Below are 144,179 nucleotides of genomic sequence, written 5' to 3' on the forward strand. Positions count from 1 at the left end.
TAATTTCGTATTTGTCCAGTATGTTTGTGGCTTAATGCTATGAAGGGCGGTGTATCTGCACGCTAGGTTTTCGTTCGCAAAACTGTGTAGTGGTAATTGCAGGAAAAATAAGTCATTTTTTTGTGAGATGTCATTAATGGTAACTTGGTAACCATGTGAGATTTCATACACGCGTAATTCGATGGAGGCGTATTTATAAATATGCTATGTATGAACACACCTCTACGCATTCTTGATATTATAGGAACATACGCATAAACAAACGGAGGCCCATCTGCTGGTACACGGATGAACAACCACAAACACACACGCTTTAATCAGATTTAAAGGCAACACTTCATACAACGCTTCATCTCTTTGTTTTCTTTGACACGATAATGTCATGAGTGAACCATACTGAACACAGCCAATATACAAAGGTCAGCCCATCCAAAAAAATTTCTTTCGTTCCGGATAAGCTAAAAAAGTTTCCATTTTCCCATCTCCATAATTTCCCTTTTTCATTGTTAAATACCGAATAAAAAAAAGAATGTCAATTTCATGAGACGATCAATTTTGATATAACTTTTATAACTTGCTTTGCTGGCTCGTTTTTTATTGTCATCAGCTCTAGTAGAAAGTTCATCATGTTGTCCTGACTACTACAGCTGGCTTTCTCAAATAACACACTCGCGCAAACTGTGTCGTTAAGATTTATTTTTTTCTTTGTGTTGTTTGTATACACTTAAGTACGTGTCTATATATCATATGTGTATATATCTATAGTATATATATCATATATATATATTTATATATATATAATATATATTATATATATATATATATATAGATCTATCATATAAAATATATAAATATATATATACTATATATAATATCTATATATATCTATATACAGTATATACACACACATATATATATACAGCATATACATATATAATAGTATATTTATATATCATACCCTATTTGGGCAAAGTCCCGAATGTGCATTTTTTCAAAGATTTGAGGTAACCGCATCGACGGTGATTGTTCCATTGCATTCTTGCTTTAGCAGAGTACCAAGACTGTCTCGCTCACCACTGTATGGTGAGAGGGACAGACTTGACACTTTACTGAAACAAGACGTCAATGATAGAATTGTCGTCAGTGCGGTTACCTTTAATCATTAAAAAATTTCCCATTTAATACTTTGTCAAAAAGTATGTTATATGCGCACGCGCGCACGCGCGCGCGTGTGTGTGATATTCAATTTTGTTTCGCTCTGAGCACAGTATTTGATAAAAAAAATTGTAAGTCAGTAAATATTTCCATATCACGTATTTAAGGATTAAACAATTTCATTGACTTATTGTAACAAATTATTTAATTTTACTATTTTTTCTGAGTGATTACATTATTTCGAAAAAGACCCTAAGTTAGATGTCTCGGATGCGAACTATGCCTGTTACCTATGAACAAGAATGACTTGGACCTCTACGCCGCATGACACAACGACTACCATCTTGGAAAACGAAACGAAGAGATGGTAAACAAACAGCGCCTCCGTTTTGTCATCAAAACTTGGCGCCAAACAAGATGGCTCTTCAAGCGTCTAGTAGGCGGACCAAATTCTGGTGCCATGCAATCACACTTACGCAAGTTATTGAATATAGAAACATAAACCAGTAAATATATCATACTATCACTGATACGGGTTTGTTGTCATGAACAGACAGTGGCGAGTTCAATCTCTTGCAGCAAATATCCAAGTTTTCCAATGGAAATGAAGATGAAATCGATATAAAAAATATATCCATATATATATCACTATTCCTACCATAACAATGGCGCAAGGACTACGAATAGATAAATTCCTGTTAACAAATCACTTTCCCTACGTCAGTTGTTCTTCTTGCTTGAGTTTAAACGAGACTGAAGAAGTGAGAAATGGTTGCCAGGCAGAGCAAGAGAGATAGAAGGTCACTCGCAGTCCGAGAGGAAGGGAGAGTAGGCCCAAGATGAAACCCAACAACCACCTTGCTTTTATACAGGCAGGATGCGGTGATGCCAGGCGCCAGGCCGTACCCTGTTACCTGACAGCATAAGGTGGACCAATGGTCTTCCAGGTATCATGGAAATATTAAGACACCGATTTATTCCTTTATTTTTTGTTGCCGCATTACAGTAATAAGTTCTCTTAACACATCCATAGCCCCTATATATTTCCAGACAAACTTCATTTAAGTTTTGATGGTCCAACGAGGTATAATTTTGTCTCTAAATCTTGAACTAGGTTTGTTTATTATGAACGTCGTTCAGCTCACTTTCAAGTCTAATCACGTTGGCTCTAGTTTGTAGGTAATCTCTTGTATGTCTGTCAGTATCGAATTGTGTATCATCTGCGAATGACTGGGATAGTGTTTGGTGCTGTTTTGTGCAGTAATTAATCCCATATCATATATATATATATATATATAATATGGGATTAATTACTGCACAAAACAGCACCAAACACTATTTGAAATAGCACAAACACATATATGATATATATATACTATTATAATATATACATAGAGATATATATAATACATATAACTATATATATCTATATAATATACACCATACTATTATATTAATTAATACGATATATAACATATATACATATCAGAATATATATATAGCTATATAACCATATATATCTATATATATAATATATTATATATATAAATATATATATATATATAATATATATATATATATATATATAATCTCTGATACAACAAACACGGATAAAGTTTTAGTAACAATTACGGTCTTCATTGTCTGGTCAAGCATCTACTAATAACGGCGATGAAAGGCTGTGATGTCACTAAGTTACTGTCGTTCAGTTGTTATTGTTGCTTGTGGTAACATCGTTCTCATGATACTTCTTTGGAAGTCATGTCACTTCAGCAATATACTGCGTTTATCTCGTCTTCCTGTCGCGTATCGTTCTGCATCTTTATTACATCCTTAATTCTGAAACTGTATTCTTAACTAATGCTGGTTTTTTCCTTTTACTTAGTTGTTTGTGTGAGTCCGTTTTCACAATATTCCAGTCACCGTCCCCCTGTTTCCCATCAGGCAGAAAAATTAAGACAAAAGTACATGGCTCTTAAAAATAGTGTCACGACTTCTCTTTAATTCAGAAGCATTAGTGTTGCTATTAATGACGGAAAAATAATTCTAGATATACATCAGAAGGAATTTAATGCTAGTAGTACTGGGAGTGTGGTTAAATATATCTTAGTTTTACCAGACCACTGAGCTGATTAACAGCTCTCCTAGGGCTGGCCCGAAGGATTAGATATTTTCACTTGGCTAGAAGTTACTTAGCAACGGGACCTACAGCTTATTGTGGGATCAGAATCACATTATATCGAGAAATGAATTTCCATCACCAGATATAAATTCCTCTGGTTCCGCGATGGCCGAGCCGAGAATCGAGCTTCGGACCACCGGATTGGCAGCCGAGCGCGAAATCCGCTAGTCCAACGAGAAACCTTGGGAGTGTGGTAATGCGTCATTTCATCATATCAAAGGTGTTAATACTCTGTCAATCAGTAGCACGTATGTCTTCCGGTGCAAGCACTAAAGGGACTATGAGAATTTTCGTGTTTAATAGGCCTTGTGGATACTGGCAAAAAAGAATAATTTCCATCAATCTATTATACAATTTCCATTGTTGACATCTACACAAAGCGAATGTTCTGAAAAAAGACATTAATATCATCATATCAATGGATAGCAGAAGCTATATGATCAGTACCTAATCCCCGGTAGCATAAGATATTGCTCAAATACTGTTACAAGGCAGCTTGGAGCCAAAGGTAACATGAAGCGGAGAAAAGTGCAGGAACGGCCAATGAATAGTCTCAGCTTCTTAAGAGTCACTTTCAGCCTCACTGATACAACACTTCGTGATCCGTCCTAGGCCTCTTTTATGGTTAGCAGATACTCCATTGTGCATTGACGGTATGTCACATTTTTAAAACCAACAATCTTACCATCAGTAAAGACTAAAACAACAAATTTCCCAGGACACCACCCTGTGTAACATACTAGGTGAAGACGTACGTAGCTCTTAATCCTATAAAAGCCTAGAAACAATAACTCTGTTTTAAGAGAATCAATTAAGTACATAGTCCAATACCTAAGCTTTGAAGCTTTCATAAAAAAGCCTTTTGGTTACCTAAGCCAAAGGCCATACTAACACCTATTTGAACAAGTTCAGTCTGAGATCCGTTGTCAAGGTTGATGTGATATAATCACCTACATCCAAAAGGGCATCACAAGTACCCAACTTTCTGTTGTTCACTCAAGTGTTCACCTTACTGTCACCTGAGGTATACTTGCTTGTTAGAAAGCAAGTATCTAGACTGATGGTACTTCCAACGGCTTACAGATCAACTTTTGACCAACCTGAGGTAACTGGATAGATGGAGGATGGTCTGCCCTTGGAGCAATCATCAATTAATACAATCCTTTGGTACGAGTATCAAAGTGGTCAGTCTCCACTAAACTGGCAGACTAAATCAATAAAACATGTTGGTTTTGAGAGAAATGACACCGGGCATACTTAGAAAAAAATAATGGCAACCATCCATAAGAATTGTCTCTTCCTCCCCCAAAATATCTAATCTATCAAGAATCATTAAATGTCCCGTGAACGAATATCTAATTTGGTGAGTAGTGCCTGATGACAGCGGGAGATAGAAAAATGGATGTTAACTGCAAATGTTTTGTTTAAAAAGCCCTCTAAATCACCTTTGTTTTGTCCTTTGCGGTGGTCAGCAGTTTCCTGTTGTTGCTCATAAGAGATGCGTCAGATCTACAGATGAAGTAATTTAGCTTAGTTCGTCACACATAAAACAGTTATTTCTTTTTTTTATATCATTATAATTCCCCTTGATAATTCCGTAAGCTATTATTTTCCGGTTACTTTAATATACGTTTGGTAGTAAAACGAGGTGTAATTCTGTCTTCAAATGTTGATTAGTTTGTCTATTAGTCATTCCAGTCCACATGAATTATCAAAACAAACATGATCGTTGGTTTTTAGTCCAGGTACGAACAGTCCTCTTTTATATAAAACTAAAAACATTGAGGATGAAACCTCGTTCACTTTCTTTATAGGGTTGGAGTCAGCCGTGACTTTAGGTATATTCATAAGTGTACAACTGAAATATATGGAAAAAGGAAAAAATGAAATCAAAGTTGTCTATCGGAAAATATGCTGTGCAACGGCAAGTTCGGAAAAAGAGATCGTTATTAACTAGAAAAACAAACGAATCAATCAGAAAAGAGTTTTAGTGATCAGAAATGAAGACCAAACAAAGATGGATGCGGGAACTTGTACAAAATCTACATGCCAGCACTGATGCCAGAGTCAGGTGATCAGAAAAGTCAACAGAAACCGCACCATGCAAGACTGGATCCAGCCACAGCCATTCTTGGGCTAAAAACAACGACTGAGTGGAAAAACAAGTAAAGGCAACGTCCGAAGCTCAGGCTGTTAGTCTGGTCAGAAAGGTCTTCTACCCATATGGGCCACTGTGCCCAAATATCCCCACCTTCAACAGGTAAGCGCCATACTCACTACAACAACTGAAGGACGCTGTTAAAACAGTAAAAAGGACTGCGTAAGAAAAAGTCTCATGATGGTGATATTGATTAAGATACAATTTCTCGATATCACTGGTTTCTGTTTAGACAAACCATATCGAGTAGTACTAGAGTAACTAGACTATCATGTGTGACCAATTTAATGTTTCGCTCTTCAAGTCAATGTTGAAATTAATGTCAATAATCAATTAATGAGCAAACAGTATATAAAAATCATAATGCATTTTTGTTAATCAGATAATCACAATAGTGGTGGCAACTAAGAATGTAGATCTTGGAACTATTTGCTGTCTCTCATGGCAAGAATCAGGCATGTTTGGATATACATGGATGGCAAGAGACTTTGGTTAAACAGTGTTTTCAGTAATGGTGTAAGGAATACATTGGTTAACCAAAATATCCATGGCTATGGCGCAATAGTCGAGAAGAGCCAATAAGCTTAAAAAAAAAAAATTACTTAAATATGCTGCAACATATTATAAGACTAGATCCACAACGCACCAAAACTTGGGTGGTTCCTTAATCAGCTGGAGGCAATCAAAAGATCGCCAGGTTTTCTGAGCTGACCTTCCATACTGATCGAACCAGTCTTTGAGATGCTTTGAGGACATGAGGGCGTGACAAGCACAATTTTTTTGAAGGAAACATTCACATATTAGTAGAAACCGTGTGATAGACACCAAAAACTAACGCAATTTATGCTTTCCAACTGCTAATCTGCCTTCCTCCTCATCACAAGCATAAACTATTTTTCTCTCTGGTATCTTAGTCTATCTCACGACCAATGTACGTCACCTCGAATACTGCTCCGAAAATGTATACTTGTCTAAGTACTGTTGGTTATAACCCACCACATTCAATGGCTAGAAAACTATTTTAATTAAGTTGTGCTTTTTTTCGTCTTGAATATATGTTAAACATCCTTAGATAAAATTTAAAAGTGAAATCATTATTGATTCAATTTAATTGATAAACGTTTTCTACTTTTGATTGTCAGTACTGTCTAGTTAAAATATGAATTTCTTTATCCAGTCACTGCCCTGACCACAACAAGAATCCAGCAAGGGCTACAGCTACTACATAGGGGCATCTGGGATCTAAATCTCAGAAAAATTCCTTATTCCATTAAAGGAAAATATTTTCTTTCATTATCGCAAACTCTGTTATGTTTACTACTAACCTGAGAGAACTCGCATGTCATGATTAGTTGTTGTACTCTCTACCCTACTGAGGAATGGCTTCCATCCTTGAACGCTTGTGAGGACATTTATGGATAATGTTCGTCGTTTAAACATCATTACTGTAAATAAGGTTAACTGCCATCCACGGCGATGACAGGTGTGGTTTTTATCATTTTTATTTTGATAGTTATTTCTATTTTTATTATTATCTTAAGATCCTTCTCTATTCCCCTGTTGAGCAATCGTGACCAAGAATAAATTCCGCCGACCTTGACATTTTTTATCTATCATGATTAGTTTTCCTGCTGTTAATACTTTTATTGACGGTGCTCATCATGTTGTGCTCATATTCTTACTGGCACTCCACCTGAGACTGATAAGTTTCAAGACCAATCATGAAGGCACTTCAGCATTTTAAAACTAAGTATCAGAATTAGCGTGGACTGAAATGATACTCGCTTATATATCTAGATCTTAGAGAGAGAGAGAGAGAGAGAGAGAGAGAGAGAGAGAGAGAGAGTTTATCAATAAAAAGGTAACAGCTACTTCTTATCTCTGCCTCTATGATTTTGTCTCCGGGCAAATGTTTGCATTCCTTTCAGCTAATGCAAGTCGATAATTATGCGCCGATGAGTTGAGAGCGCGTATGCGTCACTGCTATCACGTTGTCTCGAAGTGAACAAACACTGACGTTGGAGTTCTTATCTTTGCCAAGTAGTTACTCAGGATTTTTTAAAAGCAGCTTAGCCTTGTATCAATGCGGTTTGGTTTGTTGTGTTCCTGCAGATTTGCGCTATTAGTGTCTATCTTTCTATCTATTTACCCTAGAGTATTTTTCACAAGTAACACTTATCATTTCCCCAAAATGAGGCTTCTCTAGACGAAAACAGGACAGCAGACTTTGCCATATTCATCACATAGCTGCTGAAATTCACGATGGAAACCAATGCAGGAAAATAACCCCGGTGCTTGCTGCTTCACAGGCCACAAAGGCTCATCAGCAGAGCGCTGATATTTTCCAACGGAAAGCGCTACTCTCCTTGATTTTGCTTGGATTTCCCCCACTGAACTCTTGCCTTCCAACACCTATGCCACTCTCAGGATCCTACTCACTTCTTTCCTTCTAAGATGTCCAATGTACCATAGTTGCTTCTGCTGATCTCTGTTTCAGCCTTTGTGATTCGGCTTATACTAAAGAATTCACCCTTTACCTTTTATTTTCATCCCAGGAGCGTTTAACAATATTTTCATACATTCAGACAGATGTCTCATGAAAACTCTTCGTCTCCTCCCAACCTTTTGCAGGGTTGCTTTATGACAGTTACTTTACCTGCTGAGGGAGTCACATACCTAATCCTACCATTATAAATGACATCTACAGCCAAATACTATAAGACGCAACCACTTCCATTCTCCCAACCTTCCATCTTAACCCTGATAGACTCCTCTTCCCGGCTTCTATTTATGCTTGCAACTGTCGTCTCATGCAAACAGTTTCCAGTTTTCTTGCCACTGTCTTCAGCTTCTCTTCACTGTCGTTAATAAGCAATGTATTATGAGCGAATACCAGCTACTCCTCACCGCATATATCCATTTTCTTAATCACAAAATCACACCTACGTCTATTCTTTCCCAGACTTCACGGATAACCGAATTCGGTACCGAAATATATCACTGAAATGAATGCCTACAATATCTTCGTCTCAAACACATTTTTGCACGAAACTAGTTAATCCTTTGTTTGCATATTCTAGGGTAAGCTTTGCTTACATAAAAAATTTCTAATTGCCCAAAACAAATGATCACTTACGTCTTACATCCTCAGCACAGTTCGTTCCCTATCAATCCTATGTTATTTATCTTATTTTGTTTGTTAAAACTCTTCTATACACCTTTCTAGGATTCCTGAGTAAAGTCATGTTCTTATTATTCTCTTCTTAAGATGAAAAACAAACATTTTCAAGTGTCTAAGGAAATACAGAGAGAAGAGAGAACTCTGAAATCTGGAAGTAAATGGCTGAAGGGCGATAAAACTGGTGACCACTAAGTTCATGATTTCCAAAAGGCATCGGTGTGATTTCAAAGTCTGGGCTATAAAATTAGGCTGAGAGAAAGGAGGCAGTATATAGTCAAAAAGATCCTGAGAGGAACACTGAAGATAATATCGATTTTTGCCTATGACAATCTAACCATACAGTTGAGGTGAATCCAGGTTGAAAGCAAAAACTTGTTATTTATTAGACAGAAAACCTTTCCTTCAACAAGCAAGAACAAGTTATGTATTGACTAAAGAAACAAGTCAGAAGAAAAGCACATGTAACCTCTATCAAGTACACTCAGCTTCTCAGAGGCAAATCTAACCAGGTCCATGATGTGAATTTTTCAAGTCGGGGGACTGTTTATCCATAAGCCAAAATTACAGATAGAACTATGGGTTCAGATGTTCAAATTCTAAAAGATGACTGTATCATGAACTGAGGAATGTGAGACAGAGATGTATGACAAGACGTTAGAATCACTGAAGCGAACCAAGATTTTGCTCCATTCAGCTGTCCAGATCCTCAATGAGAACATCATACAAAATTCCACAAGACTCAGAAGATACTCCTAGCTGGGAGTGAAAGGGAATCACTTGGGAAAAACAGAATCATTTTCAAATGAAAGGAAAGGTGAAGAGAGACTTTGGTCCAGGAAAAAAGACATCTCTATGGACAGAATTGAGTAGACGTAGCCCTGCCAAGTACAACAAAAATACGCGAATATGTCCAGAACCTTTTGGGGAAGCCATCAGGCCAATAAGCTTTTGAAGTCTTCACAGAATAGCACTCTATAGAATATAGACATTATATACCAGAATTATAAGGGACAACACAATATTGGTAAGAAGAGGAGTGGTAGGGTCAGCTGCAACAGAATTGCTTAGAGATGCTTCCTGAAAACAAGGCGAACAACTAAAAAGACGAGAGAACGAACACGATATGAGGTGTTCTTAGGATTCCCAGAATAAGCCTGATACTTCACGAACAACACCATTGACTAATCTGCTCAAGATCTCAGTTCAGAAAGATGAGTTTTACAGATATCCATCATTTTTATGGTCCTATCACTGCCACTACTGATGAAGCTACGCCGTTCTCCTTGTATATAAATGGGCTTAGATGTATTCTTTTCCACTGTTTCTAGATGCATATCGCCTCCGTGCTTAATAAATCTGTAGACTGGTTTTCATATGTTGAAATAGTCTGCCAATGTCAGGCTTCGAGAATAAGACAATTTTTTTTACTTTTAAATACGATGAGATTTAAGGAACACTTCACCCTAAGCAAGTTGAAGTGATTTTGTTTAGGGGTATTATAAAATTTTGATTCTCAACTGCTTTAAGATGGAAGAGAAATCCTGACAATGGTATTTACATATTATATGAGTAAAAGAAGATCAGTGAGAAATTACCCCACATGGCACTGACTATGTTATACCTAGCACCTTACAGGTTTTAGGAAGCATTAGCTTATTTGGGAGTGAGGAAGTTAATGTGTTGGGTGACAGAAGCGCACTGCTTTTCCTGTAATGGTTATTTGATGATGATTTGAGAATTCCCAACACTGACTTTTAAAATGTGACCTTCATGAATAGCAAACAGCTATCAACATTTTAGCGTCTTGCCAAAAAGTGTTGTTAACATGAACACCGTCAGCAAAAATGCAATATACGTATATATGAATGATTTGAAAAAACATGAAAAGCAATTTTCATGATTGATATAAAATCGTAAAATAACGTAAATGACTTACGCACTGACCACATATTACGGTAAAATTAAATTATTTTATACTGCCAAATTCTATGACTTTAAGGAGCAGAACTATCAGGGGTGGTTTTTGAATCTGACGATTATCGCCAAGGTGCTGCGTCATGTGCATGACCTTGGCAGTGAGACCCACCTCGCATCTCTCCTTCCGGTTTCTCTTCTTCCTTTTCGCGAGCTATGTTTCTTTCTAAGGGCCCTTTCACACTATGTCGTACGTAAATGCGACACGATGTCGGACCTACATGCGACTAGCAGTCGACTATTATCTCTAATGTACCTTTTCACACTATGTCGGTCCGGCAAATTTGCCGGCCCGGCATCGCATTACAGCCGACAGGCCCCACTGGCCAAGTCCGGTGCCGCACCCAGACGCGATTGCATTTGCCCATTGCCTTCAATACGTGTCTTCACACTATGCGATTTTTTCCTGCACATACGTGCGACAGCAGTAGACTTCCACTGCTTCTGGTGATCGGGTGCATTGGGTATTGAAAACATTTGAGGGATATAAATAGTGTTATTCCCGTTGCTGAATAACCACTGGTTCCATGCAACGGAAAAACACCATACAATAATAATAATAATAATAATAATAATAATAATAATAATAATAATAATAATAATAATAATAATAATAACAATAGTGTTATTCGTAAATAAGAAAGAACTACAGGTATGGATAGCTTAAGTATAAACTACTGAGAAATGATTTACTAAATGATTTGCTGTTTTTTTTCATTAAGGTTACATATACGTTTTGATACTGAAATTATTAGAAGGTTATCGGCAGATTACTGATATAAAAGAGGACTAAAAGCTTTTGATTTCGATATATATGATTTTTTTTAGAAGTTTTTATCTTTTATAACAGAGTAAAAGATTTTAGTTTTTGATATAGATATATCAGTTTATACTTTTGATAAATAGAGATGTTTCAGCTAATACTAGTTGTTTTCATTTCTCCTTTTTAATTTCTATATGGAAAAGCAAATTTACAAGGAAAGGTCCATATTATTTCCTCTTACTTGATGGTAACTGCCAGTTGTTGTGCTGGCGAAATATCATCTCTGAATGTCGTATTTCTTTTAGCATCTGGTCATGCAGACATGACAAGAGTTCCTCAAAGGTTGTTTTAGACATTCTGAAGTAATTGCAAAATTTATCATTATCTCTCTTCAGCTCCTCGAAAATTGTGGCAAATGCACCGTACAATTGCCTATGTGTATTCATAGGGTGTACCGAGTGAATTCTAGGTTTTCTCTTCTTTTTTCTCAAATGTAATAAATAAAGACAATTTTCTCTTCCTGTCCATCTAGTCACCACTACAGGCTGAGAGCAGACTGCAAGCGCTTGTCAAAAATTGGGTTACTTTGTACGGCAGCCGGACAAATGTATGATTTGCGCAATTTTGTGTCCCATTTAGATCGGCACTGCAATCGTATCTTGGTGCGACAAGAATCGCATAGTGTGAAAGGGCCCTAATTCAACAGTTTATTTCGTAACAGCCGTCTCAAGCGCTTTCACATTTTACGCTTTGTCACCGGTACGTTCATCGTCTCTAGGTTTACACAATAGTAACACTATTTAAACGCGAAATGTAAGCCCTTTGCTTTAAGAGAAGGAAAAATATTAAGCTACGGTACTTATATATATTACTTGCAGCAGCTTTGCACGTCAGTGGTAAGCAGTATCGCACAAATAGATTAGTGTGCACAGGATCATCGGCAGATATAAAATGCGCAACGTTGGACCGAGAAAATTTAACCAAATCTTAGAATGGTACTGGTTTTAAAACATTTTTATTGTTTTCATAAATATTGTAACTTTGGAGAGCCCATTAATGTCGGATGAAAGCTAAACTCTGCATGCAAGCAAAGATATGACGCATGATTCCTTGCGATCCAAACAAAACAAGTACCCAAGGCATTCACAGATCAGTGCTCTCTGTTATTAAGATAGAAATTAAATCTTCCTAGGGAATACAAACATAGCAGGCATACCATTGCGTGCGCGTGCGCACACACACGCACATAGATATAGGTGTAAGTGTGCGTGTGTGTGTGTGTGTGAGTACGCACTGAGTCTGTTATGTTTGTATTACCTGAGAAGATTGAAGTTGCGTCTTAACCTTCAAATAACAGAGAGCACTGATCTGCGAATGCCTTGGGTACTTGTTTTGTCTGAATCGCAAGGAATTATGTAACATATATATGTATATATATATATATATACAACTATATATATAAATATATATATACACACACACACACACCACACACATATATATATTTATATATATATATATATATATCATACATATCATATAGTTAGCATATTGCATAGATTTATATATCCGCATATATGCATAGATATATATATTAGCATATAATGCATATATATATATATATATATATATATATATATATATATATATATATATATATATATTAGCATATAGTTTGCTAAACTATGTACCTCCAGTTGGATGGAAATATTCTCAGAAAGGAAGGGGAAGGACTCACAAACCAAAATACAACCGTAATAGGTAGATGGCTTGATGACATACGACACTGATTAAATGCTAGACCACCCGTGACCCATCGTTGAAAATTTGGGGAGGGGAGGGGAGGGGGAAAAGGGGGAAAAGGGAGGGTAGATGGAAGTCTACGGGCAGCACCAACCCGGTTCAACTTCCGGTGTGCAAACAAACAAATGTTTCAGCGTTTTAGAATTATAATATAGATAATAGGCACAACAGACGTTGATTCCCTCTCCCAGGAGAACCCTCTTAGGAGGCGGGAATTGTAGGGCAGAAACACAGCTGTCGACGACCAGCACTCCTCTAAGGCTACCTGCTATTGCACAACTGAAGAACGCTATGAACTCCGCAAGAAACAAAGCAGAAGAAATGAAATACAAGTGAAGCGCTCGACAGACAATTGGAAAAAAATAAAGCAGAGAGCATCTACGATGGAATTCCAGATAATAATACTTACCCTCTGTGGTATACCAGGAATCGATTACTCTACGTAACAGGCACATCTATTTATTAAACATGGTCCTAAAGCTTTTAGAGGAAGCGATTGCACAGAGACTACAGTATTTCTTTTTTTAACATATAGTAAAACCTTAACAGACAAACCATTTGGCTTTAGACAACATCAGAACACACAGCACGCCATGAGCACTGTGAACGCGATCATTAACAGGAACAATGAGGCAAACAAATCAACACTGATCGTAACTCGAGGTGATGAGAAAGCATTCGGCGCTGTCTGAACCAGTTACACAACTCTTTCAGTTTCACCGTCTTCATTTATAACTTCTTGAGAGCACGAAAGATAGAACCCTCAATCAATAAAACAACAAGAACCTTCATAACCCTAAGGGCGGCGATGCTTCAGTACCGAATCTCATTTACGTCAACGACAAACCACTAACACCCCCCCCCACCCCATCCCACTACACCCACTATACACAAAAACACATTTATAGTCAATTCGCAGAAGAGATGGTGCATGTTGATTGCTGTCATGGCTCAGGCAGCAAGCAAACAAAAGAAAAAATATGCTGAAATTAGGATAAGGGCTAGAAAAAGGAGACTGGATGAAATGGAAAAGGTGCAAAATCCATGTCATAATCTAACACCAGCACACTGAGAAAATGTGGGGTGTATATGTAAATAACCAGAAATTTCCCCAAGGAGTAGTCTCTGAAATCCTTATGCACACAATTAAAAAAAATAGCATTTATATGAATTAAACTCTTGATTACGCTTACAATTATGACCGTCTTGCAGCAGTTTTCAAATGAATACTTTCAATACATTATTTCACTGGGTGTGTTAACTGAAAATAAAAGTGTTACCCACGTAGTGTTTAAAATACTCATTAGCGCATACTCAAAAGAAGCTATTTGGGCAAATCTGACAGTAAGTCATAAATAGTAATGTCGATGACATAGAAAGATTAATGTTGATCCTATTTTCGTTGGTACAGTTTCGCTCCCTCAGTTTCTTTGAAATATTCTCTGGGAGACTAATGTATTTCTTAAATCCAACCGAGATGAGTAACTAAAACTAAGTAGATCTGTTCTTTTCCTCAGAACTCATTATATCATTATTCCCGCTTGGCATCTTATTTATTTCAGAAAAGTTTTTAGCATAAGATTTTTTAAAACGCAGACTGCAAAGACTGCTCAAAGATGCCTCATAGAAAGGTGGGTTGAATGGCCGAAAAAGTGTACTAATAAGGCAATTAACTCTTCGCTATTATCTCCGTGGATGGACGCTATCTCAATTTTGCCGCAACCGCAGTTGGTCCAGTTATTACAAGTCTGAACACTAGAGTTAACACGTTTATTAAAACCGCATATGTTGACGACATATGCACACCTGAAATGAGTGGATTGTAACAAACAAAACCAAGAGAGAACAAATTCTCATATCACCATAATGATTTTGATTTAAATCGAGCACTAGACTAACCTTAGATAATTAGGTTCATTTTCTTTGACCGTTTGGTGGTGCCCTTTTTAGGTCCTTGGGAAATTCATGGCCATATGCCTCTTGAAATGGTTAGCTGGTATTGGTGCCATTCCTCCAGTGCCGAGTTTTATCATCGCCCATATTATAAAACAGTCCCTCTTGTTTTTGCTGTTGAAAGAAAGACTTGAAAGAAGAAAAAGCTGCACCATCTAAAGAGGATTTATAAGCATATGATATTAACTATGATGATTTGCAGTGGATGAAACATATTCTGAAATAATTTCTAATGGACGAAACATATTTGAAAAAGTACAAACATCTGAGCATCAATTTGTAACATATTGTTTAAAGTTTCTGCAGACCTACAGACATAGTTTAACGATGACAATAAATCTACTTAGCAACTACTTGGTTACACAAACATGTACAAGAGTACATGAAACAAGAGCGATATATGGTATGACTTTGAAATAATACACATTTGGATAGATCTGCAAAGGATTCGAGAACAAAGATTATTGAAATAACATAAAGGAGAATAAATGGAACAAAATGAATTGAAAACGTAATGTCGGACAATAAAGAATGTAGCCACACTGTAGATTAAAGTAACATGAAAAATATATAACTAAAAACTCACCTTATTAGACTTCATTATAGGGCACTAATTCCAAAGCAAACTTACAACCCTAAGAGAACAACCCTTGAAACAACAGACTGGGACGTCCCACAACCACAACCTCTCTCTGCCGAACTGCCTTTCTCTCTCCCCTCTCACCAGCCACGCTTTCCTCACCTTTACAAACCCCCTCCCAATCCCCAAGACCACATGCCCCCATGATCTTAAGATCAAAAACTATAAACCGAATTTCTCCTTACTTATTACAGTGGAACAACTACGAAAAAACAATCTATGTACAATACTATTAGCAGAAGTCCACTCCAATTCAAAGTTCCTCCTCCCGGTACTCCAACTCATAGTCCCTCATCCAGGCAGGAGCACGCCTTTTTCTCCTGAGATATCTCCTGTTATCATCATCCTTCTCTTTTTCATTCACCTGCTCCTCACTAGACTCCCCTCAGGAACTCGGCAGCTCAATCTTACACAAGCCTAACACAAACACATCACGTGGCATACCATCTATAGACATTACTTTTAGAATTAATTCGGGTTATGATCCCCCTCTTCCATTGAGCAGCGCAGTGCGCATGGGAAGGCTTGACCCTCACTTCTTCTTCCACCTGAACAGGACCAATGGCCTAAGTAACAACAGTAACTGGCACTTTCGCCAGGTGTCTCCACTTATATTTGTAGATAGCCCTTTGAGGAACTCTACTCTCATCTGACCCTTTCCTGGGTGTCCTATTATACCAGAACACAGATAGTTTTGCCAGTTCTGTTGTGCCTCTCTCCATAATACCATTCCTACTTGCTCGATAGGTGGTACAAATATCTCTGAATATTCCGTCCATCCAACATCATCTTTAGGACTTCTGATCTGAACCCTACTATTATTCAATTGAATATCTTCTACTGCCTCTGCAATCTCTCTCTTCGGACCTCTGAACATCGCAGATCTGCTAGAAATACAGTCAGTCATTGAAAATTACAGTACATTCCCATAATGTGTGACATCTATGGCAAGTCTTCCAATTTCTGTCCATGCTCACAATACCTGCCTTATGCACCACTGGAGCCGGATTAATTGACTGGCACTACAAACAGGTTTCACAACATGTTTCACCATTTGTTTATTAATTCTAGAGTTTAGTTTATGTGCCAAAAATGTACTCTATCTACACCCACATAATGCCTGTTGTGTTCTTCTCTCAAATCAATACTATTCATGTAACACATCTCACTGCTCACCTGGTTTTTCAGTTCATTCAAAAGCCAGCTCTTTTTACCCAGGTCAAGGCATCAGCCTTCTTCGTCACTGTACTTAATAGATTCACCCTCAGTTCTAATCCAAATTCTTCAATAAGCTCCCTCACAATGCCCAATTTCGCTTTATCATAATCTCTCCTATTCTCCTTGTATGCACCCTCTTATCCTCTGTGATAACAGATTTCATCCACCCGAGAACAGTCCCCACTGCATGGCAAGATTGATGGCCTTTACTACAGTTTCCAGTTCTGCCACATTAATAAGAATGCTGTCATATTTCTCTCCCAACCAAGCTGCATCCTCAACCACAACACCACCAATCTCCAATACAACTCCCAAAGCTAAACTACTCACATCGCACCAAAAAACTCCATCCTCAGACCGAGAAACATGTCACTACCCTCGCACTAGATCATCTTCAGTTACCTTTCGGACAACCTCTTTGAGCATCTGGGTCTACATTACTGTCCCATGACCCGCCACCTGCTGTCTCTTAACATAACCACAAGCTACTCATAACCAATTGGCAATGGGGTAGTGGCCCCCCAATTTTCCACAAATTGAAAGCAACTCTCATCTGGATATTTCATCCAAAATTTCTGGGATGGCATTTCCTCCTGCAAAATACTGAACACCATCTTTCTCACTTATCCTAAGACCCCGACCAGCAATCCCAGATTGGTTTAGCAATCAATCTATTCAGTTTTAAGTATGTGCCCAGCTCAGAAGCTGGCACCTGAGTTTTGTCAACCAAAATGTCATTGGTGTAAGAACTTGTAGTCTTTCGTGTCCTTACTCCTCAAAATGTTTTTAAAAATTTTCTCATCATTCGAGGAGCAGAGTTCAATCCAAATCCAACCTTGTTAAACAGAAAGTCAGCTCTTTATAATTTACAAGTTGATGACACAACCGCTTCTTGGCCACTCTAATTTGCAGATATACTGACTTCAAATCTACAATAGCTACGTTACCTTACATTCTGCACCATTTCTTGACGGTCTCACTACACACATCAGTAACATCATCCCCAGTATGACCCTCTTCAAACTTGTTCAGCTCCCTTAAGTCCAGCACTGGTCTAACTTTATTTTTAGTTGGTTGCTCAACAGCCATTAGAGGCAAGACCCTATCCTCAAACTGCTTGTCCCAAGGGAGCAAAATGCCCACTTCAATCCATCTTTCCACTTCCTCTCGAATTCCCCTCTCTTCCATTCATCCTATCCTTTGTAATAACAACTAATCATATTCAACAACTACTTTATTTCCCTCTTTGATAATCCACTCTACTGTTCATTGACTACCATTAAATCTTGCCACAAACTCTGTAGCTTTAATTGTAATAACACTGGAACTATAACATACTCTGAGTTATTACTTATCATTGAAAATCTTACCTAACCAATCAGAACTCTGCCCTTAGCCACTGTAAGACCTCCAAACCCACTGAATACATTCATGATCGTCAGTACTCAATTTTACAAAAGTGTTACCTTTACCCACGATATCTCTCCCATCAAAAGCAGTTATGACCCTTTCTCCACTAACTTTATCTACTAAATGTGAACCAAGAACCGTAGAACAACATGTGTCAACGAAGTTCACCACCGAATACCTATTCACCTCCAATTTAACAAATGGTAACCTCGAATGGGACGCCCTTACACCTCTGAGGGGGAAGCTGTTGGCGAACCAATCTGCCTTTTCTTGTTTCCCAAATCATATTGAGTTGAAATATAACCCACCTTATTACATCAGAAGCGCACAACAAGTTTCCGGTCCTTACAATAACGCAGCATATGTGGACCTCTACACCCATAACATTGACTCCTGATTTGACCAAAATTTCATATACTGAACTCATTTGCACCCCCAACAATTACTTGACTCTCGACAGACTTGGGTCTAGATGTACAAAAAGCAGCAACATCACTGAATGTATTAGAAGTCAATATTCTTGCTTTATTAGTAATTTCACTCATAGCCATTCCCTGTATTCCTGGTAACTGCTGTAATGATGCACTAATATGACTAGGCAAACCATTCACAAATGATAACCTCTATGCGTTCTAACCCATTGCATCCCCCTTAAACCCAGCTAATCCTGCCAACCTTCGTAATTCATTTGCAAAAACATCTACCTGCTCCCTCGTCTACCTTGCATTAAGTAATTTCCTAAAAGCTACAAAAGCTCCATTTGAAAAGGCTTCTTTCATTAATTCTTCAATCTTTTTCACTATTATTTTGATCATCTTCTTTGATTTCCAAATACAAGACCACGGTATTACCTTCCAAAAAACAATGGAAAAACGCAGCCACATCATTCAATTTCTGAAGCCTAGCGACCAATTTTGGCCGTTGTAATCAAGCAATTACATCTTCGCCCTTAAAGGGCTTAATAATATCAGTTGAGATTTTCGTTGTCATCTTAGCCAAAACTGCCTGGATAGCTTGTAGTTTAAAATAACAAAAAAATGTATAACGAAAAACTCACCCTATTAGACTTCAGTACAGGGCACTAATTCCAATGCAAACGTACAACCCTCAAAACAACAGACTGGGACGTCCCACAACCACAACCTCTCTCAAGCAAAGCGCCATGCTCTCTTTCCTCTCGCCAGCCACCTTTCCTCACCTTTACAAACCCCCTCCCAATCCCCAAGACCACAAAACCATTGCAGACTTAATTATTTTGTCCAACAACAATGAAAAAAAAGTTAGGTATATCTTAGTTTAACCAGACCACTGGGCTGATTAACAGCCCTCCTAGGGGTGGTCCAAAGGATTAGATATTTTTACGTGGCTAGGAACCAATTGGTCACCTAGTAAAGGAACCTACAGCTTATTGTGGGATACGAACCACATTATATCGAGAAATGAATTTCTATCACCAGAAATAAATTCCTCTGATTCCGCGTTGGCAGAGCTGAGAATCGAACTTCGGACCACCGGATTTGCAGCCGAGCCCGAAAACCACTCGTCCAACGAGGAACTCTGACAACAATGGACAGCCACAATTTAAAATAAAACTGTTATGGTCTAACTGGGTTGGGAAGAAGCCAGGGGCTACATATTCCATATAATAATGGTAACCATGCTGGCAACAAGTAATCATGGTATGATAGAAAATAATGTTTCTCTGATCTATGGCACTCTAGCTTTGGGAGGTGGTTGGGGTGTTCAGGAAGAACCTGGTACCCTAGAATACGTTAAGTTATGAAACATTAGGCTAGGATACATCACTCTATTATTTCAATACTCTTCCGTGATTGGAGTCAGGTTAGGTGGGGCGGGAGCGAGTCCCCTCAATCAGGTATGGCCAGGATTCCTAGGTTAAGTCAATGAGGGGTTAAATGCATCATTGTGTTTCATTATATGTTCTTCTCTGCATTAAAACCCATCTGTTTTCATTGTGATTTCCAAGCTACAGAGGAGAGTGTAATTGAACCAAGCATTTCCGACAGAAAAGAATGTCAAAATCGTTAAATTCTTATAAAACCGCTACCCGAAGAACTCTATTTCTCACCTGCCCTACGCAATTAGAAGTTTATAGTCTCAGGTCCTGACTGAAATTTAAGAAATGCGAAGTGTCTATCTAAAGTCTGGACACTCTAGGCTATCCAACTTACCTAGCCCTCAAATTCATATGTCAATTGCAGAACAATGAAATCTATAACATAAATTCGGCCACAGAAATTTATTTGGACCACTGCAAACACATTTTATAAACTGTATGACAGGCCGTAGGTTGCATTCTCTTTTTTTTGTAATACATTCTTGAAGTGTATTCTCATGTTCATTTATTAAACTCAGTATAAATCCCTCAAAAGGATGACATTTTTGGAAACATTCAGCACTTTAGATTGATAAAATTTCGCGTTAAAATTATTATATACATCACACATCTGTTAGCAGGGAAGCCTCCTGACGAACAAGACAATTTATTCAAGTGCTGTGGCCTTTTTCATTATGTGGAGTTACAGCTAAGATCGACATCGTTTTTTGACATCATGACAGTTTTGCATATTTCTTGCATGTGGAACGTGTACAAACTTTTGACGTAATTATAAAGTGTCTAGATATGTCTGGGTATGAACAACGATAAGTCCACTGACTTAACAACGATAAGTCCACCGACTTATCGTTTCGTATTGCGATTGAGGTTTAATCAGTGACTAACATAGAGATCGCTTTGAGATAGAAACTATCACCTCCTAGACTGATAAGAAAAAAAACACCTATTATTGCCGTATAATGCGAATGGTATAAATAGATCTGGTGAATTTCTATTGTGTATAATTTGCACTTAGCATATTTCTAACTTTAATTAATTTTTCTATAAAAACATTTTTCCTGTTTCTGTAGAAAACCAACGTACATGGAACACCGTGAAACAGACTACGGTTGTCCTAAGGTGCCTTCACCATACATATTGCTTTCACTTTATGCTCTGAAGTGAGGTAATCCGCTGATATGATAACAAGACTGACCTTGAACTTAATGGAGTCTCGATTGTCCATCTTATTCAGTTGTTGTCTGTCTGTTCTTGCGAAAGAGCTTTAGTGCTGAAATTGCAGGTGAGAAAACTTTAATTGTTTCATAGTAATTGAAAAATGCACGATTTTACAACACCCCTTTGTCTGTCTGTACTGTGGTTAGAGTTCGGGGCAAAGAGAGTACACCGATTAATCAGTGACACGTATTTTTCAAGTATGAATCGCTGGACAATTTACAATTTTTGTTTTAGGAAGTTCAAGATTGGACAGCTGCAGTTATAGGAGTTAAAGCAAATTGTTCACGAATCGATTCATAGACACGTTGACACAATGGAGCAGAAATGTGTGTCTAAAAATTCACCCCCAAAATCTTTCCTGCCCTGTATTCTTGGAAAGGAAAAAAATTTATCACGGTAAAAGATATCGGTTGCTGACGAGTAACAGGGAAAGTTAAAATGGCAATACTAGAGTACTTAATATTTCAAATGCTGATTAACAGCTAATCATGACAGAAATAATCTCGTTTCTTGTTCTTCCTGATAGCACCACAAATTTTCTGGAACAAATTAATTCTGCCTCTCTGTTGAAACCTAGAATAGAAAAAAAATTGGAGCAATTTTGCGTACTGCTAAATAAGACTGAGACAGTAGCAGTAGCAAAGGTCAACAAAACCTTCAGTTCCAAAATTGGAAAAGTAAAACCAAAGAGAACCAAAACTGGACTCATAAAGATCATCATGTTAACTGGGAGTTAATCCAAATACATTTCAAGTAGTGTCGTAAAAATATGAGAGGGAACGAGAGAGAGAGTCTCTCTCTCTCTCTCTCTCTCTCTCTCTCTCTCTCTCTCTCTCTTGCACCCCAACCCCACTCTTCTGCCTCCCCCTCTGTGTGTTCATTCGCTTGATTTGTTCGTCATAGTGTTAGGGAACGACATTTGACATTATTATGCAGCTGGCGACTATTTACATTATGACAAGAGTAATGAACGTCCCTGAAAAAAAATGCAAGCGCAACATATACATACTGTTGAACGGCCATGAAGGCACCATAGTAGTCGTACTTGCTTAATGAGACGAACTGTTTAATTGAACTTAAGTGAAATCACTACGGGTTTTATTTTTACGCAGATGGTATGTTGACTGGTGACGTGTATCGTGGCTGAGAAATAACACAAATGTTTTTATGATCAATGTGATGATTAGCTGCCAGATGATAGAACTATGAGTCAATGATATATTTCCAAAAGGATACTGCAGAAGTAATAGTAATGAGGATGAGCTTAGTCATGAAAAACACCTGACGGCATCTCAAACTAAGGCAAGATTGCCCGATAATTTAGTTTGATATAGTAATTCACGACTTGTGATTTATGACAGTGACCAATGTTGCTTTCAGTCATGTTATCTAATCATTTTTTTCTATATATAATTCTTCTGGCTTGATTATCTATCTATGAAAACGTCGCAGAGAAATCTCAGCCACACTGTCTAACTCGGATCTTTCAGAAATAAGGACCCCCAGCAAAGGGGGGCGGGGTCGTTACCTATGACTAATATTTCTTTGGGGTCATTATATTTATGATATCTACAGCCTTTTGTTTGTTTTTACAGTCATCCCGAGCGGGCTCGTACTAAACAGGTGGATACATAGTGGGTTAAAAACTCTTGGGGGTCACTCTTTACGAAAGATCCTCTGACACTAGTGAGATCGAACACATTTCGCCAGTCCATCACATGCTATCTATGATGTGAGAACATCTTATAATATTCCTAGCCTCTATGTTGCAGCCTACTCATATAAACATTAATGCAATTTAAAAAGCGAAGAATAACTTTTTTAGCTAATGCTTTCTTATTCGTAGTAGAGTTTTTTGCATTTTTTTTAACATCATCGTGACTGATGAGGACAGTGGTAATTTGCTAATAAAAGTCTTGGAGTAAAATAGTTATAAAATGCAAACCTGTTCTACAAGCATAAATAAACTGTTTGTCAAAATTATTAAGTATATGCGGCATTTCTATAAATACTATACGCAAAGTTGCCGTTATTATTAATTATTATTATTATTATTATTATTATTATTATTATTATTATTTGGAAATACTTATATGAAGAAAGTCCAAAAGGCTCCCACAGAATGAAGTCTACATAAATTAAAAATGTTAAAGGCAGAGAGTAGACGGTAATAAATAAATTGAGATCGTCTGAAGATGTTTGTCAAATCTGTCTGCGTTGCTTGTGAAAACGGAAGGGCCTTTTTGAAAGTGAACTTCGGTGTTAAATCATACTATAATGGGCGTAATGTCTGTCTGTCTGTCTGTTTGTCATTCAATCACGGCCAAACGGCTGGTCAGATGGGCTTGAAACTTGGCAGGGTTATGGTGGGGACCCCTAAGATGGTTTGTAATGGGGTTTCATCCAACCTACCCCCCTCCTTCGTAGGGGGTGGGGGTGAGAAGGGATTCGCTGAAACGGATCTGTTTCTGGCCGTGAAACGAGGCTGGTTATTCCCGCAGACTTAGTTAATTTACGATTTTTCATACATAATTTCTGTACAACTTCCCCGGAGAAAGTTGCGAATATTTCAGCTCGCACACAATAGAAGATGAAAATTATCATCAATATCCGCAAGATTTTTTGAATAACTTAAATCCATCGGGACTGCTAGTGCACAAAATAACGTTGAAGAAGTACTGCCCGGTAATGTTGCTTCGGAATTTCGATCCTGCCAATGGACATTGCAACGGAATGAGGTACACCGTTATGGAGCTAAACTCCCACGTCATCAAAGCAGTGATAGCAACGGGCCATCACACCGATAAACGTCTGTTCATCCCCCGGATTTCTGTACAACTTCCCCGGAGAAAGTCGCGAATATTTCAGCTCGTACACAATAGAAGATGAAAATTATCATCAATATCAGCAAGATTTTTTGAATAACTAAAATCCATCGGGACTGCCAGTGCACAAAACAACATTGAAGAAGTACTGCCCGGTAATGTTGCTTCGGAATTTCGATCCTGCCAATGGACATTGCAACGGAACGAGGTACACCGTTATGGAGCTAAACTCCCACGTCATCAAAGCAGTGATAGCAACGGGCCCTCACATTGGCAAACGTCTGTTCATCCCCCGGATTCCTCTGATGCCTTCGGACAACCAGTTTCCGTTCCAGTTACGGCGCAGGCAGTTTCCCATCAACCTGGCCTTCTCATTCACTGCAAACAAGTCGCAGGGCCAGACTTGGGCTCGTGTTGGTGTGTTTCTGCCATCACCCATGTTCATGCATGGCCAACTGTATGTGGCGATGAGCAGAGCAATTGACTCTGCCAACTTGAAATTAAATTGTGGACAGACTGATAATATTGTGTACAAAGAGGTTCTGTAGTAGCTATGTATAAAAATCACCCTTATTTTAATATTGCTGAACAAATAGTACATATAAATTTTTCACTTCTGTACCCGTATTTTATCACCCATCGTAGATGGGTAAGTTTGCTAGTATGAAAAATTCTGATAACTATGAGTACATGGAAAATATAATATATTACCATTCAACTGATACAGGCATCGTAGATATATAAATATAATGCGAATATAGCTTCATATCGCTTATGTTTAAGTTCAGTCTAACTTATAATCTAGCCTATCTCAACTTGATATAATATGTATAGATGAGCTGACATGATGTCCACCGAGCAACTTTGCTCCAATGTCACTTGCAAATAAATCACTGAAAAATGTTGTTGAGTGGTCGTCCATGTAGGCTAGTAATCGGGAGGTACTTATTCTCTCTCTCTCTCTCTCTCTCTCTCTCAGAAGAGGGTTCCCGGCCATTGGGTATTCCCGGTCATTCCAAACTCAATGCTCTTATCAGTCGCAACGGGAACCTCGCATGGATATGCTGTAATTCTTTCGAAACTATATGTCGCAGTGTGAGCAAGTAGACTACTTATGCCTACGTGAGCAGAATTTACAAACGCATGTTAAATACCACAAGGTCCATATTAACAAAAAGGGGAGCAGCAGACATAATACTGCAGATTATCTCAAGGCCCTTCGCAAGACGAGAGAAATACAAAGACGCATTATAATGTGGAGACGTTATTGCGCAGTCAATAACTGTTGCAGTTTGCAAGTAGTGAACCCGTTATGAGAGTTTTGGATACCAGTCTTTTTTCCTTTTTTTATTTCAGGATTAAAGACATGGAAAAAAGTCAGCCGTCGTATTAATGGTTTTTCCTCTTGAGCCTCAGAATTTGAAAGCTGAGAGTTGCAAGGACTCATATACTTGCTAAATATGTTTTTTTAACTGTTTTCCATTTCTCTTTAAGGAAAAATATAACAAATTAATCCAAAAGTAATATAACAAGCAATGTGGCGTTATTAGCAAGGCGTTAATTTTTCTTCTTATGTTTTAGATAAGGTCAAATAGGGCAAGGCGATGGTTTCCACATCTGTTGTGAGGCATCTGAGCTTATATTCAAAGTATGACCTCGTTTTTTTTTATTTTTATCAAAACAGTTCAGTCCACTTAAAACAACCCTGTCATCCTTTCCCCTTGCAGTGACAACGTTAGATTTACGGAATTCGCATGGTCAGTATCGTCTTACCGTGAAGATGTTTCGTAATACAGATTTTTACCGTCGATATTTCTTGAGTTAATGCTACATCGTACGTTTAGCTGCACGCTCTATCGTTACAGGAATAGTACGCTAAGGTCTCTCTTCAGAAGGAACTGTATTCTCCGTTCATGAATCATCTTCTCTCTGCCTTTATTATTATTATCATTATCATTATTATTTTTTTTTGTTTTGGGGGGGGAGGGGGGAGGGGGGTGCGTGGTTTATCACAGTCCTCCAATTCGACTGGGTGGTATTTGTAGTGCGCCGTTTCTAGGATCACACTCTCCTGCATGAGTCCTAGAGCTACTTCAGCCTCTAGTTTTTCCAAATTCCTTTTCAGGGATCTTGGGATCGTGCCTAGTGTACCTATGATTATGAGTACGATTTCCACTGGCATATCCCATATCCTTCTTATTTCTATTTTGCAGGTCTTTGATATCGTATTCCATTTGTCCGACTTTTCCCTCTACTTCGCCCTTCAAACTCTGGTGTCCAATGGTATTGCGACATCTTGAATTTGTCAATCAACGTCACGTCTGGACTATTTGCAAGTATCACCCTATCCGTTATGATACCATAGTCCCAGAGGATCTTTGCCTGATCGTTTTCTATCACTCCTTCAGGTTGGTGCTCGTACAACTTACTGCAAGGTAGCTGGTGTTTCTTGCACAGGCTCAGGTGGAGGGCTTTTGCCATTGAATCATGCCTCTTTTTGTACGAGTTCTGTGCAAGTGCCGGACATTCGCTTCGCTTGCTATGTGGTTTATGGTCTCATTTTTCGTATTGCACTTCCTACATATGGGAGAGATGTTATTGCCATCAATCGTTCTTTGCATATATCTGGCTCTTAGGGCCTGATCTTGTGCCGCTGTTATCATTCCTTCAGTTTCCTTCTTTAGGTCCCCCATCTGTAGCCATTACCATGTGTCGTCGCTGGATAGTTCTTTGGTCTTCTCATGTATTGTCCGTGCATTGGTTTGTTGTGCCAGTCCTCTGTTCTGTTTGTCATTCTCCTGTCTCTGTATATTTCTGGGTCTTCGTCTACTTTTATCAGTCCTTCTTCCCATGCACTCTTGAGCCACTCGTCTTCACTGGTTTTCAGATATTGCCCCAGTGCTCTATACTTAGTAGTCCTCTCCCTCCTTCCTTTCGTGTTATGTATAGTCTGTCCGTATTTGCTCTTGGGTGTAGTGCTTTGTGTATTGTCATATGATTCCTCGTTATCTGGTCTATGCTGCGAAGTTCTGCCTTCGTCCATTCCACTATTCCTGTACTGTATCTGATTACTGGCACTGCCATGTGTTTATGGTTTTTAATTCAGATTTCCGGTCGTTGAGTTTTGACTTGAGTATCGCCCTCGAGTCTCTGGCATATATTCTTTCCTGATCGTGTCCTTCATCTCTTGGTGGTTTTATATCCCTTCCTTCCATTATTCCCAGGTATTTGTATCCCATCTCATCTATGTGTTTGATGTTGCTCCCATCTGGTAGCTTTATCCCTTCAGTCCTTGTTACTTTCCCCTTTTGGCAGAGTGGGTTAGGTCGTCAATTGACTGGTTAAGCAACATTGGGGCTGGTCAGTCGTTGGATGGGTGACCGCTCTCCTCGGCGTTGATTCCTTGAAAAAGGATCTTTACCATAATTTCCTCAGTCTACTCAGCTGTAAATGAGTACCTATCCCTGATGGGGTAGGGTCCAGCTATGGGTTAAATAGCAAAACTCAGCAATGATGGAAAGAAATGAAGAATTAAACGATGACCTCTATAGGGCCTCTACTAGCCTGTCTAAGTAGCACGGAAAAAGCCGCTATTCGGAAAATAGAGAAGAATCTCTACAAGTGTAATGCTGCTGAAGTAGCCATTACTTTTAATAAAGTATGCTTGAGAGAGGGTCTGCTTCCTAAGTATATTATTATTATTATCATTATTATTATTATTATTATTATTATTAATATTATTATTATTATTTTACATCTCCCTATAGAACAAATCATAAAGGGCATCTGTTTGCTACCTAAGACTCCACACGATTGAATTGCCTCGTTCACGAGCAAAGATGACAACTTTGAAAAGAAAGTGTTTTAGATATAAGACTAGATTAATACATCAGTATAAAAAATCAGTTTTCTGTAAACAAATGTACTTTAAAGTATGACTGCATTCTCATTTTAACATGAATCAACGTCCGTAATGAGTTTCCATTTACCGCTGTCGGTAAACTACCTGGCTATAATAAATAACAAACAAGTAACAAATGCGGCGAAATTTCGTCGGCGCAGTCGAGTTTTCTTTACAGCGTTTAAAGCCGCAGTGTCCCGATCTTTTTGTACCTGTCTCCAATTGACACCATTACGAGCCTCTCAATGTGCTGCAGTATGAAACTCTCAGCTACGACCGGGGAGCGCTCAGTTGCTCCCCACATGCAGTAAGGTGAAGTTGTTCACGATCCATGGCTAGCCATAACCCTAAATAAAATAAAAACTATTGAGACAAATAGCGTCTCAATAGTTTTCTATTACAGAAAACTAAAACTAAGTATTTATTATTCATTGCCTGGAATGTATTTCCATAAAGGATACAAAAGACCTCATATTACTGTGCACTATGACACAGCAGAATGTGGAATCTGACCTTTGGATATCGCAGTAATTCAAAAGGTGCGGGCACTATAGATGACAGAAGATTTTGCCTATTGAACGATTTGACTTGTGAAAAATAGCCATCCAGGGTGACTCCCGACTATGGTCCAAATTTTTATGACAAAAATTTTCAAAACTGAAACAATCATTCAAGCCCTTTTTAAAAGACAGAAAGCCTGAGGCTGCAGACGCCAAGCAGGAGAACACAGTTTCATCAGTGGAACAGAACTTAAAAAAATTCTGAGCAGCATCTCTCAAGAGCACTTTGGTTATAACGAAATCAAACTAGAAATTCAGGCCATTCACGCTGTGTGAGCAGCACTTTTTCACTGTTTTGGCCAGGGGTCAGAATTTCATTTCTCAGTTACAGCCTATTTCTCTAGTTAGGAACCCTGCCTAAAGCAGTCACGATCTTGACACGTTCATGAGTCTTCTTCCCTTTCTCATATTTCAGAGTTAATTATAACTGAATTTTAATTTTCGCCAGTGCGTTACCTAAGGTTTGTTAATTGTATCTGAAAGAGTATTCTTTTAGAATATAAGAATAAGGTTAATTCATCATGGAAATGTTGACAGATGTTAAATTTCACTCCAGTTAAGTTGTCCTTGGAACGTCAAGATGATGAGACGCAGAGACAGCCCTCTGATTGAAAGGGACCAAAAGCCATCCAAAGGAACACAGATATTTGCTACATTCTCGGGTAAGTAGTATTCATTACATCATTGCGTGCTTATTGTGTACATGATAATCAGAAAAGGCGCCTCACTTAATCAATGATATTTGATAAATAAATGATTTATTCAGCAACCTTCAAACTCCCGGAATCTCACAGTATTCCCTCAGATGAAGAGGCTTTGTTACTTCTGTGGATATTTGAATTAGCAAAGTGCATTGCATATGAATCAGTTATTCTTGACAATGGAATGCAACTTATGACTCTTATGTCTACTGGTACAATATGAAAATCATATTTTCTTATCTGTATCAAAACTAATTGTCCTGTTTTTTTTTTGTTTTTTTTTATACAGCTGCCTTTCAAATAGTTACCTCTTTTACTCTATGTAACTTCTTGTTTCCCTGTACCACCTTGCACATATTTCACTATTTCTTTGGCACCCGTAGATGCTAGTATTCTTTGCAGACTCAGTGACCCTGATCTTTGAAGTTTTGTATACCCATCATACACTTCTTCCACTGTCAGAATCTGTAACATTAATAATTTTCTTACTCATAAAATTCCTTTCATATCAGCCTTACGCTTTACTTATATCTGATAATGATCCGATATATCTTCAGCCATTCTCAACACAATCTTCCAAATCCTCGTTTCCTCACCATTATCTCTTTCCTCAGTATACACATGAATATTATTTTGAAACTTCACATTCTCAACATTTCAACCCCATGCAGAATAAATTGCTATAAAACACCCTGCATTTTAATTCACCCCAAGTGCTAAAAATTTGCATTAATGGAAAAAGAAACTCACAAGGTTACTGAGTATGACTTGTTTATTTTACTTGGAACTCGAGTACCTCAGGCCCTAACTGCGGCCCTTTCTCAAGATATGGGAAAGTGATCAAACTTGGTCAAGGCCGAGCGGTCAGTCTTCTGGAACTTCTTCTTGTTGTGATGTCATTTATATGGGGGTTGTGTTGGTTTCCATTCTCTTGAGATTTGTTGATCCCCTCTGTTGTCATTCTCATATCCTGATCTGGTCAGTGGGATTATCCCTTGTGGTAAGTGAGTGGTCACTATCGGTCTCTTGGGCAGAAAACCTAATCTCCAGGTCAGAAGGATCAATCTTAGCTTCTTCTATATCAAAGCTTGGCTTATGGGATCTTCTGAGGTAAAACCCTTGTTTTCTTCTATCACTTTTATCTCTATGATGAGTGCTCCTTCCACTACCCTCTTATGACTGATGTTATTGCTTTTGTATATAAGCCTACTGTTTTTAAAATCCATCCTATGGTCCTTTTCCCAACAATGCCTAGCCACTCTCCTGCAAGTTAAGCTGTACTGCCCTTCTGTGTTCTTGGATTCTAGTCGTTATTCCCCTACCTGTTTCCCCCACATATTTGTCTTCACAATTGCTGCAGTTAATTATGTATACCCCCCTATATCATCTTCATTACTGTCTTCTTCCAATTTCTGTTCACATACTTTGTTTTATATGGTGTTATCAAAGGTATAAAAACATTTATATCTACTTTCTTTCATTTCTGTAGTAATTTGTTTCATTTTAGGCATAAAAAGGAAGGCAACTATTTTCTTGTTTTCTTTATTCCATATACTCTGCATTTCCTCTGTAAAAAATCTGCTTAGCTTTGTTGAGTGCCCTTTTCTGAACCATTCCAGGAATGCTAATGAATCAAAGCATTAATCAATGTAATTTATTTCTTTATCTATCCTACAAGGATCACACGTTCTCATTGCCCTAAGAAATCAGCCTGCTAGAACACCTATTTTTATATCATGACTGTGAAAAGATAAGGAATGAATATATGTTTATGTGTGTGGGCTTTCTACATGTGGTGAATTCATATCCTGTTTCTTTCCTTTCTTTCTGTATGTTTAAAATTGGCAGTTTATTATCGTTACTTTTCTCTAAAGTGAATTTTCATGTTGTTATCAAACCTATTGAGTTCGTGTAAGAAAGTTTCTATTTCACTGTCATCACTCTGCAGAATGGAAAAAATATCATCCACATATCTCCAACAACCTTTCAATTTTAAGTTAGGGACATTGACATTAGAAACTAGATTGTTCTCGAAATATTCCATATAGATATTAGCGAGTATTGGTGATAATGAGGACCCCATAGCTACTCCATATTTCTGTTAGTACACTTGCCCATCAAACGTGAAGTAAGTAATATTAACACATAATTAAATCAATTCAAGGAAGACCCCTATTTCTATGCTTGGATTGAAAATGTCCTCATTATGTTTAGTCTGAAGAAATTCTAATACTTATTCTGAGGGGAAATTGGTGAATAAAGCTACTACATCAAAACTAACCATATGTCTCTTTATATTCTTGCTCTTAACTTTCCCTATGAAATCTACTGAATGTTTGATATGTGCTTCTGAAAATATACCTTAGTATATTTCTAGTTCTCCAGCTAACCACACAGCTAAGTTTTTGTTAGATTTCGTACAAGAAATAATAGGTCGTAGTGGGCAGCCATCCTTGTGTATTTTGGGGCTGCCATATATATATTAATTAATATATATAAATATTATATATTTATATATATAGATATATTATATTATATATATATATATATATATATATATATATGTGTGTGTATATATATATATATACACACACACCACACACACACACACACACACACATATATATATATATATATATATATATATAATATATATATATATATATATATATATATATATATATATATAATGCAAGTTCAGGTAATTTACTTGAGGGATAATCCCACAGACCACCAGATCAGGATATCAGAACGACAGCAGGAAGCGATTAACAACTCTCGAGAGAATGGAAACCAGCACAACCATCATATAAATGACATCACACAAGAAGTAGTTCCAGAAGACTGACTGCTGGGCCTTGACCCAGTTCGATCACTTTCACATCTCTTGAAAAAAGGCCACAGTTGGGGCCTGAAAGTACTCGAGTTTCAAGTAAAATAGTATTTAAATTCTTACAAGTAAGCAAGTTATACTCAGTAACCTTGTGGGTTTCTTTTTCCATCTCCAGAAGAAAACTCTAAGTTTTAGTTCGATTTGCATTAATGTCACCCAGCATATGTTTTTTTTGTATACCTAAGCATAAATGTATAGGAATGATCCTTATTTGTGCAAAAAATAATTTGAAAGGTTATGAAGGTTAACCAGATGTTCCTTTGTTCAGCTTTAAGCTTAGGTCATATACTATTGTATGGTGAACGAAACAGATCATCAAAAAATTAACCCTTACTAGCACCTTATAATGAATTACCTCTATTTTTCACAATACAATTTACCTAAGCTTCGATTTTCAAGTTCGGTGTCTCACTGCCACTTTTACAACTGTCTTGAGCCACGGGTAGTCAAAATGAAAACTGGATGACAACTCTGATTTCACGTTTGCAGCTGCACTGGCAGGAGCTTCAGTTGGGGTGTCTTTTGGTTACACATCTCCAGCTGGTCCTAGGCTCAAGAATCCGATGAGTGAGGCAGATGGCAAACTGCAACTGGATGCAATCGAGTTGAACATCTTTGGTTCTTGCCTTACTCTGGCTGCAGCGCTTGGAGCTTTGCTTTGTGGCTACTGCATGAGCAGATGGGGCAGGAGAGTCACGTTGCTTGGGGCAGCGGCAGTGAGCATCATCGGATGGCTTCCCATAGGTAAAGAAACTTCTTCAAATTGTATTGGCTATAAATACAGATCACAATGCAGGGAATGTACCAATAAACACGGTATAATTACCAAATACTTCAGGTTAAATTTACAAACATATTGGCAGTCTTGGACAATATCTGATAACTTACTTATGCGTTGTATTGCTTTTATTACCGCCTGCCATCTGATAAACACTGAAAATAAGATTAGGTAGCTCTCATCATAACCATGTCTGTTTTATTCCATTTTGATGGGTTATATCCAATATGCTCGGATGAATATTTATTGAAAACTTGGTAATTTCATATACAGACGTGCACACGCACAAACACACACATATAACTATATACTATATTAAGTATATATATTTCATGTTGTATGAACGCTTGTTGTGTTGGCCAGGAATGTCTGTTTCAGCGATCCTGTGGGTGCTTATCATGTTTGTTTCAGCACTTTGCTGTTTAGTGACTCAGCCTTTGTCGCTCGCCTGGAGACGAGAAGATTGCTTTCAAATTACACCATTAGACCATAAGTGATTCAGCGGAAGTGCGTTCGTCGACCTTATATGGTCCGATCAAGTGCATAGTGACAAAATCTCACTGCGTGATGGAAGATTCCTGTATCGAACTATGGAACTCTAGAATCCGGATATAATCGGGGTAACTTGGAAACTTTCTTACATATTCACGTCACGGTAGTTTTGGTGCAAAGAATCGTGTAATAGAATTGCGCATTCTGGCGTGTGCAGCTAAGCACAAGAGAGCGTGTTGGACAAACAAGGGAATGAGTTTTCCCGAGTTATGCATTTTTATTTTCGGTTTGTCATAGTTTCCCATGTATTTCTTTAATATGCGATGAAGTACAGGGGTCTAACAGAGAGGATTCTGTCTCTTTATCAGGAATGTCTTAATGGTCCCGTGATGGATTTTTGAGATGGTGTGTGGGGGAAATGGTACAGTTATTGGAAATAACCAAGATCTTTTAACGGTGTATAATGGACTTAATACGTAATAGTTAGTGGTGATGAGGAAAGGGATATTTTTTACTTACGTTTTCTGTTTCATTATCCCATTTATTTTTTTTATTTTACTGAAGCCAGGGTCCATGAGCTATCTTTTAATTAACTACTGCCATGTTAAAGTTCCTGAATGAATCTATTTTCGCAACTCAGGATTTGATTTAGCTACTCTGGTTAGAGAGAGAGAGAGAGAAAGTGAGAGAGGTCAAAAAATAAAAGACAGTAGGGAGTTCTCTTTTTGTTTTTGTCCCCACAATTGAGACAGTGTCGCCAACGGTGATCGTCAGGTAAGTTGAAAGTTGAAGTCTTTCTAAGGCCGTAACATTACATACATACACACACACACATATATATGTGTTAAAACTGGATAAGTCTCAAGAATAAAAGACCCATGAAAACACTCTGGTTTAAAGCTAAGGAATATATTTCGGTGGACTCACTTCCACCCTTATCAAGTGACAAAAGGAGTTTTGTTAGCAAAATATATAGTAGGAGATATGCCATTAGGTGATACCTGGGGTCACTTCTAAGCCGCCGTTGGTTCTGTTAATTGTCTTAATCCGCTTCATCGTTGCCTTAAGGAAGAAAGGAAGATACTGTCTATCTGGTCAGAGTCCTAGTCTCAATTGGAGAGGTTGATCCTATTATCATGCTGTTTTATCAGTGAAGATTCTACCATCTGACATTTGTATTGACAGCTGCTCTTGTATAAAATTTGGGATTAGTTCCAATCCATGGTATGGTTTGTGTTATTTATATGATGGAATATTGCCGAACTATGTTGTCCATATCTAACTGAATGTTTATGTTAAGTTAATCTTTCTGAGATAGATTTTCCAGTGAAACCATAATATGACTTATCACAATCCCTACAGGGGATCTCATAAACCCCTATGTATTTGGAAACTGGTTTCTGCTGAACGTAAATTAAGGATTACCCCAGTGTATTCAGATAAGTGAAAGGGTTGGAGGGGCCTAGGATTTGTGTGATCTCTCGTAAGCCATTAACGTGAGGGAATATGATTTTGTTTGTGTATTTTTCCTTTACTTTGTTTTCTGTGGGCTTGTAAAAAATGCTCTTTGCTTTATGTATGGCTTTTTCTATTATGTTCTTGGTGTATTTTAACAAGATAAGTTGATTTCTGATTGTTTCAAGTTCTTTGTTAAGAAAATCTGGGAAGCAAATTCTCAGGGCTCTAAGCCGAGTTTAACTGAAATGTCATGATAGCTGTAAAAATGTAAGTATGAAAGTGAGAACGTTGCTTTCCTGAAGACAGTGAATTTGTAGTTGTTATCAGTTCTGATGATTAAGACATCTAAAAAGGGGATTTGGTTATAGTTTTCCCATTCTATTTTAAATTTTATGCTCAGGACCGAGGAATTTAATTTTTGTAGAAAGACATCAAAGTTGCCCCACTCGCTTTTCCAGTATGTTAAGATGTCGCCTACATAACAAAGCCCAATCATATCTGCAGGTTTGATAGGGTTTATAATTACTGTTTCAAAATACTCCATACATAAGTTTGCTTAATTAACACAGGACTAAGCAGGTTCCCCATACTGCAACCGAATTTTTGACGATAAAACTTATCACTACAGGAAAAGAAGTTATTAGTGACATAGAGCTCTACAAGTTGCAATACCATATTCAATTCTATGGGGAAGTGGTCAACAAATGGCTCAAGTTTATTTTTGAGGAATGTTAATGCATCTTATATGGGTAATTTCGTGAAAAGGGGGTCTGCGTCTAGGCTCAGAAGTTTTATGTTATGTATAGGGATATATGACGATTTTGATGTCTTTCTACAAAAATTAAACTCCTTGGTCCCGAGCATAAAATTTAAAGTAGAATGGGAAAACAATAACCAAATCCCCTTTTTAGATGTCTTAATCATCAGAACTAATAACAACTAAAAATTCATTGTCTTCAGGAATGTGACATTTTCACTTTCATATGTACATTTTTGCAACTATCACGACATTTCAGTCAAACTCGCCATAGCAAGAAACTTCTTTCATAGAGCCCTGAGAATTTGCTCCCCAGATTTTCTTAGCAAAAAACTTGAAACGATCAGAAATCAACTTATCTTGTTAAAATACACCAAGCACATAATAGAAAAAGCCATACATAAAAGCAAAGAGCATTTTTTACAAGCCCACAGAAAACAAAGAAAAGGAAAAATACTGAAAAAAAAATCATAATCCCTCACAGGGATGACTTACAGAGATCTCACAAATCCTAGGCCTCTCCAACCCTTTCATCTTCACTTATCCGAATACACTGGGGAAATCCTTGATTAATGTTCAGCAGAAACCAGTTTCCAAAAACACAGGGGTTTATGAGATCCCCTGTAGGGATTGTGATAAGTCATACTATGGTTTCACTGGAAAATCTTTCTCAGAAAGATTAACTCAGCATAAATGATCAGTTAGATATGGACAACATAATTTGGCAATTTTCCATCATATTAATAACACGAACCATGCCATGGATTGGAACTAATCCCAAATTTTATACAAGAGCAGCTGTCGATACAAATGTTAGATAGTAGAATCTTCATTGATAAAACAACAAGATAATAGGATCAACCTCTCCAACTGAGACTCGGACAGTATCTTCCTTAAAGCAACGATGAAGCGGATTAAAACAATTAACAGAACCAACGGTGGCTTAGCGGTGACCCCAGGCATCACCTAAGGGCATATCTCTACTATATATTTCGATAATGTTACTCCTTTTGTCATTCACTGCTTGATAAGGGTGGAAGTGAGTCCACCGAAACATATTCCTTAGCTTTAAACTAATGTGTTTTAATGGGCCTTTTATACTTTATATATATATATATATATATATATATATATATATATATATATATATATATATATACATGTGTGTGTTTGTATGTGTATTTGTGCCCCTTTTTTATACTTTAATTATATAGATATTATTAATATATAACTATAAAATATATGATATATATATATATATATAGTAATATAATACAGGTGTGTGTGTGTGTGTATTTGTGTTTAAGAGTATTAAGAACAGCAACACTTATGTTATATATTTTATGAGCTCAAAATTCCAGCAAATTTACACATTTTTAACCATCGATTTGCATGAAGGAAATTCACACTAGCAAATTTTGAAATTTTCTTGGGTTTGGTTAAGTATTATCATCATCACTATCACTCTTATCGATATGCAGCTTTAGGGACCAGTTTTCCTCTCTTGATGTTTGGGCGAATCCTTAACGGCATTGGAACCGGGGCAGTGACTGTAGTTGGACCAGCTTACATCGGGGAAATTGCATCGCCCAGTATCAGGGGATCACTTGGCAAGTATTCTCGGCATTTTATGCCAGGCACTTTTTAATAACCAGTTAGAATATGAAGCTCCATTTGTTAATAACTTAAGCAAGGCACTTTTTAAAAACCAGTTGGAATATGAAGCTCCATTTGTTAATACTTAAGCTCCATTTGTTGATAACTTTAGCTCATTCTGTAGCATAAATGTTTAGCCCGTTTACCATTTAGTGACTGAAAGTTGTCCTGAGACTACAGACTGCTGTCTAATTTGGATTTAATTTCCTTCTTTGTTAGGAGCCTGCTTTCCAGTGATGATTACTGTAGGCAATATATTTGTCTTTGGACTGGGATCTGTCATTTTCAGCTGGCGAATCCTGGCAGCTATTTCTGCCACCCCTGCAGTACTGTGCTTTATCTGTATGTTTTTCAATAAGGAGTCTCCCCAGTTCTTAATCATGAAGGCCAGGCACCAGGAGGCAAGAGAAGCACTTCAGTACTTCAGAGGTGAGGCATTTTGCCTTTTAATATTGATAAAAGTTATTAATTTTACATTTAAATACTACCTTTTTTTTAGAGGTTTCTTAGTTGTAAATAGCAGGTATTTTTTTTGCTAGCAATTCTGATTATTATTATTATTATCATTATCATTCAGAAGATAAACCTATTCATATGGAAGCACATAGGAGCCATTGACTTGAAATTCAAACTTCCAAAGAATATAGTGCTCATTAGGAAGAAGTAAGAAGAGGTAAAGGGAAATACAGAAAGAAGATACCCACTTATTAAAAAGGGAAAAAATAAACTAATAAATTAACAAATAGATAAAAGTATTAAAATCCAAGGAGAATAGCATTTGGGTAGTAATTTATTGCATCTTCACTTGAACTTTTGGGGTTCCACAGTCCAACGGGGTCAGGAATAAATTACCTCTGGAACTGAGAAATTCGACAGCAAGGCGCATTTATAGTATATTGGTTCTGCTGTTCAACAAATCTGGTTGCTCTTGCCAGGAAAAGGGGATCTGGGATCAAATGTGAATGTGAAAGATCTCTTTTGAAATACAACTTATGAAAAGGTGACAAACATGAGACCATCCGTCGATGGTCCAAGTTATAATTACTACTGTTAGGAAACAGAAACATACCACCACGAACCAATCTATCTAAAAGATATATCTAAAAGAGAAGCAGACATCCACACCAGAGAACAATATTCTAGTAAAGGGAGTACAAATGACCAAAAACAGGTTATATTGATTTTATCACTGTTATATATTATGAGGCCTTACGAACAATGATGAGTAATGCAGCTCATTTGTTTGTAAGATCGAGTTGTCAGGTACCTTCTGTACATCTCCCCCTCGATCCTAGACCACGTGTCTTACATAACCTGTTCAGCTCCCAATCGCTCTCACTACACACTTGCAGTAGAGCAGCTGTGGATTCTGGATTCTCATCTTGCGTGCCCCAGGGGAAATTCCCCCCATTGTTTTCTTCGGTGCACGTGCCTGGAAACTTCCAGTCACTTGTTCATCTACATCAAGATCTACCTTAATGTTAATTGTCATCTGTGTTACGGGGTCCTTACGTCCCCCTTGTACCCATATGGTGTAGTCCTTCATTTCCGATGTGATTGAGAGTGTAAATATGATTCATTAAGCTAAACCCTCAATGTATACCTAACTATTACTTAATTTGAAGTGGACCATCAACCACAATTTTGCATATGATTGCCCCACATTGTCAAGGTCATAATCAGATCAACTTCACGTTATCCTCCATAGTTATGCACTCCTATGTAGCACATTTAATATATATACTTTATATATACACGTGTGTGTGTATCTGTAATAGTTATTTAATGTCTATCATTGTGATCAAATTCTATTTCCTCATCTTTTATAGGGTACATAAGAAGATCGTCTATAATGAGACAAATAATAGCACATGCTAGATACGGATTCTGAAAACTTGACAAAAAGTATAATGATACATTTTTTATAGCTTCATTTTCTGGCAGGCAAAGATCATGACGTTAGTGAAGAGTTTGTCAGCATGCAAGCCTTTGTTGACGACTTGAATCAAAAGAACGGGAGCTTTCGAGACCTCTTGCTGCCTCACAGTATGAAGCCAGCAGCTATTTGCTGTACTGTCCTTTTCTTCAGTCAAGTATCTGGGATGACGCCTATGATCCTTAATCTCCGTACTGTATTTGAGGTAATTTGGTTTTCTTCATGATTCCGTATCATGCAATTAAATACCTGGGAAACTTGGTTTTCTTCTTAGTGGTTTCCAGCTGGGTGAGGGCTTAGCCGATGTCGCTTCTTGGGTAAATGGAATGTCATGACAACAGTTTAAATCTCGTCACATGCAGACGAGCAATAACTAAACTCGAAGAATTAATGGGGTAACATTCAGACACTTTTCTTAGAGAGAACCGTCAATGACCTTAATTTGTGCGACGCCATTTATCAGATGATTTCGATGTCGATCAGTAATTCAAAATTCGAAAATTTGCATTTTTCTTTTTTACCTTTGTATTTGAATTTTCGTTACAGGAAGCATCGACCGGGATCCAGGAAGACTTCTCGACCATTATAATTGGGGTGGTGGAACTGGTCTTTACACTGGTGTCAGTAGGCCTCGTTGACAGGGTCGGTCGAAAGCTGCTGTTGGTGGCGTCCAGTACTGTCATGTGTTTGTCTCTAGGTAAAGACTGTGAAGACTCTTCAGACCGTATTGTATCCTCACTGTATGCGTACTTGGCTTGCGTTTTTATTTTAAAAGAGGAGATAAAGACTGAAGCTTGCCCGATTTTATTGCTAAACTAATGTTGTACCAACTGCCAGTAACACTGATAGCTGATCGTTAAATATATCTAATGACACCACCCAGGTACAGAGATAGACAGAGAAAAAAACAACTGAATTTCCACTCACATGCTATGGGATTCATTGCCTTCGGGTTTCTGGTTCCGAGTAGAAATGACCTTAATGAAATGGAAACTTCCTTTTTATTTTTGCAGCCGTTCTGGGCGCCTATTTCTACCTCGCTCAGCAGAGCCAAGAATGGGCTCGGGAAACTCTAGGATGGCTTCCGCTGACAGCTCTTATCCTGTACTTTGCAGCCCTGAATGCAGGATTCTTCCCAGTTCAATACATTCTGATAGGTCTGTATAATGGGTCGTCTAATGTTCTGCATAAAGGAGTTACGCTGAAAGTTTCACAATTTACATCAGAAGTATTGTTGGGAAAACAGCAGACACCGTCATATGATTTTAAAAATAACTTGGAAAACAGCATGCTTCCAAAAGAAATACAATATTACTGTCTGGTTTTTCGCCCTGTACATAGTCTTGATTTTAATTTCAGCTATAACGTTCACCCTTCGGAAGCGAGCACCAATCAGCAGAAAAGACTAAAATCTAGTGATTAAACAACAATAAAATGAATAATTATGATCGCTAATCAGTAAGCCTTGATACTCACTAGTTAGGGAAATCTAAATTGTATTTTTCATGTCTTTTCAAAGTGAATTTATCCATCACTGAATAAAATCCTCATCTACAAGTTTCACAGTTTTGATAAATGCAGAACAACAAATCAATAAATCTTCTATAAAACATAGTAGCAGAAGTAATTACACATTATAAGCTAAATCTTAGTGATACCCATGACTCCAGGAATATTCAAGATATGTTATTTACTTAAAGAGATATTACATAAGTAGTACTTTTCTCTCTCGGGAACTCATGCTTTTGCTAGAACCAGCTCGATTGTATTTAAGCGTTTCCTCAGTTTCTCCTCTGGCGTGTATGTACATGTAATACATACGTACATACATAAATACGCACACACACGCACATTAATTCTTATATCAGGTCTGAAGAAAGGAACTGCAATCTTAGAAGCTTGAAATTCATTATATTTAGATAAAACAAATAACGCAGCTTCATAGGATGCTCTGTAAAGATAGAGACATCCCTATGACAACTGAAAACCTTACTAAACTGAACAGTTTACCATTTATCACACATGAGCGAGTCGGTAAGCTTTGTAGCTCTGATCTTTTTGCTTTACAATTACAGGTGAGCTTCTGACTCCAGAGGTGAAAGGAGTCTTTGGCAGTATATCGATTATGGTGAGCTCGATTTCAGGCTTTGTGGTTTCGATCTCATTTGAGCCGATGCAGGTAAGTAGTTGTCTCTAGTGTAAAGTTTTGTATTATGATAAGCTCTTATGTAATGACAATGAGAAGGATTTTTCAGGGCCTTTACTATAACATGGATTTCTCCAAAAGAGTGTGTGGATTATGAGTACTACTCATTAGTGTTGCTGGAAAGAAATGGTATTGGAAGTCAGTCAGGTACGATGAGGACCCCTGTTATTTCATCTTAAAAGTTTTTATAACAATATTGAAAATATAAATGCTTCAGGCAGTATTTATTATTACTAATATCATTCAGAAGATGAACCCTATTTATATGGAACAACCCACAGGGGCCATTGACTGAAATTCATGCTTCTAAAGAATATGGTGCTCATTAGGAAGTCAAAAGAAGATAATGGGAAATACAGAAAGAGATGTCCCTTATTAAAAAAAGGACAAATAAATGAATAAATTGACAAAAATGTATTAAAATTCAAGAAGAATAACATTAGGGTCGTATTGCATTGCATCTTTGCTTGAACTTCTGAAGTTCCAATTACACGACATCCTCAGGGAGACTGTTCCACAGTCTAATGGTGTGAGGAATAAAGGACCTCTGGAGCTGAGAAGTTCGACAACGAGGCGTATATATTACATATTGGTGCTGCTTTTCAGCGTATCTGGTTGCTCTCGGCAAAGATCTCTATTAAAATACAACTTATGAAAAAGTGACAAACAAGAGACCATCCGTCGATGGACCAAGCATAACTGCTAATATTAAGAAAAAGAAACCTACCACCACGAACCACTCCATCTAAAAGAGATAAATCTCTGGCAGAAGCAAACATCCACACCAGAGAACAATATTCTAGTTAGGAAGCACAAATGACCAAAAATAGGTTGTATTCATATTATCACTGTTATGAGTACATGAGACCTTGCGAGCAATACCTAACGTTCATGCGGCATTTGCTGAAACTTTCATCAAATGTTTCTCAAAAGTTAAAATGTGATTCAGATGTCACACTTAGAATAGTTAAAGCTTCAGACTCATTCAGCAAAGTCCTATCCACCTGAAGGGGAGGAAGGGAAGGAAAATCTGTACGCGATCTGCCAATCAATAGTGTTGACGCTTTACTGGAGTTCAGCTTCATACTCCACCAACCACACCATTCACTGATCTGATCCATGCTCTGATTGAGGTCGAGGGCAGCTTCATTTCTTGTAAGTGGCACTACTACACTCACAAGTGATGCATCATCAGCATACTGAACAATCTTGATTTCCAGGCCCAACAATCCTATCACTTTTATAAACCAAAAATAATGGTGGACCAATAACACTACCATGTGGAACTCCGGACAAAATACGTCTTGGTTCACTAAAGATCCCATCAACTGCAACTTGCTGCTGTCTACCTGTAAGGAAATCTTGAAGTAATCCTAAAAATATTCACCCACTCCTAGATTCTGAAGTTTATAAATAGGTGCCTTGTGATTTACTAAGTGGAAAACAGCACTAAATCCATTTTAATTATTCGGCACTCAAAACCTTTATAAGGTTCTCTTGCACTTGGCATGTCAGACCTAAAAGAGCATTGCAGGTACCTAACCACTTGCTATATGCATATTGACTATCAGCTAACAATCCTTTAGATTCCACATACTTATATAATGGTTTAAAAATATGTTTTTGGGTAACTTTGGAGAACACAGTGGGAATAGTTACTGCAGTCTGCAAATATGCCCTTCTTTGGAACAGACAAGTATTACTAAAATTGCACTCTTCTGCAAAGATACTGCGTTGACATAAAAATCTACAGAATCTACTAATCTTGTGAGGTATCACCCTGGAAACCTTTTTAAAAAACATAGGGAAGAAATCATCAGGATCTTACCATCCCAAGAGCAAAATGCAAATTTTAAAGTTCAGGATGATAAGTATTAAGGAGCGGGACATCCCCAGCTGATTGCTAGCTTCAAAAGCTCGATGCAGCAGTTCAGCCTTTTCCTTACGGCAAGTAACCAATCCAACATCATCTGTTAGTAGTGGTGGAATGGAAGGCAAGCCTGACCCAAAGACAGATAATGCCAATTTGGTCCACCAGATGAGGCCAAGTAATTCCTATCAAGTTTCCTCTTCAAGGAATTATTCAAATTTATCATGGCTGTATGATTAATTCTATTCGCTGCATGGAGAGGCAACAAAAATAGTGTAATTTCCATTTGAACGATTTTGTCTCCATGTGTTTAATTTGGTTTGTTTGTCGTGGTAAGATCGTCTACATGTATCATCAAACCAGGCTTACCATTTGTTCTAAATTTGATGACTTTTGTAGGTTCATACCTTACTAAAATTGACACCAGCATTTCATTTAACTTTTTCTTGGGATCAGGATCTTCTACAACATTTGAAATATTAAGCTTTTCCCAATTGGCTCTAGATTTCAGCCAGACCTTATTTCCAATGGTGGCATTAGAAATATACTGATTGACAGATATGTCCATCGCAAAGGTGCAATGACTAGAAGCGCCTATACATTCACAGACCTTGGACTTGACAGTAGCTGGAACATCTGTGATTATGGGATTTATTCTATTACCAGAAATGTTTGTGGACAAAATCGGAGGATACACAAGAACTCAAGAGCATGCTGGCCATGCTGAACTGTGGAATTTGAGCTTAGCCACTACTGTACTGTGCATTAGTCCCCACAAATAACGGATGAAGCCTTTGAATCCTTACAGAGAGCCATACTAATCCATTCCAAGACACAACAATAAACAACAAGACCATTATCAACAGCAGTATTTACATTATTCATAAAAATTCTTTTGAAAATGTATATAAACATTACCATATGCCATTCAGAAGAGCGCCGGAAGCAACTGGTCGACAAGGTGGGGCTGGCACACCTTGTAAGGCAAGTAAGAAATCTGCTACGTTTGCTACAGCCTGGGGGAGGACAGTTAGGATGTATTTAGAAATTACAAAATTCTCAGAAGGAAAAGGGTGGATAAAGACGAAGGCAATTTCCTGGTAATCCACCAAGCAACTTTTGCTTTCTCATCAGCCTGTACTACACACTTTTCAAAAAAACAGAAGAGTGAGCAAAAATAAATAAATAAATAAAAAAAAAAAAACAGGATAAATGCCTGATTGTACCTTCAGGCAAGGGAACTGAAACCCAAGACTATGGAAGGCCACGGTACAATGGCTATGGCATCGTCCGAGGTTGGGGAACAAGGTTTGTATTCATAGTAACCAATCTTAGGAGGGTTGCTTACCAAAGCTAAAGGGCCCCTTCTATCTGCTGGTTATGATTTCTGAGCGTCCATCTCCTGGAAGAGTGGCCTGCCAAGGCTCAAGAGTCTCTTCTACCCCAACTCGTGTAAGCAGGGACGTCACACCCTAGTGAGGCGCGACAACATTGTAAAGTTCACAAATGATTGTTAAATCAACAAGCTAGGGACTTCATAGAGACACTTCCCGAAGCTCATTCATTCTGTGGTGTATAGTTCCCTTACACTGAATTAACATAAATGCTTTCATTATCCACTGTGCTGCAGAGCTCACGGATATATCATGAATTTCATTAAAGAACACAAAGTGGTGTTGACACACACAGTTCAGAGCGGCTCCATTCCCCTCAGAGTGATCCAGCGTTCATGAGATTTGCTTACTCATTCCATCCTCTAGATCTCAGCTATAGTTTTAAGAGTTTCCAGTGGTCCGACACTTTCAAGTGAAACCTTACCCCTGGATTTGCCAAGAGTGACTGCCGCGTCGGTAGCTAAATTCCTGAACTCTTTGGAATCCAATTATGACTTATAGACCATTGTAATTCGGTCAAAAAACGCTTATCAATATACTGTATGCCTCATTTGGGAGATAAGCTTCTAAAAGGATAAAAACTGAGAACTGCTGTCATATTGCATGTCATCATGAATATCAGAATGTCAAGTATAGAAAAGACAAATGTGGTCCCAATATTAGAAAATATCCCTCGTAGAAATTTTAAGATGTGAATAAATTCGGGAACTTTTGCCGATGCGCTAAAATTCCTCCTAACAACTACCCTATATAGGTTTAGAGTTCTTTGAAAGTTCTTATGAATTTGTTGCTTTATTGAAGACAAAAATCACTGGTTCTCCCAACCGATTTGTCTCTAAACCAGTTAATTGACCTCTGTATAAATCGGTAAGATTTTGTAGTTTGACCTTACAAAATGTTACAGAAGCACAATTTCCTAACCAAAATCAAATATTCAATATTGAGCATTTTAAATAAATAAATTTCCACAAATTTACGTTAATATATTTAATATCGAGATAAATTTCTGAATGTCCCATGGCCCTTAACTTTCCACTGGTTTGCTCTCTTTCCAGAATGCAATTGGGAGCTACGGAACAAATTGGTTCTACGCCTTCATGTGCCTACTGGCTCTCCTCTTCTCTGTCATCGTCGTGCCAGAGACAAAAGGAAGAACAATGCAAGAGATAGCAAGTTATTTTGGTAATCCCTCGGCTCCTACTCCTGGGGGTACTGGTGCTACTCAGAGCTGAAGTTGATACATCCCGATCTATGAAGATGACATTTACAAATACATCAATGTATTATTTCAGAAAGGTTACGGTCAGAAAAGCCCCGTTCCTTCTATATGAAAATGCGCATTATGAACAGAATCAGGTCTTCAAAAGAACAGAAGAAAAGGTGTTAATAGTTCCGAAGCCTGTATCGTGATGTTTCATATAATTGGCATCTACTTACACATCACGAGGAGTGAAAGAAGAATGTGGCAAGGAAAAACATTTGTACATTGCTATTTTAGAGACAGGACTTTTACGAAGGATTTATCGGGAACCACCACATAAAAATGACAACAAATAGCTTAGAGACAAAATGAAATTCTGTGTCCCTTATCACGTCGAGCCGATCATCATCATGGCGTGTAACATGGAGAACTATGGTATTTATTATTTTTCATTCAATTTCATACATACCAATATGAGACTGCATCTGAGGTCCCCTACCAGAAGGTTTCTAAAACAGAGTTGTGCGTTCATCCGCTAGCTGTGTTTTACACGAATCTTTTCTTTTCTAACATTCCCTAGGCTTCATAGGCGATTTTTATGAAGCTGCTAACCAAGGTAAATTCCTTTTACCATAATAATTTCACTTATTCAAACAACGTGCTTTCCTCCTCTTCATACATATTTCACGCGAATCCATGGCTGTCCGGTATGTAATCAGTTCCAAGTAAATGCCAACATAATTTTTTTTTTTCAAGAAAACAATTTCCTCTAAAGCTCTGAAGTGTTTTATTTTCATATATTTTTTCTCTTGGTTGTCTTTAATTGATAATTGATAGATAATACATGTACATATATATAGATGCTCACAAATACGTATACGTGGATAGCCTGTGCATATTGGCGTGTGTGGTCGCATCATAATGGTAGAGTAAACTTGTGATCAGCACAGTAATTTTAGAATTTCCTGCGTCTTTAACTAAAAAAAAGCCCGAGGAATGGAGGTTTTTATTTTTGTTGTGTGCAATCAGTTCCATGTTTTGTGCTACTGCATCCTTTATTGTCAGCGGTCATCGTATCGGCTTCTTGCCTCAGCACTTAGAGCAAAATCTAGGACAGGGGTTCTTCAAGGGGGTTATTCATACCCCTTGGGGATATGAGAACCACATGCTGGGGGTATGGTACTTGATCTCTGGATATTTGTATATATTTTATTTCAATTTGCCAATGTATACTTGGGTACATTTTTAAAAATAAATAACTATATAAAACTGTAAATGCTTTTGATTTTCTTGTATGTTGTATTCCTAGCTTTTCATACCTAAGGGATATATTAAACAAAGTAGTATATTAGGTTACACTGTCAACAAACAGTACTTAAGTGGGCAGTTCATTTGGGTCTGGAGTCATTAAAAGGTTAAGAACCCCTGATCTAGGAGAAGAGCATTCGTTGCAGAGGAGCACTGCACCCAATATTGAGCGTTTAACGCATTTAATAATCCATGTGCACTGAAAGGATGTTGACTTTAAATATCATGTCTACTTCAGAGATCAATGTCCACATCAGGAACTTTAGAATTCTTTGGGGAAATATAAATATCTATATTTCTTCATAATCTTGACAGCCTCCAAATAAGGATAGAAAGGTGTTACAGTAAATGACTTGAGTAGGGTACTTCTTTGAAACCTGATTGCCCAAATCGGCAAAATCAGTCACTGCTGTATGCACTTTTATTGCTCATAAGAAAGTGATTGGATTAAACACAACCACCGTTAAATCTAATCAAAGGTAACCATCACTGAATGAAAACCGGAGTTTTCAAAATAATTTAAAACTATGACGCTGAATTTTCTGGTGACTACTAAAAGGCATCCTTGATAAAAATTAATTAAACTGTAGATGAACTGTATTGATAACAAAAAATCCCAATCCATTTTAAAACTATATACAGCAGGAATCACTAAGAGTTGTCTGGATCTTTCCTATATAGCGACCCCCACGGGTTTTAACCGGGAAGGTATCCACCTTTGCGCCTTGTTTAGTACAAGTTCATTAGGGATTACATTAAACATAAACAAAAGACTCAAAATATCATAAAGATAATAAACCCCAAGAAATATTAGTCCTAGATAAGACCCCGGACAAGATCCAGCTCTCGCATACTCTTTCGTGCTTGATAGATAAAGAACTTCCCTTCTAGACACTTTGAGGATTTTGTATGGATTTCCCTTCTCCATACACTTCTTTAAACCTGACCTCTCAGAAGCCATCTTGGAGGTCTATCAGCCTCCTCTTTAGGCATCGCACGCCCGTCCATCACCATATTCCCATATATTCTCTTCACGAACACGATCCCAGAGGTATTCTCTTTAACATCTCAACTTCAAACTCTGCTCGACAGTATTTCTGGGACACACTTGTAAGTCTCAGATTAGAGAGAATTTTATTCATTGACCTAACGTTATTTTTTTTTAAATAAATATTCTTTATTGCTGCTAAAGCCAGATTCAAGTTCCTTCGCCCTTCTGCCAGCGTGGAATCAGAGGAATTTGTTCCTGTTGATTAGAAATTGATTTTTCGATCCCAATGTGGTTCGGATTTCACAGTAAGCTGTACCCGTTGCTAGGTTACCAATTGGTTCCTAGCCACGTAAAAATTTCTAATCCTTCGGGCCAGCCCTAGGAGAGCTGTTAATCAGCTCAGAATTCTGGAGACATTTCAGGTCATGATTATAGGATTACTCAAGGCTTATATTTGAACCTCTGGGGTAGTAAGATAACTACGGGAATACTTATGGAGGACATCTGAGATAACAAATACTCTTTAATCGAATATTATCAAATCACCTTTAAGTCTTATCAAGGAAGAACTTTATACGCCAGATTTGAAGAAAAAAAATTGTTCCCAGTTCCTATCTTGATCAGCGTTAAGCCCCGTCCGCGGAATTTGTCCACTGACAAAAGCGAGAAATGTGTCCATTGCGAGACTTGCCGTTCCCGATTGCCGTAAACATCGCCGAAGTGCACTGCAGAGCGCTTTGAGCAACAATACTAGACTGCCTGGGGTGAGTAAAGCTGGTATCACACTAGTCATTTCTTGCTCGCAGTTTTGGCCAGCATCCAGTCGATGCTCACGAGCAAAAGTGTTGTATCGTCACACTAGGACCTCGTGGTTTCGAGGAGCAGTGGGAAATAGTAAACAAAACTGATCAGCTGATATCATCATAGCGCCCAGCAATTGTCGGACTGGTGCAAGATGTGCTGCAGTGATGTGTTTTCTCAGAATCTTACGTGAATGCAAGAGTAACAAAAAATGTTTGTGGGTTCGAGAGTGGCGCAGGAGAAGAGAAGCCAAAGGTCTGAGAGTACCTCCTATCAGCAGCAGCCATCTTGTTTGCTTACAATACGCGGTCGCTCGTGGTTTGTAGCTCGCGCTTCCTGTTCAGTCGGGAAGCAAAAATCTCGAGCTAAAAGCTCCCGGTTTTCCATTTTCGGCAGCAATGGCTCGCTGCTTGAGAAAAAAAGGCCTAGTGTGAGGCCACTTTAACATACACTGTTGCCAGGCAAACGAATGTGACAACTGGCAAAGAGCCGATGCTTAGGATTTAGGTGCTATGTTGGCTTGTTATCTACACGTCACCTACTTCGTGGTGTTAGTAATGAACACCGCATAGTACGAGTAAATGTATATAGTAGGCGGCCACCGGGAGATATCATTTATTAATATAATTGGTTGACCACACGATATAGAAATGGATGTATATAATACTTTGATCCCCCAGAGGCTAGTAATGAACACTGCGTCCCAAGGAACCTCCGCCATGTTAAGAACTATAGTAGATTCACATCAAGCGTGCATCTGATGTGTAGGCCAGTCCCTTACGATGCTCCTGATTGGCTGTTTATAAGCCAATTAGCAGCGTCGTAGGGGACTGGCCTAGACGTCAGATGCAAGGTTGATGTGAATATATAGCACCTGGGAGTAGGTGACACGTATATAACAAGCCAAAGTAGTACCTGGTTTACATCCATTTCCCTTTCTGTTAATTTTTTCTTCTTTTTTTTAATCACTTTTCTCAATTCGTTTTCCTCACTGGAATGCTAGGGATAACTTAGTCAAGGTCTTGAGTCCTCTCTTACATGACTTTGGTAACGTTCTCTTGAAAGAGTCCCATGACTTACTAGAGCTTTCTTTTTCATGAACCAATTTTTACAACATTCCCGTTTACCCAGTGCTCTGCTATTCTTCGCACATACAACTATCAATAAGGCAGAAAGCGCGAGTGACTTTCTGTTGCTCTGGCTATGTATGAGCCATGCTGCCATTGCCGTGATGTGCTCACCACCTATACTCTGTTTTTTCCATCTGTCCACCCGCCTTTGGTGTTTGCGTATGGTAACACTGCGCCCGGGCTATAGATAGTTACGCTACGTGTAAGTTTTATTTAGGTAAATAAAAGGATATCTGGGTGTACATTTGCAACTGAAAAGTGTTTTAATAATTTACTGTATGTGAATTACACCGTTAATATTTGAAATAAGATATTGTTATTATTGTTGAATGTAAACTGAATGTAAATATCTAAAGCCCGGGACGCAGTGTTACCATACGCAAACTGGCTAAGCACAGCCGTGTGGACAACGAACTTTTGTTTGCTTAAAGTTTGTCTGCATTATCCTTATATTGATTCTGATTTATTGTGATTTTTAGTCAGTTTCATCTGATTCCATCTTCAAAATCATACTCTTTGTATAATCAGTCTTAAAGTGGAAATTAATGTAGCTTTTCTATTCATTTTTCAACCTCATAGATAAACTATCTGTTAAATCTCATGAAATCCCCTGTGCATCGTACTTAATCTCTCATGCTGAAAGAATTGGTTTTCTTATCATTCTGCTTATCAAATTGTTTTCATTCCTCCATCTATAATTAGACTTTCTAAAAGTAATTGATTCACAGTGACTTGGACATCAGAATTTTAATTTTCTTATCTCAAGAGAAACCTGCCGGTCATGAACCAGGGTGTGGCTTTGTGAAAAAGTAAAATAGTTTCCCTTTAAACGTTTGCTTCTTCATTCCTTCATTTCAATCGTGTCGTGACATTTGTGAAAATCAGTTCTAACAATAACAGCTACAATAGGAATTATGACTGGAAAAACAGTAGCAGCTGCAGAAACAATTACAATCTTAAGTTATGCGTGGAATCTGCACCACTACTGAATGAAAATATTAATTTACAATAATAAGAATTGCAATTAGGCTTGACCGAATGGCAGTCACGATGACAGAATTTCCGTTGCTCCAGTTAAGCTTAAATAAATAAATGAATCAATCAATCAATCGAGCAATAAATGTTATCTATAAGTCCTACAACCTGTAATTAATTGCGTATCATACTTAGGATTTTTATCTTTATAAAGGACATCAACTTTTTATACACTCGTATTATGACATTGGTTTGAAGTTGTGTAAATCTAGACAAAATTCCAACACTATAAGGTAAAAGGAATTCTGGGCCGCGCACAAAGAGCGAACTGTGAAGCCAAATTGCCGCCCTGCATAATAAATAGCGACATGCCGTTTGAACTGGGTTCAGAAAACGGACCGTTAAGGGACCAATGCAATTGCCCGGAACTGACACCATATCATAGAGGCATAAAAGCAAAGACGAATCACATAATCGACGGGTGTGAAGTTAAATGCTAAGTGAAACTAGCCAGCAAGTCTTGAAAAAGAAAATGAAAATGCACTGAGTCTTAAAACAAAAATAAATTCACGCCTTAAAGAAAGGAATTTCCTGTAGCACACAATGCCACACAACACATGCCTGTAAGACTGGGAAATGTTTTGAGAGACAAACCTTTAAGAACGACGAAAGATCAAGGTGTTTGTTGTTGCGCGACAAGGATTGAAGCACAACAAGACTTTGTCCCGGAAATACTCAAATTATGCATGTCGATGGAAACAACTGGATTACCATGCCAAATATCTGCGTGCCTGGCAAGAAGGTCAATACTTGACAAGTTGTAGCCGACTGTTTCTCGTTTGCCAAAAAAATCTTTTTATTCCACTAGTGGAAATAAGAATTTTGTTAGTAATATAATGTGTTTGCCATACCTACCACCCTTCGGTCATATTATCCACCCACTTAAATGACTAAATGTGACTGCTGTATTTTCATATCGCAATACCACTGGCAGAACTTTAATAAGAAACAGCCCTATATACCACAACGAAGTAGTATACAAAATTCTTTGTAGCTGGATGAATTTGATATTGGACAATGAGCAAAAACTGTTGAGAAACGGATTGCACTGGATAAGTGTAGTATCGCTACTGATCGCAGAAAGTGACATTAGTAAGCATGCTAGAGGATGTTTTTATCCAATTCAGTGATCTCAGGCAAGAATCTTATTCAGAAACAATAATTTTATAGAGAGAAATCTAATAGAAACAGTGTATAGGTTTATTCAAGACAGACCAGCTCTTTCTACATATCATGAAAAATCAATACAAATTATGTAATATATTTACTTAGGTTTCACTTAATTACCTATTTAGCCTCATAAGACTATTAACCTTTTCTGTTAGACGGTCCATGTACTAGACCATTAATATTTTATATCATCCTGTAACAGTTGTAAGCACTGGTAACCATTTTCACTTGTTTATGTTTTATATAAGTCATAAGTCAAATGAAAACATATGTCCGGTATATAAAAACTTTCTTAAACTGATTAGTCAATAAAGATCCCGGGAAGAGGCTTGATGGAAGGCGAAACTGTTGGGACAAATTATTAAGAACTCTATTTCCTTCTTCCCTGGTTTCTCCTTCGTTTTCATGGTGGAATGCATCGAGATATTTTATTTTTGTGATTGAGAAGAATGCAACTAAATATATTTAAGTGTTGACCCCTAAGGCAAAATCTCATTAAAAATTCAGTTAGACTCCTCCAAACGGACTCAGAACATAACAGTACATACATACATACTACATATATATAGTATAAATTATATACATACATATATTGACATGTATATGTGTGTGCATGTATATGTATACATTTATGTATATATTCATACATAAAATTTACATCTATATTTTTATATGTATATATAAACGAAATTAAAGAACACATGGACGTGGAGAACAATAGCGTAAATCAGGTCCACCAAACCATCCTGATTACAAATAAGATGAACAAAGTAATTACATCTTTCAAATCTGTCGAGGGAGGGTTGTGTCACTCACAATGCCTGCAAGCATATCACAAGTCGCAGTCAAAAAAAAAAAAAAAAAAACAACAACGGGAAAACCCAGACTGGGGTTATTGTAATCCTTATCAGAAGCAGCTCACTAAAGTGAGTCATCAAATATAATTATCAAATATAATTGTGCTGACAAGTGTTTTTGACAATTATACTTTCTGAGGTTCTTTACGTATTACTTGTATTCCAGGAAAATAGTGAAACCAGGATTTCCAGAACTGCCTCAAATTTCAAGCATATGGCGAAGTGTACTTAGGACATTTGATCTCCCCCAGGGGCTAGTATTAAACAAGGCGAAACAGTGACTCAAATACATTGTTTCGCCGTGTTTAGTACTAGCCCCTTAGAGATCAAACGTATTTTGCCGTGTTTAGTACTAGCCATTGGGGATCAAAGTATTTTGCCGTGTTTAGTACTATCACCTTAGAGATCAAAAAGTCTTTTGCGTGTTAGTACTAGCCCACTTGGGGATCAAACGTATTTTTGCCGTGGTTAGTACTAGCCCCTTAGGATCAAAACGTATTTCGCCGGTTTAGTAACTAGCCCCTTAGGGATCAAACGTATTTTGCCGTGTTTAGTACTAGCCACTTGGGGATCAAACGTATTTTGCCGTGTTTAGTACTAGCCCCTTAGGGATCAAACGTATTTTGCCGTGTTTAGTACTAGCCCCTTAGAGATCAAACGTATTTTGCCGTGTTTAGTACTAGCCACTTAGGGATCAAACGTATTTTGCCGTGTAGTACAGCCACTTAGGGGATCAAACGATGCGTGTTAAAGTACCTTTAGCCCCTTAGAGGGGATCAAACGATTTCCGACGGTTTAGTTAAATAGCCACCTGGCCCCGGGATCAAACCCGTTATTTTGCAGTTGTTGAGTACCCCCTTAGGCAAACCTTGGGATCAAACCCCTTTATTTCGGCCGTGTTTAGTAACCCCTAAAAAAAAAAAAAAACCAAAAAAAAAAAACCACCCCTTGGATCCAAACGTATTTTGCCGTTGTTTAGTACAACCCCAAAGGGGACAAACGTATTTTCGCCGTTGGGTTTAAAGTATTTTAGCACTGCCCCGGGGATCAAACGTATTTTGCCGTGTTAGTATAGCCACTTGGGGATCAAAAACGTATTTATTTTGCCTTGTTGATTTATTACTAGCCCCTTAGGGATCAAACGTCCTTTTTTTGCCGGGTGTTTAGTACAGCCCTTAGAGATCAAACGTATTTTGCCGTGTTTAGTACTAGCCCCTTAGAGATCAAACGTATTTTGCCGTGTTTAGTACTAGCCCCTTGGGGATCAAACGTATTTTGCCGTGTTTAGTACTAGCCCCTTAGGAGTCAAAATTTTCGTACCCGTTTTGGGCAAAAACGTAAGTTTAGTACTAGCCCTTAGATCAAACGTATTTTGCCGTGTTTAGTACTACCCCTTAGAGATTCAAACTCTTTTGCCGTGTTTAGTTACTAGCCACTTGGGGATCAAACGTATTTTCGCAAGTGTTTAGTACTACCCCTTGGGGATTCAAACGTATTTTGCGTGTTTAGTACTACCCCTTGAGATTCTTTTAAACGTATTTTGCCGTGTTTAGTACTAGCCACTGGGGATCAACGTATTTCTTTTGCCGTTTAAGTTACTAGCCCTTAGGGATCAAAGTATTTTCGCCCCGGTTAGGGTACTAGCCCTTAGGGATCAAACGTATTTCGCCGTGTTTAGTACTAGCCACTTGGGGATCAAACGTATTTTGCCGTGTTTAGTACTAGCCCCTTAGGGATCAAACGTATTTTGCGTTTTAGTACCTAGCCCCTTAGAGATCAAACGTATTTCGCCGTGTTTAGTACTAGCCACTTGGGGATCAAACGTATTTTGCCGTGTTTAGTACTAGCCACTTGGGGATCAAACGTATTTCGCCGTGTTTAGTACTAGCCCCTTAGCCATTGGGGATACAAATTCGTATTTTTGCCGTGCCGTTTAGTACTAGCCACTTGGGGATCAAACGTATTTCGCCGTGTTTAGTTAGTACTTTTGCCCCTAAGCCACTTGGGGATCAAACGTATTTTGCCGTTTTTAGTACTAGCCCCTTATCAAAGTTTATTTTGCCGTAGTTTAGTCTAGGCCCCTTAGAAGATCAAACTTCTTTTGCCGTGTTAGTACTAGCCCCTTTTAGAAAAGATTTTCAAAAACTTAGCCCAATTTGACCGTGTTTAGGGATAAACTAGCCCCTTAGGGATCACGTCTTTTGCCGTGTTATAGTAGCCCCTTAGGGATCAAAAAGTATTTTGCCTTTTAGTACTAGCCCCTTAGGGGGGGGATCAAACGTATTTTGCCGTGTTTAGTACTAGACTTGGGGATAAACGTATTTTTGCCGTTTAGTATAGCACCCTTGGGGTCAAACGTATTTTCCGTGTTTAGTACTAGCCCTTAGGGATCAAAACGTATTTTGCCGTGTTTAGTACTAGCCCCTTAGGGATCAAACGTATTTTGCCGTGTTTAGTACTAGCCCCTTAGGGATCAAACGTATTTTGCCGTGTTTAGTACTAGCCCCTTAGGGATCAAACGGGTTATTTTTTTGCGTGTTTAGTATAGCCCTGGGATCAAAGTATTTTGCTTTAGTACTAGCCACCTGGGGAGCAAACGTATTTTCCGTGTTTTAGTACTAAGCCACTTTGGGGAACAAACCGTAATTTTCGCCGTGTTTTTAGGTACCCCTAAAGCCCTTTAGAGCATCAAACGTTTTTTGCCGTGTTTAGTAACTAAGGCCCTTTTGGGATCAAAACGTATTTTGCCGTGTTTAAGTAAACTAGCCTCCTTAGAGGGGATCAAACGTTATTTTGCCGTGTTTATACTAGCCCCCTTAGGGATCAAACGTCTTTTGCCGGTTTGTTTACTCCCCCCCTTAGAGGGGATCAAACTATTTTGCCGTGTTTTTAGTACTAGCCCCTTTAAGGGATCAAAACGTATTTTGGCCGTGTTTAGTAAGACCCCTTGGGGAATCAAACGTAAGCCGTGTTTAGTACTAGCCCCTTGGGGATCAAACGTATTTTGCCGTGTTTAGTACTAGCCCCTTGGGGATCAAACGTATTTTGCCGTGTTTAGTACTAGCCCCTTTAGAATCAAACGTATTTTGCGCCGTGTTTAGTACTAGCCACTTGGGGATCAAACACGTCCCCTTTTCGCCGTGTTTAGTACTACCCCCTTAGGGAATCAAACTATTTTGCCGGTTTGTTTAGTTATAAAGCCACCGGGTGGGATCAAACGGGTAAATTTCGCCGTGTTTAGTAAAACCTTTTAGCCCCTTAGTGATCAAACGTAATTTTGCCGTGTTTAGTACTAGCCCCTTAGGATCAAACGTATTTTGCCGTTTGTAACTACTTAGTGATCAAACGTATTTTTGCCGTTTTTTAGTACTAGACCCCTTTAAGGGATCAAAACGTATTTTGCCGTGTTTAGTACTAGGCCCCGGAGGGGATCAAACGTATTTTGCCGTGTTTTAGTACTAGCCACAGATCAAACGTATTTTTGCCGTGTTTGTACTAGCCACTTAGGGATCAAAGTATTTTGCCGTGTTTAGTAATAGCCCCTTGGGGACAAACGTATTTTGCCGTTTGTGTTAGTTAAATAGACTTTTTAGAGGATCAAACTTTATTTTGCCGTGGTTAGTAACTAGACCCCTTGGGGTCAAACGTATTTTTGCCGTGTTTAGTACTAAGCCCTTAGAGATCAAACACCGTATGTTGGGCGTGTTAGTACTTACCCCTTAGAGATCAAACGTAAATTTTGCGTTGTTTAGTACTAGCCCCTTAGAGAAACAAACCGTATTTTGCCCCTTTGTTTTAGTACTAGCCACTTGGGGATCAAACGTATTTCGCCGTGTTTAGTACTAGCCACTTGGGGATCAAACGTATTTTGCCGTGTTTAGTACTAGCCCCTTAGGGATCAAACGTATTTTGCCGTGTTTAGTACTAGCCACTTGGGGATCAAACGTATTTTGCCGTGTTTAGTACTAGCCCCTTAGGGATCAAACGTATTTCGCCGTGTTTAGTACTAGTCACTTGGGGACCGAACGTATTTTGCCGTGTTTAGCACTAGGCGTATTTTGTTAGCTGACTGTAATTTCAGGGAGTTCGTGAAATGCCTAGTTTCGCTGTCTGCCTGTAACATATATACCAACAATAGATAAAACGTATTGTTGTGCCTATTTCCTTGTTATTTATAAAATCTTAGTTAAAATGTATCAGATATCAAGGACGCGTTAAGTGAGCGTTATTAAGGATATATTAATTGTCTGAAAATAGTTACACGTGCAAGACGCACTAAGCTGACCTCTGCTTAATGACCTGCAAAAAGATCTAAGTATATGAGTGTAAGTGAGCGTTATTATAAGACATGATAAATGTCTGAAAATAGTTACACGTGCAAGACGCACTAAGCCGACTTCTGCTTAATGACCTGCTAAAATATCTAAGTATATGATTTTAGTAGAATAGTACCTTTTCTTAACTCCACTACTCTGTTTTTTTCCATCTGTCCATCCGCTTTGGTGTTTGCGCATGGTAACACTGCGTCCGGGGCTATAAATAATATCCTGTTTCGAATATTAACGGTGTAATTCGCATACAGTATATTATTAAAACGCTTTTCAGTTGCAAATGTACACCCAGATATCGATTTATTTACCTAAAACTTACACATAGCGTAACTATTCAAAGCCCCGGACGCAGTGTTACCATGCGAAAACACCACAGGCAGATGGACAGATGAAAAAAAAAAAAAACAGAGTATAGATGGCGATGCCCTGTAGAGGAATATTCCATTTGGAAACAATTCAGAGGAGGTCCATCGGTGCAGAATGTTTACCCTATGATATGCATGAATGCTCGAAAAATTAATCCCCACTAAAGCTTAAGTTTGAAAAAGAATAATTCAAATTGAAATTTACATGAGGCGAGGATAAAATTATGTACGTCTTAACCAGTATTGGCTTCGTTGATTTGGTGGGCCCAGAAGTTATCAATATATATATATATATATGTGTGTGTATCTATAGATTATATAATATATATATATATATTATATATGATATAATATATATATATATACATCCAATATATATATACACCACATCTATATATATATAGATATAGTATATTATATATATAGATATAATATATATATGTATATATATAATATATATATATATATATATATAATAAATCATACTCTTGGGAGGTGAAAAGTACAACTTGATTTTAACAGTTTCACAGTTATCTCTTAAGTTTCTACTTCTACTATAATAATGATAATGATAATAATAACGAGGAAGAAGACAGTGATGCGTACTGGTATCTCTTATCTCCAGATATCTTAAATATAGCTCCTGTAGAAGTTCACGGCAGACAGGAGCAAGTGAAGTACAAGCTAAGAAAATGTAATTTTTCAACCAGTTCATCTTTCATGGCAGCGAAGTGAATGTGCCACGATGTCATTCATGCCTTGGCCAGTTTGTCAAATATCAGACAAAACCAACGTACCTGTGCTTATTAAAATAAGAGTCATCTGCATGAGTTGCTCTTTCTTATTACCCTGATTAGAAGAGCTTGAGAATGTGATCATTATATCAAGGGGTGATTATTCCTGATTAAATTACTGTCTCGACCCGCAGTTGAACAAGATACTCCGAGCCTGTTCATTCGTTTATTGTTGAACCTGTAGATGTGAGGAGCGGTTTACGGTCCAGTACAACGGATCATTCCGCTAATGAAAAGGGAACTCCCACATCTACTCCTAACTCGTAGAAGGTAAGTCGCTTTGAATTTAGTAACAAGTATTTAGAAAAGCTGATGTTTTTTAAACATAATCTGAGACTTGAGTCCAGCGGCATCAGACCAGTAAGAAAACATTCCTTTGATGGAGGTCAAAGTGATCCTCCTATTCCCACAGAAGAATGTGATGGCGAATAAATAGCTTGTTTCAGAACAAGAGCTTTAAACTTGAACACAATGCGCATACATTATTACAAACAATAAAGAACATCGTATCCTGAGCCACTGGGACACAAAGGTACCGATAACGTTGTCTTCCTGATACCGGTCCCTGGCCTTGTTCATCCAAAGTACGACAGACCAATGGAAAACATATGAATGATATACGCAGAAAGCATTATATTAAGCTACAAAGTTGAAACTTCAGGAAAATCAGTATTCGGCAATAAATAGAAAAAAGTTCATTTTGAAATGTGATCCGTTTTGGTTCTTGGAAATGATTCTCCTTCGGTTAGGCAATCCAGTTCCGGACGATGAACTGTATAGAGCTGTCGACCCCCAGAGTAAATTTTCTACTCAAAGAACGCACAGACATAAAATTTCTTTGGTGAGTAAAATATTCGTTAGTTATCTCTGTAAACACTTCAGAATATTTTCAGTGCAATCACTAAAAAATTGAATTAGTCTTATTATGAACCCTCTGCGCCTCAGTTTATAAGGTATTATTACTTTTGTTGAAAAGTAAGTGTTTATCATTTTTCGAATGACGTCAAGTTAGTAGCTCTCAGCAGAAAATGAGATAGAGCTGATTACTGAGCAACGTTTCGTTCAGAAGAACCTTGACGACTACAATGGATCGTTTGTCCAGTGAAGCTGCGAATCTGATTCATTTCTTATGATTTCAGCGAAAGAAGTTACTAAAAAATGAGTGTGCGCGATATAGACAGATATGATGTCAAATTGGGTTTAAGTAAACGCCGTTTTTAACAACAATGCCGTGTTTCACAACAATCGTAGCCTGTAATAACGAGTTAAACACTTTAAATCACTCATTAACTGAACTGTTACAAAACAGAATTAGTTCATACTTTAGTTTCAGGAAGTGGAATATAATTTTACATTATGTACTAGTTTATATCTTCTATTCTGAAGCTGCGTAGGCGATGAGATCGGCCCTGGTGGCCAATGCAAGGTTGCAAAGTGCGAGGGAGGGAATTTGGCAAGTTAAAAGGAACAAGTGATTTTTTTTTCTTGTGTCGTACAGGTTACTGAACTTTTTGGCTGCACGAATTACTGATAAGATGCACAGTACTGCTGTGGCGTACTGATGTTCCAAATCTAGAGTACAGAAATGAGGAACCTTTGTTTTTGGGGCGCAGTACCTATTACTCATTGAAACCCATAGCCAAACGAAACTCTTAAGATGTGCAGTCAACAGGGAACTATACTCTGTTTTTTTTCCATCTATCCATCCGCCTGTGGTGTTTGCGCATGGTAACACTGCATCCCGGGCTTTAAGTAATATCCTATTTCGAATATTAACGGTGTAATTCGCATACAGTAAATTATCAAAACACTTTTCAGTTGCAAATGTACACCCAGATATCCTTTTATTTACCTAAAACTTACATAGAAGCATAACTACCACAGGCGGATGGACAGATGGAAAAAACAGAGTATATAGTAAGTTTCTAGTAGGTCGTCGCAAGTCACGTGAACGACAATTTGAATGTCAGTTTTCGAGGGTCTGGGAGGTAACATTCCTCCAAGGAGCGTCGAGAAGGCCCTTGCTTCATGTCCTCCTGACCTGTGTGCCTTCATACTGTATACTTATATAGAGACCAGGTGCGAGAGGGGTCGGAAGCCGTTAAGTGTAAACGATAGATTTCTTACCAGTGCACTACCTGTTATAAACAAAACGCTGTAAGGATGCTCATATGGTATATGAGCATTCCTTCCTTATATATATATATATGTATATATATATAAGTATAAATATTATAATATATATATATTACTATATATATATATATATATAGATATATATAATAATATATATATTTACAATATATATATAGGTATATATATAATATATATATATATATATATATATATATATATATATATAGGTATATAGGTATAATATTATATAATATATGTATATAGGTATATAATTATCGAGTGATATTATTCATTTACCTGTTCAAGTCGAATCACAAAAGCTGTCCTGCAACCACTGGGCAATGACTTATTATAGCCGCCATTCTTGAAGCCTTGACAAGGTATGAATATTCATTCAGAATTTCAGAGACAGCTGCTTGTCGTCATCACCTTGTGGGAGGAGTCGGGACGAAGTATGTTTACGTCATGAATAACTTTAAACCGCCACTGACTTCGGGTGCTTTATTTTACTCTTATGAATACACTTTTTCCTAATATAAGTAATAAAGAATGCTGCCGAAAATTAGGTAGGGAAGTTAAGCATACTATGGCTTAGTAATATCTTTGTCAAATGCACAGAATAAAAGTTATTCCGGAAAAACACCTGGTCAAAGGCTCTGAATCTCATAGTAACTGCTCTTTTAAATGCTAACGGCAGCGATGCCTCGTTAAGTAGCTCTGACGAACAGAGAGATATTTCTTCTTTTCAGAAGTGATCCCTCTGGGTCTTGGAGAAAATAATGGAAGGAGGAGGAGCACATCTCGGGACTGAGCCCAAGAAGAAGCCATCACAGAGAACCCAAATTTTCTCCGCACTCTCAGGTCAGTATTGTGTACAATTAACTTACAAGTAGTTTGTGCCTTGCTGAGAGATGGAATAACTGGTTTCCTAAGACCGCCGTCGTATTAACTGAGGTTAAAGACACCGGAAACTTCTTGGCTCTTTCAAATTTATGATAAAACTTTCTTCGGTGTTACAGTGAATTCAATGGAATGGAATTGAATATAGAGTTTAGGTCATTAGCCAAAAGCTGGGACCTTTGAGGTTATTCAGCGCCGAAACGGAAATTGGCAGCAAAAGGTTTGAAAAGCGTAATAGGAGGATTTTTGTTTGTTTGTATGGTGCTTTAACGTTGCATGGAACCAGTGGTTATTCAGCAACGGAACCAACGGCTTTACGTGACTTCCGAACCACGTCGAGAGTGAACTTCTATCACCAGAAATGCACATCTCTCACTCCTCAATGGAATGGCCGAGAATCGAATCCGCGACCACCGAGGTGGGACGCTAATACCATACCAACCACGCCGCTGAGGCGCTCTGTAATAGGAGGAAAACCTCTCAGTTGCACTATGAATTAATTGTTAGGAGATGGTGGAAAGTAAGATGGAAGAAAGAAAATATGGAAGGGGGTACAGTAAAATGAACGAAAGGAGTTGCAACTAGGGGCCGAAGGCATGCTGCAAAGTATCTTAAGTAATGCCTACAGTGCATTCATGAGGTGCACTGACGGCACTACCCTCCTACGGAGCTCGGTGTTATGTGCGCTGTTCACTAACTGCTGATGTATCGACACGACGTTATTAGTGCTGAATTCTTTAAATTTCAAAGTTGTTATGTATCAGCAAATTATTGTGTTTTTTTTAAGGGCAGATTTGTTGAAACGTTTTTGTATGTCATAAAAATGCAACGGCACATATCTCTTCCTTCACTTCTAAATATTCTAAACAGAAACTGTTCACATTTATATAAGACTTACCCAGTTAAGCTAAACTGCTGCGCAGTCATTACAGGTTCAACAGTTAATTTAGGGTCATTCACAACCTCTCTTTCCAGTGTGAATTAACGCTAACCAGTTACTTAGTGTAGGTTTGAAAAATTCCAGATTCTCCCTCAGGAATATAATCGAAAATACTGAAGTTGAGGTATGAAAAAACTTCAGCTGCAGGGAATTCAATCCCATACACTGAAGTTAAGGTATGTTAAAATGGAGCAGTATCTCCAATAACCTTACCCATTTAGGCTAAACCCACTCAAACGAAAAGTTCTGGAATACATGTTGACAACACAAAAATTATCAGCAAAAAGCCAGTGACTAAGCTGCCTGGAGAAAAATCTGCATCACTTATCAGATCTGTTATCAGATGTTTGGAGCTGATAATCAACGAATCAAAACACACGTTTCAATATCTTCATAACCTTTACCACCGGTGGCCTTTCCATTTAACCTGCCTTTTCTGTTTGTGATAATGATAATTTATTTCAGTTAAATTCGTCTATGGCCGTCAGAAAAATTGATATAGACCATTCCCTAGACAGCTGGCCTTGTAAATTTTCAGTATTATATAAGTTGCGTGACATTATTATATCCTGCATTTGGCAAATTCTTAACAGTGCGTGATCTTGTTCGTCCTGTGCATTACTTTTCGATCTCGCCAGTCTGAATTTCTTGAGTTCATAAACAAAAAATAAAATATGAAGAATGAAAGTTTGAGGCTTGTGAAATCCCCAGGAAATGGTGGAAAAAAGTATGATTTTTGCTTTAACATATAAAAATGTGATATCTTAAGGAAAATTCTTTATTTTAATTGCAGTACTTATTCCCCAGGTTTTAAAGCTTTTAGGTGGGAGCTTTGTAAATATTTCTCAATAACGGTAGTGCTGTTATTCGAAAGACATGTCCCACGTCTTTCAGGGGCTGAACTTGGGAAAGCAGTGAACACGGGCCATTGACAAGATTACCAACACTCATGAGCCGAGTGCTAAACCGCACCCTGTATCAGAAAAATAACTAGTTTATTTCCTACGTTACCCTTGCAGCTACCCTAGCGGGACTAGCCCACGGAACCGTGACCACATACACATCCCCCGCAGGCCCCAAACTCCAAAATCCAGTCAGTCCATTGGACGGAGACCTCCGCCTCAGTAAACTTGAATACGACTTTTTCTCTTCGAGTATCTGTCTGGCGGGAGCTGTTGGAGCCCTGTGCTTCGGATATGTTATGAACAAATGGGGCAGAAAGATCTCTCTCATGGTCACTGCAGCTGTGATTACCATAGGATTCGCGATGATCGGTAAGGAATGAACAGTGACTTGAATTTTATTAGACTAATGATTTTTATATGATCCCTTTTACATAGTTCATTTTGTACGACTTAACATTTATAAATGACTGCATCCATTTTCTGGTATTAAAGAATGACAACCATTCGTAAATAGCTTTCTGAAACCTCTGTCCTTCTCTAGCATTAAGATATGTAATTTTTCTTTTAGATCACGCAAAGTATTCAGTTAGCTCTTCCCTTCCTTAAAAATCATTCATTGAAACTGCTGCTGCTATCTCACTTGATCAATAAGCTCTTTCATAAGGACTGGTAGGCAGGATTATCGAGATATGATCACGAAGAATGATTGACCTTTCTTTAAAAAGCCGCTGGGCCAAACTTTCCCGTCCTCATGATCGGGCGACTTTTGACCGGATTCGGGCAGGGAGGAGCACTTCTGACTGTGCCGTCGTACATCGGAGAAATTGTTGCCCCTAATATCAGGGGCGCCCTCGGTAAGTGTCTAATCGATTGACCCCTTATCTTCTGCAGAGTTAAGTAATCAATAGGCTATTGTGCTTGCCGAATTCTATTCATTCGTATTAGTAGGTAAATTATATACTATATATACATACACACACACACACACATATATATATATATATATATATATATATATATATATATAGATATCATACATACATACATATATATATATATATATATATATATATTATACATACCATACATACATACATACTACATACATACATATACATACATACATACATATATACATATATATATATATATATATATATATATATATATATCAAATATAGGGTGAGTCTCGGTATCTATGGGTGTTCCCTCTGGACGAAGTATACCCGAGAGACCATTAGACGCATCATTGTTGTGCACAATGACATTCTGAGACACCTCACAAACACTCCCCGCTACCATTCCGCCACACAGATGTTCATAGAAAACCACTTGGACAATTTGAAAATCATTGTTAGGCGAACAATGTCCAGTCTGGTAACCAGAGTGAGAAACAGCAGCAACTCGTTCATACAAAGCATCTTAAGGAGTGAGGCAAGAAGATCTAAATTGTGGGAAAGATGGGAAAATGAGGCCTTTGTCCCCTAAAGGACTTAATCTCTGTATTGGCAAGATGTCATCTGCAGATTTTTTCATTATTATATTTATTGCTAATATTTTAATTTTTCATTATTACTGTGATTTTTTTACATTAAATTTTCGTATTTAGCCCTCTGGACCTGACTACTGTAACCACCTAAGGTCTCTAGTTGAAATTTAAGTTATTTAATCTGTGCACTAACTGTTATAACTCTCAATGCATTTTTTTTCCCACCAATATTATCACTGTTATTACCAGTATTATGATTACTATCTTTTATGCTACCTCAGCTATTTTGTGGATAAGTGCCGATTATTCATTTTTTTTTATCATGTTGTCTCATGTATCTAGATTGTGGGAAGAGGCACCATTGTTACTACTAGTTTATTATTTTGCCACCGTTTAACGACAGTTGCTATGATCGCATTTTCAAATCTGAAATGATTAAGAAATCCTCTTACAAAAAGTCACATAAAATATCGATATATACATAAATCATAAGACATAAAAACGGGGGAATAGGCACGGGACTTACCTAAACCGCAGAGGTAATAAGATTAAGAATATAAGTTTTCTCAAGAGCCCGCCAAAAGCAAGAAAGGACGAGAGAAGGAAAACATAAACGAAAAGGTTCAGCGATAAACGATTGAACAGAGGTTGTTTGAGTACGTCGGGACCGTCTTCTTTATATAATATAATGGATTCTAGTGTATTGAGGCCATTTTCGTGTTCTGCTTGTCTTCAATATTGGTTTTGCACATTTTTACATCTTTTATTATATTTGAATGGCTTGGATTAGTCACAGTTTACGTCCAGCTGGAAACCCGAATCTTATACTCAAGAATTCTCACACCATTGTATCGCTGTCTAAATTCAATGGTCGTCTTAGCCTCTTGTCTTCGAAGACTGTTTACAAATATGTGTGCCCGGGATGTGATCGTGGGATTTACGTCGGATGCACGACGAGGCTACTACGGATTCGCATAGATTCTCATAAAGGTGTAAGCTACAGAACTGGACGTAAACGGTGACTAATCCATGCCATTCAAATATAAGAAATCGTGTAAAAATGTGCAAAACCAATATCAAAGACAAGCAGAAAACGAAAATGGCCTCAATACACTTGAATCCATTATATTATAAAGAAGACGGACCCCACACTAAGCACTCGAACCTCTGTTCAATCGCTGAACCTTTCGTTTATATTTTCCTTCTCTCGTCCTTTCTTGCTTTTGGCGGGCTCTTGAGAAAACTTATATTCTTAATCTTATTACCTTTGCGGTTTAGGTGTGTCCCGTGCCTATTCCCCCGTTTTTATTTGTCCTATGACTTATGTATATATCGATGTTTTAATGTGACTTTTTAAAAGAAGATTTCTTAATCATTGCAGATTTGAAAATGCGACGATAGCAACTGTCGTTAAACGGTGCCATAATAATCAACTAGTAGTAACAATGGTGCCTCTTCCCTTCGCCTTCGATATATATATATTTATTATATATATATATAATATATATATATATATATTATATATGTATATATATATATAGGATTCAACCCAGGGCTTTCAGTTAAAAGGCAAAGACACTACTAACTAATTGAAAGACCTGTGTTCGATCCTGATGTTAGAAAAACCTTTGTTCCACATGTGATCGTGTGATGATATATATATATGTATATATATATAAAATATATATATATAATATATATATATATAATATATATATATAATTTATATATATACGTAAAATCACAGTAGATGCACGTGACTTCATGATATAAGCGAATACCACAAGGAAAATAATTGGCAGAAATTCGTAACAATTTCTGCTTATTGTTATTCCTGTGGTATATATATATATATATATATATATATATATATATATATATATATATATATATATATATATATATACAGTTTTAACGTATCTGTATTGAGCTACACATGTTAACGTGGACGACAGCATTTACTTGATGTGTGGGAGTGCTACCGTAACATTTAAAACTGTTGTCTTGTAAACTGTAGATAGAAATCACCTTCCATACCAGTCTGACAACATAAAGGGTAATTAGGAATAAGGATCTAATTGGACAGGAAGTATTTGAATTCGATTTAGAATGCGCGAGGTGAATCAGCATCAGCAACCAGATTCGTGGGTGCTTTTCCAAGTCGAAAAAAATAACCGTTAATGACGTTGGCTATTGTCAGTAGCCAATGCCTAGTATAGATTATGTTGGGGAGGAGGGATTCGTAGTATGTGAACGGAGCATTTTTCCAAATGCAATGTCCTTAACTAATACTGAAACCCTCCCAGTTCCGTAAGAATCCAAGACCAGAATCTACCATGATATGCAGAGCGTAAATATATCTAGCGAAAGATACATGAACTTGCATAAGCCTAGACTTTTCAGCACTATCGTAATGCAATTCCATGTAAAGGAAAGGTTTTTATCATCTTACATTTCTGCTTATTCCTTTGTATCTTGGTTGGCACTTTTATTCTGTTACACCAGAATTTTTAATAATGACAAACCTAGTTTAACATTCCTCCTTTCATACCCTCAAAGCACTTTTCTTCTACATTCTTCCTCTCATGAATGAACGGTTTACTCAGGAAAAAATTGTCTACTCGAGAACGTATCGTTGTAACCCTCGGGGCTGCCTTTTGTTTTGGATTCGCTCCAAAGGAACCAAAAACCCTCATCCTCCACAATACGGGAATTGCGCGAGTTACTTGCTCTGCTGCCATGACGATGTGACGTCTGTCTAAAATCATGAGATCTGTTTTTGGCTTAACTGTACCCCTTCCGATTCATATTAATCAAAGCTTCAGCATTATCGTTGATAAGATGGAGCCATGTGATTTTACCTACTTTTTTGGTCATTTACTCTTTTAACCAGGGAGCCTTTTTTTTAAAAAACAAGCATCAATTTTAGCGTTGCCTAATGTACTGAAGTATGGTCATTTTGAGAGTGATACTGTTGAGGGGAGAACAGCACATACTTGGAATGGCAATAAATATTTCTCTATCTATACCACGTACTATGAATTAAAGTAGTCTGGGTCTGGCTAGGTCCTCTTCCCTTTCTGGTTTGGTTAGAACTCGAGCCCTAGATTAGGTTAAGTAAGTGAAGATCATCTAGAAATACTGAGTATTGTTGACAATTCATAGTTTCCAGAGTTGGTGGGCTGTTCTCCTAACTCAAAAGCTATGGATCTCTGATAAATAATGTAAATATATTAACCCCTTGGTCAAGAGTCTGGACGGTGCAGAACTTCCCTAAGATAAGGAATTCGTTTCTACCCTCTCATACACTAACAGGCATTCTTTATTAATGGATAAACTCGTATTTGTATATAACTAAAATCAAATGTTCAGTCACTTACTTTTAACACCAATTGTATTACCTAATTAGAAGACACTAACATAAATCATTTGAAAAGTAATATTTTTGTTCAGTAATTACTTGTGCCATCTAAATGTTGACTCCACCATAAGATGCTCCTTGTCCTTGGTAACCATGTCCTCACTTTCACAAATAACATGCTAGGAAACTCTTAGGGGTAGAGGAATGTGATTGTTCGTTATTGTTGTTATATAATATTTTCGGAGCATTGCCGAAAAATCATCAAAATTATGAGCTATGCTTTCCACGACGTCGTCGTCTACTGTGTAACCGATTCGTTAGTTAGCCTACCTTACGTGGAGACGGTGTACAAACTTCACTAAGAAGCACTAGTTACGTCGTTTTTACTCCTAGTCTCGTTCACTGCCAGTGGCGTCGAAATGGTTATCTACCATTCGCAATTCAATTGCAGATATAATCGCATCCTAAGCTATGGCTTTTCCTGGCATTTGGATGGACTATTGCCGACAATTTTTATTTCCACTCTCCTTTACCAGTTCTTAAGAGATTTCTGCTTCTCATTTTCCGTTCTGGAAATAGCCCCATCTGCAGTTTTTTTCCTTATACAAAGAAAATCTTATCATTCTGTTTGACTGATTTTTGGCGATCCTCAATACCATTTCTTCATGTAACATGTTAGCAAATGATTAAAAGCAATAAAAGTAGCACCCTAACAAATAGAAACCTTCCCTCTCTTAGGTTCTAGTAAACATAATTTCAACAAGAAGGGAAACTAAACCAAATTGATGAAGTTTCTCCTTAACAGGTAAAAGACTGTTACCAAAATGCTGAACTCATCTTATGAGATCCTAATTCCCATAAATACTAAGCAGCATTTTACTGATAGTCACGAAAAACCGAGTATAATTGTAAAAATAACAAAATAAATAAAAATACTGGCCAAATTGATTGTAATTACTATTCCCAACCTAGTATACTGTCTGCATCGTGGATTTATATAAATATTCCTTTATATATCCACCAACTGTATAGATATCACATAATAATATTCAGCTTACCTGCATGCTTATGCCTATAGGCACATGATTGCATATGGATATCATGAATATGCAAACATATTTAACTCAGATTCAGTACCTGTTTTCTCTTGTGCCCTTCTTCATCTCGTCTTTGTAGCCGCTTGCTTCTCCGTCATGATCAATTTCGGCAACCTGTGGGCCTATGTGTTCGGAGCCATCATTCCCAGCTGGCGGTGGTTCACGGGCGTGAACGCCATCCCTGCACTCTTATGCTTCGTCTGCGTGTGTTTCATCAAGGAGTCCCCGCAATTTTTGCTCCTGAAGCAGAAACCCGAAGAAGCAAGGAAAACGCTTCAGTACTTCAGAGGTAAGTGAGGTCGTTCCGATTCGTGTATTGCTCTAAGAAGCTGGTATTGACAAGTAACCATAAGCACATTTCCCACTTTCAGGGGATATTTATCAAGACCATTAGTATTTCTGCGAAGATTGTTATAGAGTTTTCAAGGAAGGATTACTTGCTGAAAGTGGGAGGGAGTTTTCACAGCGAAATGTCAAAAAGATAAAAAAAAAAAAAAAATCAAGAGTTTTGCGAGCCTTATGTTTATTTTCATTCAATACTTGTCGACAAGAGCATATTTCCTAACTGATAAGTAGAAGGATTCTGAAGGCATGGTTATATATGGTTTTTCCTTGTTATCGCCATATAAACGCTTCATTACGAACTGAATTTGCAATACATTGCTCTTGAGAGAAATTCTCTGCTTCCTAAAGATAACTAGTGCATTTGAAGCTGTTAACAATTTGAGAATGATGATGATCAGGCTTTTTCTCATTTCGAACTTTTTTGTTTGATCTTTTTTCATACGGTGTATTTCAACGGACAACCCTCACTATCATAATTGATCTCCGATCTTGTTTTTCCTGCCGAGAGCGACCATATTTGCTTAACAGAAACAACAACGTGCAGTGCAAATGCAACGCTGTCGAACTCCTCAGTGAAAGGCCATACAACTACCTAGAGGAGACAAAGACCATCCCCCACCAACAGAAAGGCTGCAGAAGGAAGTGTAGGGGCACAAAAGACCAGCTCCTGATAGACAAAATAGTAATGAAGAACAGTAGGAGAAGGAAAACCAACCTGAGCATGGCATGGATAGACTATAAGAAAGCCTTCGACATGATACCACACACATGGCTAATAGAATGCCTGAAAATATATGGGCAGAGGAAAACACCATCAGCTTCCTCAAAAATACAATGCGCAACTGGAATACAATACTTACAAGCTCTGGAATAAGACTAGCAGAAGTTAATATCAGGAGAGGGATCTTCCAGGGCGACTCACTATCCCCACTACTCTTCGTAGTAGCCATGATTCCCCATGACAAAAGTACTACGAAGATGGATGCCGGGTACCAACTCAAGAAAAGAGGCAACAGAATCAACCATCTGATGTTCATGGACGACATCAAGCTGTATGGTAAGAGCATCAAGGAAATAGATACCCTAATCCAGAACTGTAAGGATTGTATCTGGGGAAACATCAGGATGGAGTTTGGAATAGAAAAATGCGCCTTAGTCAACATACAAAAAAGGCAAAGTAACGAGAACTGAAGGGATAAAGCTACCAGATGGGATGCAACTCAACACATGATGAGACAGGATACAAATACCTAGGAATAATGGAAGGAAGGGATATAAAACACCAAGAGATGAAGGCCACGATCAGGAAAGAATATATGCAGAGACTCAAGGCGATACTCAAGTCAAAACTCAACGCCAGAAATATGATAAAGGCCATAAACACATGGGCAGTGCCAGTAATCAGATACAGCGCAGGAATAGTGGAATGGACGAAGGCAGAACTCCGCAGCATAGATCAGAAAAACCAGGAAAATATATGACAATACACAAAGCACTACACCCAAGAGCAAATACGGACAGACTATACATAACACGAAAGGAAGGAGGGAGAGGACTACTAAGTATAGAGGGACTGCGTCAACATCGAGAACAGAGGCACTGGGGCAATAATCTGAAAACCAGTGAAGACGAGTGCTTAAAGAGTGCATGGGAAGAAGGACTAATAAAAGTAGACGAAGACCCAGAAAATATACAGAGGACAGGAGAATGACAGACAGAACAGAGGACTGGCACAACAAACCAATGCACGGACAATACATGAGAACAGACTTAAAGAAACTAGCCAGCGATGACACATGGCAATGGCTACAGAGGGGAGAGTAAAGAAGGAAACTGAAGGAATGATAACGCAGTCACAAGATCAGGGCCCTAAGAACCAGATATGTTCAAAGAACGATAGACGGAAATAACATCTCTCCCATATGTAGGAAGTGCAATACGAAAAATGAAACCATAAACCACATAGCAAGCGAATGCCCGGCGCTTGCACAGAACCAGTACAAAAAGAGGCATGATTCAGTGGCAAAAGCCCTCCACTGAGCTTGTGCAAGAAACATCAGCTACCTTGCAGTAATAGTGGTACGAGCACCAACCTGAGGGAGTGATAGAAAACGATCACGCAAAGATCCTCTGGGGCTATGGTATCAGAACGGATAGGGTGATACGTGCAACAGACCAGACGTGACGTTGATTGACAAAGTCAAGAAGAAAGTATCACTCATTGATGTCGCAATACCATGGGACACAGAGTTGAAGAGAAAAAGAGGGAAAAAAATGGATAAGTATCAAGACCTGAAAATAGAAATAAGAAGGATATGGGATATGCCAGTGGAAATCGTACCCATAATCATAGGAGCACTAGGCACGATCCCAAGATCCCTGAAAAGGAATCTAGAAAAACTAGACGCTGAAGTAGCTCCAGGACTCATGCAGAAGAGTGTGATCCATACCACCCAGTCGAATTGGAGGACTGTGATAGAGAGAGAGAAAAAAAAAAATAATAATAATATCTTCCATTGCCCATTAGCAATAGCACGAGAAGCAATATAGCAAACAAATCCAGAGTAACTGAATAATGGACATTATTTGTATGTTGTTATCCATTTCAGTGGTGAAACATCTCTTGTAAGTCCAGTTCACATAAGAATATCAGTAAAGGGCCAAGTTTCATGCGAATTTTTCTAAAGTTGATGACAGCGTTTTTATTTTTTTCTGTGCTTTTGGTTCGTAATCTTAAAATGCCTTGCTAACGAATGATGTATTCCTACTTTCTTCTTTTGGGAATTTTCTCAGTTTGTGATCCTGAATCGCTTAAAAAAAAATAGCGATGCGCTTTTATGTTCCTCATGACCTTTTTTCTGTTTGAAATCCTGATTTGCTCCGTAAATGAACGATGCATTTCATTGTCCTCTTCGCTTCTTGACCTCCGTTTGTAATCCTGACTGACTTTGCAGGTGAGGAATGTGACATTAATGACGAATTCGACAAGATGGAGAAGTTTGTCGAAGAACTGAAGCAGAACCGCGGCTCCTTCAAGGACCTCCTGTTGCCTCACAACTTCAAGCCAGCTGCCATTTGCTTTATGGTGCTCTTCCTCGATCAAGCTAGTGGCATCATGCCTCTTCTGCTGAATCTTCGTACTATATTTACGGTACAGATGGAGAGAGAGAGAGAGAGATAGAGAGAGAGAGAGAAGAGAGAGAGAGGCGGGGTCGGGTGGAGTGAGGCGATCAGATTTTTAGGCAATGATAAGGCATTAACCACTAACTTTTCATTATTTTCTTGTTGAAATAACTACAATCATACTTGAAATCCTTCCAGGCTTGGAAGCAAACATAAATACTTTATGTTGAAGTACTGATGAAACAGGACATGAAAGTAGGAAATAAGTACAGTACTTTAGGAATTCTCTGTCGTATTGTTTTCATACATACATCTCTTATAGTTGTACAATCTTGTGGGAAAGACAACCTTCTCTTAGAGTCTAATTTAGAGTAATGAAGTCATACGTTGAAGTAGGTTCAGAATGAGAAACCTGTTAGAAATGTAGTAATTTACATTTATTTTTCCGTTTTGCGACAGGAGGCATCTGCTAGCGTCTCCGATGATTTGTCATCCATAATCACTGGGATCGTTCAGTGCTTAGCTTGTGTGTTTTCCGTCTTCGTGATAGACAAAACAGGTCGGAAGCCGCTGTTGATTATGTCTTCTGCCGTCATGTGTTTATCTTTGGGTAAGTTAAAGTAAATAGCCGGATTTATTTCCTGAAAAATTTATAAGTTCTGTTCCTTTCTCATTCTTTTCCTTCTTATCATTGCCTACCTTTCCAGTTTGAGTGAGAGAATCCACTGAGGATTCGTTGGACGAATGCACTAAAAGATAGACAGTTCCTTATGGCTCGCAGTTTCTAGTTGGCTAAGGCCAACGTTCCCCTACTGTTTGCTGTAGGTTTTTAACCAAAGCCATCCGTCAGGAGTCCAGGGTCGAAGCTGAGACAAAGCAGTCTATGTACTCCACAGTCCTCCTATCCATCATTCTGCTTTATACGACTTCTGGTGCTCTTGAGCAAGGCCACAATTTTCTATTATGGATCTAGCGTTCATCCCAAGGGGTGTCAACCTACAAGGCAGCAGGCAATCGTACCCTGAGACTGAGCCCCTCATCCAGATACCTGGAGAATCTGGGCCTGGTGCTCACTAGTGGCAAGGGTATAACTCCTAACATATAGTTATACCCCAGTGCATTTATAAGCCAATCACAGGGCGGGAAACTCTTAGTGTCTCTAGAGAATTCACATGGGTAGGATCTATGTTCCACTTCTCCTGAGGGATACGTCATTCAGGAGAAGTGGAACATACATCCTACCTATGTGAACTCTCAAGAGAGAGATGAGAGTTTCCAGCCCTGTGATTGGCTTATCAGCTGCCAATCAGGAGCGTCGTAAGGGATGGGCCTAGACGTCAAATGCACCGGTTGATGTGAATATACTATTTAATTAACTTGGACATTTCCTGGGCGCAACACTCGGGGAATAGTTTGCGGGGAAGATTTGTGGAAGATAAAGAGTGGTAGAATTTCACAGAGAGCCTTTCCTTTAAAGTACTGGAGGCGATGATGACGACTTCAAAAAATATCTAGTGTGTTTTAACGGCATCAAAAACTTTCAGTAGCGCCAAGGGGCAAATACTGCTGAGGCATGTCCTATTTGCATTCTACTACATTTCCTTTCTTAGTTGGTTCCTTATGCTCACCTCATCTTACTGTATAGTATTTTCACCGTTTCATTCAGTTTTGTGTGTCATTAATAATATTTGCATTTGAGACGTTTACTGATACGCGACACACACACACACACACACACACACACATACACACACACACACACACACACACATATATATATATATATATATATATATATATATATAGATATATAGATCCATTATATATACACACAAAATATAAGAGGCAGAATAATAGTAACAGTTTCTTCCGTCCGCAGGTGTTTAGTTCCGGCAGTGACTTCATGCAGTGCACTGTAGGCATTACTTAGCTTTCTTTGCAGCGTGCCTTCGGCCCCTAGCCGCAACCCCTTTCGTTCTTTTTACTGTACCTCCTTTCAAATACTCTTTCTTCCATCTTACTTTTCACCCTGTCCTGACACTTGATTCATAGTGCAACTGCTTTGAGGTTTTCCTCCTGTTGCACCTATCATCCCTTTTACTGTCAGTTTCCATTGCAGCGCTGAATGGCCTCACAGGTCCCGGTGCGTGGCCTTTGGCCTAAATTTTACATTCAGCTTAACTCAATAGTAACAGTTTCGTCTCCGTGCAGTGGCCTTGGGCGACTACTTCTACCTGAAGGAGGAGAGCAGCGAATGGGCAAGGGCCACTCTAGGATGGCTGCCTCTGACTTGCCTGGTCCTGTTCATGTCAGCCATGAATGGGGGATTCTTTCCTGTCCTGTACGTTCTAATGGGTGAGTTTTTCATTCTCAAATTTTGGATGCGGGAATAAAGTATATCGAATTGATATATTTCTTCCTTTTTGATTAAATCATTATGGTGAATAATTCTATAGCCGTACAATGAAAGAAGCTTTATATGAAAGACGCCAAATCAGTGTTTTGAAAGAATGCTTTTGTAAATATTAGTCTTAGTGTATCTAATTGAAGTAACTAACAAGAATGACTTCTTTATTTACTTTTGGCATTGAAGAAAACAATACTTTACTTATGCTATATATATATATTATATATATATATATATATATCTATATATATATATATATATATATATATATATATATATATATATATATATAGCACTAGGGACTTGGAACAAGTACTTTCGTAGTTTATTATACATTCTCAAGTTCGCACTGAATATAATAGAAGTCAACAGACCATCACAAATGAAAATAGAAAGGGTGGGTGGGTTACAGTTTGTTAATCTGGGCGGCATGTCCTTTAAGCAAAAGCGACAAGGAGAGACAATCCAGGATGGAGATTCAAATTCCTTGTTGACGTGGCTTCAATAGAAATGGATTCCAACAGATTCCTTTTGTGGTGATCGCTGACCCTGAAGATAATCGAGGAATTATCCCAGTTAATAGCATGTCTTAAGCCAATGATCCGCAATGCCATATTCGTTAAGCCTCTTGATATGGCAGATTTGGAACTTTGTAAAATTAAAACTAAAATGGCATATTAAAGCCAGCCAGCGTTAACAAAGCACTTAAGAATCTGTGTACCCGTTTCATCTTAATTTCATTCCTGCTGTACTCATTTTAAAAACTATTGATATTAACTTAGTATTTAAATATAATAATATTTAGAGAAATAAACTAATTAAGGATAGCCCGTCAAATTCAAACAATATTGGATGCAGTATTCCTTGTAAAGAATGTAATAAAATTTATATAGGACAATCATCGAAAGATCTAAAGGTGAGATGCTCTCAGCACAAATATGCCATATTAAGAGGCTTAACAAATAATGGCATTGCAGATCATTAGCTTAAGACAGGCCATGCTATTAAATGGGATAATCTTCGATAATCTGCAGGGTCAAAGATCAAAGCAAAAGGAATCTGTTGGAACCTATCTTTATTGAAGCCACGTCAACAAGGAATTTAAATCTCCATCCTGGATTGTCCCTTGATTCTCTCCCCTTGTCTCTTTTGCTTAAAGAACACGCCGACCACATTATCAAACTGCAACCTCGCCCCCATTCTGTTTTTGTATATGAAGGTCTGTTAACTTCTATTATAAATTACGGGTCGCTCCAGGAGCAAGATCCCGTGCCAGCACAAGGCTGGCTTAATCTTAGACAACATCCATTATATTCAGTGTGAACTTGTAGAATGCAGAATAAACTATGGAAGTACTTTTTCTACGGTGGATTTAAGATATATATATATATATATATATATATATATATATATATATATATATATATATACACACACAAACACACACACACACACACATATATATATATATATATATATATATATATATATATATATATATATATATATATACATCACACACACACACACACACACACATATATATATATATATATATATATATATATATAATTAGATGTAATTTTTCACTTTCGTTCAGTAATCATAACTATTTTATGGAATAAAACTGCAGCATATATTAGCGATATACTTTGGAAATTAAAGGCTTATAACTGACTGTTTCTTCAACGAGGCTCCTAATGAATCCTTGCCCCAGGATTTATCTCTCAATCTGGAAATATTTGAGTCTTGCAAGGGGCAGCGACAACGTCAAAACAATCAATTCCTGCTTAAATCCTTCCCAAGTATTTAATGATCATTCTTCATATATTCCAAGTCATGTAAGTGAAACTTATTATATATATATATATATATATATATATATATATATATATATATATATATATATTATATAATATATATATATATATATTATATGCGGCTATAGACTGGCATGGAAAGACCGTAAACAGACGCGAGTGGAAGAACATGGCTGAGGCCTTTGTACTGCAGTGGTCTAGCAACGGCTGATGATGATATGTATAGAATATATTTATACATATGTGTGTGTGTGTGTAACGTCAATTCTATGGTTTTTCTTTAAAAAAAAAAAGTTATTGATTATTGTACACATATTTTAGTCATGGAAGTGGAGTGCAATCTGTAAGAATTCAGTCCCAAGAAACAACTGATCTTTTGCACACACCGTTAGTGAATCGTATATAGGTCGCAAAACAGGAAGATTCCTTTCAGTAGTTGTTTAGGGCTTGACACCTGAACCCTTCCTTCCCTCCAGGTGAACTCATCACGCCGGAGGCGAGGGGCATAGCTGGGGGCATAGCCATCATGCTGAGTTCCGTCTCGGGATTCGCTGTCTCCATCACCTTCCACCCAATGCAGGCAAGTTCTATACTATATACTCTGTTTTTTTCCATCTGTCCATCCGCCTGTGGTGGTTGCGCATGGTAACACTGCGTCCCGGGCTTTAGATAGTTACGCTATGTGTAAGTTTTAGGTTAATAAAAGGATATCTGGGTGTACATTTGCAACTGAAAAGTGTTTTAATAAGTTACTGTATGCGAATTATACCGTTAATATTCGAAATAGGATATTATTTAAAGCCCGGGATGCAGTGTTACCATGCGCAAACACCACAGGCGGATGGACAGATGAAAAAAAAACAGTATAGTCACTAAGAAGAGAACAATAAAAATTTGAATTTTTTCAAGAACAGATTTTAATGGCTGCTAACATATATTCTTTGTAAACAAAAAACAAAGTCCATAAATGTAAATATGTAATATCTTTTAAAGCTGCTGAAGGCAAGGACAATTGCTGTTGTTTTCATATTATAGTTGGTGGAGACATTGCCTATAATCGCCAAACTTTCACTCATTTCTTTAAGGATACTAGGATACTCATGATGAGAGCATTTTTCAGGGCACTATTTCAAGAACTTGAGAATATGTCATTTGTGTCCGGTTTTTAGTGACCGTAATAAGTAGGAACTGGTTATAAGTTGCATTTTTTATTGATTCATTATTGTAGCTTTTTGTCTTTGAAAGGCATGAAGCCATCATTACTCAGATCCTGTGTCAATTTCAATGACTACATAACTTACTATTGCACAGTTACAGTGGAAATTCTTCTAAACTTTCATAGCCCAGGATACTTTTTTTCAATGTCACATTATAATGAGAACATGACGACCCATAGCTAGAATGAAGATAATGATATATTCAATAACATAATATGGATTCATAAAGAAAATTATTTTATAAATGATCTTACAGTTCCTAGGCTCATTAGAATTTACTTTGCAATATGTGAAGATTTACTTATTAGCCTATTTGTCCTATGTGGTGCTGGCCATCGGTGAAAATAGAAAAGAATCGCCACATTTATTTTGATGTCTGTTTCCCATTCAACTTTATATTTGATGCTGGGCACTAATGCGTTTAATTTTGCAAGGAATTCATTAAAATTGCCTCACCTATTATCCCAAAATGTTAGAATATCATCAGTTAAAGCATTTAGTAACACACCTTTTAAACATATCTCTTCACGGCTGTAGTTTCTGTCAGATATGAATTTATCAAAAGCCACTATGAAGTCAAGTTGAATTATGTGCATCTAATAACGTATTTTCATTCGGGGAATCATTCTATAAGCCAAAATTCGGGTGTAGTATGGGTGGTCCTTTAAGTCCTATTTTAGCCAATCTGTACATGGAATACTTTGAAACTACTATAATAAATGCAATAAAATCCAAAAACATGTTGTGGATGAGATATGTAGATGATATTCTAACATTTTGGGATAATAGATGGGGCAATTTTAATTAATTCCCTTCAAAATTAAACGCATTAGTGCCCAGCATCAAATTTAAAGTTGAATGGGAAACAGACAACAAAATTCCTTTTCTTGGTGTTTTAGTAATTAGAGACACGACAGAATACAAATTTACCATATACAGAAAACCAATGTTCTCACTTTCATACATTCACTACTTTAGCTATCACGACACTGCTATCAAGATAGGTGTAGCCAGCAACCTGTTCTTAAGAGCCTTACGAATTTGTTCCCCAGATTTCCTGGAAAAAGAATTTGAACTAATTCGTAAGCAACTTTCATCTTTAAAGTATCCTGGCCATATAATTGAGAAAGCAATTCACAAAGCAAACATAATTTTCTACCGACCCCCTCAAAACAAGACCAAAGAGACACCCAACAATAAAATAAAAGTTCCTCACCTGGACAAGATTAAGACAGTGATTCAGACCCTCGGAAAATCTAACCCTTTTGCATTTACTTACCCAAACACCGTAGCCCTGATTAACGTCCAACAAAAGACATACCCCAAGGAAACAGGGGTTTATGAAATCCCATGCCAAGACTGTGACCAATCTTACATTGGATTTACAGGAAAATCACTTCCCCAGAGATTAATACAACACAAACTGTCAGTTAGGTATGGACAACAGAACTCGGCTATTTTCAACCATATAAATTAACATAACCATAGAATAAACTGGAATTTGTCACATATAATTTATAGCAGCAACTGCCGGTACAAGAGTCAAATGATAAAGAGAGGCAGGTAATGAACATCTCAAAAGGAGCATAGGATTCAGATGTGATCGACAAGGTTTTCATTCAACCAATGCTTAAGAAGATTAAAGGAAGATTATCAGCGGGGGTGACCTAAATTGGCTTACCTGTGGATGGATCTCTTGGTATAAATACCACCTTTTCTGCAAACTTTTCTCACTCATATACCTGAAGAGAGAGACAGCAGTTTCTGAAATATAGTATTTTTCTCTCTATATTTTTGTGTTTTTATGGGCTCCTTTTATTAGATGGAATTCTGTTGTAACAGAACATTCTTAACAGTCATACACACAACAACACACACACACACACACACACATATATATTCTATATATTATATATATATATATATGTGTGTGTGTGTGTGTGTGTAGTGTGTGTGTGTGCTTTGTGTGTATATTAACACAAATATAAAATAAATCTATTCTCCACCTTTTGTTACTATTAATGCCTTTTATTTTTTTATCTCTGTGATCAGCGGGGGTGACCTTAAATTGGCTTACCTGTGGATGGATCTCTTGGTATAAATACCACCTTTTCTGCAACTTTTCTCACTCATATTACCTGAAGAGAGAGACAGCAGTTTCTGAAATAAATAGTATTTTTCTCTCTATATTTTTGTGTTTTTTATGGGCGGGTCCTTTTTATTAGATGGAATTCTGTTGTAACAGAACATTCTTAACAGTCATACACACACACACACACACACATATATATATATATATATATATATATATATATATATATATATATATATATATATATATATATATATATATATATATGTGTGTGTGTGTGTGTGTGTGTGTGTGTGTGTGTGTGTGTGTGTATGACCGTTAAGAATGTTCTGTTACAACAGAATTCCATCTAATAAAAGGAGCCCATACACAAAATATAGAGAGAAAAATACTATATTTCAGAAAACTGCTGTCTCTCTCTTCAGGTATATGAGTGAGTTAAAAAGTTTGCAGAAAAGGTGGTATTTATACCAAGAGATCCATCCACAGGTAAGCCAATTTAGGTCACCCCCGCTGATAATCTTCCTTTAATCTTCTTAAGCATTGGTTGAATGAAAACCTTGTCGATCACTTCTGAATCCTATGCTCCTTTTGAGATGTTCATTTCCTGCCTCTCTTTATCATTTGACTCTTGTACCGGCAGTTGCTGCTATAATTATATGTGACAAACACACACACACACTATAAATTATATGTGACACACACACACACACACACACACACACACATATATATATATATATATATATATATATATATATATATATATATATATGTGTGTGTGTGTGTGTGTGTGTGTGTGTGTGTGCGTGTGTGTATTAACACAAATATAAAATAAATCTATTCTCCACCTTTTGTTATTATTAATGCCTTTTATTTTTTATCTCTGTGATCAGGAGGCCATGGGAATGTATGGGGTGTACTGGTTCTACGGATCCATGTGCTTCGGTGCTCTCCTCTTCGCCGTCGTTGTCGTACCGGAGACGAAAGGGAAGACTATGCAGCAAATTGCGAGTTATTTTAACAATCCTGCAGCATGAGTCCCGTGAGTAGCAGGCAGGGCCAGTATAGAATCGGGTTCAAGAAGGACACGCAAGCTCACGAGCTGGCGAAGGACATTTTGCCGATGACTCCGTGATGTCTGCTATGCCGCGTTGAGTAATCTCCAAGTCAGTTCAACTCGATATTCAGATACGATTATAAAGCTCTCCTGATAGACTTATGGCGAAGCTGATTTGATGTGATACCCATTGGTAACGAAATGAAGTGTTTATATATTTTGTACCGTTTTATATATTATATGAATGAAGTCTATTACCCAAATAACCCTTGAATATATTATTGTTATACCTTTTACTTCAACATTTTCTCTTTCTCAGTCTTGGTTAAATATTAGACTTATTTCTTATGAACGGAAAATGAATTAACCAAGTGAACATTTCATACTTCTCCTCTCCGTCCCCATCTCTTTCTTGGTTTTCCTCGTCTTCTTTACCCTGCACTTCTATCTCCAGCTTACTTTCCAATATGGCCTTCACCCCTTCTCATTAGGTGTCCGTCCATATCTCAATCTCCCATCCTGCACTTTATTTGATATCTTGATATTTCAACCACCTTTGTTGACCCTTTTATATAGTCTCATTTCTAATCCTATCTTTCTTCATTGCAGCAGCCATCCATCCTAACATTCTCATCTCTGCTACGTCCATTTCCTTCTCCTCTGTCTAGGTCATACTTGCCGTTTCTGTACCACACAGCACATCTGGTCTTCCCACTGCCTTATGGATCTTTCCCTTCGGTCTTAATGGCACTCTTTTGTCACGAAAGGCTGCAGAGGCAGCTCTCCAAATGTTCCAACCTGCTTGTATCAGGTGTTTTACTTCCTCATCCATTATTCCACCAGCCCCAAACTATAGACCCCAAGAATTTGAACTTTTCTACTCTCTTATTTCTTCTCCATCCAACCTTGTACTCTCCCTACCATTCCCCCTCAATTTATTAATTTCCAACATCTATTTTGAAAATCATGATGGATAGCATGACAGGGGAGGTAAGAGAGACAGTGCCATGGAGCATATATGCAGAAGACATTGTTGTAAGCTGAGATGAGGGAGGTTCTGGAAGGGAAGTTGAAGAGGTGGAGAATAGTAGCACTGGAGGTTAGAGGAATGAGGGTAGGCAGGTCAGAGACAGAATATATGTGTACCACCTTCCTCTCAGCATACAACAATGTCCTCTGTATTTATGCTCCATGGCACTGTCTTTCTTACCTCCCCTGTCATGCAATCCATCATGATTTTCAAAACAGATATTGGAATTAATAAATAAATAATCAAATAGACATTAAATTAATCAAATTAGTCACTTGAAAGAGTGCTTGTTATGACAACCATCGAATTAGCTAGTTTGAGGTTTGGTGGCCCCAAATATTGCTCTGAATCACTTTTGTCCTCTTTATTAAAATCTCTTGTATAAAGCTATGTTGGAATAATAATAATAATAATAATAATAATAATAATAATAATAATAATAATAATAATAATAATAATAATAATAATAAGGTGTGATCCAATTTCCAGTGTACTCCGGGTGCATGCTAAAATCTAAGGTGAAATAGCGCGTTGTTTCACCAACAAAAATTAAAATAAATATGCTATAATATTTTATTAGAAATAATAGTTCTGTACTGTTTAACATGCACATTATTTATTTTTTACATTTTCCTGTTAATAAACAAATAAAAAATATTCTATATGAAAATTCCTGTATCTTTAACTGAATGCAAAACACCTGTTTCAGACCTTTTTTTAAGGCTTTTCCATAGGGCTTTCCTACTCCTCAAAATGACAACAACAACAGCAAGAACAGCAACAACAAGAACAACGACAACAACAACAAAGTAGTTGTAGGCTTACTCCCCGAGTAAGCGTAAATGTGTATCCTTCAATAGGTTTAACGGAAATAAATCTACGGGTTTTGAGATCCTGTTGTTCGAGAAAACTTCATTGAATATAAATAACATTTTGGTACTTCGTGACCATGAGCTTTAACAAGAATGAAGATTAACTTTTTTTTATCATCTCAGCATGTGATTCTTATCAGTATGCTCATCATCAAAACCACCTCCAACCCAAATGGCCTCTAATTTTACGTTAAATTCGTCTTTCATTCCTCCAAAGAGGTCATTCGTTGTTATGCAGCACGCTGTATTACCATATAGCATTATTTGTATTCAAGTCTTGCAAAGTGTAGCTAATGTACTGCCCAATGCCCACCACTCAGTCAGTGCCTTTACATTTGGTGTTAAGATTATGCTAACAACTCTCTACCAGTTCCATTTGCTATTCCTAAATAAACATATACATTTTCCAATCCAGTATCTCTTTCCCATTCTTTTGTACTGTGACTCACAAACAGCTAAGCTGCTCAGTCCACATTTCATTTTAGATTAATTTTCTGACTGTTCTGTCTCTCAAGTCTGATTCAGGGCTCTTCCAGTGTCCTATTTCCGATTTTACCTTATTATTTATAAACTGGGAGATTCTTAGCACGCTCAAATGACCTATTAATGTGGAAGAATTCACGCAGTAATGTCATGTTGCATTTCCACGTTCCGCCATCGTTGTGTATCAGTGTGGACGAGGAAGTGTTGCACTATGCGTGTCAAAGATAGGCAACGGGCTCAATCCGCCATTTGTCGGTCTTTTGCCATCACATCAAGGGAATGATGCAGACCTCACATAGCCGAGGGTGGATGGGGAACGTGGCATTGTCCTTTTGCACAATCAGTCAAACAGAAACTGAATGACACTGTAGCACCATGCAACGATGGTATAACATGCGGATACGCAACAACTATACACACAAACCCGTTGTACCGTATCGTATCACTGACTGATACGCAACTATGATATAATACGTGGATATGCATCAATTGTGTACGGAACTTAAAGGGTAGCATATTCCCAACAGGAATTATTTCATCAATTATAGTAAGAGTTGTGGTATAAGTGACATTCTAGTAATGATAATAATGTATAAACTGTAATCTGCGATCATATTCCGATATATCAGCAGTAGGATAAAATGTTCCATTTCTACATACTCAAAATGCTAAATGCCAGATTACAATCAGTTCCCTTAAATTGATTTACGATGTGATAAAGATGGAGATAATTCCTTTTATGGCTCTAACGTGTATTTAGTACTAATCAGAGATAAATATATTTTCATATATTACTCGAAGTACTGACCAATTTAGATAAAATCTGTATTGAACCACCTCAAAACGGTGCAGACTCTCTCTCTCTCTCTCTCTCTCTCTCTCTCTCTCTCTCTCTCTCTCTCCTACGTAGAAGACGATGAAGAAGGTTCGTGAAGATGATAATAATAATAATAATAATAATAATAATAATAATAATAATAATAATAATAACAGATCTGATAAACGTACGTTAAGTGGTTCTTATGACTGCAATTTGCATTTAGTTTTGATTATAGACCGTACAGTTGAGAACACAAAAGGCCCAAACATGTTCCATCCCGCATGTACATACTTCGTCTCTCCCCCTCGCGCGCTCTCTCTCTCTCTCTCTTCCTTTCCCTGTACCTAATAAATATAGTTTTTGGCTATGTGACGACTCTCTTTCTCTCTCTCTCTGATGAAGAGGTCCCCCCTTCCTCCCTATGAACCTTCCCCTTCCCCATCCCCCTCACCCTTCCACCTTCCCAAATGACAGGTGAGCTTTATAATTACGATAGGCATGTGTGATTCCTCCTCAGGGACTTCAAGTCCTCCTTTCGAAGGCTCCTAACTCCGTGAGGAATCTCATCGGGAAGAGAGAATCGCTTCGGAGCCGGAATGAGTTTCTTGCCAATTCCCGAAGCTCATGGCATTTTCCAGTTCTAATATCTTGATCAGGTGGAAAGGAAGGCAGCCATGTTTGCTTTTAGTAAAGTGAATGATCCGAGATTTCGAATAACATTTGCAAAAGGTAACACTGATCCGGTAGGCATCAGAGCATCAGGTTTTTCAAAGCACTATTCACTTTACTAAAAGCAAACATGGTTGCCTTCCTTTCCACCTGATCAAGACATTAGAACTGGAAAATGCTGGAAAGTGCTTCGGGAATTTGCAAATCCTCATTTCAGCTCCGAAGCGATTCTTTCTTCCCGAGGAAATTCCTCACGGAGTTAGGAGGACTTGAAGTCCCTGAGGAGGAATCATACATTCCTTTCGTAGTTATAAAGCTCACCTGTCATTTGGGAAGGTGGAAGGGTTAGGGGGAAAAGGGGAGAGGGAAGGGGAAGGGTCAGAGGGAGAATGGGGTTACCCTCTTCATCTGACAGACAGATATATAGATTTTTATATTTATATATTAACATATATATATATATATTATATATTATATATATCATATAATATAATATATAATATTATTTATATATATATTTATTATATATATACATTTGATGGCACTGATCCCTACCCAATCAGTGTTACCTTTATTTGTGTTTCATGCAGTATCGTAGCTTATATGACATGGATGACAATGCTGCCTAAAAATTCTAGGTAGGGCTATCAATATGAAAATAACAAGCAAAAGATTAATAATATTAATCTTTCTCTCTTTCTCATCTTCATGTAGGCACGTCCTGGTCACGTGACCAGTCGATGACGTTATCATCGTGATTACATCCCTCGATAGAAGTAGTCTTATGGTGGGGAAAGAAAAATAAGACAATAAGTGATTAATGCACTGCGATGTCCTATAAGGAATGAAAAATATATATTTTATCTGAAAATATCTTGTTTAGTTCACAATAGATATTATAGCATTCAGATTAGTGAAGCATAATTCGTATTATCATTAAAATCCTTAAATCATTAGATTGACCATGTTTAGTGATGAAATTGGGAAGCACTACTTTTCTTCGGGTAAAGCCGAGATGTAATGAAAGTTATAACTTTTGAAAGACATCTGTCAGGAGAGGCATGCAAACTGTGTAAGGTGTGGTATAGCATAGTAAAACCACAAAACCTGATCAGGAAATGTTATGCATGCAACATACCCACGCATCCCCAATCCGCAGAAGCCCAGCAAAATACAAGTAAGGATACAAGAGTATTTTGCTTAACATGTCTATCATGGATAGATAATGTTATTAAATCGAGAAGATGAGGAAAAGGAAGAGGAGGAAAATGGAAAAGAAGAAAATAAAACTGAAATGACAGAAACAAATAATGAAAACAAAGAGCAGGACAAGAGTATGGATGCAGAGATACTCATAGATACTACACATGAGGCAATAAAGCAGCATACATACGAAGACATAAATTACGACATGACAACACAAAATAAAATCCTGAAGAGGCTTTACCCAGATCTGCATACTGATGGGAAAGAGCAAGAAAAAAAAAGAAAAGAAAGACACAGTCTGCACCCTTTTGAAAAGAGGGAATTGCAGATTCGGTGAAAGATGTTACTACAAACATTCCAAGGAATGTCACAATTAGGATATCTATGGTAAATGTGCATACCTAGACGGCTAAGAGGATGAATGCAGAGATCTACATCCAAAAATATGCAAAAACTTAAAAGAAGGAAAAGGATGAAAGTTAAAAAAAAAATGTAAATATATGCACCCTAAGAAAGGAACAAAGAACATGAGGTGAAGGAAAAAAACAAGCCATCACCGCCGCTATGGAATGTCAACAACGAGAATGCAAGCATCAGCTCCAAGATACAGTGCAAGATACAAGAACTGTATATACGATGCCAGGGGATGGTGCAGATATGGAGAAAATTGCAGATTCATACACAAAATGAATAATTATGATGAAGGAAGATCAAATATATTGGAATTTCTGGAAATGAAGAAAAGAACAACATACCAGAACAGGAAAGAGACATGGGAAAATCCTTATTATTACCCATATTAAGATGAAGCTGATAACACAAACCATCATAGTGATGAATGCACAGGGTTTAGTTACGAGTAACTCAAAAAGAAAAATAGAGTTCTTAGAAGAACTAACCCAAATTGAAAAGAAAATAGATATAATGAAAATAAGTGAAACCTGGTATTCCAAAGAGACTGGTAATGATGATCAGATAAAGGGGTTCTAAACTTATAGACCAGATAGAAAAAATAGGAATCAAGGGGGAACCGCGATATATGGTGAGAAATATAGTAACGCAGAATGTGAACTAATAGCGGTAGAATTTGAATCTGAAAAATTAATGAACATAGTAATATATAGACCCCCTAATACTAAAGAGTTTTACACAATAATAGAAAAATTGGATGATATATGTAGAAATCACAAAGTTTGGACTATTCTCCTATCCGGAGACTTTAACTTTCCTTTCGTAGATTGGAAAGAACGAATAGGAGATTGTGGTTGTATTTATACATATAAAAAAGAGATTAATAGTAGTGGAGAAGATAAGAGGCAATTCGAAAAGCTATTAGTTATGCTACTAGAATACAACATTCAACAAATAAATCACCTGCCAACAAGAAAGGAAAATACTTTAGACCTAGTATTTGTGAAAGAGGTGAATTATGTTAAAGAAATAATAGCTTATAATGCGAGTATTTCAGGCCATAACGTCATAGAATTAACAGTCCATTCCAAAGCAAGTGAAAACAGAGATAAGCAAGAGATCAAAAAGTGGGAAGGATATGGAAAATACTATTTCTACAGTAAAAACATAAAATGATCAGAAATAAATGAAGAATTAAACAAAGATTGGGATAACATATTCGTAAGTGATGATATACAGGTAAATACGGAGATATTATATAAAATATTAGAGAAAATAGTGGATAAATATATACCAAAGAAGAGAAGTAAACATTAGTCATGCATACCATGAGACAGAAGGATCTTGTTCCAGAAAATCAGAAAGGGGAAAAAAGGTCTTGCAAAAGAAAAGAATGCATGGAAAGTGATGGAACTAAAAATTAAGATAAAAAATGCAGAAAAAAAGATTATACAAAAGAAAATGAAAAACGGGACTTGAAATAAAAACCCTAGTAGATATCAAGCAAAGCCCCAAACTATTGTACTCATATGCGAAAAAGATGAATAAAAGAAGAATAGAAATAGGCCCTCTAAGAAATGAAGGGAGATTAATGAATGAAAAAAAGGGAAATATGCAACATATCAGCAGAAAGATATAAGAAAGAATTTACCGCCCCCCCCCCCCCCCCTAGAATAGATAATGAAGATAATGATACAGAATTAAGGGATGAAAATAGAGAATATTTATCAGACAGATATTAATGAAGCCGATATTGTGCAGGCTATTAATGAAATTAAAAATGGATCAGCAGCTGGGCCTGATGGTCTCCGTGCTATTTTGTTAAAGAAAGTAGTTCATTCTATCGCAAAGCCCCTTGCAATATTATTAAGACAAAGTGTAGATACAGGCAAGATTTATGATGAGCATAAATTAGCATATATTACCCCTACTTTCAAAAGTGGATCAAGACTAGAGGCAAGTAATTATAGCCCTGTGAGTCTAACATCACATATTATGAAAGTGTATGAAAGGGTAATGGAGAAAAATATTATGAAACATTTAATGAAAAATAATTTGTTAAATATAGGACAACATGGTTTTGTACCCGGAAAAAGTACACAAACCCAGCTGTTAGTCAACCGTGAGAACATATATAAAAATATGATAAACGGAAAAGAAACAGATGTGGTTTATCTAGACTTTGCAAAAGCCTTTGACAAGGTAGACCATAATATATTAGCGAAGAAAATTAGAAAACATAATATAGTGGACAAAGTAGGAAGATGGATAAAAGAATTTTTACACAACAGAAAACAGATAGTTATTGCAAACGATGAGAAATCGGATGAAGCTAAGGTAACATCCGGTGTGCCACAAGGTACGGTGCTAACTACATTGTTGTTTGTTATTATGATTGCAGACATAAACAGTAATGTTAAGGACTCGGTAGTGAGTAGTTTCGCCGATGACACAAGAATAAGTAGAGAAATTACTTGTGATGAAGATAGGTACTCGCTACAAAGAGACCTTAACAAAGAATATGAATGGGCAGAGGTAAATAGGATGGTATTTAACTCTGATAAATTTGAATCAATAAATTATGGAGATAGAGAAGGAAAACTATATACAATCACTAATAAGGAAGCAGTTAAAGACCTTGGTGTGATGTTGAATAGGAACATGTTATGCAATCATCAAATAGCAATTCTTTTGGCAAAATGCAAAGCAAAAATGGGAATGTTGTTACAGCACTTCAAAACAAGAAAAGCTGAACATATGATTATGCTTTATAAAAACGTATGTTTGTAGTCCACTAGAATATTGCAATATGATATGGTGCACATACTACTAAAAGGATATTGCACAAATAGAGTGTACAAAGGTCCTTTACAGCTAGAATAGAAGTTAAGGATCTTGACTACTGGGAAAGACTACAATTTTTAAAATCATAGAGTCAAGAAAGCAGAAGAGAACGCTACATGATAATACAGGCATGGAAACAGATAGAAGGAATAGCCGAAAACATCATGGAGCTAAAAATATCAGAAAGAGCAAGCAGAGGTAGATTAATAGTGCCCAAAACTATACCAGGAAAACTAAGGAAAGCACACAGGACATTAATCCACCAGGCACCAGCATCGACAATGCAGCGTCTATTCAATGCGTTGTCAGCTCATCTGAGGAATATATCAGGAGTGAGCGTAGATGTGTTTAAGAATAAGCTCGACAAATATCTAAACTGCATCCCAGACCATCCAAGATTGGAAGATGTAAAATATACCGGAAGATGCATTTGCAATTCTCCGGTAGATAGGGGTGCCTCACACTGAGAGACCTGGGGAAACCCGAACGAGATGTAAGGTCTGTAAGGTCTGTAAGGTAAGGTGGGAGTGGAGATGCAAACTGTTTAACGTTTTGAGAGACACTGACGAGTTTGCAACTTTCCAGCCCTGTGGTTGGATGATCAACAGCCAATCAGGAACTTCGTAAAGGACGGGGCTGAGCACCAGATGCATGGGTGCTGTGAATTAATTATAAGGAGAAACTGAACGTCGGGAGGAAAACCAGAAATGGCAGCGGAAGCAGAAGAGGAATTAGGACATCTTATCTTTAACCTTCCGAAGAGAAAAGACAATGACAGAAGATTAGAAAAGATTACTTTAAGCTGAATGGAATTGTAGCAGCAATCAAATTTAATAAGATATACTTAAATGAAGGTTTACTATCAATATAATAATAATAATAATAATAATAATAATAATAATAATAATAATAATAAGAATAAATAATAATAATATTATTATTATTATTATGTGGCGCCGTGGCAGAGTGGATTATTATTATTATTATTATTATTATTATTATTATTATTATTATTATTATTATTATTATTATTATTATTATCTTCACGAACCTTCATCGTTTTCTATCGGTATTGGAGAATGAAAGAGAGAGAGAGAGAGAGAGAGAGAGAGAGAGAGAGAGAGAGAGAGAGTCTGCACCGGTTTGACTTGGTTCAATAAAGATTTTATTATATACTGGTCAGTACTTCGATTAATGTATATAAATATATCTATTATCTCTCTCTGATCAGTACTAAATACAGGTTAGAGCCATAAAAGCATTTTGTCCCATCTTTATCAGGTCGTAAAGTAATTTGAGGGAACTGATTGTAATCTGACATGTAGAATTTTGAGTGTGTGGAAATGGGGGATTTTATCCTACTATTAACGTTTACGTTACATCGATAATCTAGTATATGTGATGAACTCTAGATTTGTAGTCGTCCAGCCCACCGTCATACTCTTTTACCACTGGCCCTTATATAATGAAAGCACCTTGCTCCAACCATCGTCATTATCCATGATAGGGACACAGTATTAATCGTAAGAACAACAACGGGAAGCTTAAAAAAGCTAATCTGAAGATGTTTCGGTATTTAGAGATGGCTTCTGTACTTCATTAGCTACAAAATTTAAGTATATCTTAATTTAACCAGACCACTGAGCTGATTAACAGCTCTCCTAGGGCTGGCCTGGAGGATTAGATAGTTTAACGTGGCTAGGAACCAAATGGTTACCTAGCAACGGAACCTACAGCTTATTGTGGGATCCGAACCACATTATGTCGAGAAATGGATTTCTAATCACCAGAAATAAATTCTTCTGATTCCACGTTAGCAGAGCTGGGAATCGAACTCGCGACTACCCAATCAGTAGGCGAGTACGTAACCCTACTCGTCCAACAAGGAACTTCATAAGCGACAAGTTTAGGTTATTAATAAAGCTGGAAAGGGATGTCAAAGTTCAAATTATTGCTCTGGTATGTCAGGGGTAATTTATCCTTTCGTATTCATATTTACCTTTTATTGATATGCTGTTCTTTTGACTTTGTTTAACATATGAGAACTCTGTTCTGTAGAGACCACCTTACGTGTTTAAAGGTACTCAGTCTTGTTCATTTGAAATTATAATAGAATATTGCTACTGCCTGCACCTCTTGAGTGAGTGTGCTCTGTTCGATCCCAGAACACCAGCATCATATCATCCTCATCCTGCTGGGGGCTGCAGTGTCACACTGCCCCTTTGGCAGATATCTTTCTCTCCCTCTACTTTAGAATAGAAGCGTAAGTCATTTTCTTGGCTCTATTACAGACATCAGTCCTTGCAAGTCACTATCACCACCTTTGACCACCAATACAGATTTGGTCTAAACCGCAGTGTATGTAACTCATTCATTTTTTTCACTAAAAGTGATTAACATTTATTTGCTAACTTTCAGTACAGTGTTTGTACTTATCTGTATTTTACTCGGCCTTTATTTCCTTTTTTTATCTGACATTCAAATGGTCCTAGGTTCGTTCTGAGGCCTCACCCCACTCCCCTCGCAAACAACACTCACCCCACCCCAATTAGCTGACCCAGCATTGGTTATGCAAGCGTCAGACATGAACGCACAGGTAGAAAACAGCTGGCCACCCTAACATAATCCTGCTCCCTTTTTTTTTGGATTGCCACAGTACAAGGCATGTTTTCTATGCCATTTGATGGCACGAGACTCACTTCACTTTGTTTTCCATAGTATTGTGTAAAGGCGAAAGTATGGAAATGCAGTCCCATCATTTTGTTGTGGAAGACGTTAAAGCAAGGTACACACTATGCCATCATGTATCACCTACGTGATGCAGTAGTGGTGTTGAAAGAAATTAATAGCGGCCAAACTGTACTGCAACACCGCTCACTTGTTCTCGCAGCTCAGCTTTCAACGGCAGGATGTCTGCCGATGATGTACTTTGCCAGGAGACTCTACTGTGGGGTGTAGTTGCTCTGTGTGCTGCAAAAAAAGAAAGTTTTGAGGGAAGAAACGTAGAACCTTGTGGTGTAAGCAATGGCTTTCTCGGCGACCTCTGAAGGGAAGCTTCAATGAAATATTTTTGGAGCTACAAGTCGAAAATCCAACAGACTTTGAAAATTACACAAAAATGCCAATCCTTGCATTTTATAAATTGCTGGAAAAAAATTGAACCATATATTTGTAAGCAGGACACCAGCTTTCGAGACAGCATATCACCAGGAGCTCGTTCTTGCAGCTGGAGGATCGTATGCAAGCCTCCAATATTCAACCAGGATTTCAAAACAGAGCCTCAGTCTAATCATCCCCGATACCTGTGAAGCCATCTATAATGTCCTTAGGGAGGATTATTTGAAAGTAAGGTTCACATATAAGTACAAAGTACACAAATATTCTTTTATTGCGAGAAACGTAGCTCATCAAGACACCATAACTTAGGAGTGTAGAGATCTTCCGTGCCAGCTCCAGACTTCTGTGATGCTTTGATTGCAGACATTTCCTTGTAGATTGTGTCTTCAGGGTGTGCAGCTTTTTAGTAATGTCTTCATTCCGCGATGTACAGTTTACAAAACTCGATAACTCTGATTTTATGGTTTCCAAGCTTGCACTCCTGATGTTTCTCATCTTGTAATGCTTGCATTAGATGTTCCAAACAGATGGATGTTCCTTCAGTAATTCAATAAAAAGTAGTGTTAGTCCTTGTCCACTCAAGGGGTTTTGGGGGTGGTGGTGAGCGGACATCCTCACCCTCTGAATGTTCGTGCATCACTGAGCTGAGTAATGAAATGGCTCTGCCCCATCAACACGTTGGTGATGCAGCTTCGTGTTGAAATAGTCGTTTTTCAACGCATCCATCTAACACTGCGAGCATCATGATACATAGTGTGTACGGGGCTTAAGGTATTTCGGTAGGTTGCAACTATATCGCTTCAGAAACTGTTTACCTCGTCCCACATTGTTTAGCAAGTCTCTAAACTTCATCTTTAAATTGCGCTATTCCAAAAGTAATCACTCCTTACGCATTTACCATCCATAGACCAGTATTTCACATCAATTATGCAATGGCAATGCAATGCAGTTGACCTACATTTAAATCAATTCGAGGAAACTGCAAATATAGTAGATCTTTCTGACCTGCAATAAAACAAGACCCAAGCAAGACTTGACAACCACATTCATTCAGTTTAGATTAATCTAGAGCTGTTGCTGGCTCGACCCCTCTTTGACATCACTTTTTAACATTTATATATTTTTCTGTTATATTAAGACCGGTGACTATTCAATGAGTTTCACCACCCCATGAATCCTGATACAAAGTAAATATAACTATCAGCCACTGAAGCCTTAGTATATCAATGTTTCTGTTATAGTCATAAGGAAAAGCATGACAAATTACATTATACAAGTTTTATGCAATGTATTTCTTTCTATATTCAAACAGTCTCCTAAAATTTTTTTACGAAATCTCACCATACAGTGTGCAAAATTTAACAGCTCGGAACCGGCCTACAATCTGAATGATAACTTTCAGATATGAAAACAGTCGGGCTAGTCCATTTACATACCAAGAAATGGGACGTTATTGGTACATATTCATTTGGGACAGATAACATTCTTAAGTGTTGTTTCCTAGGTGAGTGAATGTTGCTTATAATACGCAAGGACAAAACGCAATGTCGCATGCGGACATTGACATGTGCTTAAACGAGAACACACTCACACACACACACACACACATACATACATACTATACATACATATATATATATATACATATATATATACTATATATATATATATATATATATATATATGAGTCCTAGGGGTTATAATTAGAATAATTATATTTAATATGTTCGTTGTGACATTTCTTGAAATGTGAAGACTGTTCACTTTTAACTTCCCATAGAGACAAGAGTCCGAAGCAATGGCCTGATAAAGCTGATAAATCATTAAAGGGATGGAGTGATACGAAAAGTGCATAGGGTCAATGTTCGTCAGTTCATGGGCTCTTGTTCAAATGCCTTTAGAAACTGGTTGTAACCAGTAACATGAGGCATTGTCGAAGTGTGAATTCGTATGTATGTGTGCTACTCTTCCTTTGATAATGGCGTCCTTAGCCAAGGCTATGGGAAGACTTGCAGACAGATCCGTGGGAGAAAGCAGAGCCACGATGGCGAGTGCCAAAGTGTTTTTTTAAACTGTGAGTGATATTCTGGCTTGGGAATGGGTACGTGTTGATTTACTTTGGCCAAAGGGGTGGCTTGTTGATTGCTTGTAAAATATCATATTTCATTTAAGCTGTTAACTTTGTCTTTAAACTTATGTGTGCTAACGAGTGTGTTTCTCGTGTCTTTATAACAGACGATTCTGGCGAGGGAACTAAGTGCTCTGGCAAGGGGGGGACCGAGAGTCCCATATGGGAGAAGAGATAATTGGTGTGACAAATTACTGATTAAGAACTTTTAAATATTGGGGGTTTAACTAAGTTTGTTAGTCTGTGAGACTTGAGTTATTATCTTTCCATTGTTAAATAAATGTTATATTTTTCCATATTTCTGACTCATTTGATGATCTGTTAGAATGGAGAGATGGAGAGAGTTTGCCTACTGCTCGGGGTTCTACGTTTACCAAATAAATACGAGATTCATATCTCGTTACATATCTATATGTATATATATATATATATATATAATATATATATATATATATATATATATATTCCCAGAGCTGCTTATTTTTTCTTAGCTTTATATCTTCAGAAAGTCGCGTACAAAATCTTTCCTTCGAGATGTACATCTCCGTTGCTAATTTACTCCACTTTGTGTTTATATCATTATTTGGTTAAGTGGATATATAATGTACAGATTTCACTTTAATGAAACATATTATGACATTATCACATGCAATAATCGTGTTTTCTAAATGAAATAATAGATATATATGGAGCATGTTAGACCTGGCTTATTATTATTATTATTATTATTCTTATTATTATTATATTATTTTATTATTATTATTATTATTATTATTATATTATTATTATTATTATTATTTTACAACGAGTTTATGAGATGATTATTGACAGCATTCTGATAATATTAACTTCTGAATCATCAATCTTTTCCGAGGTTAGTTTTATGCATTTACTTTTCAATGCATAACTAGTCCAACCAATAATTAACGTGTAGAGAGAGAGAGAGAGAGAGAGAGAGAGAGAGAGAGAGAGAGGTATCTGGTCACCGAGATTATCTCTGTTAATTAGAACGATTATATATGTTCTAGGCAGCTGTTCGATTGGTTACTGCTTGTTGATACATCCCCAAGCTTATCAAAAACCTTGATTAATTTTAGGTCGTACTCCAAAAATCGATATAAAGGTTGGGATTACGTTATGAGCTCTCGGATGAAGGTTATAGAATGACATAAGGAACCTATAACTGGAGACAGAGATTTCATCGGGAATTTCAATATAACGTACCTGTCACACAAGGAACCTTCCAAGCAGAACTGCGGACTTAGTTGTCGAATGTAAAATGAGATAATAAACCTACAAGTGTTCAGTTATTGAAATCAATGGTCAAAGTACACGGACAAACATTAAATGTATCACAGCAAATGAAGACTTCGATTCAAGACAGAAAAAACTTTTATCTCTGTTGAAATGATGGAAATGAAAAACGTCTCGCATGAGAAATGACAGTCAGCATGAACCTGGGTCGTCCGATGATGTTTCCAAGACGCGTAATGTGTAGTCCATGCAAAGAACGTTCACATTCTGACACTTGCGGAAGGGGGCACTCAATTTCGAAACCTAAAGAATTCTGTAATATTATAAAAAAAAAAAAAAAAAAATTATTCACGAAAGTGCACTTCTTATCACTAGGAATCTTCGTCTTCTGTTTATTATTATTATTATCGATTAGTATAATCTGACCATCAGGATATTATTATTCCCTTTTAGCACTGGGCCCGAAGTACAGTGTTATCTAAATCATTTAATATGCTGATAAGCGTGGAAGTACGATTTCCAGTATCCTTCAAGATTATTATGGCGTTCAAAGTGCTGATTGGTGCTAAAAGGATTTTATCTAGAGGGAGCCACATTCGCCAGGACAGCCAAGGAAACCGTTTCAACAACGCCAAAGAATATTAAGGAATCTCCACTAAAAAGAAAAAAAAAACAATTAATTGTGAAAGCGACTTTTTATCCAAGTTTAATCACTTTTTCTACTAAAGTTCTATTCAGTGCCAAGATAAAAGCAGTGTCTCATAAATATATTTTCAAAATTAAGAGTATTTTAATCCTTAATATTGTTTTTGTAACCGCAATTAGCGTAAATTTCAAAGATTTCATATATCAGTTATCTTTTTAAGTGTGTTTTTATTCTTTACATAACATCTTTTGGACCCCACACACACAAACACACACACTTATATATATATACACATATTGTGTGTGTTTTATCCATGAGGAGGAAGTAAGAGGAAGTAAAGGGTAATACAGAATGACGAAATCCCACTTATTAAAAAAATCAATTAATAGATAGGTAAATAGATAAAAGAGCATTAAACTACGAGAAGAATAGTGTTAGGGTTGTAATGCTTTGCATTTTCGCTTGAACTTCCGAAGTTCCAACTAAGAGGCTCTAGAAATGAGTTAAATGTAGGTACTTCTGTTATGGTCATCATCGTCTTTTTATCAAAATGATCTCAACCGACAGATTTAGTGAATGATGTATCCCTTGGGTAAAAACCAAAGCATCTGAATATCTAAACACTACCTATAACCAGAATAAGACGACCGAATAAATACCTAGAGACAAGGTGTAAAGGCGCCCGAAAACCAAGCACCAAATTTGGACTGGTTACGTCATGTTCTCGAAAGCCAAAAAATGAAGTAGCTGTCGTCGCGTGATCCGTCCAGTCACCTGTCACGTCTTCCTCCTTTATCAGCCATATCCGATAGACGATATCTTTTGCGATACGCATCATAAGATAGCAAGGCACACCTGAGGTACATTTATCTCATTAAAAACAATTCTGTTGACTTGTCACGTTCCAGGAAATATATAAATTGAGCGTTTGAATTTATTATAAAATTGCCTGTCAAGAGAGTTTGATAAAATGTGACAACTGCTAAGTGCCTTATCGTTGTCAGTGTTGTTATTCTGCGTAGGAATGACTCGCCATGCGAAGACATAAGAGTATTTTCATCCTCTAATTAAGTTCATTTAGACATTTTCATTCGGTATCAACGGATTCCATTATACTAATAATCTCTCGCAATGTCTGTTACCTTTTCCTTTCTCGATTTTTTTTCCAAATCACTCAACGCAATTTTACTTAAGCAAAGGGTCAGTTTTCTCTTCAGAGGGGAATTCCATTAATTAACATACTTTCATAAGGTGACAAATCGTGATTTGGATAACCATGTTTATGAATGTCGGTCTCTTCTTGACAATAAGAAACAAGTAAAATATGCGCTGAAGTATCTTCGGCGCAATCGAGTTTTCTGTACAGCGTATAACGCTGTATGAAACTCAGCCACGGCCCTGTGGTGGAATGTTTGCTGGTACCTATAGGGGTGCCAGACGCATGATCATGGCTAACTTTAACCTTTAATAAAAGGAAAATAAAAAAAAAAAAAACTACTGAGGCTAGAGGGCTGCAATTTGGTATATTTGATGACTGGAGGGTGAATGCTTAACATATCCTCAAGTAGTTTTTATGGTCTGAGGGCGGACAGAAACAGTGCGATCGGACAGACAAATAGCCATCTCAATAGTCTTCTTTTACAGAAAACTAGAAGCCCATTAGTGCTGTGTGGAGAGTCATGCTTAGTTGTTCAATACCAACGCTGATTACATCATCACCCATTGTCTTTAGGGAACACAGTGACCTAGACAGAAAAATTCCTATCTTACCTTTGACCTCTGATATGATATGAACTAGACCTTGGCCTTAATTACTGTTCATATAGGATTCATGCCAAACAGTTATTATTAGTAAAGTTTAAACGTTACGCCTTTTTTAAAAACATTCACCATAGCGACTGGGCGAGTGGATAACGGATCAAACAGATATTTCAGTGATAACTCCAAACCCTCTGTACTGTAGACACGGGGATTGCAAATAAGAAATATAGATTCTCTTATCCTTTATCCTGCTTTTGCTTCAAGCAAGGTAACTCCGGTTGAAAATGAAGGCCACAGAAGCCAGCTATTAATCTTGTACTGAAGTTGTTTTTGAAACCTATTTAGAGATTAAGTTCATTTTTTAATCCGATATCTTTAAGCAATGATAGTCTGGGAATTAAAGATTGAATTTAATAATCAGTGAAGCTATGAATAAATGTCGACCCCTTATACAGTCGTTAAAATAAATAGCAAATCTATGGCATATTATAAACGCATTTGTCTATTCATTCGAGGAAGGCTGTATCTTGCGAACAGTCGATTTTGCAACACTAGCAGTATAGAGTTATACTTATTCAAACTGATTTGTCGTACTGAAGTTGTCCGCAGTTAAAAATAGAAATCAGCCGGTTATCAAGTGACACTGCGATGACGTGCACTATGCTTTTGGAAATAATTCAGCAATAACGAATGTCTCTACCTAATGGGCAACGCAAGCAATGATAATGTACTTTACCAATATTGTTTTTTTTTAAGTGTTTACAAGATAACTGTCGAATGACTGAGCACTGCATTGCGTTCACGTTTTCTGTAAAATAAAGGGACTCCACCACCCCTTATCTTATATACTTAGTTCATGTCGCTGTCTTAATACATTAGAAACACTTTCTTTTATTAATAGGGATTAAAAAACTGGAGACGCGCCATCAAAAATTCATTCTTAAAAGAAACGAAGGACTTCATCATTAATCAAGTTTACGAGTCAATAACGGAAAGGGCATTAGTTATGAGAGAGAGAGAGAGAGAGAGAGAGAGAGAGAGAGAGAGAGAGAGAGAGAGAGAGGTGGGGGGGAGCCAACTTTAAAGTGAAGGTGGTTTTATGAGACATTGAAATGTAAAACGTAATTATATAGATACATCAATAAGAATTCAAAGAGATCGTGCAAATGAACACATTAAGAGGATATTTAAGCTGGAACCTAATTTACATAGTTGTCCACAACGTTGCTTATTTTGCCGCTGTTTGCGATCAGAATCCACCGACTCTGATATCAAAGTTGTCACTTAATAATGAAAATGAAAAGGGACCCAGAGCTTTTCACTTAAAAGGCTTAAAACCAAATGCTCTTGGAAATAACTCTGCCACTATCTGGTGTTACATCAGTAATTCTGTGTAGCTGTCAACATCTCGATACTAAACTACAGTGAATGCAACAAACTCACTATTTGCCCTATAGAAATGTACCTATTGCATTCGCAGAAGTAAAACTCCACAGAGGTACTAATGTGACATCACATAACGGTAGAGTTATTTCGAAAAGCTGTAGATTATGATCCTTCTACGTGAAAAGTTGCGGGATCCTGCACATATCTTATTCTGAAGTTACAGTTTTGATATTTCAGTGGGTGGATTCAAATTGCAGGCAGCAGCATCTTGAGTAACGTTGTGGACAAATTCATGAGGTTTCAATTTTCTCTCCTGTTAAGATCTTGACTTTCGAGACTCATGCGGACGATCTCCTCGAAAGTCTTAGAGAAACATCTATAAGTCTGTTTAACGTTCTAGTGTCTCATATGACCACCTTTGACTCTCACGTCTAGCGCCCTTCCAAATATGGGTTTGTGAACCTGATCGGCGATGGAGGTACTTTGTTTCCTTTAAGAGTAAAATGTTGCTAAAATGTCTCCCACTTTTTTACATTATATTATATCGATAAAAGAAAGTGTAAGGTTCCATTGTTAGTACCTCCTCTTTTACCATTTCAAATACCTCAAAGGATATTGCCATCAACTGTGTATATAAGATAATGGGTTACGGGGTCCCTTTCATTTTACAGATCACGTAATAGTGCAGTCATTCAACAGATATCTTATAAACACTTACTGCTTATAAACAACAACGATAAAATACATCACCATTGCGTTGCATCATCAGGTAGAGACATTATCTTCTGTTTAGCATACTAAAGGACAATATTTTACAATTACGCAGTAGAAATGATGAATTAAGTACCTTACTTTACGTGGAATACTTACTTACAGACTACATATGAGACATGCAAAAATAGATATAATGATAAGCCTCGAAAATATGGTTTTATCGTGATTGCTAATGAGAATGCGTCAGTGAAGCAACTTGCAACTTCGGAACCGTATCAACTTAGTTTTGTGTATGAAGACTTCACAGTTCCGGGAGCTGTGTAATTTGATTTCAGAAGACATCAGTGCTTTGCCAGTTTTTAGTTCCTGTCCGTCTAATTACAATAGTTTCAAAGCTAGCACCAATGCACTTTAATTTAAATGAAGAAAAAACAACTGCGTTCGTTACATTGATTTGAGTCTGGTGATAGTTAGTCTAAATGTACTCCCACTAAAATTATGATTAATAGGTTTCCTCCACTACATAGAGTACATGTCTATACTGAACCTCGTAGTGCAGTGATGAAGTCAGTTTTTAATGTGACGCATTATGAATTCTTGTGTGTTGCATCAATACTAACTTTACTTCTACATTTTGAACAAGATTCGTAATTTGCTCTTAGGTTAAAATGGGTCAGATTATATTAAACAGTACTGTCTATCGAATCATAGCATTTAATGTAATATAAACTAAAAAAAACTTATAGTTCAAACGTTATCTCATTTTCCCTTCCTCATTTTGCAATTAACACTGAATGTGCGGCTGGTTTTAATTATAGATACAGTATATTTTACCTCTACAGAACTTAAGAAAATGAAGAACAAGAAAAGGTTAAGTAACAAAATTATAGTCAAAATATTAAGTAAGAATAGTGATTTCACGTCTAGCGAGTAAGAATAGCGGTTATTTTTCGGCATGGCCTACCCCTAAAATATTAAGATTAGGTAGCTATATCAGGCTAACGAAATTTTCAACCTCATTTCCGGTCAAATGACATGACTATTTGCATAGAACATACAGATGTAACTAATTAGATGCCAATCAAGTTTTAAAGGCTGAGTTATAGGACGCAAGCTTCCCCTGAAACATGAAGACATATAGCCGTTTCTTAACCATAAATCCATGCAGTCTGACTTGTCTTTAAAACAGAGTTTGCCTAGTTTCTGAGGAAAGCCAAAATCCAAATCATTCAGTTCTTCAGATTTGTGGAATCTGTACTTTAGTGAGTCTGTAGAAATCGCACGCGTCAGACACTTTTTCAAATTCGATTTTCAAAACTTATCAATCTGTTTGTCTTAATGAAGCGTATTTTGCCTCTTAACTTCTAATGAGATGTGTGTTAAGATAAGAAGATACCATGCTTTATCAGTGACGAAAGAAGTAAACATGAAAGAAGAATTTTTTTTAACTAGTGACAAATACGCACTGTAAATTTTCGCCTCTCGATTTGATGTACTGTAACCTGAAAACCATGAAAATTTCTCTAACTACGTGCTGTATCTTTGTTTAGAATAATTTCATTTCCGTTTTTATATCGTCTGAAGAATCGTGTTCCCAGGCAACAACACAGCAAGCACAATTCAATACTTTGCAGAAAAGGAGATAACAAAAAACTAAAATTGTCACTCGGATACAAGAGTTTTATTTAGGGCGTGAGTACTATCATGCCATGAACGCCCAGTGTCACGTGACAGCCCAGGCAAGGCGCGAAAGGTCAGGCGACAGCAAAGATACTACGGAGTGTACTCTGTAGTTGTTGTTGTTGAAGATTAAGCCAGCCTTGTGCTGGCACGGAGTCTTGCTCCTAGAGCAGCCCGTAACAGTGCTTTTGGCGGTTAGTTGTAGAAATGAAAGAGGGTGACAGGCAGGATTGCAACCCCTTTAAACCTTAAGGTACCCATCAGTAAGAGAGAAAGCTTTATAGTGGTGAGACTGTCTAGTTGGAGAGTGCTGAGTAGGAAATGGAAGCGAGTTTTAGTCTGAGGGAAAGGTGGTATTCTGTAGTATCTTTGGGCGACGGCAAGCACACAACGTATCCATGAGAAGAACTGAAAATATTTATTTCTTAATTAGCCTTTGTTATAGACGTCTGAAGGAATAAGAATTGTCTCTTAGCACGAGAAAGGTACACAAGACGCCAGTTTGTCGACTCTTACGAATCCCTTTGATTAGCGGAAGAGTGATGAGGTTGACGATCATAATGAACATCGTCTGTCTAGGTAACTGTGCGCCATACTGAGACAGCGCATGAATTTGAAAAATGTATGCTAACACAGCACGATTTATCTATTATCCAAAAACTATTCGGGGGGTTGTAAAAGATCCTGCAAACTTGAACAGCTTACAACTGAAATATATGTTTATAAGAGGAAAACGCTACTACTGCTTCCACTAGCAATGTCAATACCAGCAATGATGATAATAATCTAAGTTTTTTAACTACATCCATCATCATTCAGTTTCTCAGTCGTAAAATCTATTGACTTTATATTAAAAACTTAAGATTGATGATGCATACATACGTATACAATTTTGCCTGCTGCGCACCCACACACACATACACACACACACACACACACACACACACACACACATATATATATATATATATATATATATATATATATATATATATAAATATATATATATATATATATATATATATATATATATATATATATATATAAAGATATATGCCACGAAGGAAAAATAAACGAATGAGTAACTGCGAGACCTTTCGACGTTTCCACGTCCTTTACTGAGCCGAACTGACATACATGGGACAAAAGACAAAACAAGAAGATTCGTATAACTGACAGATAGGAATTATAAAGAGATTAGTACCTAGAATTCGACGCACTGGAAGAGAGTAACCTTCCCAAACAAGCATAAACAATGGGTGCGATTAAAAGTTTAAGATAAACATCTCAGATACAAGGACAAGACAATTAAAGAATTATAGGTGACCGCTGTTCAGAACTTTGGTAAACAAACCATATTCACAATACATATTCACAATACAGGTTAGACATACATTACAACGAAGATAACTCAAAGGCAACTAATTTTTATTTAAGTCTGTAATTATATCTTTGAGGTCATTCTTAAACATGTTACAAATACAAAGGGTCTAAATGAAAAAGGCCACGACTAACATTGAAATTACAATGAAAAGTAAGTTGTATTAAAGCAGATTCTAAAAGATTTTGTGACAAGACATCTCTTGACCTGCAAATTATGAACTACCAACCCCAATTTATTCGGTGGTTGTTTTCACTTAAATGAATAAATATGCATTAGATGTTTGCCCAGTTTTTACAGAATATTTATGCTGGCTTAGCCTTACTTCTAGGCCCTTGCTAGACTGTCCGAGATAAAATGAGGGACAATCCATACATGGAATTTTATATATTGATTGTTGCTTTCTCTGGGGCTATTTTTTATTAACATTCCTTTTAGTGTGTTATTATATGAGAAAACAAGGTTTGACATTAAAAGCTTTTAACAATGATTTAATGGTTTCAAATCCGTTAAAAAAAAGGCAAACTGAGAATGTTCTTAAAATTTTTTTCTTTCTGCGTGTTACTTACACTATAAAACTTTTTGTGGGCTTTATTATAACAAATATCTAATATATGTGAAGGATAGCATAAATCTTTCCTTATTTTTCTTATGTATTCAATTTCTTTATCCAAATATTGGGGACTGACAATGCGTAATGCTCGTAAAAACATAGAAGAAAAAATTGATATTTTTATGTTAAGATGGTGGCCTGAGAAGAAATGAACATTAAGTTGTTGGTCGGTTTCCTATAAATACTGAATTTACATTGAAATGGTTCTCTGTGTATCAAACATCTAAGAAAGGGAGGCAATTGTCTTTATCTAATTTTAGAGTAAACTTAATCGATGGTACCTGGTTATTTAATTTAGAGAGTAAATCATTTACATCAATACCGACAGGCAGGACAGCTAAAATATCATCAACATAACGATACCATTTTACAGGAATATGAATGATATTAGGTAAGTAGCATTTTTCAAAAAATGCCATGTACAAGTTTGAGAGTAGTGGTGATAAAGGATTCCCCATTGCCATGCCAAATATTTGTTGATAAAATTCACCATTGAATATAAACTTACAATCACAAATGCACAAACTCGTGAGTGAAATAATGTGATTTTATAGGTAGAGGTAATTCATGCTGAGTCAGTTCATTACTAAGATAGTCTAAAATAGAGTCTATAGGGACTTTTGTAAAAAGAGAACATACATCAAAACTAACGAATCTATCAGTAGGACAAAGAGCAATTTTGTTTAATTTATCAACTAAATCTAGAGAATTATATATATGAGAATCGGAGATGGTTCCAAGTAACGGGGACAAGATCTTTGAGATATATTTCGAAAGTTTATATGAAATTGAACCAACAGTACTGATAATAGGCCGCATAGGGTTATTTTCTTTGTGCGTTTTGACCAATCCGTACAAGTAAGGTAGCGAAGGAGATTTGACTGACAATTTGCCTAGTAGTTCTGTTTTATCTTTAAGGATATTTTTCACAGTGCTATTGAAGTTTTTTATGACTTGATCAAGGGGATTTTTGTTAGTATAAGTCACATCATCATCCAGTAGGGCTTGCATACGTGATATGTAGTCAGCTTTATCTAAAATTACTATACTATTTGATTTATCAGCTTTTGTAATGTGGATAGTATTGTCCTTTTTAAGATCGGTCAAACTTTTCTTATAGCGAGCAGGGAAGTTACTTTCATGCTTAACGTTGGCAGCTCCGTACACAATACCTTTAATCATGTCAACATGATTTTGAGGAAGATCACAATATTTTTCAAATTTACTTAGGGATGACGCGATCATTAAAGCAGAAGGTCGACTTGTTATAAGGAAAGATAAACCATATCCAAGCGCAATCACAACATTTTCACTTATTTGTTTACTAGATAGGTTAACAACACAATCTTGACGTGCACAATTAGTCCAATCACTGCTATCAATAAGATTTTTTTTTTATATATATATACATATATATATATATAGATATATATATATATCTATATATATAATATATATATATGTGTGTGTGTGTGTGTGTGTGTGTGTATTTACATATATATAACAGGAAATTTGTATATCCATTATGGTGGGTGCTATAGCTTGACATTAACAAGATCCAAGGTTCGATTCCCGTTATGCTCCCCACCGGTCGACCCAGTACCAACGTCAGTTGCGCTCAAGAACAGGAGTTGTCGTAACAGCTGCATCCCTACAGACATGCTGAGAACCGCAAGGCTTGACACTTCTGACCCCATCCCTTCTGAAGGAGATCAAAATGGTAAACAAAATAAGCTGTGTTTTCTTCGTTGATTCATATATTTACATTAATACCCATATAATAGTATATAATATATATCATAATATATATATAATAATAATATACTATATAATATCTATATATATATATATATAATATATAGATAAAATATATATTATATATATATTTATATATATAATATATAATATATATAAATATATGCACACACACACACACACACACACACACACACACATATATATATATATATATATATATATAGATATATATATATATTAGTGTAGCATTTTGATTTTTCAGTAAAAGAAAACTTTGTTTGTCAGTCCTCAGATCTTAAAAACTACTGAGGCTAGAGGGCTGCAAATTGGTATGTTGATCTTCGGTCCTCCAATCATCAAATATACCAAATTACAGCCCTCTAACCTTATTAGTTTTTTTGTTTTTTATTTAAGGTTATGGTTAGCTATGGATCAAGCATCTGGTACCGCTAGAGGTGCCAGCCGCCGACGTATCTTTACTTGACCGAATCTGGGGAGCAACTGAGTGTTGACTGGTCGTAGCTGAGAGTTTCATAATACATTATACGCTGTACGAGAAACTCGATTGCGCCGAAGAAACTTCGGCGCATTATTTACATGTTTGAGGAGCGAAGGCGTTGCTCTTCACCACCTCACAGTAATAGTTTGCCAACTAACTGGAATGTCTGTCGCTTTTTTGAGGTTACTCGGTCAGACCTCGGTTGCCACAATTACATAGTTATTTTCCTCCGAGCCACAGAAGTTAATTCCAGGGCCTTGAATAGTCATTAAATCAAAATATAGAATTTAGGCCAAGTGCTGGGACCTATGAGGTCATTCAGCAATGTAACAGAGATTGACAGTAAAAAGACCTGAATGGTGTAACAGAAGGAAAACCTGGCCGTTGAACTATGAAACAATTGTTAGGAAAGGGTCGAAAGTATGCTAGAAGAAAGAGAAGATTAACAGAGATACAATACAGGGAATTGAAAGGTTGCAGTGCCTACAGTGCGCTGCTTGAGGTGCGCTGACAGCGCTACCCCTACCCCCAACCCTACGGGCCAGAGTCATTAGTTTGAGAGCTTTAGCCAGAGGGCTTACTAAAGCAAGCTGTCTTATTTATTTATTTATTTTTTATTTATCATACTGTTATTTGGTGTATAGAGTGTACATTAAGTACCCCTTAAAATCAAAATTCAGAGACCGGCCTTCTCTGCAAAAGAACAGCATGACCGAGACTATGCTCTTATATTTTTCCATCTGTCTATCCGTCTGTGGTGTTTCCGCATGGTAACACTGCATCCCAAACTTTAAATAATATCCTATTTCGAATATTAATGGTGTAATTTGCATACAGTAAATTATTAAAACACTTTTCAGTTGCAAATGTACACCCAGATATCCTTTTATTTACCTAAAACTTACACATAGCGTAACTAGTTAAAGCCCGGGACGCAGTGTTACCATGCGCCACCACCACAGTTCTAACACTGGTACTAAGTATAGCAACGGCAGGAATGTCATTGACCTCACTACTGCGTACCCTGTTAATCCTGGCTTCCAGTCTTATCACACTGTTTCACCGGTTCAAAGAGTTTAATTTCTAATTATCATTTGTTTTAATAGGCATAAGAAAAATTCAATAAACAGAGAGAGAGAGAGAGAGAGAGAGAGAGAGAGAGAGAGAGAGGAGGCCCCTGCGGTGGGGGACAGGGAGACAGAGGGAGTTTACTCAAAGAAACGTTACTAAAATGTATATTCAAAATTCGTTATGTGCCCTTAGCGAAGAGTAAAAGACAGCCGTTGACCCATCATTCAAAATCATTTCTGGTCATGAATCCTGGCTGCTAGATATTATGAACAGGATATAGAATTTAGGCCAAAGACCAAGCACTGGGACCTATGAGACCATTCAGAACTGAAACGGAAATTGACAGTAAAAATGTCTGAAAGGTGAAACGGGGAAAACCTGGCAGTTGCACTATGAATCAATTGTTAGCAGAGCGTGGAGAGTAAGATGGAGGGGAATGTAAACGGAGATACAATGCGAAAAATTATAGGATTGCAGCTCGACACTAACCCCCTTCGTGGTCCAGATATTATAGGATTCCAGGGTTCTGCTTTTGTAGAATGCTGACCTGCATTTGAGATGGAGGGCCGGAATTCGCATTTAATACTTAGGGTCTCCTTATTACTATACTTCAGAAAGCTTAGTCAGTTCCGCTAGTCGTATTTTGTTTTGTTTCCTATTCTTTTTTCTCACACATGAGGATTTTAATGTGGGCAACCTGCCAGATTCAGTCCTTAAGAATTGATTGTTAGAAATGCATAAACAAATGAATGTCTATATCTATTTATACTATAAGTATTGCTGTCAGCAACTGTATGCGCACACGGAGAGAGAGAGAGAGAGAGAGAGAGAGAGAGAGAGAGAGCATTTGTGCCATCAACCATGAAATTCAAGAAATAAAAGAGAGCAAGCAATACTTCCTGTGTTAAAATAACCCCACGGAGCTATGTCAAAATTACCCTCCGAAATAAACTATACGTCCTCTGTCTAATATTACACGGGAATATGACGTAAGAGGTAATGTTTACGTTATTTTACGCTCAAGGCAGCAGAGTACTCACATTCTCAACACGAGGGTTTTCTGAATCGAGAGAGCGACCGCTGCATGTTGCTAGTGTGAGTAGAGGCTGTTGTATTTACATTCCTCCGCAGACCCATTAACTGCCTATCTTTTTCTCCTTCACTGTTTTTGTTCCCGCTTCCACATGTGTGAAATGAGGCTTGCTGTGGTATGTGTTTCATGCTCTGTTTATTTCAGCATTTAGAATATTTAGGGTGCTGAGAGAAAAAGCGGTCATTAGTAGTACCTATAGCATAATGCATATTATGGCAAAAGAATCTTCTCGCGGTTGCTTACATTGACGATTTAGTTTCTGTTGTCTCGATTTAGTTTCCGCTGTCCTCGCCAGTGCCGGCTCGTTATGGGAATCTCCCAAGGCTTATTCGTCGAAAGAGTTATTTTAACCAGATATGATTAGCATAACTGCTTCTATCCTCTTGGGCTCAGCAGTCACTGCGTTACGTGAACTCATTCTATTTTCAACGCCGGGCCACGAGCTCTGCGCCTGACACAGCCGTGATAGCGGCGTAGTGCTTGTTCCCCCAAGCGGAGAGTCAGCTTTGGTGATCACGTGGATGGAACAGCGATGCACAGCGTGAACAGACAGACACTCCCTCAGTTGATGCCAAGGCACTGTCGTCATAGGGCGGCGTAAATATTTACATGAAGACGGTTGCGTGTGTTTGTTTCAGATTCATCTTCACTGTCACTGCCATCTTCCTCCGTCGTTGGGGAGAAGCGTTGGTGTCATGTCACGAACATGCATGATTAGAATGAACGTTCGTTTATTGGAAGTGCTATGATTGCATAACGTATCCATGAGGATGAGATTCAATGTTTCCATATGCTAAGGCTATAAATTTAGTACTAATCCCTGGACCCTAAGCACTGGCCTGGGCATTCGATTAAAACAGTTCAACATCAAATACATTAAGAGTTAGTGCTTGAGAGTTCAACTAAGCTTGGTCAACAGTCCTAGATGTTTGTGATATTGGAAGATTCCTTGGGCTCATAGAATTCTAGATCAAATCACTTATCTTCCGGATTCGGTCTAAATCATAAAGATCGTTCCTGGGAGAAGAAAACTGCCACTTCACAGCATATTCATCCATGAGGTTCTTGTGGAGCAGATGTCATTCGAGCAGAAAAACTTCATTCTTTCCATAATAAAAGAGATCTTAAGGCCAAGGAAGGCTAACTAACAATAACTAACCTTCTAACAGCATCAGCCGATAATTAGGTTTTTCCAGTGCTTCGAAAATAAGAGCTCGGATCCGGATATCCAGAATCGCGAACTCCTACTAAATAAGTTTTCTCTTACGTCATTTAGGGATTGCAGAAAAATGTGGTTGGTTTTCTTATGTTGTATTGCTATAAAATGTCACTGTTTAGCATGGTCTCGCTAATCTGACGAATACCTTACGCTGGAATGATATCAGTCAATAGATTGGGCACTAAAAGTGTTTCTCTCAACCGTCAAATTGCCTGAGGACATCCCTTGCCGAAGCAAAATAGTTTTATCTTTTTATGCTGGAGATCTGATCATAGTTTTCTAGGATTCAATGCAATAAGCACTGCAAAACGAAACAGAATGCGACCTAGTCAGGAGATTTGCTGGACCAGGGTTATGTTATTTTTGACCTCTGTTTATTCTGGTGAACGGGAGACCTCTGCACTCTAATAGGTGACGCTCTGGTACTTTTGTTCCCAGCCGTTAATTATTATGTTTTTAATGTCGAGGCTCTGACCTCGGAATTATCATAAAAGGTCAAAGCCCGGAGAAGCAAAAGGGTGAGAATATCATGATCATCCTAAAGTTACTATAATCAAATCTCCCGGACGCAGTTCATGATCTCAGCAACTTCCAAGTCTTCTACTCAGGCTAACTGATACTCTTTATTTTGAAAACATAAGACTGATATTCTATACTTCCGTGCGTATTCCCTTTCATTTCCAAGTGATTCCGGTGAATTGGGTTTTCGACCTTAAACATCTAACAGATCAGCTGATGTTTCATCACTTGCTTCTTGTTTGGTTTCCCATATTGGTGCGTAACATCTGGGAACTTGTGAACATCCTTGAGCTGGGATTGTTACCCTTTAATTCGCGCTTATTTAATCTTGCATATATTGTTCTATTCTGAGAACTTATACATGGTCTGCTTGGCGCCACTGTTATTTTAGGTTTGATCTTCCTTGTGCTACTCTCCTCTACCATGTTTATGCCTATGCGTTATTTTACTCAACTCTCCGCGGTGTTATGAAAATGCCGTCGACTGGAGTTCATCAAACGAACTACTGCCTCTTGATGTATATGTAGTAAATGCGTTAATTTTGTTTATTTGCACTTAAATATATATATATATATATATATATATATATATATATATATATATATATATATATATATATATTCATTTTTTTGCAGCCTCAAGAAGATCTTAAGATTCCACTTTTACATAATCTTCCTCTTTCTCCCTTCTTCTAAGACGTTAAGATTAAAAGCCTCAAAGTGAATGTACTCACTTCTATTTTTAGTTCTGCAGAATCACTCATCATTGAGAGGTCTTCGTGTATTTGAACAGATGAAAAGACGAATGCCAATGACTTTGATGAAGGATTCGGGTTGCCCCATCTGGCCACGTCAGCCACATACTACTTCTTCAGACAGCACATTCCTGAAGCTCTTATCTGGAATTCTTGTGATTTATCCTACCCCTCACGAAGCTCTATTCGGGGAAATACAAAGTCAGTATCGCTATCAAGAAAGTTTCGTCTTATCTATGACTATCTGTAAGATCAATAAAATATGCTTGAAAATGAGTCAGCACAAAACAGTTAGATTGTCAACAATGCAGTTTCAGTTTGAGTGAGTTGTGCAACAGAAATTTTCAGAGAAAAGGAGAGAGAAAGAAAAGGAAACCCTGAATCAATAATGATTATGAAGTTTTTGGAGAGGAATGGAATGACGGTCTTCAATAAATCCGCTAATTTTGGCAAGAAATTGTTTGATGATGATGTGGTACCTACTGTAAATAAAAGTATAATAAAAATAGATGTATTGCATCATCCTTATTTCGTAACTCGCTCTCATATTCTTAGAGAAAAATGTTGAATGCTGATCTACGTAGATAGGCGCGAAGCTGCCTTGTCATATTTGAAGCAAAACAAAAATACGTTATGCACAAACAAATTATTGATTGGCAGACAGGGTGACAAAACTGCTTTTACGTAAAAGAGCTGGACATAGATCACCAAAACGTCTTCTAAAATTCACCGGAGTCTACCAGACATGATCGTGATGAACTTCTGCAAATGAACGCTGGGTATATCCCTCATTATGAAACTTTTCGAGAACTTGAAAGCATTTGGGAAATCCAGTGGGTCATAATTGCGTCGTTCTGGTACTAGCATTCACGGCATTCACTGTAGAAGCGCAAATTGGTTGACTCAATAAATCAACAAGATAAACCAACGGGGACAACTGAGAAATCATCATTTATCTGAAACTATTTATGTAGCGTTAGAACCGGATGAACTGCTCGTGATTTCTAAAATTAGAATCCATTGAATAACTGATATCATGAGCTCATCAAGTCCACAGAAAGTCACACACACAAATTAAGTAAAAAAAAAAAAAAAAAAAAAAAAAGAACATTTACAAGTACTATACCAGATAGCTTATTTTACAGGTTTTTGGGGTCGGGAAAAATATTGCTCTCGAAAATCATTTAAAATAAGTTAACTATATTTTAGTTTAACCAGACCACTGAGCTGATTAACAGCTCTCCTAGGACTGGCCCGAAGGATTGGATATTTTTACGTGGCTAGGAACTAATTGGTTACCTAGCAACGGGACTTACAGTTTATTGTGGGATCCGAACCACACTACATCGAGAAATGAATTTCTATCACCAGAAATAAATTCTTCTGATTCCGCGTTGGCAGAGCAGGGAATCGAACTTCGGACCCGAAAATCATATAAACAAGTAAAAAATGCGCAGAAGTTTCTTCGCGCGCATCGACGCAATCGAGTTTTTTGTACAGCGCATAATGCTGTATGAAACTCTCAGCCACAGCCCATGAAACCCTCATAAGCAGCCCATTAAACTTTCAGCCACGGCCTGGTGGTGGCTTGTGTTGTCGGCCCTATAGCGTTGCCAGACGCACGATCATGGCTAACTTCAACCTTAAATAAAATCAATACTACTGAGGCTAGAGGGGTGCAATTTGGAATGTTTAATGATTGGCGGTGGATGATCAACATACCAATTTGCAGTCCTCTAGTCCCAATAGTTTTTATGGTCTGGGGACCGGACAAACAAATCGCCATCTCAGTAGCTTTACAGAAAACTAAAATATCAATATCCAGTTTAACAAATAATGTCATTAAGTCAACGAGTGTAGATGAACGAGAAAATAAATGATTGTCTGTATCTCCATGCGTATATGTATGTGGATCTGTACACATATCTACGAACATACGAACTGCCTTGCAACCAACATTGATTCTGAGGAAGTATAGCTACTGACTAATGATTACAAAATTCAATCATGGAATCGGTGCGGGCCATTAGAAACATTTCGAACTACTGGCAGTGAGTATACCGGAGCATAAAAGAACTTTCCCTGTACAAGGAGGAAATTAACAACAATACTAACCTGATCCCAATCTTTTCGAGGATAAATAACATCACTGATATTATATGTATAAAGTATTTTACCTGAGATATTATAGCTAAGGGAAGCCGAAAATTAACTCACCATTATATATTGTAGTAGCTTGCTCAGGTTTACCTGTCAGTCCACCCACGACCGTTCGACGGGTGAGCGTCCATACATAAAGAGTAGAACTGTCAGTCGGACAGTCAACTCGAGGTCGTCTTCGTAGTGGCAACAGCTATATGGCAGCGATGGAAACTCCGCTAGCTGCTGCGGCAATTCATTCAAAATAGGAAAAAAGCAAAAAGGCATAACAGGGTATGGTCTAAATATTGCCTATTAAAGAGAGATGTCTATACTCAGACAATATTAATGAATAAGGTTAAATTAGACCGAGGGTTTGGAACATTTATTTATGAAATAGATCGTGAAGCCTACTTTTACTAGTAGCGCCTTTCATAAAAAGGCTGGACGCTGGCCTAGGCCTACACCAAATTGTATTTATCACATGGAAATAGTTTTTTATTTATTATGCATGATTTGGACTCGCAACGGTCTAGAAATAGCACTGCATGGTGAAACGATGAAATGAATATGAATAGTTTATTCATATTCTGGTCCGAGTGGCTGAGATCCTTCTCCGGCAAAGTCCAGTGGCGAACTGACATAAAATCGTTAGTTACCCGTCCACACGCGCTATCACCTGTCAGTCGGTCTAAAGAACTTTAGGTAATTCCATCAGTTCATCAGTTCTGGTGAGCAAACTGACTCCGCCCACAAACTGTTGTCTAGATGTACGTTTTAACGTCAGTTTCGATGAGGTGACAGGGAGACTGACAGGTAAACCAACAAAGGAGAACTCTATAGAGGGAAGAGAGTTCTCTTCGGCAGGTAAGGAAGAACCAGCCCTAGATGAAAGAGAAATCTGCTTTTTTTTTTCCTTACAAGATAATACAGTTATAGGAAATAAAGAGAATGCATACGATAGAATCCCAAGAGAGGTGATGTTTTGGTGTTTAAGGAAAAGGAAAGTCCCAGAAAAGTTGGTTAGGCTGGTCGAGATGATTTATAAAAGAACGAGCACAAAAGTGATAACAGCATTCGGAGAAACAGAAAGCTTTGAAGTTAGTGTTAGATTACACGAGGGGTCAGCATTAAGCCCATTTTTGTTTCTGCTGGTCATGGATGTGTTGAGTCAAGAGATCAGGAATGAAGAGCTGTGGGAGTTCTTGTACGCCAATGATCTGGTGATTATTGCTGAAAATGAATAAGACCTACAGAGAAGGCTTGGAAAGTGGCAGGAGTCTTTAGAGAGGGATGGCTTAAAGGTGAATGTGGATAAAACAGAGATTTTGCTGAGCAGCAGGGAAGATAGAGACAGAATAATAATACAAGAAAGAAGAGGATCGATTATAAAACAGGCAAAAAAGCTTAAATGCTTGGGAGGATGTGAGGCTGAAGTTGACAGTAGGATAAAAGCTGCAAGGGGAAAGGGGAGAGAGGTAGCTGCAGTGGTATGTGATAAGAAAATGTCAATCAAACTAAAAGTCAAGATATGTGATAAGACCAGTGTTAATGTATGGAGCAGAAACATTGGCTCTAAGAAGAAAAGAGGAAGTAAAGCTTGAGAAAACAGAGATGAGAATGCTGAGGTGGATTATGGGAAATCGCTGCTCGAGAGATTGGAAAATGATGTAATAAGAAGGGCGGGCAGGCTTAGTAAAGATTACAGAGGTGATAAGAGAGTTACGATTGAGATGGTATGGGCATGCGTTGAGGATGGATGACAAGGAGAGTGAAGGGGGCTTGGGAGGAACTTGTTAGACGAAGAAGATCGAGAGGGAGACAGGGAATTAGATGGCGAGATAAAGTGAAGGAAGATATGGAGAGAAGAGGTTTGGTGGAGGATGATGCCTTTGATAGAAGGCATTGGAGAATGCGCATCAGGCAATTGACCCCTTAATGTAGGGATAACGGTGGGAAAGAAGAAGACAGTTATAGGAAATATTGTACTCTGTATTATACAGATAATAATCAGAAACCCTACATAGCAGCATTTGCTTTTGCGGCTAAACAAGCACTAACAAATTTGACTTAGTCGGGAGAAGAATAATAAGCTGGGCATCTAAAGCCACGCAAGCAACCCATGGAAGAATTTTCCATATGATATTATAATAAAAAAATGTTGATAATTGGAGTGAAAAATAGACTTCCTTTTGCTCTATATTGTTGGGAGCGATCAAACCTAGATACTCTGACCAGTCACGAACTGAAATTCCTATATCACTCCACATCTTTTTGAGACCGTCGGTACTTAAGAGATAATGAATGCCTATCATCTTAGACCTAAATATTCTGACAGATTCGTGGCTGAGGTTACATAATCAAAGGTGTTCGCCTCATTGATTAACTTTATAGCGTCATTCTATAAATTCATTAATGTAAAACAAGTGCCATCTATATATATATATATATATATATATATATATATATATATGTATATATATATCTATGTATATACATAACATATATATATAGATATATATATATATAATATATATTATATATATATATATACTATATATATATATACATATATATATATATATATATATATATATATATATATATATATACACGTGTGTGTGTGTACATACATACAGATGCGATTATATAACCAATGTAATAAGGTAGATGACACTTGTTTTTCATATATGTATATATTCGCACACATACACACACGATAATGGATAATGGCTTTTCCTCTACATATAATGGTTCTATTTTTTCCTACGATCATTTCCGCCTCTTCATCAACAATTGCACTTGTATTCACTTTGTTATAGATGACAACTTCTTACTCGCTCCCTTTACACCTGTCACCTGTAGCCTACTGCACTGTTCACAATGAGACTCTTTGCGGCCTCTCATTTTGCTTCCTGAATGAGATGTCTAAACAGCCAGTGAACGTCAGCCCTTCAAAATGCACTTCCTCCCGGGGAGCTTCTTTCATGTTTTTCCTCTCCCGGAATCTATTTTATAGTAATGAAATTTAGTTAGATTTACTCATCAGTGCTTTCTTTCAGTGGCGTTCCAAAGTTATTTTTATTTCTCTTAGATACCTGAATTTTAATCTTCACCTGTCAATATCTATTTGTTTGCAATAATAATATCCAAGTGGATCTTGTTTGTCCTCCCCCAAGTGACAGTAGGGGAGACATGACACAGCCACTCACCCCCTGCGAATCGGTTTGTCCTCCCTGTTGTGGGCTGGGTTGCTTGGGGAGACATCCAACCTCCTCCTGCTAACGTGCTTTCCCGCCCGAGGTGTAGCGGGGGAGGTAGGGATCGCTGGGGAAGCGGGATATGTGTGACAGAAGCCGCGCGCCAACAAGCTCATCTGGAATATTGTTTGAATATTTGGTATAAGTATTCTCTTGCATTTATCTAGTAATGGAAGATTCCCCATCCATAATCATCTTTACTCTTCTACTTACGGGGCTTGAATTGCTTAGCAGAAAGTTTCTGCCCTTTTTTTTTCCAGCTATAACGCAGTATCACAACATCAAAAGAGGTTACAGATGGTTTCGAAGCCAAGATGTATTGATGAGCTGGCTGTTTCTTGTCTTCTTCCTTTAAACTTTGGAGTTAGTGCCCAGTTTCTTTTTCTTCCACATTCCCGTTGGCTTATTTCTCCTTCCTTTGGTGTTAGTCCTCAGTCGTTTAATACCAGTGGTGAATTTTCACTGATCTGGTTTTCCTAGTGCCTGTGTTCGGTAAGGGCGTAAGAACCAGCCTAATAAATCTCTTGCACACGAAACGGACAATTCCATCTTTATTTCTTTTCAACAAATTCTAATTCTAACCCCTTTTCAATTACTACCATTAACGGTGCGGTTGCCTGTCCCTCGCCAGACTAATTCTCTTCTATTTCTGAACACCTGCGAGGGATTTCAGATTTACTTGTTAAGCATTTTGACATATAACTCTTGTCACCCCTTAATCTGTATTGCTTAAAAATTCGGTTCCTGCCTTTGTTCTCTGCCGCCTGAAGTTTATTTAGTTACGTCATGAGCAAGAGGCAGATCAATATTACAGAGTGCTTTAATGGAAAGTTGACGTAGATATTGCTACAAACAGAAACATAACCTAAAGGGGCTTTGGCACTGGCGTGCAATGGGTATGGTGTCGCTGTACATGTACGAGTCAACTCTGGACTTCATGGTCATGGCAAGGACGCGTGGTTGGGTATGATGCAGCCACGGATATGTTCATCTTAGACAGTGGGTTTGGCTGTGCTGATACGTGTCGGCGCCGGAGTGGCTTGGGCATAGGCGTGGCATGTTCTTGTGCTTGGTTATTGAATAGCTTTGTTTAAGTATTTGTCGGCACTGGATTGGCTTAGGCATGGGAGTGGCATGCATGTACGTCAAGGTATGGTACAACTTGCAATGACGTTTCTGTGCTGCATTGGCTTGGGCATGGGAGTGGCATGAGTGTACATTTGGGTATGGTACAGCTTTCAATGACGTGTCGGTGTTGCATTGGCTTGGGAAAGGGAGTGGCAAGGGTGAGGAAGTGGGTATGGCATATCTGGCCGCCATTGGATGTGTCGAGGATTGAGTGGCTTGGGTTTGGGTGTATCATGAAGCGGCTTGGGCACAAATAAGGCACTATTACTGATATCAGGTGCTTCAGCGCCTGGCTAACGACAGCAGAGAAATGAGTTCGCATATGCGCAAAAAAATAGCTCCTATGTCACATTTTCTGTCGGTATCTTATCTTCTGTCGACAATTTATAATCTGCGGAACTGAATAATCTACAGTGGCATTGATATCTTTCTAAATTTAACTTTCGGTGATCGTAAGTCATTCTAAATGAAAGTGTCCTAAAGCACACACACACAATTATGTATGTATATAATCATATATATATATATATATATATATATATATATATATATATATATATATATATATATGCTAAGGCTTAGTAAAAATGCAGCTGTGGTGGGCGTGTAATAATAATAATAATAATAATAATAATGATAATAACAATTTCATTAGTACTAAATCTGCATATAAATCATCAACAATTCTGTAGTTGAAATTTAGTAGTCTGCGTAGATGTATATAAACTGCTGTACAATAATAGATTTCATCTACTGATATTACGCGAACTACTGCCTGCCTCACACACATAAAAAAGTCACAAAAGAATTTGTACCATAAATATCTTATTGGAGATAACTACAGTAACAATTTTACTGGTGACAATCAGCCTGACATAATTTGAGCCAGAATTCGATTGTGGTTCTGTTGTTCAGTAAGAAAGAAAATCGTACATGAAAGAGTAACAAATCCATCTTTGTATATTCTGCTTCAGAAATGTTTTAAGGTCTGGCAACGCAGCACATCTTCGACGAAATACCAAAATAAAACACGGGTTGAGGAAGGCCTTTTCCACCGAGCATAAGTAAATAAAAGAAGAAATGATACAAGAGCGTAGTAAAAGGTTTTCTAAGTTTGTAACATTAAATCTACGAGGAGTAAAACATTATATACCCTGGATACGTTTTACAACAGGTTACCTAGAACTTTCTAGGCGAAATGTACAAAAAAAAAGTTTACTTGTTACTGATGAATTGATGAAATAAAAAATAAACATTAAATGATCGACTTTTTGTTGATCTTCGATAACCCGTTGTAGCGTAAGGAGTTTTCTAATAGCTGGAATTTATTTACGTCATAACTGTGACCTCGTTATGTATAATATCATGAATATTATTTTGCCTAGCAACATTTCTGCATTTGAACACGCAGGCATGCAATTGCGCCCACTTTGACGGTCACGCTCACATGCACGTGGGCGGAGACTGAGAGACCGACAGACAGACAGACACACTGACATATACACACCGTCCGACAAACGGACAGACGGATAAATCGAGATTAAGATTAATAGATGAATACAGGCTAAAACTCTCATACATAAACAAATATATACATATGTATTTATATATAATATATATATAATCTATGTACATATTTTTGTGCATTTATATATATAAATGTGTTATATATTATATATATAAATAATACATACATATACATATATATATATATATATATATATATTATATATATATATATATATATATATATATATATATATAGAGAGGAGGAAGAGACGGAGAGAGAGAGAGAGAGTGAGAGAGAGAGAGAGAAAATGAAAATGTGAGCTCTGAATGGATCGTAAATAAGATTAATTTGCAAATGTTGCTAAGAATGTTTCTTAATTATTCTATTTTACACTATTAATGGCTTTTCATCACAATGTAATTCTCACCTTACGAAGAAAAAAATCTCCGAAATTCCCCCTGACTACGTTACTTACAAAAAAGAAATCTTCATGATAAAATTAAAACGCTACAAAAAAATTCAGACTAAATACTTAAGAAACGAGAGAGACAGACAGACAAAGAGGACGAATCACGCTTTAGAATCACGTGCTTGCCTGTGTTACGTATGTATGCGTTAGAGAGTGAGAGAGTGAGAGAGAGAGAGAGGGTAATTTTTGAATGAGTTTTTATTGGTTGGCGTCCAGCTAGAGGGCCAAGAGCCTTCCTGAACTGCAATCTCTAGGAGTACCTTCAGTGTCAAGGCAGCGGCCGGGCTGATCGGACCATTCAGCTCTTACTGCTTCAATACACTGCCTTAAGTGCCAACTGACACTCTCTTTCAACATCCTAGCTACAACAGAATTAATTTAAGAAGTTAGTACGTCGTAAGATATTCAAACTAAATTACCAAGCTACGAAACATACTTAATTACGAATCTGCAATATTAAGAAGCAATCAAGCTACGAGGGAAGTAAACTGAAATATTACAAAGCAACAAGAGAAAATACGTTAACACGAAACTACAAGACTAAGAAGTTACCAAGCCAGAAGGGAGAAAAATCACTAAACAACGAGAGAAAAGTTACCAGAATAAGGAAAGCTGCAATTGTTCAAGGTCATTGCTGCGTTCACGACCTGATTCAGTCTCTCACAACCAAATAAGAGGTAAGTTTCAAATGTTCTTATTTGTTTATAGCCCACTGTTTTCTTTTTCGAGTGACGTAGAGTCATGACAAGCATTCCTTTTCATGCAACGCATTTTTCTGCTCTTTTGTTTCTCTGATATATTAGATATCAGCTTACCCTTTAATTCGAAAAAAGCATCTTAGTAGAGTCTAGCCGGGAGACTGGTTCAATTCTACATCACCCATCCCAAAAATGAAATTCAGAAATCATGGACTTATCCCTGATCTTACAGAAAAAGGGCTTGACAGCTAATGACATAATATGACATTCGGCGTGGACTTACTGCCCTTGTCTAGTAAACATATATCCCCAATGGTGTCGCTTACGAAGGTAGCATGCCTGATGTGTGGTATATCACTTATACTGTAAACAACAACAAACAACAAGCAACAATTTCCTCCTGATTTTCTTTTCTTCTATTTCTTCTTCTTCTTCCCTTACATTTATTTGTTGTCTTTTAATCCCGATTAGATAAGGCCACAGTGTTGTCCGACCTTTTGACCTACACATAAAAAACTATACATACAATTTCGGGGCATCTTGTCCCCGCTTCATTTTGGATAAAAGAGCCGAGGGAAGACTGGGGCACTCAGACGTGACACGTGGGAGACGCCAACGTCAGACACCGCCCGACATCCTAGGGACGGGTCATGCAGTGCTAACAGCTTGCAATTCGTGGACTTGTGCAATCATTACGGTATATCCGTGAAGCAACCTCATGTTTTCGGTTTTTGTGAACAATATGTCTCCTTCAATGCGATTACTTACTAGAAATTAAAAATTAGAGGAATGGATATATATATGCACATACTTCTTTGAATGCGGTTTTGCATACATTGAAATCTATCATTAAAGAGCATAAACTTTTCCAGTTTTCTCAGCTTTCTTAACAGAATTTGTTTAGACTTGTGTTTATTCCTGTGTATGACAAATTTCGTTCGTCTCAGTTCTTTAAAATTTAGGAATTATTTTCATAATGATGATTGATGACGAACGGCATGAAAGGTTTTATATATATATATATATATATATATATATATATAGATATATATATATATATATTATATATTGTTTTTTAAATAATATCAGAGAAGTTTGTATTAGGGAGAGAGAGGGGAGGGGAGGGAGTGTAGCGAGAGAGAGAGAGAGAGAGAGAGAGAGAATTGGAATGCAAAAAAAGTTTTATTTATTCTTCTACTTCCTGAGTTTCTCTCTCTCTCTCTCTCTCTCTCTCTCTCTCTCTCTCTCTCTCTATCAATCAGTCGATCGAATTAACCCATGCAGTAGAAAGAATAAAGAGAAGATTTGATCTGCTTTACTATACTCTGAGCGACAATGAGTGCAGTTTTCTGCTAACTTCCTAAGGATCAATCATTTGAATGTTGTATGTGAAGTTCAAGAAGAGGCTCATTTGATTTTTCTCTGTTCTTTAATCAGAGGACTCGTGGTAAATTTGTGGCACCGATTAAATATAAAATCTTAGACGTGTGCCAAAATTCACATTTGGCGATTAACCCGGAGCCAGAGGTGGATGGACTACTTCAATATCACCCAAGCAAGCAAGCAAGCAAGCGCGGCTGGCATTACATCATTCGATTCGGTGCCAGAAATTTCAATACCATTTTTACAGATCCCTGGCAGCAAAGCCGTTTCACGCTTGGCACTGTTCTAGGCAGTCAAAGCAAGCAGTCCAGAGGGACATGAGCAGCCAGACGCCACAGAGATTAAACAGGCTGTGGGAGGCGTGTGGGGCGGGGTGAGATGGAGGAATTGGTGTGGGTGGGGGCGATCGGCATAGCAACCAGCGCTAACTTGCCAGAAAATAAACAGATGGCCCGTTCATTTTAAAATGTTCCTCATTTTTGCACAACATTGAACAAGCATCTTGACAATAACTTTGCTTCTGAGTTATAACAATCTACAGATTCTGTACATCGTTGTTACGCCGTATCGTTGTAAGGTCTTTAGGCTTTACCTGAATTCGTTTTTCTTTGAAAATTTAAATGACACTTCGATTTGTCATCCAAATCTCCTTTTCTAGACTAGAAACTCTTGGTCACCTTCTTCAATAACCTACCGCCAGAGATTATGCATCGAATTTGTGATTGTAAATAGTCTTAAAAGCGTTCATTATCTGTATCGTTTAAAACTTCAGATTATGTCACTCTACTGACACGGGCGGCTGCTACGTTATCGCTACTGAACATTGGACTGAAAAATCAAGTTATGTCAGTTCACTGATACAAGTACGGGTCTGATAACTGAATCGAAGCTCCCGATAATCTCTTCTATGACCCGAGATTTCTTCCGTAAATCAAAATAAACTGATAAGAGATAAACAAGCGCTAGTCATTGGCACTTTAAGGCATTACATATCTTCTCGTGATAATTGATGTGATTTATCAGCACTCACGGCTCTTTGGGTGCTTTTAGGAACAATTTGTAGCCTTAATAGCAACTTTTTTAAAGATGCCTGTGCGTAGGTCATGACTAGGTTCATCACAGCGAATATTAGTCGCAACAAAAGCTTTTTCTCATTAGAAATGAGCGTTACCCCAGTTCGAGGAGCAAAAAATATGTATATGGGCTTTCTCTTATATTACAGTGAGACCGGAACTTTTTTTTTTTTTTCTATCCCAGAAACTCGCGTTTCTAACGTCATTCATAAGAGGATACAATGAAATATTGATTCTTTACATTAAAAGTCTCATAAAGTAAAAAAAAAAAAATATTTTGCGTCTTCTACCCGTATCAGAGTAAGAAAAACAAGCGTATTAACTAGAAGCCCGCAAACTATTAATCCGTCCCTGTCTGTCTCTGTGTGAATGACGAATACAGAGTATTAACTTGGACTGCTTAGCAAAATCAGAATGAATTACGCGAGACAGTTATCATGCTTTCTGCAATTATTATTAAAAAGAGAGTGATAAATTTCATGGGTTTAAGATAACTCCTTTGCTGTAATGATAAAAATTAACAAAATGCCATTTTACATTAAAGACAATACAATAATGCATGCATATAAACATTTACTTGATTTATAATGACGTTCATTTATTTTCAAGAATTTTACGTTTTGAATATCCATCCCTTGTTTTACTTCGTACCCAAAAGATTCGTACTTGATACGCATAATAGCCTTTAACGCATCCCTTCATTTTTACATTTATGCATTGTCTCCTCTTGTTATCGATTTATCACCGCCACTTTTAGTCATTCACAGGTAAATATGCTGTTAGTTCTCATTTACTTTTATCTGTCTTTGCAGGCAATAACCAACTAAAGATGATGGAATCGGGAGCCTCATCTGCTCAGCTCGTCGACGACTTCAGGAAGCCCTCTTACGCCACCCAGTATCTCGGCGCCTTCTCGGGTAAGTCATTGGGAGTCTGTGATATCCATCTGCGTGAGTAGGGAGGGAATAAGTTCTATCAAACGGCCACACAGAAAATTGTTATGAGCCTCTTTGCCTTTTCTTTTGGAACTTTGCCTGCATCCTTCCCAAAAGCTACTCATGGTTCCTTGTCTTGTAGAAGTAACTTGGGCGCATTAAGAGTTTTGATGCAAAAGACTTTTATGTAAGCACAATTTTCATAAGCGGTGCAAAGTATCAACTTTTTACAGAAGTTCCTAGCTGGAGATATTCCCAGGGAAGGAGAAAATTAAATTTGAGAATGAATGTTTTCTAGACTAACGTAAATATAAGATTCTAACTCCCTGACGAGTAAGACAACTTCAGAGATGCTGGAGGACAGGAGTAGTATTGCAATGGAAAACCAAACGTTAGTAATACTTCTTCCATTCACCTCCCTATCCTCCTTCAACTCATTTAGTTCTGTCTCAATCATGACTTGAATATTCAGTGTATAACGAAATCAGTTATTTTCATCTCTATATCTTTCCAGCATGTATGGGAGCTTTAAGCTTTGGAGTAGCTATAGGCTACAGTTCACCGGCTGGATCCATGCTACTCAAGCCAGAAAACATGACTTATAACGAAACAGACGGCGAGCTTTATCTATCGGAAAGCCAAAACAGCTGGTATGGATCCACCATTAACATCGGCGCTTTCATAGGAGGCCCTCTGGGAGGACTGCTCATCGGCACCATTGGAAGGAAGGGAGCCATGTTTTCTACCTTCGTAGGATTCCTTATATCATGGCTTCTTACAAGTGAGTAAATGTTTTGACTAACTTCATTGATCAACGATGGCAAAATAATATCAGTTTCTTTTCATTTTACTGCATTCAAATTCTCACAAGGGTTTGATGATATATTAGTACTCTTTTTGCTCATAGCTATTTCAATTATTTATCAATATTAGATAAAGATGGTAAACTACCGCGTTTTTACTAAAGCTTTCACAACTTATTTTTACCTGCCTTTCAAAGAAACCTCATTTTTCCCTTCTCTGTTCTTTTCAGTTTTTGCTCAGAACTTTGCCATGCTCATCTCCTCTCGTATTGTTGTTGGTCTCGCAACTGGAATCACTTGCATTGCAGCCAACACTTACATTGGAGAACTGGCTTCCGTGGACATCAGAGGAACACTTGGTAGGTTTTATAGATAAAGTCGCTAAATGGTGTACGATAACCTTCACTCCCTATGTATAATATTCTTAGACTGAATTAGGAATTTTAACTTAATAGCACAGCCATTTTCCTTCTTTAACTCTAAGAGACAAGCATTCCTTGCCTCCTCAATCACGTCCGCCTTATAATTCGGTGACCATCTACAGTCTTTACCCGGTTTACGCGTTGTTTTTTCCTTTATCCTCACTGGCAAGGCAGTCATATTATTTACTTCCAGAAGACTTTCCTGAAAAGGCATTCACACAGTGTCTTTCTCTTATCTGAAATGCCATTCGTATAGCATCTTTCACCACTGACCTCTTCTGACACAGCACTAAAGCGGCACTCTTTCCATTTCACAGGCAGTGGCTTCCAATTGATGGTGGTTATAGGGATTGAATTTGCCTACATTTTCGGCGCTATTATGGACACGTGGCAGTTACTAGCTGTCGTATGTATGTGTCCAGTCTTTGTCTTTTTCGTGTTGATTCTGATTTCCAAAGAATCTCCAGTCTACCTCCTCTCGAAGGGAAAGGAAAAGGAAGCAATGGCCTCTCTGCAGTTCTTCAGAGGTAAGGTTTTACAATGTCATGCTTTTGATAGCATCATTTGAAGTAAATTTACTTGAACCGACATTAAAGTTACATTTGATTAAGAGTGTTAGTTACCACAATATTATTTTAATCTCCAGTAAATGTGACGTTCTGAATTAATCGATATATATAATAGATATATTATAATATATAAATATATAGATAGATAGATATATATAATAATATATATATATATATAGCTATATAGATATATATATATATATATATATAATATAAATATATATATATATATATAACTGTAATATATATATATATATATATATATATATATATATATATAATATATTTAAATAATATTTACATAGATATTATATGATATATATATACTATCTATATATATTTTAATATATATATAATTATATTAGATAGATAGATACTATTATATTATATATATATATATTAATATATATATATATATATATATAGGTAATATATTTATATATATATATATATATATAATATAGATATATATATAATATATATATTTACATATATATATATTAATATATATATATATATATATATATATAATATCAATTCCAAGCTACAAATGTCCTTTAATATCTAAATTCACTTTACCTCCCAAATGATATATTTTCATATATGTACCGAAGGGGAATTTTTTAGTTGATAATAATTTCGTCCCCCCATGGGATCGAACCACTGTCCAAGTGGACGGGGACGAAATCAGGACAGTCAGTGACGCTATCCAATCAGCCAACAGAGACGCTATAAGTTCATATCGATTCTGACCTTACAAATCACCCTCGACCTCGGTGCTTTCGTAATTAGAATCGATATGGAACCCCGTCTACCATGTTAGCCAATTCGAGCGTTTGACAGCACGTAGCCTTTTGTTATGAATAATTATCACATCGAACCGTGATCCATTTATATATCAATTCAAGCTACAAATGTCCTTTAATATCTAAATTCACTTTACCTCCCAAATGATATATTTTCATATATGTACCGAAGGGGAATTTTTTAGTTGATAATAATTTCGTCTGTTGGCTGATTGGATAGCGTCACTGACTGTCCTGATTTCGTCCCCGTCCACTTGGACAGTGGTTCGATCCCATGGGGGGACGAAATTATTATCAACTAAAAAATTCCCCTTCGGTACATATATGAAAATATATCATTTGGGAGGTAAAGTGAATTTAGATATTAAAGGACATTTGTAGCTTGAATTGATATATAAATGGATCACGGTTCGATGTGATAATTATTCATATATATATATATATATATATATATATATATATATATATATATATATATATAAATAGATAGATAGATAGATAGATAGATAGATAGATAGATAGATATATGATAAAAAGAGTATCCGCCCTGTTAAGTTGTATCATACGAGACCACTGTTCTTACCAGGAAAGGATTACAACATCCAGAGGGAACTTGACATGATGAGGGCCGACATGGAAGAGGCCAGAGAAAACAAGGCTTCAGTCAAAGATCTGGTCGTCAATCCCCACCTGCTGAAGCCTCTCACCATCTCGCTGGCTCTCATGTTCTTCCAGCAGTTCTCCGGCGTCAATGCTGTTCTCTTCAACTTGACCACCATTTTCAAGGCAAGTTCTGATTTCCTCACTGGCCCAGTGGAATACTTCATTTTTAAATTTGAATTTTTTGCCAAGCTCTAGACCTCATGACTCGGTTCAAGGAACTGAAAAACAATATTCAGGTTACATTTTTGAACAGAAGCATATTAAGCAAAAGCCATATTTTCGATGCATCATGTCAAATATGAACTCGACGAAAATGAGCCTAATCATACGAACAGATGTTTTCAGTTAAAGATAATGAAACAGAATCAATACATGTATAAAAGTTAATTACATACGGACTAAAAAGTTGTTATAATATAAAAAGGGTGGGAGGGTACACTCTTGCAGTACTTATTGCTAATTCTACGGCCATCACAGCTTATATACCTAGAAATTCTCGCACAGCCTAACCGTTTAATAACGATTTTTCATCTGTCTTTGCAGGAGGCAGGCACTGACATTCCAGAAACCCTTAGTTCAATCTTGGTTGGTCTAGTCCAGATTGTGGCGACTGCAGCTTCTTCACTGCTTATTGACAGAGCCGGACGCAAAATCCTTCTCACTGGATCAGCTATAGTCATGGCCATTTCTCTAGGTAACTAATCGTTTTCATTACCTGCAAAGTATTTCTGTGAACAATGAGACTTTTTTGGCGGAACAATAATGAAAGGTGAAATGATACACTCCGAAATTTTGGTCATTGTTTGTCACCTTTATGAACAAGTATTGAAAAGAAGTAACGTTCAAGTTTGGCTGCTACAATCTTATTCTAAAGTTTTACAGACAAAGGTCGGGCTCTTGAACCATATTTTAGTGATAAAAACTATATGTGATTCCATTCTTTGCTCCGCAGCGGCACTGGGCTTCTTCTTTTATGAGAAGTCGATAGACCAAGCCGATTCTCTCCAGTGGCTGCCTTTGGTGTCTCTCATGCTGTTCATCACCTCCTTCTCCATTGGATATGGACCCATTCCTTGGCTCATGATGAGTAAGTATGGAAGACAAGATTATCACATTGAGTCTTGGTCACATTCTTTTTCGTTCCTTATCAATTTTCCAATCATGGAGTTTCTTTGTTACTAAATTATTTGTTATCTTGTCATTTATCGTCCTTCCTGTGTTTTGGATAAGATATTCACCACATGTTATCATGACGGCTGTGGTATTTGAAGTCAGACTGTAAAATGAAAAGAAATCAAGACTGTGCTTGCCTGCTTTCAATCTCATATTCATAGGAAATATCAAGAAAACAAATCGTTCCTAACACTGGCCAATGTTACCAAATAATCGTATCTTTGCATCTTTTAACAATAATAAAGTTAGCTTACGTTGTGGATCATAATGTATAGATTAAAACCAGCCTCACATTGATATTTCTTATTTATGGTTTATTACGATACGCTTATTTTCATTAAAAATTCTTTTTGTAGAACTAGCTATGACGATAAAAAAATTTTGTGACAGGGACATTATAGGACTTTTATGGAATTATTTTGAAATTTAACAGTTTCCACTTATTAATTACAATTGTCTGAATGCGTTACCAAAAACCAAAACCATCTAGGCTTCTCTGTGCAAATTAAAACTGGGAAACTAGTTTCATTTGGGGTAATAATCTTTTTTGAACATACACGTGGAAAAATCACAATAACTTGTCTAATTTTTTTAATGATAGACAGAGAAAGCGACTTTAGAGCACAAGTATCATTTCATGTTCCTTTACTTAAATACATTATATCCTTATGCATATTTCCTCTCTCTCTCTCCAGGTGAGCTTTTCCCAAGAGCAGTGGCAGGTGAAGCCAGCAGCCTCAGCACCATGATGAACTGGTCCATGTCTTTCATCTGCACTCTAGCATTCACTCCACTGCAGGTAATTGGCATTCATCATTCGTAACAATAGCCTGGGATCATTATGTTTAATGTTCATATACGTTAAAATTGTGAGGCTTCATTTAGACTCGTGAAATTTGGTTAAGTGGTTGTTTACATTGCTACACCAAAACTGTCCTTAATTCCATTTCATTATTATGCTCTAGACTACTCAATTCTAGCTTTCTTGAAATGACATCGTATATGCCGATTAAAATTTGATAGCGACGCTATCCAGCAACAGTTCATCATTTAAAAATAATATGCAAATCCTTTTTCATTTCCGTTTGCAGGACGTTATCCACGACTATGGCGTTTTCTGGATGTTCGCGGCCGTGTGTGTCATGAACGTGGCCTTCTGCGCCCTCGTCGTCCCTGAGACCAAGGGCAAAACCGTGGAGGAGATCAGTGCCTACTTCGGAGCCCCATCTCCGCTCAAGAGCGGCCCAAATGAGAAACCAAAGCTTGACATCAGCATCATCTCATAATCGGTTCATCTCAGGGTTACTGAAGTCCTTTTTTTTTCTAGATTCACTCTCCGCCCAAGTGTATTTCAGTAATTTTGTAGCTGTACATAGTCGTCAACGCAAAGGTTCAACCCTCATACATTTCTTCTTCTACTCTCTCATATTCCTCTTCTTCTTTTCCTTCGGGTGAAAAGTAATTACAACGAAACTCACTCTTGTGAAGACTTTAACGCTAATCAGACAATGCTTATTCAGCAATCAAAGGCAGAGATGCACTCTGTAATTCAGATTGCATGAAAACCTTCGCACATTAGGAAGAGAAAAATGATGTTCCATGATGTATATTAAGTCTCTTTTGATTTGAATATACAAGATATATGGCTTTGTGAGAAGGGGAAAAAGCGTAGATTGCTGAGTAGTATTCGTAAAACCTCTTTTCACTTCGACACTCAGGACATTCCTTTTTTGATCCTTCACAACTAATTCATAATTAAGAAAAATGTACATAATATGTAATTATATTTTTAAAGTTTTCATGTAGATTAGCAGTTTTCTGCATAAAGCTATGGTGAATAAGGTGCAGTATGCACAATTTATTATATTTGCAACATAGATAACTAGTATAGTGTTTTGTATTGAATTACCGTTGAATAAAGTAGGGATGTCCAAGATTTGCTCACTTAAGCGTGTGACTCGCTGAAAAAAAAAAGTGACTGTCTATTGAAGATATCCACCTATTACATTATTTATTGCATTTGATTGAAATTCTTTATATATATACTCTATTGGATATTAAAGTCATTATGGGTTTGATGCCATCCATTGTTCATGTAAAAGTCTGAACACTCTTTTGGTCGAAACCTGTTCAAATAGCTCAGCCGCACTGTCCAGAAAATTGAACATTCCACACGTGCAGTGGTGCCCACTGCTGAAAGGGAGAACCGAAAGAAAGAGAAATTTGGACGTCCCTATTTTAAAAACGACAGTTAGTGATATAAACCAATGCTCAAGTTAGTCAAGACTTTGTTAGTGATGGTCGTCCAGACACAATCCTCAAACATAATTTTCTTTTCACTTTTTCTTCTAAGGCATTTGCAAACTAGAGTGCTGTTGGCTGGCCCACCAGTTTCACAATCTAGATTTGAGTGCAATAGATTTCAAACATGTCAGAATGTCATTGTAAATAGAAACTCAAGTTCACTTTGACTTGATATGTGTGCTGTGATTGTATAAAACCATAGTGTAGATATTCAGCAATAACTGTTGTGAGACTTAGTTAAGGATATTATTTTAATAAAAATACATTTAAAATCCAGTCGTTTTTCTAGCCAAGGGTAAAGTGCTGGTGTATCTAAAAATGAACTCCAGCAACAAGGCTATTGTTACGAAAAGTTCAAAGTGTTGAAAATAATAAACTTCTTGACTTCTTTAAGTTGCTTCAAGGAAATTCATTAAAACCTACTATGAAGGCACTGTACGTACACATACATACATACATATATATATATATATATATATATATATATATATATATATACACACACACACACACACACACACACACACACACACACACACACATATATATTATATATATATATATTATATATATATATATATATATATATATATATATATATACAGAAATAATAACCTTCATATTATGTGCCTATATTGCAAAAAGTATAAAAGTCACATTCATCAATGAAGGAATAAATTCACGTCTAAAAAGAATATGCACAAAATACAGGAATTATGCATTTACAATATCGTACATGAAGATGAGGTTACCTGATGTATTTAAACTCCTGAAAATTAGCAGAAGGCGATAAAAAAAAAAAAAAAAAAAAAAAAAGCTCTTTGGACAGAAAACAAATATTCATTAGTTTGTTACCACTAAATTCCAGACTTTAAAAGCCATGGTATCATACCCGTACCAGTAATCAATAAAACCCTTTCAAGAGGAAAACCTGGCTTGAACACTTCAGGATGTACCAGTTAATTGGTAATGCGTCGACTTATTTAGATTCCATAATAGCAAGAATTATTAACTAGTTGTTCTAAATTAAGAGCCACTCAGTCCAAATCAGTGCACATTTTAACACTATAACTGGTGAAAAAAAAAATTGTCGCCTAGTAAGAATTTTTGACTACTGGGCGACCAGGCAAATCCCCAAAATTGACAGGAATTATTAAGAAATTAAAATAAATGTCTTATTACTGAAACACTACTTATTGATAATTTCCCTATCTCGCAACCTGTATACAACCGTTGTAATAAATCTATTTTTGTGAGGGAGGGCAAGGGAAGGTCTAAGATTGGTTCTTTTTTTTTCCTTTCTTTTTTGTGGCAGGGTTTGATAATGGAAATGTGTTCTAAATGTTTTGGATTCCGGGGCTCTGCCCCGAACGCCGCTGGAGGTGCGCTCACCCCAGACCCCACAAGCCTTATGCCTCGCGCCTACGGCGCTCGGCAGTAGTACTGTAGTATTCCCCATATTACAAATCCTAATATCCATCTGGTCGCTCAGAGAAATGTCCTTAAAATATGCACTGATCCAAATAGGAACATTTCAGAATATGTACACTTCAATATTTAGTATAACATATTACGATTCACGAAAGGAAAATATGAAGGTAAAAGTTACAAAATATGACTGGTAGTTGTGATAGTGGTGAGCATCGGATAGTTATCGTTTTCATCTATGTACTGTCGGCCAAAAAACTCGTGGCAGAGTTTCATAATTTTTCGTTCACCTGCCTGACGCACGATTCATGCCTTATTTATCTATTTTTCTTTTCAAAGATGGAAGAAATCATGTGTAATGACGTTAAAAACAGTCACTGATATCTTAAGAACATTATGTTATGTTATTGTGTAAAACTATTTTCCATATAGCAAAATTGACGTGAACGAAACGAAGTGATAAAAAACGTCATATCACAACCATAGATATCCATTACCAAATAGATAGGCGACACCTATCACTAGTAGTATCGCATAAACATAGTCCTTAAATTATCATTTCAATATTAAGTTGAAGGTAGTTGAACTATTCCATTTGTTAAATTTTACAGAAAACATTGGAACCTCACAAAATGCTATCAAATTTAAAAACAAAAAGAAAAAAAACGATATCTTAACAATGTGAACCAGGCGACCTCACTCTATTGCTTTTGATGTTATGTGCACAGGTATCTAATGTCAATGTGTCATTTATCGGTCTAAGAAACATTCTTCGATGAGGGAGAGAATTATTGCACTGCATTCAGTGCAAGTTCCTGTTGGAGAGATATCAGGAAAGCTTAATAAACCGGAGAGAATCATACATAGATGAATAAAATTGTTTAAAGAACTGCAAAGTTTAGAACATGGGCCTAAAGGTGGAATACCTCGAAGCACCACATGAGCAAGACAATACAGTAGTGAAAATGTTGCTGAACAACATTCATTTGTGAACTTTGAATTCTAGTGCCTCGTCACGACATTGCTGAACCAGGGATCATAACTAGCTCTACGCTTATGACTGGTGTCTGATGAATACTTTAGATGGAGAGGAAGAGATTTTTAAATCTACACTTGAAGTCTTTGATAGTTGTCTAATGAATAAGCAAACTTATCTTTGATGGATGAGAGATTCAGTTAGGCTTACTTTTTTTTTTTTTTTTTTTTTTTTATCGGTGGCCAGTGAATACCACGGATAGGGAGGGAAACGGTTTCAATGATATGATGCATGCATTTTTTTTCTTCAAATCCTAAAGAATACATTTTATTGGGAGATACTTTATTAACATCGGCCTAACACTTCCATCACTCCTTTAAGCCACCTCCGCTCCGCTCTCTTCTACATCTCAGGCGACTAGATCCGACTTCTCACTACGAACTCCACCTCGTGAAAGCATCACTAATGATAACGGTTATTTTAAAATTCCCCGCAGCGACAACGGACGCCTTAAAATACATATTTGTAAAATATTTTCTGTTCAAAGAAACTTTATCTTTCATTCCACAAAATATGTGCATACCCTCGTGTTACACCCTGTAGCCGTCAAAGAGCAACCCTTGATTAAAACAGTAGGTTTTTCTTGAGAGAGAGAGAGAGAAAAAAAAAACATGAAATAGACTTAAACGAGAACGTCACCTTTCCTATTTCTTATTCTTTCAGCTACTTATAATATGCTTATGTTAGTAGGTCTAGTAGTTATACATGTGAACTAATTTGAATTAATTTCTATTTAAAAGAAATGAATAGCTACAGAAAGATCAACCTAAGAAAGCTTTAAGGAAAGTAAGCCTTTCTTAATGTATTCGTCAGTTTTGACTCCCACAGCTTTCCAAGGTGTCCAAATGAAACAGGATGATATGCAAGGAATTCGATAAAAAAATAAGAAAGAATTATATTCGTTTGATTTTTTTATGATTGCTTTTTGACTTTGAATAGCTAGGTCTGAGTTAATTATGTTAAGCAATTATTAAAAGGATAAGAAGAAAGGCGAACATGGCTAATAAAACAAGAATAACGGGAATAGTCAAATAAAGCAGAATTAATATATATCTATATATATATATATTGTTATAATATATATATTATCGATATATATATATAATTATATATATTTGTCGATTTAAAATTCATTAATATTACTATCCGAGAGAGTATGCTGCTGAAAATAGACCTAGGCTTATCATGTGGGAAAATCAGAAGTCCAATTTAGGCTCACTAAACGTGTCATGCAAATTATTTTATTGATCAAAGGACAAAATTAGTTTAACTAAACATCGTTTTCGAAGAATGTTAAAGCATTAATGTATTATTTATCGGCTGTAGGAGACGAAATGACAACACCCCAGTGCAGTACGATATGTTGAGTCAAGACTCGAGCGGCAGCAAAGCCAACTTCAAAATCTTCGGAACGCTGTCACGAAGCTAGAGTTGAAAATAAAATTAGAAATCGTGGACGTAGGACCCATCGGTATATATTTTCCTTAATTTGCAAAATAATCATCTTTAATATGTTGAATAAGTCTACTCAGTTCTAATGTCATTTATTTCAAGTATAGCACCTTTAAAAGGAAATTTTATTTATTGTTAAGTAAATATTCTGGCACCTGCATATGGCAATATTTCCATAACGAACAATGAATTAAGAAACTACGCCAATTCTTTGTTGGCCGTCTGTACATAGCTCTCCTGTTATATACAGATTCTATCTAATGATTTGAAGACTTTTGTGGCCTATGTAGGCCATTCTCTTAGTCGATTTGCCGATGATGACTTTAGGCCAAAGTAGCTTTGCTTTAGGCACATCATGCCAACTCTGTGTAACCTCTCCTACTCGAAACTTGTCCTTTGAACTAGTTATAGCCTATACATTCATAACTTAGTTCAACATGATATTGACTTGATTTTCTTTCATAACATACAACATGAGCAAAAGAGTTCGTTCCTTTTGCAAAAATACACATGGAAGTTAAAGAAGACCAGTTGTCCAAATAACAAAAATTATTTAGTTCCTCATGAATTAAATATACAGAAAATGTAAACGATATCTTCCAATAATAGAGAACCATACTCATGGTAAGCTCTTACAGACAGCTACCTAACTTCGTAGCACAAATTTACTCAACTATCCGTCAATGGAAAAGATTTATAGGAATCTCAAGCAAAGTGCGCGGTAGACATGTATAAGGTAATTCTGAAAATTCCTGTAGATAAATATTTATTTACATTTATCTGGTATTTTCCTCTCGCGCATAGGCTATATCCTATGCATTCTACTTTGATGTAGGTTATTATTATTAACGAATATTTATATAATAACAGAACAGCTTGGCAAAATAATTAGACAGGAATTATTTTATATACATGCATATATATATATATATATATATATATATAGTATATATATATATATATATATATATATATATATATATATATATATATATATATATATATATATATATATATCCTTAAATTCACTGTAGAAAGGCGAGTGAAAAACTGGGGACTTGGAACAAGTACTTTCGTAGTATATTCTACATTTTAAAGTTCACACTGAATATAATAGAAGTTGACAGACCTTTATATACAAAAACAGAAAGCAGTTTCTTGATCTGGGCCACGTGTTCTTTAAGCAAAAGAGACAAGGAGAGAGAATCAAGGGACAATCCAGGGTGGAGATTTAAATTCCTTGTTGATGTGGCTTCAATAAAGATTCCAACAAATTCCTTTTGCGATGATCTTTGACCCTGCCGATCACTGCAAAAGGAATCTGTTGGAATCTATCTTTATGGAACCCACGTCAACAAGGAATTTAAATCTCCATCCTAGATTGCCCCTTGATTTTCACTCCTTGTCTCTTTTGCTTAAAGAGCACGCCGCCCAGATTAACAAACTGTAACCCTGCTCCGCTTTCTGTTTTCGTATATAAAGGTCTGTCAACTTGTATTATATTCATACTTGTTCTAAGTCCCCAGTTTTTCACTCACCTTTGTAACGTGGATTGAAGGACTTCCTTCGTGCTACATTGGATATATATATATATATATATATATATATATATATATATATATATATATATCTTTGGTTCTGCTTAAATCTTGAACAATATATATTATATATATATATATATATATATATATATAATATATATATATATATATATATATATATATATAATATATATATATATATATATATATATATATATATATATATATATATATATATATATATATATATATATATATATATATATATATATATATATATATATATATATATATATATATATATATATATATTGTTCAAGATTTAAGCAGAACCAAGGAAAGAAGCAGTCTTTCACCCAAGTTTAAGGTATCTATACGAGTTGCCCTTCGACTTTGAAGGAATCCATTCTCCTTTTTCTTTTGAAAAGCTATCCTCTTCTCCCATTGGTGGTTGGAATTAACCCCTACAGGCACAGTAGGTGGGGCTTACCAGGAGAAAGCTTGAAATGGCCTTGAATCCAGGAGAGCTCTCAGAAGACGACGAGGCTTCGGCGAGGTCAAACCACTGGCCCCTTACCAGACACCGCAGCCCGCCCCCCACCCCACCCCCCTGGGCCTGGCTTTCCCATGCTTTGGGAAGCCCAAGTATATTTTTAAAAGTCCATACTAGTGTCGAAACTTGGAGAAGAAGACAACCAGCATCATCATTAAAGGTACTGTAAGGGAAATTCCATTTCAACCAGGGAATTGTTTTATCTTTGTCTGTATTTCATTTCATTTTCCAAGGTGACTTGTGCAGGGTTTCATTCCCCTTTGCCATCTGGGCTCAATTCTGTAATTACTCCCCTGTGATACTAGTAACATTCCCCTAGTGAATTTAAGCCACAAAATAGTTTCTGCTGTGTAAATTTCCCAGTCATTTCATTTCCCCCTGAGTGGCATTTTGATTGAGAGAAAACAGTGAGTAAAATTCGTCCACGTGTGCCCCCTGCCTTATGCCTATGCCCCTCTACTTGCAGACAAATGCTGTGCCTGGCTGCGGTAGAACTTGGAAGTCCTTTGAAGCTTGCAATTTTGCTCCATTGCGCAAATTTTTCCTAAACACGTGGCCGGGCTGCTCCCACCACGTGTTCAGATGGACTGAAAGAAGTTCACCTGCCCGTGTGTTCCTGGACCTCTGTAAATTTATGTAAATACAGTGCTTTTAAAAACTAGAGTCCAGCTTTTATGTAAATTCCTCCCTCTTCAGTAAACCTGGCCTTATGCCTGGGAAGTTTAGTTTTCAACTTTTTTTTTCTTTGTTCAAACCCCTCGTCCTCTAGTCAAGGCCTAAATCTTCAATGTAAGTGCATTTTCTGGGAGGAGACGAGGTGGAATTTTGAATAAAAAATATACAGCTTGGTTTAAAAGTAGGTCTCACAGAGGGTGTTATGCCTCCACGATCGTTTAGATATCTTTTATGCAAGGTGCGACCAGAGAAGTCAAGGAAATCATCTACAAAACGTCCTCCTGGCTATATGGAGTTTCTCCCAGTTAAGATTTACAGGCCTGTCAGGTTATGCTGGTATCATACTAGTCATTTCTTGCTAGCGGTTTTGGCCAGCATCCAGCTGATGCTCGCGAGCAAAAGTGTTGTACCGTCACACTCTATAATTTATAGGACCTCGTGGTTTCGAGGAGCAGTAGGAAAAAGTAAACAAAACTGATCAGCTGATATCATCAAGGCACCCAGAAATTGTCGGACTGTTGCAAGATGTGCTGCAGTGATGTGTTTTCTCGGAATCTTACGTGAATGCAAGAGTAACAAAAAACGTCTGTGGGTTCGAGAGTGGCTCAGGAGAAGAGAAGCCAAAGTTATCCTATCAGCAGCAGCCATCTTGTTTGTTTACACTACGAGGTCGCTCGCGGTTCATGCTCGGTGCTTCCCGTCCAGTTGGGAAGCCAATATCTCGAGCGAAAAGCTCCCGGATTTCCATTTTCGGCAGCAACGGCTTGCTGCTGGAGAAAAAAAGGCCTAGTGTAAGGCTAAGGCCCCACCGAATCCGTCGCGGCGCGTCGCGTGCGTGCAACACGGCTATCCGTCTACAAGCGTCTCCGTCTTCTGCGAGTGTGGCCCAACCAGACAAACGAGTGACGGTTATAAGATGGACAATTCAAACTTCAGCAGTACTTGCCGTTATGAAGGGAGAGCGCAAGGTTTTCCTCTGACTCAGTGCTGTCAACCAAATTAGAGGCGTTGAACAGTAGGAAAATCTGGACTTATGACATAACTCTAGAAGAGGAAAGAGCGGAGAATATGCAAAACTCTTTCATAAGTTACGATAGCGTCCAGGCAAATTTTTTTTTTAATATTGTCGGATGCCGCCGAAAACCTTTGACGAATATCAAAATCTTATACCAATTACAGAAGATCCGTATCAACGTAAGAAACTTGTTACGATAGCGTCCAGACAAGTTTTTTTTTTTTTAATATTGTCGGATGCCGCCGAAAACCTTTGACTTAATTCACGAGGGCATTATATCTCGAATATCAAAATTTGATACCAATTACAGAAGATCCGTATCAACGTAAGAAACTTGTAGTAACTCTGAGGGAAGGATTACTGATTTCGAAATTAAAGTTGCACTTTATTTTATTTAATACAAAAATTAAGATACGTAGAATTGTGGGTGAACTGAACACTTTGATACAGGAACTTCTGAAACAAAGATATTTACATAAATGTATCCATTAGAATGTAATAAAAAAAATACTTTAATCCTTTATCATAACCACAAATCATCACATTTGATTATAACTCAAAGTTGGGCAGGTGGTTCAAATGCAGGTGTTGTAGGTCTACCACAATTTCTTCCTTCATGCGGACCCCAGCTCGGAGACGCACGTCCACGTGCGGCTAAAAGCAAAATGTTTTGTTCCTTGCGCGTCCAGTACGGTAACGCACCTGACGCCACGCACGCCCATGCGCCGTGTGGGGCCACTCGTGTTTGAACTATGACAGTTGATCGAAACGCACAAAACGCGTAGCCGTGTTCGACGCACGCGACGCGACGGATTCGGTGGGGCCTTAGCCTCAGGCCACCTTTACTTACATGAGCATTTACACATTTTCATGAGAGCACACTAAAGGGATTTTGACGAAGGAAAAATCTATTTCTGGGTGATTGGCTCGTGTCGCCCTGTGAAATATCCTTAAGATCATTATTTCTAGGTAAATAACCTAATAATTACCAGAGAAAAAATAAAATCAAGAAAATGTCAGTAAAACTGACTCGCTCACTCTATAAAAGAAGTGTCGGTATGGTAACAGGGGCGAGTGAGATCACTACCACGAACCATTTGCCATTTAGACATTCCACCTCAAAATCCCCACCTGAGAGAGCCGATCCCAAAGGGAGATGCGCCCGCTACTACTACTACTACCGACGCCAAGCGGAGCGCAGCGCCTCTAGTGGCCATCCTTTGAAGAGATGTCCATCTTGGCCTGCGGGGTGGGAATGAAAGAAGAGGGTGGGTTTCACAGGGCGACACGAGCCAATCACCCAGAAATAGATTTTTCCTTCGTCAAAATCCCTTTTCTGGGCTCAGCTCGTGTCGGCCTGTGAAATAGTACCAGAGAAACAGACAAGATGACAATGAAGGTTCAAATAAAACAAGAAATAAAACCAAATTAGACTATAATATAAGTGAATCAAAAATGGATACATGATAACAGTATAAGGTTACTTAAAACTAGCTTAAATTAAATAATGTAAAGCACAGTTTAGTATAATGGTAACCAAAAAACAATCATTCAAAGAGATTCACTAAAATTAATGGGGTATTTACAAAATATACAAATCCATTGTGCTCTACCCTAGCATAAAAATAAGGGTAGAGGCACTGTAGCACATTTAATTGTACAACCTGTGGGTGCCCCTAGCAAAAAAATAAGGGGCAGTCCACCAAGCCGAGCCTATCGGCTAAGGCTAAAAGACCATGTAGAGCATAGCAGTAGGGGGAGGCATGTTGGACAAGGTAGGTAGAAAGGAGACCTGGATCTTTATACTACAGCTACTGTGCAGAATCAGGGGAAACTATGTTTCCCGCTGCTACTGCTGAAAATTTTAATGATTCCAAGGACTTCAAGTAATGACGTTTGAAGACTGTCGGCGATTTCCATCCAGTATATTTCTTAAGATCCTCAAAATTCATGTGTTGGAAATAATTAATTGAGGTAGCTACTGCCCTGATATCATGTGCTTTTGGGAATGATTCAGGGTTGGCTTGTTTAATAAAGTAAAGAATCTGCTGTCTGATTCCTTTAACCGATAAAGTGCCACCTTTTTCCCTCATAAAGAGGGGGCCTGAGGATCTAGAGGATGTCCGAGATAGAAAGGCTCTAATGTCAACACTGGGCAAAGAGAGGGATCTTGTGGAAGAGGGATGACTTTCCAAGGAGCCCACCTTGCAAGAGGATCCTCATTTTTTGCTAAAAAACTGCGATCCGGGGACAGCAGGACTTCTTCTGAAGGGAGAAATTCTACATGCCCCGAATCCCTGGATAAAGCCGACAGTTCTGAAATTCTGGCCCCTGAGGCCAGACTTAATAAGAATAACGTCTTTCTAAGTAGCATTATAAATGTGCAAGACGAGTTGTCAGTATCCGAGGCTAGTTTGAGGACGTCATTTAAGAACCATGACACTGAAGTAGGCCTTTCCGAAGGTCTAAGTCTAGCACAAGCTTTGGGAATAGACGTAAAGTAGGATTCTGTTAAGTCTATTTGAAAACCCAACTGAAAGATTTTCTTCAAAGCTGATTTATTAGTGGTAATCATGCTAGCTGCTAATCCTTTTTCAAAGAGAGATCTGAAAAAGGATATGGCTAAGTTGATAGTCATGGTTGTAGTGTCCGTTTCTTTCAGGAAAGATGCCAACTTTTTGACAGCAGAGTCATATTGTCTAATAGTTGATTCCCTTTTATCTGATTCTAGAAAAAGGATGTTTTGGGGATCAATATTAGCATCTTTCTTAGCCGCAAACTTCATGAAGTCCATAAAGTTAGGGTCTGGAGAATTCCTGAGGAAGCGAACACAGTCCTCATTTGTACTGGTTGCAACAGCTTGGGGTTGGGAGGTCGGAGACCCAACTCCAGAAGCAGGGGGTACCAGTTGCTCTTCGGCCAGTCTGGAGCAATCAGGGCTACTCGACCTTTGAAAGTCCTCAGCTTGCTCAGGACTTTCAAAAGAAGATTCACTGGAGGAAAGACATAGATCCTTTTCCAATGATTCCAATCTATTGACAAAGCGTCCGTGGCATAAGCCAGAGGGTCCAGGTTGGGGGCCACATAGCAAGGGAGCTTGTGGTTCGCTTGTGAAGCGAATAGATCTACTTGGAGACCTGGCACTCTCTGGCATATCCACTGGAACGACTTGATGTCTAGAGACCATTCTGACTCCAGAGTGACTGACCGGGACAATGCGTCCGCTATGACGTTCCTTACCCCTGCCAAGTGGGTGGCAGATAGATGCCATTTGTGGTTGTTTGCTAGAGCGAAAATGGCTATCATGACATGATTCACGTGTTTGGATTTGGATCCTCCCCTGTTGATGCAGTGTGCCACGACTGCACTGTCCAAAACTAGCCTTAGATGAGACTTCTTTGGGGGAAGGAGCTTCTTCAGGGTAAGAAACACTGCCATTGCTTCCAGCACATTTATGTGGAACTGGCGGAACTGAACGGACCAAGTCCCCTGAACTTGTTTGAACTGTGAGTATCCTCCCCACCCGGAGAGGGAGGCGTCTGTGTGAATCGTTAACGCTGGAGGAGGATATTGCAGGGGAACCGTCTTGGCAAGATTCTTTGCTTTCGTCCATGGACGGAGCTGGTTGCGAAGTATTTGTGGGATCACTGACAACTTGTCTCGAGATTTGACATTTGCTCTTGAGCGCCAAACTCGATTTATATCTTTCAGTCTTGCTCTTAAGAGGACGTCTGTCACTGAGGCAAACTGAAGGGAACCGAGGATCCTTTCCTGGTTTCTCCTCGAAGCCTGTTTGTTTTTGAGAAATTGCCTCACTGACTTGGCTATTTCTTTCCTTTTGACCACCGGAATTGACAGATTGTGGGAGGATAAATCCCATTGGATGCCTAGCCATTGAAAACGAGTCTCCGGAGAGAATCTGAACTTCGTTTTGTTTATCTGGAACCCTAGATGTTCCAGAAACTGAACTACTTTCTTTGTGGCTTTGCGGCATTCCTCGACGGTTGGTGCCCAAATCAACCAGTCGTCGAGGTACGCTACTACCATTATCCCCTGTGCTCTGAGTTGTTGGACAACTACTTCCGCTATTTTCGTGAATACCCTGGGGGCTACATTCAGACCGAAGGGAATCACTTTGAAAGAGAACGTCTGGTCTCCTAGTTTGAAACCTAGGTATGGGCGGAAGTGCCTCGCTATGGGGATATGATAGTATGCGTCTGTAAGATCGATAGAGGTGGTGACGGCCCCACGGGGAAGTAAGGTCCGCACCTGTGAGATGGTCAGCATTTTGAACTTGTCGCAACGAATGAAAGAGTTTAGCTTTGACAAGTCTAAGATTACCCTTCTTTTTAATGAGCCTTTCTTTGGCACACTGAACAAGCGCCCTTGAAATTTTAGATGCTTGACTCTCGCCACAGCTCCTTTCTGAAGGAGCTCCTCTGCATAATCTGTCAACTCCTCTGATGGTGCTTGGAAAAATGATTTGTTTGGTGGGGGATCTTTGATCCAACTCCAACCTAATCCTTTGGACACAATGCTCTGTGCCCATTTGCTGAACCCCCACCTGTGACGGAAGAGGAACAGCCTCCCTCCTACCTGGGGAGCCTCACTGCTGCTGTGAGGGTTGACCTCCGCGGCCTCCTCTGAAGTGCTTGCCTCTACTTGCAGCTCTTCCTGTACCTCGTTGACAAAAGTTACCTCTCGCCCTGCTTCCCCTTGAAAACCTGTTAAAGGTAGGGTAAGCTTGGCTTTCATACATAGAGTTGAAAGCCGGCGAGACGGTATACGAAGTTGAGGGCTGGTTTTGAGGGGACAGCAGGAGGATTGGCTGGGACTGTTTTGAAGTTGAAGGCTGACCCGGTTGAGTAACTGGGACTGCCTGGACAAAGTGCTGCTGCTGCTGGTGTTTCTGGTACGGCTGATAGCGCTTTGTCTTCTTCAACTTCTTACCAGAAGAAGATGGATTCTCCTGTTTTCTCTTAGAAGAGATACCCCATCTAGCTCTAAGGCTTTGGTTAAGCCTTGAAGCCTCATGGTGTACCTCATTCACAGCAGCCTCCAGGAAGAGGTCAGCACCCCACATGTTGGAAGCAAGAAGCCTATTAGGTTCGTGTCTAATAGTGGCTTCTTGCAACACGTGCTTGCGACAGTTTCTTCTGGCCGTGAAAAAGTCGAAAGCGTCTGCCTGTACCGATTGAAGCTGGGACTTTGCGAGGATTTTGAAGAGTGGCTCTGTGGCGTACGAGAGGGCAGCCATCTCAGTAATGATTAGGGAGTTAAGGGATCTCCCTAACCTAGTCCGAGCATCGAACTCTGCCTGAATAAGGCTATCAGGCAGTCTAGGGAGCTTCTCACCGAACTGATCCATAGCACAGTCCGGTTTGAGTTTTCCCACTGTGAA

The 144,179-nt window shown here is 37.6% G+C and overlaps 3 protein-coding genes across 8 annotated transcripts; all 3 read left to right on the forward strand.

Annotated features, from left to right (window-relative positions):
- Positions 1 to 21,422: 21,422 nt before the first annotated feature.
- LOC135197082 (facilitated trehalose transporter Tret1-like) lies at positions 21,423 to 47,380 on the forward strand. 2 transcript variants are annotated; one of them, XM_064224029.1, is made up of 10 exons: positions 21,424 to 21,577; positions 29,356 to 29,461; positions 32,883 to 33,137; positions 37,360 to 37,488; positions 37,754 to 37,963; positions 39,479 to 39,675; positions 40,017 to 40,167; positions 40,484 to 40,627; positions 41,546 to 41,649; positions 45,996 to 47,378. In XM_064224029.1, exons 2-10 carry the CDS (start codon positions 29,380 to 29,382, stop codon positions 46,170 to 46,172), a joined length of 1,449 nt encoding a protein of 482 aa, XP_064080099.1. In that variant the 5' UTR covers positions 21,424 to 21,577; positions 29,356 to 29,379; the 3' UTR covers positions 46,173 to 47,378. The 2 variants fall into 2 exon arrangements, with proteins under 2 accessions (XP_064080100.1, XP_064080099.1); XM_064224030.1 differs by lacking the exon at positions 32,883 to 33,137 and having other exon boundaries at positions 21,423 to 21,577; positions 45,996 to 47,380.
- Positions 47,381 to 49,100: 1,720 nt separating this feature from the next.
- Positions 49,101 to 84,127, forward strand: LOC135197083 (solute carrier family 2, facilitated glucose transporter member 8-like). 4 transcript variants are annotated; one of them, XM_064224033.1, is made up of 10 exons: positions 49,101 to 49,204; positions 61,809 to 61,920; positions 63,919 to 64,173; positions 64,530 to 64,658; positions 69,831 to 70,040; positions 73,051 to 73,247; positions 73,679 to 73,829; positions 75,431 to 75,574; positions 77,923 to 78,026; positions 81,652 to 84,127. In XM_064224033.1, the coding sequence occupies exons 2-10, from the start codon at positions 61,839 to 61,841 to the stop codon at positions 81,793 to 81,795; spliced, it is 1,416 nt and encodes a 471-aa protein (XP_064080103.1). In that variant the 5' UTR covers positions 49,101 to 49,204; positions 61,809 to 61,838; the 3' UTR covers positions 81,796 to 84,127. The 4 variants fall into 4 exon arrangements, with proteins under 4 accessions (XP_064080103.1, XP_064080101.1, XP_064080104.1 ...); XM_064224031.1 differs by lacking the exon at positions 49,101 to 49,204 and adding an exon at positions 59,038 to 59,193; XM_064224032.1 differs by lacking the exon at positions 49,101 to 49,204 and adding an exon at positions 59,056 to 59,158 and having other exon boundaries at positions 61,807 to 61,920.
- A 36,378-nt stretch (positions 84,128 to 120,505) lies between these two features.
- On the forward strand, positions 120,506 to 131,350 carry LOC135197081 (solute carrier family 2, facilitated glucose transporter member 8-like). 2 transcript variants are annotated; one of them, XM_064224027.1, is made up of 10 exons: positions 120,506 to 120,926; positions 124,216 to 124,320; positions 124,853 to 125,119; positions 125,372 to 125,500; positions 125,881 to 126,090; positions 127,525 to 127,724; positions 128,145 to 128,295; positions 128,554 to 128,688; positions 129,470 to 129,573; positions 129,866 to 131,350. In XM_064224027.1, exons 2-10 carry the CDS (start codon positions 124,233 to 124,235, stop codon positions 130,058 to 130,060), a joined length of 1,479 nt encoding a protein of 492 aa, XP_064080097.1. In that variant the 5' UTR covers positions 120,506 to 120,926; positions 124,216 to 124,232; the 3' UTR covers positions 130,061 to 131,350. The 2 variants fall into 2 exon arrangements, with proteins under 2 accessions (XP_064080097.1, XP_064080098.1); XM_064224028.1 differs by lacking the exon at positions 120,506 to 120,926 and adding an exon at positions 121,622 to 121,644.
- Positions 131,351 to 144,179: the final 12,829 nt, after the last annotated feature.

Source organism: Macrobrachium nipponense, chromosome 18, assembly GCF_015104395.2.
Source record: "Macrobrachium nipponense isolate FS-2020 chromosome 18, ASM1510439v2, whole genome shotgun sequence".
Classification (NCBI taxonomy): domain Eukaryota; kingdom Metazoa; phylum Arthropoda; class Malacostraca; order Decapoda; family Palaemonidae; genus Macrobrachium; species Macrobrachium nipponense.

Excerpts from the sequence above, each read along its gene's own strand:
- LOC135197083 (XM_064224033.1), top strand. The coding sequence starts at position 61,839 with ATGGAAGGAGGAGGAGCACATCTCGGGACTGAGCCCAAGAAGAAGCCA. Across the intron at positions 64,659-69,830 it reads TAATATCAGGGGCGCCCTCG|CCGCTTGCTTCTCCGTCATG; the intron begins GTAAGTGTCTAA and ends TCGTCTTTGTAG. Across the intron at positions 75,575-77,922 it reads TGTCCTGTACGTTCTAATGG|GTGAACTCATCACGCCGGAG; the intron begins GTGAGTTTTTCA and ends CCTTCCCTCCAG.
- LOC135197081 (XM_064224027.1), top strand. The coding sequence starts at position 124,233 with ATGATGGAATCGGGAGCCTCATCTGCTCAGCTCGTCGACGACTTCAGG. Across the intron at positions 126,091-127,524 it reads CTCTCTGCAGTTCTTCAGAG|GAAAGGATTACAACATCCAG; the intron begins GTAAGGTTTTAC and ends TGTTCTTACCAG. Across the intron at positions 128,296-128,553 it reads AGTCATGGCCATTTCTCTAG|CGGCACTGGGCTTCTTCTTT; the intron begins GTAACTAATCGT and ends TTTGCTCCGCAG.
- LOC135197082 (XM_064224029.1), top strand. The coding sequence starts at position 29,380 with ATGATGAGACGCAGAGACAGCCCTCTGATTGAAAGGGACCAAAAGCCA. Across the intron at positions 33,138-37,359 it reads CATCGGATGGCTTCCCATAG|CTTTAGGGACCAGTTTTCCT; the intron begins GTAAAGAAACTT and ends ATCGATATGCAG. Across the intron at positions 40,168-40,483 it reads TGTCATGTGTTTGTCTCTAG|CCGTTCTGGGCGCCTATTTC; the intron begins GTAAAGACTGTG and ends TTATTTTTGCAG.